This window comes from Meles meles, chromosome 1, assembly GCF_922984935.1.
Source record: "Meles meles chromosome 1, mMelMel3.1 paternal haplotype, whole genome shotgun sequence".
In the NCBI taxonomy this organism is placed as follows: Eukaryota; Metazoa; Chordata; class Mammalia; order Carnivora; family Mustelidae; genus Meles; species Meles meles.
The window spans coordinates 198,721,120-198,854,712 of record NC_060066.1 but is presented as its reverse complement, the minus strand read 5'-3'; the positions used below and the strand labels follow the sequence as shown (position 1 = coordinate 198,854,712).

At 54.3% G+C, this 133,593-nt stretch overlaps 1 protein-coding gene across 1 annotated transcript; it reads right to left on the bottom strand.

The window, feature by feature from the left end:
• Window positions 1-15,135: 15,135 nt before the first annotated feature.
• On the bottom strand, window positions 15,136-75,576 carry RUNX3 (RUNX family transcription factor 3). Its single transcript, XM_046016696.1, has 6 exons — window positions 75,088-75,576; window positions 43,796-44,076; window positions 41,762-41,918; window positions 33,810-33,914; window positions 23,035-23,193; window positions 15,136-18,264 (listed from the first exon to the last, which is right to left on the bottom strand). Exons 1-6 carry the CDS (start codon window positions 75,143-75,145, stop codon window positions 17,732-17,734), a joined length of 1,293 nt encoding a protein of 430 aa, XP_045872652.1. The 5' UTR covers window positions 75,146-75,576; the 3' UTR covers window positions 15,136-17,731.
• Window positions 75,577-133,593: the final 58,017 nt, after the last annotated feature.

The window sequence follows — 133,593 nt, the reverse complement described above, 5'->3', positions numbered from 1 at the left end:
AATGTGTTAGCTCAGTGGATCTTCCCAGCAAACCTAGGACGGGGCTTATTTGACAGCTGAGGGTTCCGGGAGTCTATGAAATGAGAGCAGGAACAGTTTGCAGTCCTTGGCTGAGCCCTTGGTCTGCGTCCCTGAGGCACCGTGGTGTGGGAGGCAGGTAACATTATTATTCCTATTCTAGAAGTAGGGAACTTGAAGCTCAGAGACGGTAGCTGACTTGCCCAAGGTCACACAGCAGCAAATCCAGACCCATCTAGCCAACTCAAGAACAGCTGTAAAACTGAGCACAAATGCATTGCTCTATCTCAACAAATCTATGACATCGCTGAATATAGACACACCATTATTTTATATGCCATAGGAAATAAAAATGTTGTCAATGAGGCTAAGCCCATACTTTCTTATCACTTAGAATTTTTAAATTTCACACCTAATCAAAGAGCTCCTTCAGACTTAGGTACATAACATACAGAGAGCAGTCTTGTACACACATAAGAGAACATTTACATGAAAATGAAATGATATGAAATTTACATGAAGATAAACATCACAGTCTGAGTCAGAGTGACCAATGCCTATGCTTTTTAAATTTTAATTTTTATTTATTTATTTATTTATTTATTTAATTTTATTTTTTTAAAGATTTTATTTATTTATTTGACAGAGAGAGACACAGTGAGAGAGGGAACACAAGCAGGGGGAATGGGAGAGGGAGAAGCAGGCTTCCCGCGGAGCAGGAAGCCTCATGTGGGGCTTGATCCCAGGACCCCGGGATCACGACCTGAGCGAAAGGTGGACACTTAATGACTGAGCCACCCAGGCCCCCTTTATTTATTTTTTTTAAAGATTTTATTTACTTGTCAGAGAGAGAGAGCACAAGTAGGCAGAGAGGCAGGCAGAGGCAGAGAGGGAAGCAAGGAGCCTGATGAGGGACTCGATCCTAGGACCCTGGCATCATGACCTGAGCCGAAGGCAGCTGCTTAACCAACTGAGCCACCCCAGGTGTCCCATCCTGTGTTTTTTTTAAAAAAGATTATTTATTTGAAAGGGAGGGAGTGCAGACAAGCAGGGGGAGCAGCAGGGAGAGGGAGAGGGAGAGGCTCCCGTTGAGCAGGGAGCCTGACTCGGGACTCGATCCCTGGACCCTGGGATCATGACCTGAGCCAAAGGCAGATGCTTAGCTGACTGAGCCACCCAGGCATCCCTACCTGTGCATTTTCAAACAGTATTGTCCTCTGGGTCAGCAAGTGTTGGTGATTTCTCTCTCTCTCTTTATGTTTTTAAACGCATTTTATTCAGCACAAGCTTACATACAATAGAGTGCTCAAGTCATAAGTGTGCCTGAAGAGTGTGCATCCATGTGATAAACATCTATGATCAGTGGTGAGCTGATTGTTAAATACATAGGAATTTTGCAAACCAGCTTTTAAACTATTTATTGTCCAAAATCAGCCATCGTGAGAGTATTTACTCCATGGAAACTGGCAAATGTTACAGTTCCAGGCTTTTTTTCCCCCCTCAGAGTCCAGGTTATCAGCACAGTACTGAGCTACCACTGGGTTTAGGAGAGAGAGTTCCAGCATCCCTAGAAGGCTAACTTTATGCTCTCCCTGACCCTTCTGCCGCAAGCTAACCATTCGGAAGCAGCATTTCTTCCAAGAATCCATAGGTGGATGGATGGCCACTGGCTTTGGGCCCTCTGCTGGCTCTGCATTGGGCGGTTCGCCCCACTTTTGACTCCCACAGGAAGAATGCTGCGAAACACGTCTGCTTGCCCACCTTCCCTGCCCTGTACCCACAGCCTTCTGGTTCCTAGAGGCAAAGAACACTCCTGTATTGTCTCCAGGACTTTTTTTTTTCCAAGCCACAGAAACCCACACTAGAGAGATGCCTGACTTGAGAACTCCATCCAGAGGGCCCCTGGCCAACAGCTATGGTAAGACACACCCCAGTTTTCAGAGATATTAAAATGTGAAAAATGGAGCCTCTCAGAACTGCTGAAATACAGTGCCCTATTACCCTTTCGAATGTCTTCCTTCCGGTTTTCTTTAAGCAGCAGCTCATCTTGGAGATTGAGGCCATAATAGGTGTGCCTGTGTTCCCTCACGGCCAGTGATCTCACGGGGCAGCCCGCCCCTGGATGAGCGGGGTCCGCCAGCTTCTCTGGGGTCAGCCGGCTGTTACCGCCTCTGGCCCTGAGCTGGAAAGAGAAACAGAACCCTGCGGAAAATCTCAGCTTTGCCACCAGCCTGCTTCTGGACGTCTCTGGGGATTGCTCCAAGTATCCCTTACGGGGCTGCACCTCGGGCACACCCTTGTGATGACTGTTTCAGGGTCAGCGTCGTCTTCTCCACCTGGCCGTGACCTTCTGAGACTGGCTTTTAATCACCCTTGTGTTCCCCCAGAGCCTAGCAGGCCCGTGACAGGGGGGGCAAGTGCCCGAGAGATATCTGGATCAATGAGCAGATAACTGAGCAGGGATGGAAACACTTTCCTCTGAAGCCTGCCTGTCTCTCTGCCCTGGAGAAAGCCACTTCTCTGTCAAATCCCCCAAATGTCAGGAGCACCTGAGATTTTGCCCATGCGAAATGGCTTCACGGGAGCTCTGGGGGGTTGAGAACATGTCTCATGTGATCCCCTTGGAGATGTCAGGACTCACGTGCCATTTGGGTTTTTGCTCTGGGGCTGGACACAGAGCACTTGGCATGAATCCATTCACTTCTCAAACTGTGGTCCACAGACCAGCATTGTCAGCATCCCCCAGGAACTTGCCAGAAACGCAAATTCTTGGCTCCTGCTGGATCTGAGCCCCTGGGGATGTGGCCAGCAGTTTGTCTTTTGACAAGTTCTCCAGAAAGTTCTGCTGAAAGCTAACATTTGCAAATCACGGCATGAGCTCACGAGTCTGCCCACCAGTCCTGTGAGGTAGGTACTGTTATCATAAAGAGAAAAGCCTCAATCGTGCACGTTGGTCCCCAGCGTGTCCAGATGGGAAGACAATTGTGTTTTAAAAAGGTGTCATTCCTACACCATACAATTAACGCTTTTATAAAGTGTACCATTCAGTGGTTTTTAGTATAGTCATGAGGTTATGTGACCATTATCACTCACTCCAGGATAAGTTCATTGCCCCCAAGCAAATGTACCTTTTGTCAGTCACTGCGCATCTCCCCCTCCCCCTCCCTCCCCCGCCACCAGCCCCTGGGAACCTCTCCTCTCCATCTCTATGGATTTGCCTATTCTGGACATTTCATATAAATGGAATCATATAATTTGTGATCTTTTGTTTCACTGAGCCTCATGTTTGCAAGGTTTATCCATGTGGTGGCGTGTCAGTCCTCCACTCCTTTTTGTGGCTGAGTAATATCCCGTTGTATGGACAGACCACATTTGGTTTACCCATTCACCCATTGACGGGCTTGGGTTGTTTCCACCTTGTGGCTATTGCAAAGAGTGCTACTGGGAATATTTGCATCCAAGTACTTGTTTGAACACCTATTTTCGATTCTTTTCTTTTTTTTTTTTTTAAGATTTTGTTTATTTATCTGACAGACAAAGACCACAAGTAGGCAGAGAGGCAGGCAGGGAGAGAGGAGGAAGCAGGCTCCCTGCCCAGCAGAGAGCCCGATGTACGGCTCAATCCCAGGACCCTGGGACCATGACCTGAGCTGAAGGCAGAGGCTTTAACCCACTGAGCCACCCAGGCGCCCCCCATTTTAGATTCTTTTGGGTATCTATCTAGGATCAGAATTGCTGGGTCATGTGGTAACTCTGTGTATAACTTTTCGAGGAACTGGCAAACTGATTTCCGAAGTGGTTCCACCATTTTACGTTCCCACCGGCAGTGTATGAAGGTTCTAACTCCTTGACATGCTTGCCAACACTTGCTATTTCCTTATTTCTTCTCCTTTAATTGTAGTCGTTCTAGTGGATGTGAAGTAGTATCTCGTTGTACTTTTGATTTGCATTTCTCTCATAATTAGTGATGTTGAACATCTTCATGTGCTTGCTGGTCATTTGCACATCACCTTTGGAGAGATGTCTATTTAAGACCTCTATTTATTTTTGAATTGAATTTTTAATGTTTTTGTTATTGAGTTTAGGAATTCTCTAAATATTCTGGATATTAATCTTATATATCAGATATATGATTTGCAACTGTTTTCTCCCATTCTGTAGGTTGTCTTCGGATTCTGTCAATAGTGTCTTTTGATACACAATTAAAAAAAAATGATGACCTAAAAAATTTTTTTATCCAACTTATCTCTTTTTTCTTTTGTTGTTTGTGCTTTTGTGTCATATCTAAGAATTCAAGGTCATGAAGATTGAACCCCTATGTTTTCTGCTTTCTTTTTTTAAAGATTTTATTTATGTGTTTGAGAGAGAGAAAGAGAGAGTGTTAGTGGGGGGAGGAGCAGAGGGAGCGGGACAAGCAGATTCCGTGTGGCGCGTGGAGTCCAGCACAGGGTTCGATCTCATGACCCTGAGATCATGACCTGAGCTGAAATCAAGGGTTGGATTCTCAACTGACTGAGCCGCCCAGGTGCCCCAACCCTTTGTTTTCTTCCGAGAGTTTTATTCCTTCAGTATTTACATTTATGTCTTTGATCCATTTTGAGTTGATTTTTGTATATGGTGTGAGGTAAGGGTCGAAACTCATTTTTTTTTTTGCATGTGGATCTCCAATTGTGCCAGCACCATTTGTTGAAGAGACTAGAAAGAGGCAATGTTTAAAAAAAAAAAAAAAAAGTCAAGTAAAATACTAGCGTAGCTGATATGTACCAGATATAGCAAAAAGTGGAAAGGTGATACTTGAGTGAGATGCTCTTTCTAGTGGGTTCTTGCTCCTTAAGGACTTCCTCTGTCCTTAGGACATGCTCTATTCACTAAAAGATGCTAGCACTAAGGTGATATGGCCACTGGTCTCCTACCCAGAGGGGCAACTTGGCAAGACCCCTGCCAGGTTTCCCCTCCTCTGCTTTTCCTAAACATATATCTATAAACAAGGGGTCTCTGGGAGCAAAAGAGAGTAATCTCCTTCCCTTGCTCACCCAGTACCCAGCTGCTCCCTCCTTTTCCCCTAACTGTATCTTGGTCCAGCTGCCAGGTCAAGCACCTCTCCTGTCTGGCCAAATGCAGTTCCAAAAACAACCTCAAGGGCATTCGGATATGTTTTCTTGCCTGGGCTAATGACACTTCTGTCCACAGCCTGGACCCAAGTTCCCACTGGGTGAGGTGGCAGTCCTTACCTCCTGAAAGATGGTGGAAGTGTGTGGTTTTTCCTTTTCTTTTTTTGCTTTTAGAACCTAAGTACCTTTCCAAGTCTCTCTGGCCAAAAGATGACAAAAGGAAACCTTCTGGCCTCCCTGCCCCAGCCAAGCGACTCCATGTGCTGTCCATCTTCTCATCGTCCACACAGTCTAGAAGTATTCATTTCCTAGGACTATCATAGAAAAGTGCCTGAAACTGAGTGGCATAAAATACCAGAAATGTATTCTCTCACAGACCAAAGACTGGAAGTCCAAGACTGAAGTGTCTTCCTTCTGGAGACTCTGAGGGAAAGTCTCTTACAAGCCTTTCTCCTGGCTTCTGGGGACAGCTGGCAATCCTTGGTGTCCCTTGTCTTGTAGAATGTCAGTTCGGTCTCTGTCTCTGTGTCTTTTCCTCATATAAGGACACTGTTGGATTAAAAGCTCGCCTGACTCCTGTATGACTTAATCTTAATTATATCTGGAGCAATCCCATTTCCAGATAAGGTCACATTCTGAGGTTCCAGGAAGGACATGAATTTTGGAGGGGAGACTAAAAGGCTGCAGCTGACACTCTGTTTCTGAGAGCCTCTTGTGTGGTTCTGCTTCTAACAGCCTGGACCTGAGCCTGGGGGTTAGTGCCGACTGGAGCACTTCTTCCTCCATACGAAGGGGGTGACCAGATGTCTCGCTCATAGTCCTGTGGGCCAGCCCATGAACCAAACCTGTCCTTTGCTCCTCTGTCAGTTGACTGTAGGTAACTGTGACTATGAGGTCATAAGTGTATGTCTAGGGATAGAGATAGGGATGACAGAAGCAGGTGACATGGGGAGGGAGGGTCCAACACACCTCTTCATCTGCTTGATTCCTCTGGATCTGCCCAGTCCTGAGTCCAAGCAGTATACCATTTCTATTCTACACGGGTTGCTGCTATGCCCTCCTACTATTATGTCCTATGGATGTGATCATCCCGAGCTCCACGCTGGAAGCTCAGGTAATAGACTTGCTTCATGTCCCAAGTGCTCAGTCTTTCTTAGGACCCACTAGCAGGCCAAACCCTGTTTTTCAAAAGGAGAGGTGTTTTCTGCTGCTGACAACCCTAGGGGTCCGCACTAGCACACTTCTACCGGGTTTGCCAATGACTCCGCACAATTTTCTTCTCTTGCTCTGTGGAATCTTCTCGATTCTTTGGCTTGAAGAGCAAGGCATCGTAGCTTGGACCTTGGCGGAGCTGTCTCTCTCTTTGTCTCAAAGCTGATCGCTTTCTCTAACAAAGGACAATGAGGATGTGGAGAACTTGGAAGCCTTGTGCACTGTTTGTGGGGATGTAAAATGGGGCAGCCACTGTGGAAAACAGTATGGTAGCTCCTCAAACATTAAAAGTAGGACCACTGTATAATCCAGCCATTTCACTTCTGGGTATGTACCCCCGAGGATGAAACACAGGGTTTGAAGAGATGTTTGTACACTCGTGTTCATAGAAGCGTTACTCACAATACCTAGAGCATGGAAGCAACCCAAGCGTCCACCGAGGGATAAATGAATGAGCCAAATGTAGTGCATCCGTACAACAGAATAATATTTGCCCTTAAAGAAGAAGGAGATCATGTCATATGCTACATTGTGGATGAGTCTACTTTTCCAGTCACAAAAGCACATGCACTGTATGAGTCCACTTAAACGAGGCACTTAGAATAGTCAAGATCACGGAGACAGAAAGTTGACTGCCAGGAGTTGGGTGGTGGTTGTTTAATGGGGATAGAGTTTCATTTGGACAAGATGTAGCGTTCTGGAGGTAAATGGTGGCGATGGTCACATGACAGTGTGAATCTGTTTAATGCCACTTAGGATGGCTAATGTAGACTTAAAGTGATTAAGATGGTAAATTGTATGTTATGTGTATTTTAACACAACTAAAAAATCCACGAGTGGGGCACCTGGGTGGCTCAGTGGGTTAAAGCCTCTGCCTTCGGCTCAGGTCATGACCCTGGGGTCCTGGGATCGAGCCCCGCATCAGGCTCTCTGCTCCGCAGGGAGCCTGCTTCCTCCTCTCTCTCTCTCTCTCTCTGCCTACTTGTGATCTCTCTCTGTCAAATAAATAAATAAAATCTTAAAAACAAAAACAAAATCAAAAAACATCCACTAGTATTCTAATCACCTAGTAAACAGGGCAGAGTAGTATTCCCAAGTGTGGCATATGCTGCTTCCAAACTCAAAGAGAACGATGAGGGTGTCTTTAAACAATGGATTCCCTCCACGTTCTAGAGGTCAGAAGCCTGAAATCAAGGTGTCGGCAGGGCCGTATTTCCTCTGAGGGCTCCAGGGGAGAATCCGTTCTCTGCCTTCTCTAGCCCCTGGTGACTCCAGACATTCACTGGCTGGTGGCTTCATTACTCCAATCTCTGCTTCTGTGGTCACACTGCTTCCTCAAAACAATATATGTTTTGTCTCAGAGGTGACAGTTCAGATTCAGCCCTTTGGCTCTCGATAGCTTCATCAACATGATGGACCCCTAAGTCTTCATGGGGTTTATCTTCTACCTTCTGGCACACATGGGCTTGCCATTCTCTGCTCCCTAGATTCATAGCAGCAGGGGAAGGGGGCACCGGCCCATGAAGGGCATGTGGGTAACTTTCTAGACGCTTCCACGACAATGTCCTCGATCATCTTGGCATTCCACAAGCATCACCCACGTCCATCATGTAGACATTGCGTGAGTGTTGGCTGCTAAGAGTGCACATCTGCTCCTTTCTCTGGAGACCTGCTCTCTGCCCAACAGTAGGGATCTTTTCTGGGGATTGGCAAGCCATAGTCTGGTTGGCCGACCCTGTAGTGAGTCTAGAAGTTGGGCTCTTGGTGGGGGAGGGGCGCCTCCATGGGCAGTTCATGCTCCAGAGGCCCCTGGGAGACCAGAGTGAGGCCCGTCTCCAGCCCAAAGACTTCGTTGGCTGGCTCTCTCCCCTTGCTCTGTCCTCCTGCCTTCATTCCACTCCTGAAAGTCCATGGCCCATGGAGCCCGCCCTCTGGATCTGCCTCTGGAAACCTGAGCTAAGACAGTCCCTGGCCATGATCCGATGGGGAACGGGGCAGAGCCAGGAAGGTGTACTGCGGCCCCTGCCTTGTAAGGGTCAACGGCTTTGGCTCCTCTCCGTTGCCCGATGTCACGAAGAAAGCCCTGGCAAAATCAGTAGCCGCATACCTGATTCCAGCCGCTGTGCGGGTCTGCCCGCTGGAGAGACCACAGCAGGCCTGGCAGCTGAGATAGGCAGGTCCCGAGCTCCAGGCTTCGTCCAGTTCCCTCTCCTATTTTATAGCCCTTATTACTTACAGCCCTTATTACTATCTGAGATCAGGTGACAGATTCGACTGTGACCTTCCTCTCTACCGAGGGCCGCCGCTGTGTGGGGCTGGGACTAGGGGCCTTCGTAGCTGCCTCGAAGGCACCCAATGCTCCCAGGGGTACTGAACCAGCACGCACCAAATGAATAAAAGAGCAGGCCATGTTCTTTCACTTGAAGTGGACAGAAGGGAAGAATTCAGGGTTTCTGTGGAGATTCTCTCTTTTTTTTATTTTTTAAAAGATTTTATTTATTTATTTGACAGAGAAAGAGATCACAAGTAGGCAGAGAGGCAGGCAGAGAGAGAGAGGGGGAAGCCGGTTCCCCGCTGAGCAGAGAGCCCGATGTGGGGCTCGATCCCAGGACCCTGAGACCGTGACTTGAGCCAAAGGCAGAGGCTTTAACTCACTGAGCCTCCCAGGCACCCTTCTGTGGAGATTCTAAATTGAAGACTATTTCTGGGGGTCACTGGGGCGGGAGAAATCAGGTCAAGGTAGGCTGTCTTTCAGGTGCTGAAAATCCCCTTGGCCCCGGCCAGCCCCTCACTGGCTGGTCTTCTTGTTGGGTCTGGCACAGACCTCAAGGAAACATAACATTTTTAATAAAACCTCAGAGTCAATAAAGCCGAATGGTCTCGGTGCCTCTCTTGCCGGCCCCAGGTGTTGACTTTAGAAGTCAAGAGGTTGGGGTGTTGCCCAATCCCTGCATAGTCCAGGGAGATATAAGCGAGGAGGGCCTGGCCCATTTTCTGTGAAAAAAACACAAAACAAAACAAAACTCACTGGGCCCTGGAAAGATTCCACCGCCAGCCAGAATCAAAGGTCCATTCAGAGCGACAGAACTCCTCACATTCGCTGCTAATGAAAACCAAATTTCGCGTCCCTCTGAGCATTTCCAGGGGCTGTGACTGGAAGGGGCTGCCATGGAGCTCTGGGCTACCCCTCCTGCCACCGGGAGGGCCCCACCGTGTTAAAATCGTTTTATGATAATATGGGCCTCGTATTTTTCTAATTTCAGGCATTGGTGATTTAGGACTGAGTTGTTTTCATGGAAAAAGAAATAGAACTTGTGTGAGGCAGGGTGAGACCGCCACCTTGGCAGATAGGACCCCCTGTGTGCGGATCTGGGGGGAGGGAGCCCCGCGGCCCGCCTCCAGGGAAGCCTTGTTCATGGGGCGTCCTCTCAAATGGGGAAGGAGGGCCTGGGGGGTCACCAGAGGGTGCTGAGACACGGATTTCCGTCTTTTGATTTCCTGCTTCGTGACTCTGAGAATCACGACCCAGAAAGGCAGACACATCCCTCTCAGAAGCAGTGAAAGCGCCATAAAGCCTTGCATCCTTTCCGCTTCTGTTTTTTGTTTTATTTTTTAAGATTGCTTTGAGAGAGAGAGAGCACAAGCAGGGGGAGCAGCAGAGGGAGAGGGAGAAGCAGACTCCTTGCTGAGCAAGGAGCCCGATGAGGGACTCCATCCCAGGAGCAAGGGTTCATGACCTGAGCCAGGGGCAGATGCTTAACTGACTGAGCCACCCAGGCATCCCATCTGCTCCTGGTTTTTAAAACAAAAGATAAAAAATTAGAAAGTGATTTCTTTTTCCTTTTTTGACTTTTTTTTCACTTTTCCCTTTTGACTTCTTTTTCCTTTTTCCTTTTCCATCTTGATGATCAATCTTTATGCAAGTACGAGCCCTGGGGCACAAACTCATGTGTGCAGGAAATAATGCCTTTTCCCTGAAGTCAGTTCTTACTTTGAGTCCCTAATACCTTCAGCTGATGGGAAGCAAACAAACTTTTCAAGTATTGCTCCACCCTCACTAGGATTGGGAGGGAATTTTGTTCTTGGTCCTCAGTTTCCTCATCTGTAAAATGGGGATAGTGATAGCATAAACCTCAAGGAGCTCAGTTAAAAATGACAAAATATTGACAACAGTGCTTGGCAGGCAGTATTAGTTATTGTTGTCGTTGTTGTTCTTATTTCAAAGATAAATGCCCAGAGAAAGCATGGCGTTATCAAGGAAGGCTTCCTGGAAGAGGTGATGCCTCAGCTATTGTCAAAAGCATTGGTCCAAATCCGATCTTGAACTCCTCTGCTTGGATATTTATCAAGGTCTAGAAGTTTAGTTTGTGATCTCACTGACAAATGTGCTCATTTTGGAGAACTTTGGAAAACACCAAAAAATGAAGAATATAGAAAACAGCTATAACACCATCCTTCCAGTGATTTCATTCTAGATTACTTTTGTTTCTATCTTTAAAATGCATTAGTTGAGGGGTGCCTGGGTGGCTCAGTCAGTTAAGCATCTGCCTTTGGCTCGGGTCATGATTCCAGGGTCCTGGGATCAAGCCCCGCATCAGGGTCCCTGCCCAGCGGGGAGCCTGCTTCCTCCCTCTCTCTCTGCCTGCTTCTCTGCCTACTTCTGATCTCTGTCAAATAAAAAAAAATAAATAACATCTTTAAAAAAAAATAAAATGCATTAGTTGATATACTGTTACACAATGTATATAAGGCTAGAAAAATGTTTATCCTTAGAAAGGTGTTTACATATTTATAGAAAAGAGAGTTCCAGATGGGGGAAAAATACTGAAAATATTAACAATGGTTATCTCTGAAAGGATGGGATTGTGGGCAATTTTTCTTGTGTTCTTTTTCGTAATCTGTATTATCTCCTTTTTCTTCCATGACTATGTATTGTTTAGTGTGATTTTTTAAATTTTATTTTTTTTTTGAGAGAGAATCTGAAGCAGGTTCAGAGGCTGACACAGGGCTCAATATCAGGATCCTGAGACCATGACCTGACCTGAAACCAAGGGTCAGATGCTTAACCAACTGAGCCACCCAGGCGCCCCATTATTTAGTGTAATTTTAAAATGTGATTTTACAATTTGTAATACAGAGAACTTGGGAATCTCAAACTCAGGATTTTATAACTACTACATGTTCAGGCCCGGCGGGGAGTGGGACAGGGGACCAGCCTCTGAACCTGAAAGCTTTAGTCTGAGAGGCTGCCTGTGGCCTTGGGTGTGATGGTCACGGGGCTGTCATGAGACAGGACAACCTGTGGAGTGGGAGGTCAGGGAGAAGTCAGGGCTGTTGTTTTTGCACAGCTGGTAATAACTAAAACTCTTATTGCAAACTATTATTGCAACCTTGTCTCCGGTGGCTCCATCAGATGCTACAAACCCTGAGAAACCCAGAAAGACAGAGCTGAGGTTTGGGGCATGGGTTCCTTCCTGTGACTTCAGTGCTGAAAGTGCCTTCGGAACGCTTTACTCCTCCTCCCGCCATTTTACACAGGCTTTGTCCTCCTTTGCCTGGACTATTGCAGTAGCCTGTGAACAGGTCTCTTCACCTGCATGCAGCCCACATTCCACGCCACCACAGCGCTATCCCCTCCAACACACACCTATCTGCATGTGTCCCACACTTCAGATTGGCTCCCCAGTCCCTGCATAACCAAATCCCCTCCAATTGGCCTCGTGCCCCTGGGACCTGAGCCCACCTGTCTCCTCATCCTGTCCCTGTTACTCCACCTTTCCCACCACCATGCTCCTGTCCTTCAGGCCTGTGTGCAGGCGGTACCCTCTGCTTAGAAGGCCCAGCTGCCACATCTCTGCTGGGTGAACTTCTGGATCTTTCCATCTTGTCTCATCCACTCATGTATTCCATGGGTGAGCACACCTGTTCTCCTGTCAGCCCTATGTGCTCCTCAAGAGCATCGCTGTGACTTATTTGCCTTTTCTTCTTGCTGTGTGGCAGCTGGTGGTATGGTGGGGCTTGGGGCTCTGTTTGGCTAAAGAGTGAACAACCCTAGCTAAGGCCTTGCAGACATTAGGCCAAAAGAGCAGAGTGGCGTGGTGTGGCCCAGACAGCTGCCATCCATTAGGACGCCAGTGAGGCCACAACTGTTTCCAGCAGCCCATGTGGGCACAAAGGAAGGGTGGCTCCAGAAAACTGGCTCTGGGGCCGCTCCATTCCCCTTCCCCTGAAACCTTCCTCCTGGCCCGGCCTCAGGGCAGGCTTTCTGTGCGGGTGAATATAAATATATAAAACAGCACGAGTTTAGCTGCAAAACTAAAAATAGGAAGCCTGGAATCCGGCCCCCCAGGCTCCTCTAGCCGCTGGACCACACAGGTGTGGGTGCGGATGTTGGGGGGTGCGCCCCTCCCCCTTCCAACTCCCCAGCCCTCATGGGGGAGGAATGGGGGGCACTCCGGGTTTCCACAAGGAACAGTTCATTCTTTCACTCTGGCTGCCCCCACTCCCATTTGTTTGACAGCTCATTTCATTTACGACCCCAAAATGAACCGACCCGCTGAGGTGCCATTCCCTGCTCACGTGGCCAAGCGGGTGTCTGGTGTGGCTGAGAGCTGTCCCCTGGGCCATGCTGGGGGGAGGGGGGAGACCTGGGTGTCTGTGTTTATGGGGTCTGTGTCCAGCCCTGACCCTCCCCAGGATACCCCCTGCTGACCCCCTAGGAGTCTTCTAAGACCCTCACAATTTTCCCCTCCAGCACATGTCACTATCTTGGGCCATAAGACCCCCTCCAGGATGTCACTCCAGGATGTCCCTCTCAGAATACAAGCCAGTGCCATCCCCATGGCCCGAAGCCCTGCATTTGCAGGGCTGCTGGGGGGGGGGGGGCAGTCCTCTGTCTGGGGCCCACATCCCTTCTCAGGAGGTGCCAAGCACAGCCCCGTGCCCAGGAGGCCACCCCTGGGAGTCCCAAAGCCTGCAAATGCCACGCTCAGCCTATGGCCAGGCCAGCACAGAGACTGTGGGGCAGGCGTGGCGTTTGGTGACACTGTAGACACCCCCCAGCCCAGAGCAACTCCTGGAGCCTCCGAAATGGAATTCTGGAGGCCAAGGGGCTCCTAGATTCTGGGACAAAGTGGCCTCCTCATCCTGAATGGGCTGCTTCCTGTCCTGAGCTCCTGATGGCGGCTCTGGGGACGTGGGGGCACCTGGCCCGGGCTCCAGGACTCCGGGCTTGCTGAATTAGGGCTGTCAAGCTCTCCTTCAAGCTGTGTACACCCAGCCTTTAGCCATCACAGACCTGCGATTCCACACGCCCACTGGGGCTCGGCAGTGTGTGCTCAGGTACTATTTGAATAGAAAAGGAAGCTCAGACAGGGCCAGGGACCACCCACTGCTGCACAGCTGAAGCGGGGAAAGCCAATTCTTCCAACCAAGACACTTCCCAGGCCCTTCTGAGGAAGAACCTCCCAAGATTAGGAAGTCCCTGCAACAACCACCCTGAGGGACCCCGCAGGCTCCCTGTCTGCTGCCACCTGCAGGCCGCCGTGGTTACTGCAGCGCTGCCCCCACAGTCCTCAAGCTCTGGGACCGCGCCCCCTCCCTGACCCGCCCCAACCAACTGCAAATCCTGCCTCCGTTTTCCCCTTGGAAGCGCTGGGCACGCTGGTCTGTGCCTGCTGGGGGGAAGGCGATGGAGCTTTGAGTCGGGGGCTCTAGAAGCCACAGCTCCTCTCCCATCAGCTGTGACACCAAAGTGTGGCGGGGGAAGAGGGGTGGGGTGGACTTGAACTGTGCTCCCCTCCTAATGTCCAAGATTGCCTACAAAGTGGCCCCATGGAAGTAGAGTGTTGGCCTGTTTGGGACCAGCCGCGCTCATCCCCGGCAGACACCACCCAGAGCGCCCTCGCAGCAAAATTCTGTAGCTGTAGCTGCGGGCTTGCTGGGAGGCAACCTGCCTTCCCTGGGGCCCAAGGGGTGCCTTGGGCGTAGGGGCCTGGATCAAGGTTTTAGGCTGAGGAAATGGAAACTTCCTGTCGGGTGCTGGGTTTCAGGTAGACCAATGTAACAGAAAGGGGCAAAGTCTTGGGATTAGTGTTGGAGTATTCTCATCAGAGAATAAGTTCTGTTCTATGAAAATTCCCCTCCTCGGGTCCCACCTGGACAGGTACGGTGGAGGCGGGGGCAGGCCTCTTTGGTGGTAGGGACCAAGGCAGGTCCCCATGCAGTCACACACACAGTGCTTGCTGCCAACCACAAACAACTCTGGGGAGATGTGAAGCCAGGTGACACCCCCCTCTTTGCACCTTAACTGTCTCATCTGCAAACTAGGGGAGCTGACAGAGCTGCCTGCTTTGTAGTTCAGACGGCTGCTAAACTGTCCCTGTTCCAGTGAACACAGGCCCCACAGGGGGCCCCGAGGCTGCACTCCCTCCCCCCCCTCCTCTGTCCCTGCCTCCCTCCGAGCTGGGGGAAAAACATGGGGTACACTGCTCCTCTGGTCTACTTATGAATAGTCACAGGCCACTTGTGAGGGGCGGTGGCACCCTGAAGACCTGTTTGACGTTCCTCTTGGGTTTCGGCCACACCGGGAGGGGGCCTCGCTTGCCCGGAGCGGTCTCCATGGGCATTACTGACGGAGCTGGATGCAGGGAGGTCGGGGTGCTGGAGGTCTCCTAAGCAGTGGGTTTAGTCCGATTCCTGTCCCCAGACGCTGCCCTGTTCGTCCTTGGCCACGGTGGGAGGTCTCCCTGCCCTTCCACCCGCCCCCCACACATACAGCTCTAGAAGTCTGGCCTTGGGATCCTTCAACACATCTCAGAGTTATATTATTGTAACAAATCAGTCAAAATTCCATTTTACAGTTAAATAGGACAGAGGACGGACAGTTTACCATACAGCAAGTTGTGCATCGAAAACAAACACACTAAGCAAATTATAGTGCAAAGCAGTTTCCACCCTCCCCCCCTTCCCAGCTCTGGGACGGTTTTACCGAAGCTGTGCATGTGGCAGGTGTTCACACCTCGACATGACAATATGTCACCAAGGGTCTGTACCCGCCACCACCAAGCTTACAGTAATATGGTTATCAAAACTCCTCCATTTCCTTGTGCTTTCTAAATCAGTGTGTTCGCCTAGGACAACTTTAAAGCAGCCTTGTAAATAAGGACCCATTTCTAGCAGCCCGAGCTGTCTGCACCCACTATGGGCCTTAATACCAGACTCGGCATGGCTGTTATCACTTTTAATCGGGGCAGGGGGGGGGCATGTGGGGGGGGATCCATTTATTTCCTGTCTCTGCCCCTACCAGGGCTTGGCTCTCAGGAAGGGCTAGTAATCCAGAGTGGGGCTACAAAGTGCTGGGCACTGGGAACCCCAGGGTGCCTCCCACACAGGCCTGGGGCCAGTCTGCAACCACGGAGAAGAGGCGTTGAGGGGAGGGAGGGGACCAGGGCAATGGATTTGCAGCTGCTTCCTGAGAAGGGGTGGGGAGCCCCCCCGCTGGGTGCGGGGGGTCAGCAGGACACCCCAGCAGCTATCTTGAGATGGAGACTGCTTTTTCCAGTGAAGACAGGCCCAGAGAAACTGCAGTGGGCGGGATGTAAGTAAGATCACCAGAAGGACTTCCTAACTCACCAGAGTGCGTAGCCGGGCACATCACCTGCCCTCTGTTACAGGCTGGGGGCGGGGTGGGGGGTGGTGGCGTGGCTGGCAGAGAGCTCTCACAGAGACGACGATGGAGGAGGGAAGGTTGTCATATCCACAGAGGATGTGGCTGAAACAATGACTGAAAACCACACGCTACACGCTGTCTAGCCCTGACAAATTGTCTTGTCCTTTTCCACTTGTGCCTCTTTTGAACTAAACTCAAGACGCGAGTATCTGTGTACCTGAAGCCCTGGGCAAGTCCTGCTTTCCTGTCTGCAAACCAAAGGGGCAACACTTTCCTCCCTGAGGCCAGGGGTGTGCCGTGCTGAGGTGCTGGCCAGTCCTTCTGCTCGCCCTCCGGCACCCCACCTCTCTACTTCCTCTTGGGTGGATATCTGAGAGCCGCAGATGTGAGTTCTAGTGTCTTGGGTCCCCACCAACGTGGGCCCTTGGGTGGGAGTTGGAGGGCCTGACAATGCCATTCCCAGAAGGCAGACACTGCTGCAGGGCTTTACCTCTAAGAGACCGTGGGTTTGAAAATATTTGATGTTTCTTATTCTAAAATCAGCTTTAAAAACTGGTTTTTGTTCAAGCCTGCTTTTGGAGCCCAGACCGGTTCAAGACGAACGCTGTTAGAGGCTAGAAGATCTGGCCGGGCCTGCCCACAAGGCTGGGGTTTGGGAGTATGCACAGCTTGGCTGGACCAAGGTGGGACAGGGATGCTGAAATCTGACCCTGTGTCCTCTCACCAATGCCTTCTGCTAGGGCCTCTCTGGGCCTTGTGCTCTTTCCACAAATGGCAATTCTGAGACCAGCCTGGGGGCAAGGATTGGGGGGATCTCTGGCCCTCCACCAAGAGAACAGAGGGCAAACGCCTTGGGCTGGTAAAGTGCACGGAGGACCTGTCTGCAGGTGTTTTTCCTGGTTTTAGGGACCTGCTGCCATTGGCTAGTCTCCGCTGGGGCCTGGGACCCGCAGACAGCTGGGACAGGGTGGGAGCTTTCGGCTGTTAGGAACTCTAGGGAAGAAGAGCTGGCGGGGGGGGCGGGGGTAGGTCGCTGGGCGGGAGCGGGGGCAGGGGGTGGGGGGAGACTGGCTTGAGGGTGTTCTCATCCCATCTCTGCCAGTGACGTCCAGGGGCCCTTGGATGGACCCTGTCCCCATCTATACAATGAAGGGAAACCCTTTCAGGGGTGGAGAGATCTTCCAGTTCTGATTCAATTTGCATAAATGCTAAGGGAGGGCTAGGCCCATGGGTACAGGGTCTCTGAGGAAGGGGAGTGGGTGTGATGGTCTTTTCAGGGCCCCATGGGTCAGAGGCCAAGCCGTGTGGGCAAAAGCCACCTCTCTCTGGAACAGAGATGGTCTCTGCCCCAGGGGACCTGGGCCCTGTGATAGCACCGGGCATGGCTGGGGACAGCCAGGTCATTCCGGGGGTGCGGCAGGAGGATAATCTTCCCACAGGAACGTGGGATGAGATGACGAGGGTCTGGGCTAGGGGCAGCGTCCTGAGGGAGGTCCCTACCTATCTGTACAATGACGTGGCTGGACTGGATGCTCTCAGAGCCACCCACCGGCTCTAGGCCCCAGGCCTTGTGGCCCCTGGGCCCATGACTGGCCTGGAGCGTAAGTCCCACTCCTGCCCGGAGCCTCGGAGCCGGGCCAGCCACTTGTCCGGAAGGTTCGTGGGGTCCCTGCCTCCGCCCTCCGCCGGGAGCCATCTGCTTGGACCCCCGGGGGGGGGGTCAGTAGGGCCGCCACACGGCCTCGTCCATGCGGCCCGGCGTGCTCAGGGCGGTAGGGGAGTTGCTGTGGCTGCCGTCCGCCTCCACGCTGTCGCTCTGGCCGCCCAGGCTGGGGTTCATGAGGTTGCCCGCGGCGACAGAGGCGCTGCTGGTGCAGGAGGCCAGCATGCGGGTCGGGGAGCGCTCGCCCCCGCTGCTGCTGCTGCCGGCCACCATGGAGAACTGGTAGGAGCCAGAGGACGCGCCGTAGTACAGGTGGTAGGGGGACGGGTTGGCCTGGAAAGGCCCGCTCTGGTTCTGCGGGGCCCCCGGGTAGGGCGGCGGGAGGTAGGTGTGGTGGAAGCGGCCGGTGGCGGGCATGCTGGCCACGCTGAGGCTGCCCGAGGGCGTGGCGCTGTAGGGGAAGGCGGCCGGCATGGCCCCGGGGTAATGCATCCTGGGGTCCGGGAAGCGGCTCTCCGTGAATGTCTGCAGCGCTGGGAAGGAGCGGTCAAACTGGCGGGGGTCGGAGAACGGGTTCAAGTCCGAGGTGCCTGGGGGACAGCAAGGGGGACAGTCCGTCATGGCCTGGCAGCACCCCGGGGGGGGGGCCTCTTGACAAAACGAGCTGCGGAGGGGCGCCTGGGCGGTCCTGCTGGTGGGGTGCCTGACTCCGTTTCGGCGCAGGTTGTGATCTCAGGGCTGTGACATTGAGCCCTGCGCGGGGCTCCGAGTTCAGCAAGGAATCTGCTTCAGACCCTCTCGCTGCCCCTCTGCGCTGAGCACACGTGCTCTTTCTCTCACATAAATAAGGAAATCTTAAGGGGGGGGAAAAAGACTGACCTCGGGGCTCTGGTTCACAGGCCATTTGTGGGACTCCCTGCTTCTAGATCTGCCTCGGCTCTTCCCGCCCTGGGCTGCTGGTGGGCTGGAACCTGCCTGACTCGGAATCCGGCCCCATCTGGGAGGCAGGTGGGAGCAGGTGCCTGGGCCGTGGGTGGCCATGGGGGCTTCCCTGGACAGGCAGAGAAGGGGGAGGCCTTTTCTTTCTTCTCGCGGAGTCCTCTTTACAGCCCAGCAGCTCAGAGGCCGTCAAGGGCATGAAGGTGGCCCCCCACCCCGGGGCCGCTGGGGGTGTGAAGAGCTGCTTCCGCCTTCCTCCCTCCGTGTTAATAGCTGGTAAGACCGTGGGTATGAAGACAGTCTCCAATGGTGCTCTGAGCTCGGGAGCTGCAGCTTGTTTTTACAGATAAGGCAACTGAGGCCCAGAGAGAAGGAATGGTTTTTCCTACTGTTGCCCTGGAAGGACTGGAGCTCATCGTGGGGCCTCTGCTTTCCACTCCCTGCTGCTGGGCTTGCGCATCTCCCCTGCCCGGGTGGGGCTTAGGCAGCTTCCCTCACCCCGGGCCTGGGCCTTCAGGGCTGTCCTGTAGACTGGGGCTGACTGGTGGCCCGACAGAGAAGAGACGCCACCTTCGCTTGCCTCAGCAACAGAGTGAGATGGCAGCCGCAGGGGCTTGGTGGCCCAGAGCATGACTTCACACGGAGGGACCCAGTGTTCAGCCCCAGTCCTGCCATAGCGTCCGCAGGTATGGCTCCTCTCCGGACTCCCAGACAAGGGCCTCTCTGCCTCTGCCCCCTACTCTTGCAGTTGCAGACCCCCCCCCACCGCCCCAAACCTCAGCATTCAAAGGGGCTTTAGGATTGAGTCTAACCTTGTTGGCAGGAAAACTCAGGCCCAGAGAGGGTGAGGCACTTGCCTCAGGGTTACACAGCACACTGAACCTGGCACAAAATCCTAGGGCTCCTGTTCTGAGCCCTGACATGTGCCTGATAGGTAGCTGTCCTGTCTCTGAGGCAGCCCAGCCCAGCATTTATCTTGGGTCTGACACTGACTGGGCAAGTCACTTAGCTGCTCTGTGCCTCAGTCCTCCCACATGAAAAATACAGGCCGTGACAGTGCTGGGGATTAAACGAGTTACTACATGGAAAGTGCTTAGACCCGCACACAACAGAGGCCACTGAGGATTTGCCCTGTGCACCGGCTGGGACACCTCTTGCTCTGGACACCCAGGAGAACTGCCCCAAGCAGGGGCCCTGCCAAGAGGAGTCCCTGACCCTCCTGCCTTGTGGCCTCGCCGAGGGGTGACTCTGGGCAGCAGCGGAGAAGTGGAGGAACTCCTAGCAGAGGTCCTGAGGGCAAGTTCATCTGGTCCCCATCCCTCGTGCCGCCCCCACCGAGCAGGACGCAGAGGGAGACCGTCCCTGTCACGTGGGCATCTCCCAGTGGGAGCCACCTGCTCTGACCATGGCTTGGCTGAGGACCGCGAGCTGCAGGGACCCTCAGGCCTCTAGTTCCCCCAGCTCTGCCCAAGGTGCTGTGGGGCCTCAGGTGACACCTGTAACTTCTCAGGGTTTGGGGCGCTTCCTGACTCCACTGGGGGTATTGCCTTAGCAGTGGGCTCTGGGTCTGGTCCGGACCGTGAATCAGAACAGAACAATGCTCCCAGGCTATAGTGGGTAGATGTAGGGTCAAGGGGCCAGATGATCTGGGCCTCCTGGAACATCTGTATTCTCTGTAACCGGGACCGGTCAGTGCTGCCCGGGAGAGCAAGAGATCAGAGGGGTGCTTGGCTCCCCACTGTCATCTCAGTATGCCAGGGCAAAAGGCCTTGGAGGCGGGGGTGGCTCCCCCAGCAGAGCCAAGCACGAGGCTGATACACCCGCTCGGGCACAGGAAGTGAGTGCCGCCCACGCCATGGGAGCGCCATTCTCCAAACAAAGGAAACCCAAGCAGGGACCCCAGAACGCAACAGTAGGCCTGCAGCCCAGGAAACACAGGGCCCAGGAAGCTCAGAGTTGAGCAAGGTGGACCTGGGCCTGGTGTGTGTGGCCCCTGGAGTTCCCATGGGTTGTGGGCTCTGAGCTGGGCTCATCCAGACTGCCAATGTCCTCTCCTGCCTCGCTGCCTCGCTGCCAAGCTGGGGGGGGAGGGGGGAGTATCTGCCCTCAGCACCCCTGTGGGTGCGGCCCCCATTCCCCAGCCCAGTAGCCCCGGGAAACCCGAGCTGGTCGGCTGAGGAGCAGCCAGTCCCAACACTGGAAAGAAATGTTTATTTTCTTCTCCAAATTGCCCTAGCTGCTGCATGGTGGCTGAATGAGGCCTTTGAGCCATGAGAAGCCCCCACTGTGGGCAGCCACAGCTGAGGGGGCAGGGGGCTGACGTCTGGAGGGGTCGGGGCCTCCGCACAGCTTACTAGTGACCAAAGCCAGGAGGTCAAAGCTATTAAGGGGCATCGAGACAAGTGACGGTGGTGTGCCCTGAAGGGGTCCCAGAGTCTGAGGGCAGGGGCTCATCCCACCACAGGGGGAACACCAATGAGGGGGCCCCAAACCCAGCCCTGCCAACACCCCTTGTCTCCCCACATTACAGATGGGAACACTGAGGTTCAGCGAGGTGAGGTTACCTGCCTGAGATCACAGCCGGTGCCTGGCACAGCTGGGTCCCTAGCCAGGTCTACCTGATGGCAAGTTCACTCCAGAAGCACAGGCCCGGGGAGGGGGAGAGCTGGCTGGGGCAGAAGGCCACACAGACTGCTGTGGGTGTGTAGGGACGGGTCACAGGATGCCACAGAAGGGGAAGGACTGGCTCAGCCACGCCCCATACAGGCTCAGCCTCCTCTCCCCCCAGCCCCAGGTGAGGGCAGGGGTTCTGGCCCGGCCCTTCTGGACAGGGGGTGGGAGGCTTGCCTCAGGCTCTTGTAGGCACCGATTTCAAAGCCGTGTCCATGCAACTGTGGCCAGGGAGAGAGGTAGGTTTTCCTTCCATGGGAGCTGCTGCCCAGGAAGCCACTGTTTACCCTCACCTTCTAGATTCTGGGGCTCCCTGGCTGGGCTCCAATACCCACTGGGTCCCAGCTCTGCGTGTGGCAGGGAAAGGCCTGGAGTGTTAGGCTACTGTACCTCGACAAGGGCTGGTCTATGGGACATGGAAGCAAGGACGGCTTTCAGGGAGGGGGTGGGCAGAAACCTGAAGAGGAGATTACCTCTCCCGGTCTCTTGAGGTCAGACCCTCATGCGGCAAGCCCCCCCCCACAAGGCTCTAGAACCACTGACTGTCTCAAACTCACTAGCCCATGGGTCTCTCCTCATCTTAGGGGCTCAGCAGGACCAAGAATAGAAGCTTCCTGTCCCAGAAAAGAAGGGGCTATACCAAGCCCCGGCCACTTTATCATGCCTGGCACACAGGGCCCAAGGCCTCCCTTAGTGGAGAGCCCCAGTAAGCCCCAAGCTTGGCCTGGAGTCAGCTCGCAACCCCACCCCGGGCTTTTCCTGCGGGGGGCCCCCTCGTCTGCACCCTCAGCACTGCAGGAAGTTCCTGGGAGTAGGTGCTGCGGGAACTTTGGACGTGGTCATCGACGGGCTCTGGGCCTCACGAGTGGCTCTTCGTCTCTTAGGCCTCAGTTCACTCATTTGTCAGATGGGTCGTAAGCAGGCCCCGCAAGACCAGGAATGAATGGCCACTCACGGGATGTGGCTCTGTCTGGCACCGCGGACCAGGGCTCTCTGCCCCCACCCAGTCCAAGGGCCTGGAGAACAGTCAATCCTCCTCACTCGGCCATGTATGGACCTGCCCCGCACCAGGCACCCGTCTGCTCTGCAAGGCCTCAGTGTGCCTGCCACGTCCATCTGGGCAATTGGGGACACAGACACTGTCTGGGGCCCCAGCTGAGAAGCCTCCCTCGTCTTTCCTGTTTGGAAGAAGTCTCTGGGCCAAGGGGGGACTTTTCCTGGCGATGCTGGGTGTCCCCAAGGCTGTGACGTCACGTTGCCATTTACAAAGTTTACCTGAGTGCAGTCATGGCATCGGGATGTCGCCCCAGCCCCGGGCAGAGGCACCCACCACTGCCCCTCCCTCAGACAGGGGGCACGAGGGCTCTTCAGCAGGGACAGGTCTGTCACAGGCTCCTTAGACAAGTCACGCCCCAATTTTAACGGGTACACTGGGGGATTAATGCCCATGTCACTCAGGAGACCGTGAGCTCCCGGAGGCAGGGCCTGTGTCTATCCGTGAGGGTCCCTGGGGACCGGCACTGTGTGGCGCGTGGTTGCTGAGTGACTGAATGAAGGGCCTAGCCCACGTATGGGCAGAGTATCCCTGGAAATCATCTGTAAGAGCCCATGAGCAGGACTGTCCTCCTTCATAAAACAAGGCAGTGCACTGAATGACCTCCAAAGGAGCCTTTGTTCTGGGGAAGCAGGGCCACACCCAGGGCCCCCTCCACCGCCCCCCTGCCCCCCCCCCGGCTCCCCCTGTGCCGTACCTTGGATGGGGGTCTGGGCCTGGCTGCTATAGTGGCTGGTGGTGCTGATCGAGCCACGGGGACTGGGCGTGCTCGGCGTCACCCGCATGCGCAGCCGTTCCAGGTCCCCGAAGCGGTCAGGGAATGGCTTGGTCTGGTCCTCCAGCTTCTGCCGGTGCCCTGCAGAGCATGGGGAGCCCATCAGTGCTAGTTCCCGAGAGTCTCAGGGGGATAGCCCTGCCTCACTCTGCTGGGAGTTTCTCCCTGAGGTCCAACCTGAGACGTCCGTAGGACAATCCTCTGCTAAGGTTCCCCACGGGCTTTCTGGATGGAGAACAGCCATGACATGCTGCTTTGGGGCTGCCGTGATGGTCTGTCTCACCCCTGCCTGCTTGAGTAGGAGTACATGCGCTTCTATCTGAACCTCTAGAACCCACTGTGCAGAAGGGGAAACCAAGGCAGCAGGCTTGTGTAAGTGGCTCAAGGGGGCTCCTATGGGTCTCGGGAAAGAACCCAGTAGGGCTGTCACCCTCTGCCTCCCAGTGTCCCAGATCCCCCACCCCGTCACTGCCCATATCTACAAGAATAACGGACGTGGCCTTGCAGTGGGACCACCGGCTGCACCAGCCCTGAGCCACCCTGGGACACCAAGGGCGCGCCTCTCCTGTCCCCGCCTCAGACGGAAGGGAAAATGCAGGGGGATGAGAAGAGACATGGGGCACTTCTGGGCGGGGCTGAGCTCCCGCCTCTGACTGGAAGCTGTGTGCAGGGGACCAGTGCCCCTGGCTGGGGGCATCACACCTGGAGCAACTGTTAGCATTTCCTAGGACTTCCCTCCCAGGGCCCACTCAGGAAGGGGCCCAGCTTTGTCTCCCAGGCTCTGGGGGTGTGGGTCAGGTCAGGCGCTCATGCCCCTGCCTCCGTGCAGCTAGCCGAGGCTCCCTTCACGGCTTCCTGAATGACGTCAAGCTTGCAGGGATGCCCCCCCCAACGCACTTTTTCAATTATTCATTTTACATTTCACAAATGACACACGAACTTCTACAAAACGAAAGCATTACAGAATTACAAGTCAGGCTAATGGCTCCTTTGACACCCCCTAACTTCTGGGCAGGCCCCCACATGATCGGTTTGGTGGTTTTCTTTCCAGCCTTGGAAAGATGTGTTTTCCACCATGGAAAACACAGAGCAAGTTTCTCACAGACCCTCTTGAACCTGGTTTGTCATTCTCCAGCTCGCTTTTCCAGTAGCCAGAGCCCCACATCAGTTTCTCGATCTGTGAAATGGGGGGAGTAAACCAGCCCCACGAAAACAACAGAGCTCCTGCTCTACCTTGGAAGCCCCCCCAGGCGCAGAGGGAGGGCTCAGCGAGGAGGAAGAGGACCGAACACTCAACACTCAGCAAATGTCCCTTGTCCTGCCCGCCCCAGCCCGGAGGCTGCAGCTCACTGAGCCCATCATCCCCTAGGATGGGTGATTACATGGTTTTCCCATTTCCTCCGTTATTCACATGCGGCCCTCCCACACCTCTTTGTGTCTGGGGATTTCTCCAATGCAGACACTAGAATGGGCTGATCAGCCAAACCCCAGCCATTAGCCACCTCTCCACCTGCCCCAGTCGGGGATCCCAACCCTGACCCTGAGGCAAGGAGGTCAGGCAGGCAGGGCGGCCAGGTTCTCCTTTCACAAAGAGAACTGCAGCTCAGAGAGGTGAAGAGGCTTACGCTCAGTCACACAGCGAGGAAGAGAGAAGGATGTCCTGTATCTGGGGTCCCTCGGACAGGCATGGAGAGTGACTAAGGGAGAGGGAAGGCTTGCCTGAGTCCTCGGGTCTGCGGTGACATGCCAAGTTTTCTAGACTAATAAGGAGGGAAGAAGAGAGAAGTTGGTGGGAAGGAAAACAGAACCCGCTCACTGTCCATCCTGAGGCCTGGAAAACATGCTGGGGGCCTGGAAAAGCATGAAATGACTAGTGACCGCCCTTGGGAATGCAGAAACCGAGCTGGAGGCCTCAGAATGGGTTTGATTCCTGATTTTCAAAATGGAGATGTGATCGATTCTGGCACCAGAGATACCCATGCTCCCTGCCCATCCCTGCCTCAGACGGGCATCCGAGGGCTCTCAGAGATGAGCACGTAGTCCTGGGAGGGCTCAGCAAGTCATCAAGAAGCAGGGAACCCACTTTCTCCTCGGAGGATGCCCCAGGCCTGGAGCCCAAGGGACACTGTCAACTGGGATGAGACTGCCTGGCTTCCAGCCAGGCCCCCTGGGCTGCTCCCAGGACCGTCGCAAAGGGGCCAAATGGAGGCTGGGGGTGACTTTGGCTGGAGCTGGGGCTGCAGGCCCTGATGCTTGTGGGGACCTGGCAAGTCACATAAGTGAGGCACATGGGACGAGTGGGGAGTTGGGGTGGACTGGAGAGGGTGTGCCTTGCAGAAGGGCCAAGTGCCACCCGGTCCAGCTGGCCGGTGCCCTGATGGGGTAGGGACAGTGTGGCCAGAACTTCCAGTTTACCAGAAGAAACCTGCTTTGATGTGAAATGTTTATATGTCGGCAATTAATTGGAAAAAAAAAAAAAAAAAAACAACACCACCAAACCCCCAAACCAACCTGTAGGATGTATCCCGCTCAAGGGCTGCCAGTTTGCAACCTCAAAGTTCGAGATTTCATTTTCTGGTGGGTTGGGTAAGCTTAGCCACTGAGGACTGCTTAACGGATACCCCTCAGGAGGTGGTCACTAGGGGGGTGTCGCGGGGACTGGGAAGACGTGTTGTCGACATGGCTGTGGCGGCCACTGAAAATGGCAGGGCTCTGTGGACAAGCCCAAGGAGAACAAACGAATTCGGAACAATCTCAACAGGCAGGAAGTCGGCCGGATAGACGTGGGGACTGCAGACTGACCTGAGTGCAGCTCGGGTGCAAAGATTCTGGGTGTCTCAGTCAACCACAAGCTTGACGTGAGCCAATGGGGCTCCACGAAAACTGGTGCAAAACCTCAGGCCTTGTCATTATCGTCACTGTGGGACAAAGTCGTGTCTCTGAGTCACACTGTGTACCAAGTGTTTACAGTTACTCCTGCGACCGGAGGAAGAAGGGCAGGGCTCACGGCCCACACGGGTTCGAGGACAGGCCTGGTGCCTGTGCGGCCTGGTGGTCTCACTCGAGTCCCACTCCCTCCCCGCAGCAACCCGAAGCTGTAGTGTCCCTCCACAGCCAAACAATGTCTACGAGCGTGCACCATCCACGCGGGTCACTCCTACCTCACCACATGCCACGGGAGGCAGGGCCACATCAGCAACGGGAGTTGGGGACACACAGCCGGGCCGGCGGAGCCAACCCCGACACACGGGCCCCCGAGGCGGAGTCCGGGGAGCGTTCTTTCTCCTGACGGTCTCCTCTTAGCTCCCACTGTCTGGGTGGGGCTGCGGAGGCCTCCGGATGCGACCTAGGCGAAGCGGTTGGTCTGGGACAGAAATCAGGTCATCTGGCCGGAGGCAGCTCCGCCTTTGCCTAGGACATGCTTCCCGGAGCGGGGCCATCCTCACAGGACGCTGGGACTCGCTTCCTCGCTGCTGTGGAACTCTGTGGCCACTGGCAGGGAGGGGCGGCGGGAAGCTGACGCGGCTCCACGTGGCCAGGGCGCCGTAGAGTCTCGGAGCCACAGGGCCCGGCTGTCACATTTGGAGCAGAGCGGAACTTCCTGTGCCCGAGGGAAGATAGCCCTACAGAACAGACCTCTTTGATTTGGCTGCCCACCGCGGGAGCTGGGGAGACCTCTGGCCTGGCTCCCTCAGTCACCTGGGGCCCAGCCCTGTCACGCCATGCCTCAGTTTCCCCCTGCACAGCGGGCTTATGAAGGCCCCTCTAGCTTTGCAAGTCTCTGGCTGGAGATTATGAAGCTCAGCCACCGGCCCTGTGAGGGCCTCCAGGAGGGAAGAAGGCTCAGCCTTCTTTCCACTCTCCTCTCGGGCCGCTGTGCCCGGCGCTTCTCGAGCATCTTCTGCCTTTCCCACCTCAGGGCCACAGCGCAGGCGCAGCCCCTATCGGGAACGCTTCCCTGCCCTTTGGGGCTCACCCCGAGAGCCCCTCGCCTGCAGACAGACCCCCTCTCCCTGCCCCGAGCCCCTGCAGCACCTCTGCAGGCTCTGAGCAGCAGCTAGTATGACCGGAAATTAAAGCAGCAACCAGAGCTCACAGAATGCTTCCTCTGCTCCAGCATCTAAGTCACTGACAGGCCCTGCCTGGTTCCACCCTGCATGGTCCCCGCTGTCCCTGTCCTGCAGGTGAGGATACGGAGGCTTGCTGAGGGTCAGGGACGTGCTGAGGTCACACAGATGGCTTGAGGCCATCTCCTCTTCCTGGAGGCCATCCTGCTAGAAAGGGGCCTCAGTTCTGATCATCAGGGGTACCAGTCAATGACTGCTAGGGCCTAGCATGGTCCGGGGCCCAGCCTGGCTCTCTGCAGGCCTGGGAGGGTGGGCCTGGGGAGAAGAGGAGAGAGTCTCAGTGGACTCCAGCAGGAGCCCTGTCCTACTCTGAGACTCAGGGCCAAGAATCCTGCTCTCTAATCACACTTTGCTCTGACCGACCTCCTCCTCGGGGCCGCAGCTGCCACACCTGCACTGTGGTTTCATACCATCCAGCCCCTGACGTGTGGGTGAGCTGCAGGACAGACCCCCAGGGTTTAAAAGTAAAGCACTCTGCAGGGAGGATGGGGGACCACCTGAGTAAGACCCCACCATGGCCCACCACGCCGGGCCTACCTGTCAGCCTCCCATAGCTGGGCTCAAAGCACTGCAGCCCCTGCAACACGGCCTCCCTTAGAGCTGTGACCCCCATTTGTAGAAGGGTGGGTCCCAGTGGCCCAGGACTGTACGAGTCAGCTCTCGCCCACTGGTGATCGGGGGGAGATCACTTCTCCCCTCGGAGCTTCAGCGGTCTCCTCTGTAAAATGGGAGATCTCATTCTAACTCGCCAGGGTATGGGCGTGCTGCAGGAATTCAACGGCAGTCTGGCCTTGGCCCTGGAGGAAGGCATTCTGGGCTCCACAATTCTTCCACACCCCTCCCGGGGTGCCCAGCCTCACACATGTATGAGGCGGGTCAGAAGGAGGAGAGCGGACACTGGGGCCCAGCCAGAGTAGGTGATTCACCCAGGGTCACGCAGCGTTGGAGGCAGACGACAAGGCCTGGGTTCTGGGTTGGGGGCTCCCTAACCACCAGTCCCGGGACATCCTTCATCACCACCAGCTGGGCCAACATGGGGTCCCCGCGCCTCCCAGGAATCCGGTGCTTCTGGGGGAACCATCGGGGCCATGCCCCCGCCTTCACGCTGGCCCACCGCCAGCCCCTGCGATGAGAGTGGCAAGCACTTGCACAGGCATCTACCATTGCCCACTGTGCTAGGTGGGCCGTGCCTGTCTTCTACAAGGGTCACAACCCTCTGAGAGGCTGCGACCGTTGCCCCATTTTAAGGATGGGAAAGTGGAGACACGAGGTCAAGGTCAAACCTGTAACTGTCAGCATGTTGCATGAAGTTTGGCTTCCCAAGACCTCCAGGAGAGGAGTGCTATGTTGTCGGGCGGTGAGGCTCCACTGGAAGGAGGCCAGCTCAGCGTTCTGCCTCCACTGGGTGGGAAAGGGACAGGAGGCAAAGGGGGCAGGCAACAGGGAGAACCAGAGTTGGGCAGGGCTCGGGAACAGGATGGGCTGCCGGGAACAATGTGGGCCGCAGTGACGGGGCCTTCACCCATCGGAAGACACTCGGCTGCCTCCTCGGCTGCCTGGCCCAGCCCTCGTGCGGTCACAACCCAGACACAGCAGCCACTGTCCGCTCAGCCGCGGGGTGGGGCACCCGGGCCTTGGGCCCAAGGCCCGCTCTGTGGCCTGTCAGGAGATTTACACCCGACTCTTAACAACCGCGCGCGGAATCGCGGGCGGGTGCTGGGCCCCGGGTGGTCTGCCTTGAATCGGCCCCCTGTGAGCAGATGAAAGCTGGTCGGTGGCTGGGCAGGGAAATGGGCTGGCGGGGGGCCAGCGGGCAGGGCGGCAAGCAGCTCCCTCCCAGGGCTGCAAGTGGGGCTTCCAGCAGGCCTGGGGTTGATTAGGGGAAGCCGGGAGGTCTGAGGTTAACCCCTTCCCTCCTGCTGGGTGCACTCCCCTGGGGATCGAGGGGATCCTGGGAGCCGGGGCCAGAAACTGTTGCCTCTTTACGACTTGGGTGTCCCTCTGCCTCCCCACACCTGGAGCTGAGAACAAAACTGTGGCAACTTCAGGACCCTCAAAGGCCCAGAGACAGGCTTAGTTAGGATCACTTCCCCTGCCCATGCTGTCTGGGGCCCCCAGCAACCACTGGCTCTGGGCTTACTTCCTTCAGACCTCTCTGGTCCAATGTCACCTCTGCTCCCTGCCCACGTCCCATCTCTGCCCTCTCCACCCCTCCCCCCAGCTCTGTTTTTCTTCCTAAGTTTTCTCACTACCTTCAATTAAGTCAGTTAATCATTTGTTTATTTCATTTTTTCAACAAAGAGTTACTGAGTACCTCCTAAGCGCTCATGTCTGTATTTCCGGGTCTAGGTCAGTACCTGGCAAAGCAGAGGAAAGAAACTCTGCCCCATGGAGCATATACACTGGTCAGGGGAGATAAGAAAGAAAGAAAATGAGTGAACTCTATAGCATCTTGGAAGGCAATCGGGGCTCTAAGTTAAATCGAGGCTGGTAAGTATGGGCGGGGGTGTATATGGTTTGAAACGACATGTCAGGGGAGGGCTCGCTGAGAAGTTAGAGTAAAGCCTTCATTCAGGGTGGGAAAGAGCAAGCCATGCGTCCAGGGGCGTCTCGGGAGGAGTGCTCCAGGGAGAGAGAAGAGCAGTGCAAAGGTCCTGAGGCAGGGATGTGGCTGCCCAGTTGGAAGACCAGCCAGGAGGCTGGGGTGGCCAGAGTGGGGTAAGAAAGGAGGAGGATGGCAGGGAGGAAGGCAGGGGGTAATGGGCACAGAGCAGGTGGGGCCTCTGTGGGCTACGGTGACTAGAGTATTATTCACCATCTTTCCCTACCTCCAGTGTCTAAGACTCAAGAGGGACGGAGCCTGTCTACTGGGTTCACTGTGGCATCCCCAGCTTCTAGAACAGTGCCAGACACATGAAAGGTGCCCAGGAAAATATTTGTTGAAATCATTCCATGTACATTTTTGGGAAGAAAGGACCCACAGGCAAGGTGCCTGAACTACCCGCCTCTGCCTCAGGCAGGATTAAGAACTTGGGTCCTACCCTTTCAGGTACCAGCACCTGCTAAGCCTGGAGGATGGGGGGAGCGGTTCTTAAACCACGGTCCTTGCCAGGAGTGCCAGGTCCTGAGCTGCCTCCTGCCTGAATCCTGGATCCTGCTCAGCCACCTGCTTTTTTAACCAGCCCCTGGTGACTGTGAGGGACACCAGCACTGAGAACCTCAGAAACCAAGGCCACACAGGCAGGAAGCCACCAAGCCAGCCTTCAAACCCAGCCAGCCACCTGGCTGCAGATCGGGCATGCTCTGCAGGGCACCAGAGGGGAACGACCCAGCCACAGAACCCACAGCTGGGCCTCAAGGATAGGTAGACTCGCACTCCTTGGCTCCCAGGACCAGCCCCTACTCCCACCCCACACCACCCCACAGAAGGCTCAGCCCTCACATGGGGTTGGGAGTCACCAAGTGGGAGAAAAGCCCAGAAAGGAAATCCTGTGATCATCCATGAGGGTTTGGGTACTTCCTGCGTGGCTGGGCGGCTGCAAGCTCCTTTCATGCCCAGGACACCTCCCCAGAGCAGACATTAATAGCTACTATCATCCCCATTTTACAGATGAGCACAGGGAGGTGGGAAGGCCCATCCAAGGGGCCCTCACTTCCCTGAGTCCTAGACTGGAGCCCTTGGGGGGGCACCGAAGCTCACCCTTGGGCAAGGGACTCTGTATCCTGCCCTGTCCCCTCCTGGGTTGACTGAGGACCCGTTAGCAGGGACTTTGCGCCAGGCCTGGTGCATGGGGAGCGTCTGGCGATCCGCAGTGTCGACCTGGTCTCTTACCTCGTATAGGTGGGGAAAGAGAGACCCAGAAAGGAAGAGGATTTGTTCAAGGTCATACACTAAAGGCCAGGTCAGGGTTAGAAGCCAGGGTGCTGGTGAGACCTGACCTGCGGGCCTGGGTGGGCAGTGAGGGGCAGGAGAAACGCAAGGCCTCGGGATGGGCAGCCTGGAGAACTGCTCCCTCCCATGGAGGCTCTTTTCTAGAAATCAGCTTCTGCTAAGATTTTGTTTGAACAAGTCTCTTTAAACCCATGGGTCTGGCCCATGCCCAGGCCGAGAGGGGCGCCACCCACCTCAGCTCACAGAGCCAGCCTAGCCTCCGACTCCAGGCTATCTTCTGGGCCAGCTTCCTTTCCTTCCTCTTGCTGCCTCATCTCCCTCTGGCCTCTGCTGCTTTGTCTTGTGTCTCCCCTTCCCTCCTCAGCTCACTGCCTAGAAGGGCTGTCTCAGGTCTGGGGGACCCTGGGAGAGAAGAAGACGCAGAGGATTCGAACTAGGGGCTCCCAAAGGCAGAGCTGAGCCTCTCTCCTCATCCAGGGGCCTCCAGGGGGAGGGTGGGCAGTTCTGGGCTGAGCAGGGCTGGACATGGAGGCCCTAAGGGTTCAAGGCATTGCTGGGCCCCGAGGAAACCTTCCTAGCAAGCTCCAGGACCCCCAGCTCGCAGGCCTCTATGGACCGGCTACTTCGTGGGGTGGGTGCTAAGGGCAGCATCAACACACGGAGCCCAACCGTGGCTCCCATCCGCCCACATTCTGCCCCTGGAGACAGAGTGGCATGTCACCTCCGTTACCCCTCTAAGGCCACGGCTTAGGTTTCTCAACAGCCACACTGCTGCTGACCCAGAGAGGGTCCCTGTCCCCAGTGGTGGTGGTGGTGGTGGGAACGCAAGGCAGCGGTCAGGTACTGGGGATAACAGGACACCGTAGATCCAGTGACTCATCCGGATCCTCCCTCTGCCACAGCCAGATGCTAGCCACATGCTGTCACTGATCTCTAGGCCCGCAGTGTGGGGGGTATCACCCCACTTCCGGGAGGAGGGGTAGAGCTGCAGAGATGCCAGTAACTTGCCTGGGGTCCTTCAGCCAGGACGGCTGACTCAGAACTTGTTCTCTGCGCCATGGAGGCCTATAACTCACAAGGGCTTCCCAACCATCACCACCTGAGACTCTTGGGATCACTGACCAGTTCACAGATAACAAAACTGAGGCCAAAAAGAACACATGGCTTGTCCAGGGCTATGGAGCCCAAGGCCAAGGGCATGGACCCACCCAAGGCCAATCCCAACAGGAATATGGCTGGAGCAGACGCCAGCCTGTGAGCCTCATGGCCAGATGCAGGAGCTCAGGAGGTTGGAGGGTGTGCCCTGAGACCCTACAGGGAGTCATCCCGGGCCACTAGGCCCAGCATTATGCCCTTCCTAGGTGGCCAGACCCTGGAGTGGAACCAGGAATTGGATAGATGGGGAGCCAAGCCAGTCTGATTCCCAAGAAGGAAGGGGCCAGCCCACAGGCAGGCCTGGGTGGCCCTCACTGATGACACCCTGGCATAGCCACACCCCTGTTCAGAGCTTCCTGGGCTCAGGTACCCATTCTGTCTTCCTGCCCCAAGTCCACCCAGCTTAGAATGGAAATCCAAGACTGTCTCTGGGAAGACAGGGCACCTCTCAGCAGACCGTGGGAGGCCCTGGCAGGTTCTCAACATCCCCTGGCCTAGATTCTCTCCTCACTAGAACCGGGGTGACCGTTTGGCTCTCCTCTCACAACTATCCCATGAGATAATGAATGCAAGAGGGTTTTCTAAACTGCAAGGGGCCACTATCACAAAGAGAAAGTCAGGGCCACTCTCCATACCCCACACTGAGCACACTGCAAATCCAGGGGCAGTCCAGGTGAACACGCTGGTCAGGACGCTGGTCGGAAAGCAGCCAGTCCAGAGAGGGCCAGCTGGTTCTCAGTTTCATTCATTCATTCATGGAACACAAGCCTCTGGCCCACTGGATGGCAACCGCCCCACCCTCCAATTTCCCTGATCTAAATCTGCAAACTCTAGATCCTTCAGCAGGCAGAAGCAATGAAACACAACTTTCTCTGATGCTAAAACACACACATCAGGACTCCCTGCACATAGTAGGTGCTCAATAAATATTTGCAGAATCAATTTGCATTCCTGAGTGTGGGTTTTGGGGTCAGAGTGCCTGGGCTCTGTGTGACTTAAGTCACGTAACAGATCCAGAGAAAATTTCCAAGGAGGGGATCTGGCCTCGCAGCCAGACCAGCTCCTGTTTTTGATGGCTCCCTCCCTCAGCCGCTGGCAGAGGAAGCTGGAGTGGAGCGGCACAAACCTGGCCTGGCCCCCCTCCCCTCACAAATACCCTATCTGAAGCTTGTTCCTTCCCTGAACCCTTTCCTCAACAGACGCAATCTGCAAGTCCATACTCCCTGAGCCGCCCGTCCGCCCACCCTTCCACGGGCAGGCGTTCCCCAGGGAAGGGCGTCAGGCTAATTCTGCCTTTCGCCCTCCCAGCACCCTTGCTGGCCTCCAGGAGTCCAGGGCTAAGCACAGAGGGTCAGGTGTTGCTGGTGGGTTGGGAATGCGGAGCCCAGGACTGCAATCCCACACAAGATTTCTCCAGGCATCCAGGGCCATCTATCGGACCTTGGCTGCTGCTCTCCCCACCTACCCCCCCCCCACTGGGCTCTTCTCCCCCACCCAGGGGGCTCAGTGACTTTGGCACTTACGTCTGGGTTCTCGGGGTCCATCCACGGTCACCTTGATGGCTCGGTGGTAGGTGGCCACTTGGGTGGGGTTGGTGAACACGGTGATGGTCAGTGTGAAACTCTTCCCTGGGGGGAGTGGAGAATAAAGGCAGCAGGTTGGTACCTAGAGTGATTAACAATACTCTGTTCTCCCTTCCAGAAGGGGCAGATCTCTCTCCTTTGAACCTGGCGGCAGATGGGGCTCTAGGTGAAGGTCTAGCTGTTGGCCTTTGCATTCAAGGCCTTGGAGGTCTGGCATCATCCGCCCCCACCCCATGCTCTGGGTACCCTGCTATTTCCTCCCTGCTTCCCTGCCTTTGTGCCATTCCTTCTACCCGGAGACCCTCATGATTTTGGAGTGGAGAGCACCGAAGTATATTTATAAAAAGGTGCATAAAAATACAGATTTGGGGGGCACCTGGGTGGCTCAGTCTGCTGAAAATCTGCCTTCGGCTCAGATCATGATCCTGGGGTCCTGGGTTAAGCTCCCTGCTCATCGGGGAGTCTGCTTCTCCCTCTCCCTCCGTCTCTCCCCTAACTCCTGCTCATGCTTTCTTGCTCTCCAACAAATAAATAAAATCTTTTAAAAAAATACTATTTTTTTTCCTGAAAGTAATTATGACTTTATAAAAAACTGGGAGGGGGGGCACAGAAAAATCACCTACAGTTCCACTAACCAGAGATAAACACTGTTAACATTTGGGTGTTTTTGGCTCTAGTCCCTTTTGGGTGGGTATGTATGTTTACAGAGTGGCAAGGATTCCAAAATACGTATATTTATACCCCGGTTGTGTTTTTCTTCATTTAACCTCACGTCGTAAGCACTTTCTGGTGTCATTAAAAACCCTTCATAAACTTCATTTTAATGCTGCAAAATAATTCAACCCACAGAAGCCTCGTCTTTTCTTTATCTGCCTCCTTCCTCCCTGGTGCCGAGGGCCCTGCAGCCTCCTCCTGGCTGACTCCTGGGTGGGGGGTTGGGGGCTGGGAGAGGGCTGACTGGGGAGCTGCCCGCATTTCATTTGTAGACGCAACTGTTATTTCCAGAGCTCTGTTCTATTTTTAGATAGACATTTGGCTCCAAAGTCTCCATTCAAAATTCCTGAGAGGAAAAACTTTTAAAATAATAATTTTCTTTTTTTTTTACCATTTAAAATAAAATGAAAATGACCTTTTGTTTACAAAAATCTTTGTCTCCATCTCTGCTTATTTCCCTAGAATAGATTCCAAGAAGTGGTGAGTGATTTCGTTGCATCAGAGGGCTGGGATGCATTCAGGGGCATTGATCCCTCCAGTGAGCGGACAGAGCCCCGGAGAGTCACCGTGACTGTGACCGCAGCGAGCGCCCCCCCCCCCCCCAGCGCGGCAGCACAGCCGCCTATCACACTCCTGACTTCAGTCTGCCTCTCTGCTGTGTCTACTAGGGAGACTGAAACTTTTTATCTGCTTATGGTCTGTCCCAAACCCAACACAAATGATCACTTCAGGTTCCTGCATGCTTTCCTCATTCGCATTTTATTTATTTATTTATTTATTTATTTATTTATTTCTCATTCGCATTTTCCTGTCGTTTAGAAATCAGCCTGTGTTTACCGGTTAGCAACCAGCTTCTCAGCTCAGTGGCCTTCACATTCTGCCTTCTGACACCGAGCTGTGTGGCATTTTCAGCTCTTTCCCCTGTTGGTGATTTCTCCTAGTGTTTCATGTTCGGGCAGCGTTCCCCACCTGAACTGTAACAGGCCGATAAATGTTTACCTTCGATAAACAGCGTTCTCGCTACCTTCTACCTTTGATTCCTTGATTCTTCTGGGGGTTTACCTGGTGGGTTTGGTAGAAGGGAAAGATAAGGGCAACCCAATTCTCCCATCACCTTCGCTGAAGGCGGAGTCGTCCCTCTCTCCTGTCCTCTTCTCCATCAGCATCAAGTCCCCCACACTGTGATTGGGGGAGGCTGGGGTGAGGGCTGGGAGCTTCGCCCATCTCGTCTAAGCTTGGCCTCTTCCTTCTCTGCCTCCGAGCATCCCTATCTCTGGACCTCAGTTATCAATCAGGGACTCCCTAAGGGCAGGGGTCTGCGGCCCGGTGCACCTGTGTCCACCAGGGCTGGCCGAGGGCGGGCTACTGAGGGGGGCTACCCGCGTGGACTCCTGTGCTGTCCCTGCACTTCTGGCAACTCTCCAAGGCGAGCAGGCAGTCTTGCTACCCCCCTTTCACCAGTGGAAAATGAAAATTCAGGGCAGGGAAGGATAGCTTGTGGTTCTCCTTGCCAGGCTGGATCCGGAGATCATGTGAAAAGTTGAGCCCCAGAAACAGGAAAATCCAGAACGAAAGAAAACCAGCCAGGCTTCCAGGGCCGCACCACAGAACCCCAGGGGTTCTTCTGAGACACCGAAGAACTGGTGTATAAACGGGGTGGCTTAAATTGAGGCGTGACTCAAACTGGGCCAGAGCAGGGCCTTTCTGGAAGATTCTTCCTGAGCCAGCCCACTGAAGGCAGGGATGGAAATGTACAGCCCCTGCCCCTGGAGTCCTGGATCAGAGGACATGGAACCCCTCACTCTCAGACTACAGGGGCACTTCCCATGGTTTCTGGAAACCAAAAGTGTATAAGGTCTAGGGAAATTCTATGCAGGGACCACCTCCCCTTCCTGGGATCTGCCTTCCTTCCCTCTTTGGTCATTTTTCTCCTGGACTTCTTCCTCCCCTGCCAGACTCCCTATCACTGCGTAGACACTGCAGGGTGCCAAGCCAGATGGGTCCCAATTACTTAAGTACTCCTGTGTCTCCCTCATTTCCCTCGGATCTCGACCGAAAAGTCACCTCCTCAGTGAAGCCCTCCCTGGACACTTTATCTAAAGCAGGCATTTTAAACTTGGCATCTGGGGCTCCTTCTTAGGATTAAATGGGCCCTGTGAACAGGGACAGGAAAAAAAAAAGAGACGACTGTATTGTCTCTAACCTCTGGCTGCAATTTAGTATCTCCTTCAAGTATGGCCATGGGCAACAAACCACAGAGGTATTACAGAAGTCCCTGTGACCTTGTCACCAACAGACGTCAGAGATATTTACATATCACATTACAGACACTGCAAATTTCTCTAAATATCTTTTATGCTCGTCACAACTTCAAAATCATGGTCGTCATCAGACCCATTGCCACATCTTATTATTTAATACACTAAAAAAAGAGCACATTTATCCCAGTTTTTTTAGACATTTTGCTAACTGTGTTTTATTATAATTGGTTTCCATTGTAATCCTTTGTATTTCATTTTATTCTTTAAAACACATTATTCTGAAACTGTCAAGTTGACCCATGGGGTAAAAAAAAGGTTAAGAAGCTCAATGTGAAACATCAGAGACCCTCCTGCTCCCTCCTTACTTGCTCATACTTCCCCCATCATGCTTATTATTTTTGGCAATTCCTCTACTTATTTTCTGTCTGTAAACTCCCTGGGCACCAGAACTTCTGTCTTGTTCACTGCTGTGTCCTAACCCCTAGGACAGCATCTGGCACATAGTAGGTGCTCAAGAAATGTTTGTTAAAATCATTAAGGGAGAGATAACCATTTCCATTTTACAGACAAGAACACTGAGACTCACAGAGGGGCAATGAGTCATCCAGGTCAACAGTATCTAGGCAGGGCCGGAAAGGTTAGAATGTGCTGGAGTCTGCCCGCACCCCCCTGCCACCCCCCACCCCCCGGCCCATACTAAGGACCTGCTCCTGGGCAGTGAGAGGCCTCCACTCTCACCAGGCAGCAAACCACAAACTATCCCTGAGGTCATCAGCCCTTCTCCACGGCTTCCTCCCGCTTTCCAGGCCTGGCACCACCCCTCCCCAGTGCCCAAAGAGAGGGAGGGAGGAGAACCAAAGGCAGGGCCTGGGACCTGGGAACAAAAGTGGAAGGGAGGGGTGTGTATCAGGTACCATGGGAAGCAGGGGTCCCCAGAACGACTTGGGGGGAAAAGGTCTCCCTGAGAGCCCCTCACCTCTCTCTCTCTCTGCCTGCTGGTGAACGCATCCTCCCACCTCACCCCGTCTCAGGGCAGGAAGCTGCGATGACAGAGAAGGTAAAGGACTTTGCAGGAACCTCAGGCAGACCTGCCAGCAGCCAGAAATCCAGGAACTGCTAACCAAGGCACTCTAGGGACTGGCCCTGGCCAGAGCGGAGAAGTCCCAGTCTGGAAACAGTTACCCCTCGGGGACTTGGGTGACTCCAGACAATCTCGTGGGTCCCTGGACCAATCAGCACGTACAACCAGGTCTGGCAGTGTGGCTCTGGACCAGTCCCTGTCCCCCTCAGCCGGGGTTCTCGTGTCATAAAACCCCATCATGGGGGCCTCATGGATAGCAGGAACACATCTCAGGGGACCTCTGGGTTTTCTCGACATTGGTCAAGAAACCTATAAGCCACACCCACACATCTCTCCTCAAATCTCACTCTACCTACTAGGATTTCTTTTCAAACAGCTAATGACTTTTCAGGAGCTCTCGCTGTTTTCATTTTCACCTAGGCTGCCTCCTAGAGGACATTTTGGGAATTTGTGGCATGTGGTCCTCCAGAGGGGTGTAGGGGGTGTGGGAGGTGGGGTGGAGAGGAGCGGAGGAGGCATGGGTCCAGCTGGGTACAGGGCACCCAGGCAGTCATTCCTCCTGTGTGTGAAACACTTGTTACAAAGATTCTCTGAGCCATGAGCCTAACTCAGTTTTACATAACATAAAGCCCAGTTTTTTGCACATTTTTAGTATCTGTTGAATTTTCCAGGATGGAAGATAGTTTGTTTTTTTTTTCCTGAAGTTTTGTTCAGAACTTTGCCAAGCACTGTTCGCGCCTTCAGAAAACCATGTCGTCGACGGCAGCGGACTCTTGAGTCCCGCACGCCCGGACTAGTGGTCTACCGCGGCGCTCCCGGGGCTTCTGCTGGACGGCCAAGCTCCCACTCACCACAGGGCGGTCTCACCCCACATTTACATATTCAGATGGATATTTTATCATCAATCATCTTCTTTTTTTCTCCATGAAAGCTTTGGACTTCTATGGATTTTGAAACTGCACATAAGTAGGCAGGTTCCATTAGTTACGTTTCATTGTAGGACAATGAAAAGCGCGTTATATGGTATTTGTTGTAAGAAGGGTGCGAACTTCGGCCCTAATCACTGCAGGACACACCAGTGACTTGGTTTCTTTCCCTCCCTTGTTTCTTTCCACCTTCAGGCTTATCATGAGGGCTCTGTGGTGGTGGTGTCTATGTTCTCCATGGAATCCTATCTTCCTGGAATTAAGACAGCATCAAGGAATAAAACGCAAGGAAACAAACAGAAATTTCTGTCTGGCTTCTTGATCTTGGCAGAAGTCGGAGGGCCAGGGAATGGCTCCAGGTCCCAAACTCCAACCTGTCTCAACTCTCCAAGTGCCCCACTGTCCGTGTCAATCACTGATTTGTCCTCTCCGTGGGGATTTCCCAATGGGCAGCAGAGGCACAGCGGACGAGCTGCTGCGGGCTACAGGACCCCTGTGCCCTCCTTCTCATTGCCAGCCGCCTCCACTTCTCCCACTCCACAATTCACACCTTCTGGGTTTCCCCCGCCCCTGCCCAAACCACACCATAATCACAGAATCAGTGACTATACCACTCAAAGGGACTTCAAAGATCTCCAGTCATAGGCGTTCGATGTAACAAAATCTGTAACCTGTGTCCAACTCTCAATACGTGCCAAGTGATACACTGGGGCCAATTTCCTTAATCCTTATAAAACCTCGGGAGAGAGGGGTCCTATTGCCCCCTTATACAGCTGGGCAAATTGAGGCACAGAGAGGTTAAGCCATTTGCCCCATGTCATCCAGCAAGTCACTGGCGGAGTGAGGACTGAAACCAGGTGGGCTGGTTGTCGAGTTCAGGTTGTTCAATACCATGAGACTCTGAGGTCTGAAAGTCTGGTCAAGTCCCCAGGTATTGGAACTCCCGCTCAGGCCCCTTCCTGCCCCGGCCCAGGATGAGGGAGGCTGATGGGAGAAGGGCTGTGAGAATGATTTATAAACTCAGCCTCCTGCATCCTCCAGAGCCACGACCCCAGCCTCAGCCTCGCCTGCTTCAAGCGCACCAGCTAAAGGGTGATTTGCAAACCCACTTCTCTCCCCCAAAGTCCTGCAGGGTGAGTGCAGGTCCGTGGGCATAAATGCCATGAAGAAATCACTTTACGCAGCAAAAAGCCCAGCCAGCCAGCCAGCCATGCCCTTGGTCACTCGGAATCATCGTGTCTTCTCTTTCTCGATCTCACCTCCCAGGACAGGCAGTAAGGTGCCACGTTCCTGATGCCTTGGTGGGCTCCCGGGATGGATCTCCCCTTCTGCCTGCTCCTTCAGGGGCTGCAGCTACAGGCGGGCGGGCCTCCCTACGCCCCCCCCCCCCGACGGCCTGGCTGTCCATGCTACCTGGCCTGCACACCTGGCCACCGCCCCAAAGTCAAGCTGCATCCCTGCCAGCCATCAACCGGTGGCCAGTGACTCTCCACTCAGGGTTGTAGCTGGGATTAAGTTGCAAAAGGCTGGAGAGATTGGGGATGACAAAAGGGGCTTGGATACTAATTAGGAGCAGCAATGAAAGCTTAATTCATAAAAGCAAACATTTTCCATCCATCAACCTGCAACCAGTTAAGGGCAACGTTTGAAAGAAATCTGTGCGTGGGGAAGGGAGCCAACAGGAACAGGAAATGTTTGAAAGAATGTAAACTATTTCAGTTTCATAAAAAGTAACAAGTAAACAGTTATTACATGCAAATAATGCCCTGGTTTTAATTAATGCTGAAAAGTCAAAATATGTTTGACATTTGTATGTATATGTTGAACGGCTGGAGAGGAAAAAATGGTGCCCAGATGCCCATTGCTGAGCAGGGCTGTTGGCTGGGAGCAAAGGAAAACCTTGAGAAGGTCTTGTTTATTGGTGATGAAAAGTACAATTCTGCCTCAGCCTCTGTGGATACTGGGGGCAGAGGGAACTTAGCTTACTTTCTTAACCCAACTGGAGGGGCAAGCGGAGTCTTGGGACCGGGCACTCCCGGCTTTTCCGCAGGCTGGTCTTAAAGGGCCAGCGAGTCCTCGAGCCTCCATTTCGCTGGGGCAGGGTTTCTAGGGCTTCTCCACCCAGAAGTGATGATGGGTTTCGGGTCCCAGCAGCCTCCCACCCGAGCCCTGGGGCGACAGCTACAGCGGGCGGGCGGGCTGGTCCTGCCTTCCTTCCTATAGCCAGAGACCAATCACACAGGCGGGGGGGGGGGGTGGGGGGGTGGGGGGGGGCCACAAGGGCTTCAGCTTCCATTCTGGGGTGGGGGATGGCAGTCTGCAGGCTTTTCTGCTTTGCTTTCCCGCATAGCATTCGTGTCTCTCCTAAACCACCTTAAGGGCTCACAGGGCTGGGGAAACTGTGGCTTGGGGAGACCACAGCTGGGGAGAGGCAGCCTGGGCTTGCTCAAAGCTTGAAGCTTGGGGAGATCCCAGTCCCGTGGGGAGAGCGGCTGGGCGCTCTCCGCGTGGTCCGCAGACCAGCCATTTGTCTAAGCCCGTCGCTAAGCCCACTTGCCACAGAAAATCTACAAGGTCCCCTTTTGAGCTCCTTAATCCGTGATCTCTTCCTAGTGTCTTTTATGAGGCCAGGAACTCAACCACCGGGAAAGAGGGGTGACACAGACAGCTTCAAGAGTTAGTAAACCCCAGAAGCTGGAAGCCAATTGTGTCTTTTTCTGGCCAAGGACCCGCATCCTCAAAGGGTTTTGTGACACTCCCATGGGGCTCCAAACCACTGTCTGAGACCAAGCCGGGCCTGGGCACTTGTTTCTGGGGCTCCCATTTGGGACCCCAAGGGCTTGCTCTCAGCTTCCTTCCTAGACCTCTGCCATTGCTGGTGTCAGGGTGCGCAGACTCCCTGCAGCTCACCTCGCCCACTGCGGCCCACGAAGCGAAGGTCGTTGAACCTGGCCACCTGGTTCTTCATGACCGCCGAGGCATTACGCAACTCCGCAGAGTAATTCTCATCATTGCCAGCCATCACGGTCACCACTGTTCCATCTGGCACGTCCCCCAGCGCCACCACCTGAAGGCACAGGGGCAGGGGGACAGCTTAGAAGAGTAGGGGAGGCCAGGGAGAGGCGGGGAGGGGCCAGGCAGCTCCCCTAGGTCCCAGGCACACTGCAGGATTTCTCAAAGGCAGAGCGGAGAAAAGGCTAAACCCCAACGGACACCTTCCCCCCCAAAAAACAAAAACAAGAAGCCGAAATCTCCGCCTTCCACACCCAAATCCTAGCTCAACTGGTTAAGTCATGTCCTAAGAAATTATCCTTGCAATGAAATCTGCGTGAGAGCTGTGAATGAGCTCGATCACTATGGCGTGGAGTGCAGTTCCCCTCTTTCCCTGGGCCTAAGCAAAAGAGGAATCAACGTGCTCCTAGCAACCACGTCCCTAAATAAAAATAATATCAACAACAATAATAACCGGACAGCTCCCCACACTGAATTAAAGCTAGAGCCATTTGGGGTATAAAATTCGGCCCTGAAATGTGGCCGGGGGGCCCAGTCTGCCGGCCTCTGCAGAGACTGAATTCGTTATGCAGGGAAAATGCAAAATGCAAAACAAACCGGTGTTTTGAGAGGGGTTGTACAGAAAACCCCTTTAAAGCGAGAGAGGGGCTTGCAATAGGAGAATGCACCTGCTGGGAACTGCACGATGGGGGAGGAGATACCCCCCTAATATGCTCTCCCCCACCCCTCACCCCAGGCAGCGGGCAGAGGCAGATGCCTTTTGAAAAGGAATCACGCTGCAAATGTAGTCACAGCCATTTAAACGTGGCCACCGTGTGCAGGGACTAGGGATCCAGATGGTAAAAATTTCAAGGAGAAAATGTTTGGGGTCTGATTAAAAAGGCCAGATTTCCTGTCAACATCCTGTCTTCTTTTAATTTCAAAGATTCCTTTTAAGCTCCAAGTGACAGTAAAACCTCCGATCTGAGGATTAAAGTCACACGGGCCTCCCCCTCCCCCTCCTCCCCGGGAGATTTTCCCCACTGGCATTTTAAGATGTCACCCGGGAGACCTCCAAGAGCCACTCATCCTACCCCCCCCCCCCAATTTGGAGTCGTCTTAATGGGAGCAAGGACGGCCTCAGCTGCCAGAAGCCTCTGTTTCCAGCCACCTCGGGCACCCGCCACCCCCAGCCGCTGGCCCTTCCTGCCCTGCCCTTTCTCACGGCAGCTGTGAGAGGTTTAGGGGAAAACCAAGGCGTTTTCGTTTCATCTCGCTGCCCCCTTAAAAAAATGAAAATGAAACAGTCGCCTACTCCCTAGCAAAGAGAAAAAGATCCTCTGAATGACTGGGGGCTGCCAGGGGTGGGAGCGCCCCCCCATTTCTGCCCGACGTTCGGGATTCCTGCCGCAAACCTTTAGGGTTCGGTGCCCCCCTTCTCAGCCCTAGAGTCGCCCGGTGTAAAATTTCAGAAGCCAGAGGTGGAGGGTGTGAGCAGGAAGTGTTTCTGAAGCGGTGCAGGAGGAGGGGTTGCAGGCAGGGGAGGTTAGGCCCTATCCACCCTCCGCACCCCACCTCCGGGGCCTCGCCCTGGTCCCGGGGCCCTTCTTCCCCTTTGCCCGCAAGGCTGTGTCGGAGGAGAGAAGCCCCATCCGCCCGGTTCCTCATCAGCGTCTTTCAGCCGGGCTCCCCGAAGGTGGAGGGGGCAACTCCCGCCCCCCGCCCCGAAAAGCCATCCTTGCCGGGTGCATCTGAGGGGGAACGCCAAAGTCCCCTGGCGGAGCGCGCAGGGAGACCGAAAGCGCTCTGGGCCCGGCCGCTGGGCTCTCGCGGCGAGGCAGCGGGCACGTTCCCCTGCCTTCCCCGGCTGGAGCCCGGGGTCCCGTGGGTCCTGCCGCTGAGACGCCCGGATCGCCAGGGCGGGTGTCCGCCCGCCCCGGGCCCCGCACTCACCTTGAACGCGACGGGCAGCGTCTTGTTGCAGCGCCAGTGCGAGGGCAGCACGGAGCAGAGGAAGTTGGGGCTGTCGGTGCGCACGAGCTCGCCCGCGTGGTCCGCCAGCACGTCCACCATAGAGCGCACCTCCGGCCGGGCGCGCCCGCCCGGCCCCACCGCCGCCTGCGCGCTCAGCGCGCCGCTGTTTTCGCCCATCTTGCCGCCGCCGCCGCCGCCGCCGCCGCCGCCGCAGGGGAAGGCCGTGGAGGGAGGTGTGAAGCGGCGGCTGGTGCTCGGGTCTACAGGAATACGCATAACAGCGGCCGTCAGGGCGCCGGGCGGGCGGCGGCGGCGCGGCTCCCCCGGGGGCGGCCGGCGCGGGCGCCTCCTCGGCCGCCGCTGCCGCGAGAAGCGGGAAAGCAGAAGCAGCCGGGCCGCGGCCTCAAGGCGCAGGGGGCGGCGCCCGGGGACGCCCCGCCGGGGGCCCGCCCGCAGCGAGAGGCCTCGCAGCCCCGACGGCCGCGCGCAGCTCTGACCGCTAGTCCCGCATCCTGGGCTCGCGGCCCGGCTTGCGGCCGCCCCTCGCGGCGGGACGTCTGCCTCGGCCGCCGCGGGGCCCGAGCGGGCTGTGCCGCCGCCGCCTCCTCCCGCCCCCGCAGCCCGCTCTCGCGGCTGCCCCACCGACTGCGCGGCCGCAGCCCCAGAACAAATCCTCGAGAATCGAGTGGCGGCGCCGGGCTGGCCCGCGCGGGGTTAGTACCCGGGGGCCCGCGGGGGCGGGGCCGGCCCGAGCGACGCGTCGCGCAGCCAATCGGAGCCCCATCGCCGGCACCTCGGCCGCGCTCGTGGGGGAGGAACGGGGACCGCCGAAGGCCGCCCAACGGGGAGGGGCGGAAGGCCCCGCCCCGGGGAGGACGCCGGGGTCTGGGGGCCCGGAGCGTTAGCCCAGGGCTCCTCGAAAGTTCGGGGGCCCCGGGGTCAATGCTAAAAATTTGGTTAAAACGTCCGGGCTCCTGGGCGGCTGCCTCCTGGGCGGCGGCTCCCTGACGCGGGGGCCGCAGCTTCCCTTCTCGCGCCCTTTCCCCGCTGCCGGTAACTGGGCCTTCCCCGCTCCGGCTGCTTTCGGCCTCTGATGCCTGCACTCTCGGCTGCGGGACGTGGGGGCTCCAAGGCCGGTGACATCGAGCGGGGAGCCGCCCCCAAGAGGTTTTTCACCCCGCGCCCGGCGTCCCCCGCAGTCCCGCAAATTATTTCGGCCCAGGGGCTTCCACCGCACACGAGATTCCACGACCACCAGCCGCCTCTGCAACTCCCAGCGCGGCTTTGGGCCCGGCCTCGTGGGCCCGGTTGCCGACCAGAGACAGACGGGTGTTGGGGGTGGGGGGGAGCTGGAATCTGGCTTGGCGGTGACAAACCCCGTTCCTCTCCGCTCCCCCCAAAGCAACTTTCAGGACCGCGCAGGCCTCGCTTCGTCGTCCTTCGTTGTGGCGGCCCGTGATTCTTTGAAAAACACGATGGGGCCTGGAAAACGCGAGTGTTTCCCCCTGATTTTTTGCCCCGCGCTTATAGCCACGGTCTCGCATCGCGCAAGAGGCAGGAAGACAAGCGTGCGGAGAACGAGGGCATGACTGCCAAGCCAAGGGCCCCGGCTTCCAGAGGAGGCAATGTTCTTCCTCCGCGTGGATGCGCACCGGCCCCCCGAGGTCCGGCGCCTCCCTCTTACCGGGCGGTGTGCTCCGTCCGCACCACAGGGACACAGACCGCTCTCCCTCCCGCCCGCGCGGCCCATCGACTCTCGGGGCTTCACGGCAGGCAACCCTGGCCTCTCCCGCCTCCTAGGCCAAACGAGCGGGCCTACGGACAAGCTACAGCGGGGAAGGGAACTGCAAAGATCAAGCCCCCATTCATTCTGGATTATCGCCCGGAGGTGCTCCCTCGAGTGCTGGGAACCGACGAAGGCATACCGAGTCTCCGCCGTCTGGAGACTGGGCTGAGTATTCGTTGTTCTCGGCGCTTGACAGGTGCAGTGCGACAAATTCCAAGCCTCGGAAGCGAAGAAGGATAGAATCCGAAGGTGGCCGCCAGATCGCGGCCGGGATCTGACCCCGGCCCAGTGCGCGCCATTTCGTCGTTGCGGAACGAATTCAAGCCCCGCGTGCGCTTCGGGGCGGAGAGGCTCCCGCGCAACCTTGACCACCTGGAGAGCTGGTCCCTGACTCTGTCTTCGCCTCACGTCAGCCCCTAGGGCCATTTCGAAGGCGGGGACAGCGAAGGACCCTACGGGATCTATTTAGAGAGCCTGCATCTCGGAGTTGCAGATCGTCGGGGCCAAGGCCCTTGCACTCTCCCGAACGGGGGCAGTAGCGGCGGAACCAGAAGAAAACGAGGTACCAGGGCCTTGGCGCGTCGGACCTCTGGGAGCTTCCCGCCAAAAGGCCCACCAAGTTGTGGCCAGGTACGGCCCAGGGCCAGGGGAGGGGGGCACGCGTGTGGCCCTGGAGCGGCTCTGGGGCCAGGACCCGCTGTATCAGGGGTTTGTAAATTCGATTCGTCTAGTGGTTTCGGTTTGCACCCGTGCCCTTACTTGCCCCTCCGCCTGATTTCTCCCTCATCCTACGGCGGGTTCACAAACGGACATCCTGAAAATGCGGTTCCTGTGGGTCTCGGCACCTGGCACAGGATCCGGCGTGGCTCCAGCCCTCTGGAGGGTAGTCACTGAGTGTGGGCGTGTGGGCGCGGGAACCCGGGGACGCTTGGGGCTCCAGCCTGCGGTCGCCCGGGCCCGGGCCCGCCGGGCGGGGAGCACTTTCGGGAGCCACCGCTAGTTGGCGCCTGCACTCTGCCCGCCGCGGAGTTGCCCGGCCAGACCCTGCCCACAGATGTGTGCCAGCTTCGGTCGCGTGTCCAGGCGCAACCGGCCGCCTCCCAGGAACTGCGCTTTCTGGGCAGACGTTCTGGACAATTCCTAACCATCTACGCGGCCAGAATAAACCTATGGCTTTGTGTCAGACCAAAGGCTGCCCTACTTGCCCTGATGGACACAGATGCTTCTCTGGCACCCCACGGTCCCTGTGGCTCTGGACCCACAGAGCGTTCTCCCTGCCGGAAATGCACAGTCCTCTCCTGCCCCGTCCTGAGGGGCCAGAGGAGGACACACAGAAGAACAGGCCAGCCCATTCCCAATTTCTCCCAATGGCTAACTTACATCCTCCCCATCCCTGACCAACAGACCTAGGGCCACCTCTCTTTCTGTTTTTCTTTTTACCATTTCGAGAGACAGTTGGACAGCTCTCACTCCCTTACGTGGTATCCCTTACGTGGATACCCTCTTCCTTCCCGTTTACTATGGCTAGCCACGTCCTTTCCCTCTTCCAGTGGACTGGTGCACCAATCTCCCGCTTTCTCTTGAATGGCTCCCAGCTAAGAACAGCTCAAATTGTCCACAGCAGCGTGAGGAAGCGGGAGGTCTGGGCGCAGAGTTGGGTAAGCAGGGACCCAAACTGGGACCCTCAGATCTCGGGACCTGGGGGCCACTCCTCCCACCAGCATCCTTTGCCCCTGGAAGTGAGATCCCTGGCGTCAAAGTGACCCGGCGTCAGGGCGCCCTCCTCTGGCTGCCTGTGACCCCTAGGGGTGCACCCTAAAAGCATTGGTGGTAGCAGGGTACCTGCATATGTCTCCCCACAGGCCAGAGAGCTTACAAGGGCAGGTATGATTCATCAAGAGTCTGGTGCCTGGGATGGGGGTGAGGATCCCCCAAGTGCGCCAGACACAGGACATATGTGACATGGAAAACCTTCTAGGAAGTTCACTGGTTGTGGAAGGGGCCTGGGGTCTGCAGTTCCACTGCCTCAGTTTTCCTTTTTCCGCCACCTACCGTGAGCTAGGGGACATTGCTTAAAACCTCTCTGGCTCTTGTCAATTTCATCCGTAAAGTAGGGCCAAGGATCGTGGCTTCCTCACAGAAACGTGTGTAAGGTGCTTAGCACCCCCTGGCATACAGGAGGTGCTCCATCCATGCGAGCTACCGCTGCTGTCACACTGAACAAATAAGGCCTGGGCATCCCTCATTGGGGGCCCTTGGCAAGTCTCTTCCTCTTTGTGGGCCTCACACTTCCCATCTGTGAAATATCCAAGTCTCAGGTTCAAAGCTTGCCAGGACTTGGAGCCTAGTCCATGGCTATCCTGCCCGACCTTGGTTCGCCTAGGGGCTGCCTGGGAGAGGTCAGGACTGTCTGTGACCTGCCTCCAGGCAGAGCCGGCTTGCAGGAGGGTTTTCCAGCTACCATCACAGGGCTGCCTGAGCCTGGATCTTAAGAAGACTCAACTTCTTTCCCTTAGGTTCTTAGGCCCTCACTCTGGAAACCCACTGGCCCCCACCCTCTATCCCCCTACAGGCAGACACTCTCTTGACTAGGAACTGGGCTTCAGCTGACACTGTTATCCACCTCCCCATCCCCAAGGACGTTCGTGTTCCCTCCATCCCAAGTCTCATGGGAGCCCCAGTCCAGTTACTAGCAGAGGACTGTCTTCTAGAAGTTAATGATTTCTTCCAGTCTGGCCTCCACACCCTCAGTCTGGTGAAGCCCTCCTGCCCAGTGGCCTGGAACTTAAGGTGGGACATTTCTGTCCCTCCGTGGAGCCTCAGTTTTCCCTTCCATGAATGGAGGTGGTTCTGATGGCTCTGTTTCACAATCCAGAGGATTAAAGACTCCCTCCAGGAGGGTAGGAACACTGTGTTTCCCCACATCTAATGCCATCAGTCGTTCCATGGGAAAGAAAATACTGCTAGTCAAACCTAGACTTGCTTGCATCCCGATTTCAAGTATGTAAGTTTATACATACGTATTATCTCACACACACACGTGCACGCACGCACACAAATTAGCGAGAAAAGGTCATGATTGTTGCTGGCAGGGGTGGGGACCCTTACCCCAAAGAATTCCTTCGGGCAGCCTCTCTGGAAGGCTCCCGAATGTGCAGAAGGACAAGGGTGCTTCTCAAATTACAGGGTGCCTCTTTTTTTTTTCTTTTTCTCTTTCTTTCTATTTCTTTTCTTTCTTTCTTTTTTTTTGGAAAGGACCAGACTGTGAAGGGAGGGAGGGGGAGCCGGAGAGAGCCCTGTGGTTAAGGGCACAGCTACTGACTCTGCCACTAACGGCCTGTGGCACTTCTGCACCTCCCAGAGCCTCCGTCCCCTGGCGGGGCAAAGGGGAAGAACAGCTACAGCTACAGCGAGGACTGCCGAAGTGTTTGGGTGCCCAGGCCCTGTGTTCTGGCTTTAGTACACGCTTTCATTTCAACCCGGGCAATTGTGTGGGGTAGGCCTTATGCCCACTGAAGCAAAGAGAAATGTTGCTCAATATTTCCTGGGTTCGGGAGAACCAGAGTGGGGTTAAAAGGCTGATCTGATGCAAAATTTGGGGATCAGAGGCACCACCCGATTGTGCACCCCTGCACTGGTTGAACAAAATATTGGGGGAGAACTGTTGTCTAGATATTGAAAGTGCTTAATAAACGTTCGCGATCACGATGGTGGTGGAGCCAGGTGGGGGGAGGGGGTGCGCAATAGACACAGTGAAACAGCCATCGGTGTGGAAATCAGCAGACCCTTCCAGCCCAGGTTGGGAAGCAGAAAGGGGCTGCATGGCTCATCTGCTGAAGCTTACCTGCCTCATGCTCACCTCTGGCCTCAGAACCTGCCTGTGAGGAGGTAGACTCGGCTGTGGTCCTCACTATACAGATGGGCACACTGAGGCCAAGAAATTGAGAGAGGCTTGACCTGTTTCGCTAAGGAGGAGGCAAGACTTGGGACTAAGCTCTGGCAAGGCCTGTGGACTATATGGTGTGACCAAAAGCAGGGTGGGTTGACAGCCACCCACAGCCTCCACCCATCCTGCCTCAGCCCACAGGTGGGCTGGGCCAGGACCCACCTGATGGTACCCGGTGCCTCACAGCCAGATGGGACCTTGAGCACCCATTGCTCTGGGGAGATGCCAGAGTCCGTGTGTCTCCCTCAGGTCCTCAGCATCCCTATCAGAATGGTGAGAGTGAGCTTCCATGATTCCTAAAAGCACCCAGCTGGCTCCCTGTGTACCCCCAGGTAGGTTTCACTGTGACTTTGGGACCAAGCCCATAGGGCCCCTTTCCCCACCTCTCACCTCAGGTGGCACTGTTTTGTGTCCCTGTTTTGTGCAGCCCTGGACCTCTACCCCAACTCCCCTCTAGAGCCTCCTGAGAGGACACTCAGCTTGGGGAATTAGAGAGACAGGAGGGAAGGATGGAGAGAGGTGGTCTCAGGGTGGGCCTAGCCAGGGGAGAGGAGACAGGCCCCATAGTAGCCAGGGAAGTGGACTCTGGTTATCCACCTGTCCTCCCTGTTCCTCCCTTTCGTCATTTATGAAACAGGGAAATAATTCTGATAGAGCCCTTTGGTCTATGACTAATAATTACCTTAATTAGTTGGAGTCCTGTCATATGCTGGGACTTTTATTTCAATTATTGCTAATGCTCTTGGGGCTTCTGCAGGGTATTTAATTCTCTCCACTTTACAGATGGAAAAATTGAGGCTCAGAGAGTGAAGAGCTTCCCCACTCTGGGCCTTTATTTCAAGAGGACTCCTTGATCCAGACTCTGTCTCTGCTCCTCTGGCTGGTCAGAGTACCTTAGCCTCTCTCTCTATGTCAATGGGGGGCAGGGTTGCAGAGCGCTCTGCTGGCAGAGTCATCAAATCTGAGGATTCTTCTTTGGGAGGGAGGGACAGAGGCTGGTGAGAGGGCCCTGGGTAGCCCGGAGCCCAGGAGTGTTCTGGAAAGGGCAGACTTTCCCAGGCCCAGGAAGGGGCTTTAGCTCTGGCAGGGAGGGAAAGAGCTCCTTTGAGTGGCTGGCACTTCTCGCACTTCCTCTTGTGGAGGAAAGGCAGGAGGATTTTCAGGTTCAAAACATCTCCAAGCCTTAATCAGACAGTAAGAATAGCTGCGAGTCAGAAACCAATGTTTGGAACTGAATTGGAACCATGGGATTAGAATCTTGAGCTCTATTAATCGTTACTGACAACAGTTAAGCTTCCGGCGTGCTGGGCCGAATCCCACACTCTGTGCTCATTTGTGCCTCACAGGACCCTTATTGGGGAGGTTTGGCATCCCCCCCAAAAAAATCCTATAGGTGAAGATGTAAACTTGCCCAAGATCACACAGCTGGGCAGCTGCGCAGCACCGGGATTCCAACCAGGCAGCCTGGCCCCACGGTCTGTTCTCATGGACCAGAATCAGATGCTTGAAGTTCTAGTCATGGAAGAGAATTAGAATCCTGGCATGAGAATTGTGGGCAGGGTTCAGAATTTTATAATGGGCTCTGAGATACCATATCCAAAATCTCCCATTTGTCAAGCGGAAGAACTGAGGCCCGGGGAGGGAAAAGGTCTCCTTCAAAGTCACCACCTAGGCCAGGGGCAGAGTCTGGAACCCCCTCCTGTCCCCTCCCGGGGACTCTGGTCCAGGATGCCTTCCTCTCCGTGGCAGGCCCTCCTCACCCCACCGCCCACCCAGTGGCTCCCCGGCCCAGCCAGCCCCATTAGGGATTTTCCACCCCCCCAAAATGTCCTAATGACTGTCAGTCCTTGTGAAGCCTTAATTAATCTCAGAGGCTGATGGCTCTGAGGAGACCGGGGGCTTTGGCCTTACGCAGATGAAGATTACGGCTCCATTTCATGTGGTGGTGAAGGAACGCCTCAGACATTCCTGCCAGCAATAAAAGCCACATGGCTTTCCAACGTCGCCCTTGGAAAAGAAAAAAAGCGCAGCCCTTTGCGGAAAGAAATCAACTATGTGCTGTATGCATGGCATGAGATAAAAACGGGGCATAACGAGGTGGAGAACAGTCGGTCTCTTATGCTGCTTCCTGAGGCCACCGAGAGTGGCAGGGCCCGGCGGTCGAGAGCCCGGCAGCAACCCCGGGGAGGGGCGGTGGGGGCCACGGTAGAAGGGCCTCCGCCCCTGCACCTGAGCCGGCCTTCAGATGCCCTCCGTGCCCCACTGGCCCGGCTGACCCCCCACACCAGTGAGCCCGGCAATGACACGGCATCCTACTTGCAGAGGGTCCCATGCCTGCTCCCCTGTTCTGCCATCACTGCCTGGAAATCCTTCAGATTTCAGACTCTTTGAACCAAGGGCCTGTGTTTTCATTCTGCCGCCGAGCATCCCTAGATTAGGTAAGCGGTCCTGGCCCACAAGTCATCCCGTCCGCTGACCGCGACATCTCCCCTAGCCTGGGGCATCATGTTCTTTTGAGCACCTACTTTGCTGACATCATCTGAGACGAACTCCGGAACAATCGTATGGTTTGTGCAGATGGGGCAGCCGAGGCTTCGAGAGGCTTCCACGTGGCAAGGAAGCCTGGATGTGGAGTCGGGTCCCTCTCCCTCCAAAGCAAGCGTCTTAACCCCTCTGTGCGCTGCAGTATTTCATCTTCACCATGCTCCGTGGGGGCGGCGATGGGCAGGGTCAAGCCTTTTTTTTTTTTTTTTCCAAGTAACAGAAGGGATAACAGAGGCCGGAGAGGTGAGGTCACTCAGGCGGCATGTCCAGTGGCTAGTGGAGCATTCAGTACCAGGCTGCATGGTAGGGATGGGGGCCTGCATCCAGATGGCTGGGGCGGGGGCGGGGGTGCAGGGTGGGGTCCCTGTTTTAGAGTTGTTTGTTCCGCTCCTAAATGTGCTAGCTCTCTGTGTGGGTCAGTGTCTTCAGTCTGGCTGAGGATGTAGCGGGAGTCCTGACCTCCCCAACCCCTCACCAGTGCTGGGTTCTAAACACCTGAAAGTTGTTCTTTGTGGCTTCCTGCACTCTTTCGTGCCCTGGTTTCCCTCTGCCACCCTCCCTGGTTGGGGAAGCAGTTGCACCCTATGTCTTGATCAACTTAAAGCAGTCCCAGTCCTCAAGGAATCCTAGAAAACTGGGGATGAAGGGATCCTAAAGATGGTCATGACCTATGACATGGGCTAGGCCCAAGGCTCATGGACCTGGCTGCTGGCTCCAGGACAGCTGTCCCCTTATTTCTTGGTGGGTGACCTTGGACAAGTCCCTTCCTTCTCTGGGCATCAGACGCCTCATCGGGGAGCTAACTGCATTGGGCCACACTTGATCCTCAGGAGGATTGTCCATCTTCAATGTTCTAGAATTCCATGTTAATCCAGGACAGTTCTGGGGCTACTGAGGTCCAGGAGAGGTCAGAGGCATGCTCAGGGTCATGTAGGAGGCTCACCGGCTGCTGGACCTGACTCTGAGGTCCCTGCCTGCTGGCCTAGCTCTCCCCTACGCAAGAACTTTGGAAGTCCCAGCCTTGGTCTTGTCCCCTCTCTCCGCTCCCCAGTCCACCTCAGCCTGTCAGGCGCTGTAAGGGTCCAGGTCTGGAAGCCACAGCTAAGTGGCTTCTGTTTTTTTTATTTATTCTGGGTGTCTGTTTTATTTTTATGCTTTAAACACATTCGTGTTTTATACACTCTTCTGTTACTATATTTTACAATAAAATGTTTAGAAAGAAAGGCAAAGGGGGGAAAATAGAAAAAGACATAACCTTGACCCAGAGCTCTAAAGGAATGGACAAAAATGCTTACATTTTTATACAGCATAGTGTGTCAAAACTGGGGAGTGTTTATTCTCGACCAGATCACTGTTTCAACCAGATGGTCCTGTCTACCAGCTCAACCAAATGATCTGGTGGTCTCTGAAGCCATCCTCCTCATGGCGACACCCCCGTACGGGCCATTTCTGGGTGCTCAGCCCCCGCTGAGCATGCTCCCTACTGAGCTCCTTAAATCTTACCAGTCGTCCTCCAGATCCGTGTCATTGGGCCTCCTCCATGGGCGAGAAACTAAATGTCACTGAGGAAGCCTGCTGGACCCAGCCAGGAAGGGGCAGAGCTGGGGATTGAACCAAGCTCTATTGATGCTGAAATTGTGCTTTGTTCACCCCAGGAGCTTCATCCCATGGCCCGGGCCCCTCAGTTACAATAACAAATGCTATCTACACCTCACAGGTATTATTTCGTTTAATTCTCATGGCCACCTTATGGGTTGAGCCCCCTGTCAACATCCCCATGATAACACTAGAAAAACCGGGGCCCAGGAATCTTGTAACTTGCTCCAGTTCACCCCACAGGTAAACGTGAGAGCTGAACGTGGCAGCCTGGCAGCCTGAGCTGCCTGGCCTGGCTGCATGGGGAGCGCAGACACCATGGAAGACAGAGCAGTGGCTCAGGGTCCACAGGTGACCCCGACAGACCAAAGACCAGCAGGACTGGGTAGCTGGGATTGGGCGGGGGGAGGTCCAGCAAGGAAGATCTGCTCTCAGAGTGATGCCAGCCTACCTACCCCTCCTTGCCTACCACGCCCATGGCCCTCGGGGAGGTGCTAAGGATGTGGGGAGAGCCGAATAGAGACCTGAGCAGGCCCATTAATCCCTGCCTGGCATGTCTAGGCCATAGGCTCAGACACGGGGCACTCTTTGTCACTGTCTGTTGGCCTGCATTTGTCACTGGCAAGGATGTGATGTTTAGCACCTGTGTGTCTCTGATTGTACCTGAGGAGGCTTCTGGAAGGGAATCCTAGAAGGTGCTCAGACCTAGGGTGGGGGCCGGGCCTTCTTACTGCTCCATCTTTGAGGCTCAGTCAAATCAGGGCTGGCTTTGATGATGTGACATTCCTTCAGTTCCCAGAGGCCTGGCCCCATCCCCTAGGGGTGCAAGTGGAAATGTTCCCAGGCCTGTCCTCAGGGAGCCCTGCACCCGATGCAGGGAGCTAGGGTGGACAGGAAGAGGAGAAATGGGAAGCAGATGCAGAGGAAGTTCTAGATCCGCTCGGTCAGCAAACACTCTTGAGCACCTCCAGCCCACGTGCAGGGGGCTGTCTTAGGTGCCGGGGATACTGCTGTGGACAAGACAGGCAGTTGTCCCATGCAGCTTTGATTCGGCGGGGAAGGCAGAGGATAAACCAGGAGGTAAACAGACAAACGCGTCAACATTTGATAGCGTCTTGGGATGCTAGAGAAAACGATGAAGGCCAAGGGATGGAAGATGACTGGGTGGGGGGGTTGGGCGAGGAGGTGGTCTCCCTTACTTTAGAGCAGGTGCTCAGTGAGGGTCTCTCACAGGAGGTGACATCAGAGCCGAGACCTGGAGGCTGAGAAGGACCCAGATGGAAGAAGGAAGAACTGCCTTCTCCCACCTGCTTTCTCCCACCCCCCTCTGGACCGGGCATGTCCACAGTTCCTAAAACATTTTCTGCCTTCTATCTCTTCTGCTTTTCTCACAATGGCCCTGAAAACCAGATGGGGAGACTTGAAGTACCCAATGTGCAGCTGACGAAACTGAGGCTGGAGGTGAGAGGGGCTTGTAAAGTTTGATGCCTGAATGCCAGGACCAGACCCCGCCCCTTCCCTGGGGCCTGGGGCTCCTCCAGCCACCCCATCAGCCAGCTGGTTCCTCAACGCCCAGGTCTGGGCAGGCTGCAGCCAGAGGGGAGTCAGGCAGTGGGCATCGTTTCTCCGGGGTCACGGGGCTGGAAACGTGGGCTGCTGGGCAGGGCCCGGGAGGGGCAGCAGCTCTGGGCTGGGCGGGGGGTCCGGAGCGGAAGGCGCCCAGCCCTGATTGGAACAAGGTGGCTGCACTGGGAACCCAGCCTGGCGTCATTGATCTTGCCCGGTGTTCCAGCCACCAGGCGGGGCCAGCGCCGGGCAGGCTGCCGGCTTTCCCAGGTGTGGGGACACCCTGGGGGAATGGCTTTTCATGTGGTCATGGGGTAGGCATGCCACCCAGCACGTGGGGGAGGGCAGGGCGTTGGGGGCACGCTGGCAGTTGGGCGGGGGTGCGTCCTGGAGACTTAAAATCCCACAGCCGGCAAATGTCAGACTCTGGAGACGGGGTCACAGACTTGAGGCGCTGAGACTGACAACGTTAGAACCCTCGTCCCTGGAACTCACATGAATTGAGTGCTCCCCGTGGGCTCGGCACAGTCCCCGTCCCCCCACCCAAGGAGGTGGGCTCTGGTTTCACCCCCACATGGTACGCAGGCTGAGGCTCAGCAGGGTAGAGGAACCTGCCTGCGGTCACACAGTTACAAGGCTTTTGTCCTAGAATATATGATCCCTAGGATCAGAGAGTCTTAGGGGGTGGGAATCACAGCTGGTCAACACTGGGAGGACCTTGAAGATCCTTGAGTCCAACTCCCTTATGCCAGAGAAACAGGTCGGAGAGGAGGGGATGTGGTTTCCTGAGGTCACAGCATGGCCAGTGGCCAAGGTCAGGACTCACCACTCACCTTGGGAGCTTGGCTGGGCCCTGAATGTGGGGTCCAGAGGGACTTGGCCCCTTTGACCCTTAGTCAAGACCAAGTCTCTCGCATGTTATGGAACTTTCTGGTAGGTAACTGACCGTTTCCTGCTAGCCTACAGGGAGTTCTTTGAAACATTTAACTGAATACCTCCTGTTGCAGGGAACCTTTCCTTCTAATCTTGCAATCTTTGTGGGAGGAGTTTGGTCATTGATGCAAGTCCTCTTGGAGCGACAGTCAGTTTAGCAGAGCAGGATGGGGTTAGGGACCGGGTTTGGAGAACTGAGGGCCTGGAACAGGGGAGGGATTAGCTCTTCGGGATTCTGCACGGCCAGCACCCCCATCTCTCTGTCCTCATCTCCTTCTACCTGCCCCCTCCCTGTATGCAGCCACACTAGCTTCCCTGCTGGTCCTTAAATACCAATCCTACCCCCACTGCTGGGCATTTGCCATAGGGTTCCCTTTCCCTGGAGAGCCCCTCACATTCTGTCTGCATGGCTCCACTCACCACCTCAATCAGGTCCCTGCCACCCTCTGTGAAAGACCTTCTCTGAGGCCCTGTGCTTCAATAATGGTAGAATAATGGTGCCCAAAGGTGTCCACATCCCAGCCCCTCTAACCAATAACATGTGACCTTACACAGCGAAAGGGAGTTTGCAGGTGTGATAAAGGTTAAGGACTTCAAGATGGGGTGCTTATTCTGGACTATCTAGGTGGCTCTAATTTTTCACAAGGGTCCTTGTAGAAGTGGAAGAAGGAGGCAGGAAAGGACAGTCAGTGGGTGATGTGACATGGAAAACTGAAAGGGTCACCATGCAAGGGAAGTGGGTGGCCTTTAAAAGCCCAACAAGCTGAGGAAATGGATTCTCCCAGAGCCTCCAGAAAGAAACACAGCCTTGCTTAAACCTTGATCTTAGCCCAATGAGACTCACATAGGACTTTTGATCCCCCCCCAGAACTGTAAGATGGTACATGTGTGTTGTCTGAAGCCACGAAAATTTGTGGTAATTTGTTATAGCAGCCCTAAGGAAATCCACACAGCCCTGTTCCTTGATTTATACTTCTTCAGCCCCTTTATCCTTGCCTGAGAGATTATGTCTCTACTTATGAGCTATCTCTTCTCCTCCATAGACTGTCAACCTCAGGCGGGAAGAGTTTTGTCTTTTCACCTGGTGTTGTCTTCCCAGTTAGAGTTGCTAGATTGAGCAAATAAAAATACAGAGAATCCAATTAAGTTGGATTTTGGACCAACGACAGGCACTTTTCTCGTATAAAGTTATCACAAATATTGCAATTCTTTATACATCTGAAACAGATAATCTGGGTGTCCTGTATTTGGTCTGGCAACTCTATCCCCAGTGCCTAAAAAACATGCTTGGGTACCTACAGGGGTCTCAGTAAACATCTGTCCAATGAATGAAGTACATAAATTAATGAATGAATGTGAATTTCTAGTTTAGGAATCTGTTTGGTTTTCAGAATACCTTCTGGATAAAGTGTATTTAATAGCAAATAATCAAGGCAAACCGTGTTCCGGCCCTGGCTCCACACCTAGTACTGTTCTGAGTGCGTTACAGTTGTTGCCTTGTTTGGTTCTTACCATAACCCAATGAGGTTATTAGCTCATTTTCCAGGCGAGGATACTGAGGCCTGGGATGTTTCCCGACTTGCTCAGATTCTAGCAACCATTGAGTAGCTCAGCCAGGCGACTCAAAGCCTTTGAAGAACCTGGCCCTCAGAACATTCTAGGTTCTTGTCCTGACACACTTCCCCACACACAATAGATCCTCTCTAACAGCCCATGATGCCTTTGCAAGCGGTACCCTCCCCCATTCTGAGACTCCAGAACTCCTGCGTGTGCACCAAAGCCCCATCCCCTTCATTGTGAGACCATGCTCCCGGGATGACTCAGCCCTTCTCTCTTCTATACTCATGTGGCCCCTGCCCCTGACACTGACCTCCCTGAGATCAGAGAGGGGTCACTTTCAGCTCTTTGGCTATGAAGCTTAGAGCCTGGCTCCAGGGAGGTGTCTAGAAACATTAGAAAATGGATGGATGGATGGATGGATGGATGGATGAATGAGTGAATGACTGAATGAGGGAATGAATGGATGGAAGAGGGAATGAATGAACATTCATCTATTTCACACTGGGCTTTAGTTTTAGAGTCTATTAAAGGACAAGAAGAGTCTCTCATCCTCCCACCCCATCTCTTGAAACACATTTTTTTTTGATTATGAGGATAATACATATTCATTAAAGAAAAATTGGAAAATAATAAAATTACGAAGAAGAAAATTAAAACCACCCATAATCCTGCCACCCAGAACAATTGTTAACATTTTGGTTTTTAGCCCTCTGGTGCTCCTACTGTACGTATAGATTTAATTTCTTCTCTCCTCCCCCGACTTCCTTCTTTTCTAACACTGGGAACATATATTACATACTGTTTTCAACCTGCTTTTGAAATGTACCAACGTATTGTGTATGTTTCCTGCCCTGCTCATCAAATCCTCTCCCCCTTGGCAGGGCAAGTGTCTGCCGTAGGGCATGGGGGTAGGGCAGCGGGGCGGCGGGGTTGGGGGGGAGATGTGTGAAGACACCCTGCTTCCCCTGCTGGACCACCGTAGTGTTCCCTTGTGGCTGTCCCTTTCGGGTGTTTGTGTGTTTGTTATGAAGGCACTGCCGGGAACACCCTGGTATACACGTCTTAGCCCCATTCCAGATTCCTCCCTTAGGACCAGCTCTGCGCCAGCCAGTTCCACTGGGCTGAAAATACCCATTTATTCAGCCATTTGTCCACATTATGGTCTAAGGCTTATGGTTTCCATCCCAGATACTTAGATCCAACCAGAAGAGCCTCACAGATGACTGCAATCTGAGGGTGCTTGTGACCTCAGTGACCTCAGGCATGTGTAGACCTCATACTTGTTAATAATTCTCTACCTGAGCTCCCCACTTCCCAGGCCCTGTGCATCTCCATGTGTCCTCACAAGCACTCTCCAGGGCCAGCAGAGCTGTCTCCCATCTTACAGATGAGGATCCTGAGGGTCTGAGAACTAAGTGGCCTGGCTGAGGTATCAGACTGGAGACACAGGGCACCTGGGATCCGCCTCAGGTCAGCCTGACTCCAGGGGAGGATGACTGCCCCACCCTCCTGGGGCCACACCCAGGTAGACTACTGATTCTGCTCCACCGAACTCTGGGCTTTCTAATCTGGGGCAGCAAAGACCCTGCCCCACTATTCCTGCTGCCTGCTCCCCGAGGGGTCACAGTCCAGCATCCCTGAGAAGCAAGAACAGGGCTTTGATCTAAAAGCTGGTGGCCAGATCCTGCCCTATGTCCTGATGACACCGTGCCTCACCTCACCCTTTCCATCTGTAAAATGGGCAGGCAGATACTCAGACGACAGCCCCCTGGGCTTGTGGCTGCTTCATCAGAGTGCTGGTGATACTCAGTGCTGAGTCAAAGGGAGAAATAACTGGTCAGATGCGCCACCTTGCCACAGACAGCCAAGCCTGGTCCTGGGGGTGGGGGGCGATACTGGAGTGAGGAGGTCTGAGTACTAGGCTGGGCATGGGGGACCTGACAGCCCCAGATGGAGCCTGACCCCCACCCCCCAGTCCTAGCAGATGGGAGGCTATTTTTTAACTGACCCCACAGGAAGAAGAGGCCAGAAATGAGCTCAGGGGGTTAACCCAGGGCCCCAGGGCCCCTTCCTATTTGCATCCTCTTCCTCCACTACCCAGGGAGCTGTGTGGACTTCACCTGGAGCTCCCTGAAGCCTTCCAGAGCTCCCAGGTCAGACCGCTGGAGCTGGAAGGCCCCCACAAGGCCCCAGAGAGATGTGTGGGGAATCTGAAACACCTAGAGCCTGCCTGCCTTCCTGCCACCAGGCTAGGCCATCTCCTCCCCTGCCAGGTTCCTGGGGACCCCCAGCAGCCGCTCCCTGTCTCAGCCTCAGTTTCCCCACCTATCAGATGATGGGGGACCTGGAGGCATCTCTGAGGCCTCTCCTAACCGGGAAACCTAGTTCTCGGTTGAGGCCTGTACTTTGTGCCATCAGTCCGGGATTCCCGTGAAGCCTGGTCCAGCCCAGTGGACAGGGGCCACTGGCAGGTGTCTGGGGTCTCCCAGGAAGAGGAGGGACTTCCTGGCCAGAGAAGCAGGACCAGCCTGGGTAGGGGTAAAGCAGCTTCCCCTTGCGGCCTCCCTCAGACCACATCACCAGGTGTCCCTTGGTCCCCACGGGCAGGGGTTCCTGAAAAGTCCGGGCGTCTGTTGTAGTGGCTGTGGCCGCTCATGCGTGTTTGCCTGTGCAAGCGTGTGCGCGCTCCAGGATGCATGGAGTGGGCGGGGAGGGGGCGGGGCCTAAGGTAGAGGCGGGGTTTTGCTGAGCTGTGACAGAGGCCCCTGAGCTACCACTGAGGCCCCGCCCCACCACACCCACAGGTCCTACCCAGAAGCCCTCGCCGGCGCTGGTCTGACCCCTACGCTAAACGCGTGGGGGGGGGGGGTGCATGTCCAGGAGTGTAGGGGTCCCCCAAATGCTGTCTGGGCCTCAGGAGGCTGGGACCCCAGGGGATCCGTAGCAGAAACTGACTCTGACTTGCCTCCTTTTATTTATTGTCTGTTTAAAACAATGCTGTTAATACACAGCATCATTGGGTCGCTCACACAGCACACCCCGACCCCTGTGATACAGCTGGTTTGACCCTGGAACAATGTGTGGGTGGGGGCTTCGCTCTTCCCAAAACTTAGTTACTCTTCACTGGAAGCCTTACTGATAGCATAAAATGTCAATTAACTTGTTGTATGTCACATGTATTCGATACCATAAAGTAAGCTGGAGAAAAGGAAACGTTACCAAGAACATCAGAAGGAAGAGAAAATACTTTAACAGTACCGTACAGTTATTTATGGCGAAAAAATATCCACCTATAAGTGGATCCTTGAAGGTCAAAGCCGTGTTGTTCGAGAGTCAGCTCTAATATGAGCACGCTGGAAAAAATTGGAAACTATAGAAAAACACTCCAAAAATGCTGAAGCCTGAAATCTGAGAGCCAGAGTGAAAACTCTGAGCCTTAATAGAATCGTATCCATTCTCACACGCTGAGCGTTTCACATGGGCTTCCGGCACTGTCTTAGTAAGTTCTCTGTACTGTCATTCTCCCCATTGTGCAGATGAAGAAACTGAGCAAAAGAGAGGGCAACTAGCCGTAGAGGAGGGAGCAGCAGAGCAAAGATGCCAGGTCTGGCTAATTGGAAAGTGCAGATGCTCTCCAGGTCCAGAGCTGGGCTCCCTGAGCTGACTATGTTTACTCATTCATTCCTCCCCCTGTATTTCCTGAGCCCCTCCTCTGACTTAGATCTAACTCAGCACCGGGGGCTCAGTTGTGAACAAGACAGCCAAGGCCCTCATTTGAGCCCCCTGAATGGGCACAGGCTGAGCCCCAACCATGAGCAACAGCTTTATCGGAAACTCAGGTTGTCACTCACTGAGCCATAGTCCTGTCTCCCCCTGTCAGTAGGGGCCACTGTGAGCTTTTCTTCAGCCGCGATGTATCTTAAAGCCCAGGTCGAAGCCTGACTGGCCCACTGTCCATGTGGGGAGGAAAGTCATCAAGAGCCTACCCGCCACCTCCGGCCCACTCTTCTGGGCCAAGCCTCCCTGGGGCAGGGGCCTGAGTGTTGGCCTGGGTCCTGGCCCAGCCAGGGAGGGCAGAGAAGTCCAGATCCCCTCTTGCGCTTGGCTGGGAGGCAAGTCTCTGCTCAGAGTATGGGGCCGCCCTGGGAGTCTGAGCTTGTGTGTACCCCTGAGCAGCTCCAGGCAGCCCTGCCCAGTTCAGGTCAGCCACTGGAAGGGCTTGTATGTCCCCAGATCCTTGAACTGGGTCTTCTCTTCCTGACAAATCCCAGGATGCCCAGCAGACACCCGAGGGGTTGTCACCCCTCTCGTGGAAAAAAAGCAACACGGGCCTGGGCTCCCTTGCCACCTGTGTTAAATTTTTGGGGTCTGCCCATGTTCCCCCTCTCCTCAGAAAGGGCCAGCTACCCAATCTGTGGCATTCGGTACAAAATGAAAATATAGGGTCCCTGTTGAAAAGACCGGAAAAAAGCTCCTAGATTTCCTCCGTGGTATCTCTTGACTTGTCATGATGCCTGTATTTGCTATTAAATGTTACATTCCCTTGGACATGGGGACAGTGTGCGGTGAGTGCAGACCCTCGCAGACATTCCCCCCGACCAAACCTTGGCATATGGGTCATGTGCACCTGTCCTTCCCATGCCCACACTCACGTCCGGCCCTGCCTGTGTGGGCAGGACTCAGCCCAGGCCCTAAGTCCCTGCATTCCCCTCTGTCTCATCCGACTTCACTTACAAAGCACAAATCCAAAGACGAAATTATTAAGAATTTCAAGATGGCAGCTGCAGAGCATTAACCCGAGCATAGGGGACCCTTCTGAGCTCGGAACCCTTGGGGTCGCCCCTGTGGCTGCAGCCAGAGAAGCCGCCCCTGCCTGAGGGAGAGTCCCAGCTCAGATATGAGTGTCACGCACCCAACTCCCATTGCAGCAACGAAGCCCCGCATGCAGGGGTGCGGGGGTAGGAAGTGTGAAGCAGACTGCTTGCATTCGGGAACTGTCTTTCCTGCACTGGGCTGCGCCTGTGGAAGGGGTGGGCAGAGCCTGGCCTTGAACCCCTGCTATACTGCTTCTAAACGATGTGATCTTAGACAAGGGCCTTCGTTTCTCATGTTCCTCCTCTGCCAAATGCGAACGAAAATATTGACCCTGTAGGGTTGTGAACCCTAGCAGTGATGTGTGTAAAGTGTCGAGCCCAGTACTGGCAGAGTGAATTTCAGAGGTGAGTCAGGGCAGAGGAATGACCACCAGGCAAGGGTGGTGGACCCTAAAACAGGGGCAGAGGCACGTGTGGGTGTGTGCCCCTCACCCCGCATGGGGCACCTGAGAGGGGAATTCCAGGGGACTTCTGCGAGATGTCCAGGCTGGTAAACTGGGGCAGGATGCTGGTGCATTCGGTGGAAGGGACCCCTAGGAGAGCTAGGGGGTCGGGGGGAGGAACCCAGAGGGAGAGGCCCCCGCCAAAGTGCTCACAGTGCCATTACAAGAAGGATAACACAGGCCCTGGCCAGATGAGAAAGAAGCCCTTTGCTTGGGCCATGTATGGACCTGGGCTAGCCAAGGGATTTTGGCCTGGCTTTCTCAGAGCACTTTTCGAGCTCAGTTCTGGCCATGTTGTTCCATGCCCTCTCTAGGCCTCAGTTTCCCATCTACGCCTTGGTGAAGAAGGGCCACCGTACATCACGTGTCTTCTGAATGGACCGTGCACTGTGCTCTACACATCTCCCTTCTTTGGTCCTGAAATGACAACCGGCCCATTGCTCAGATGAGAAAACTTGAAGCCCAGTGTTGACTCACCCAGCAAGAAAGGGGTTCTTATCGGCCAGGCTTGTGGAAGTGCTACGGGCTCTTCCCCCGGGAAGGGGACCAGTGGAAGCGAAGGAATGTTCCTCCAGGGAGAAGACCTCGATGAGCTCCTAGCCACGGGGCTGTGGTGAGGCGCACAGGCTCCAGATGCGGACTGCGTGGGGTAGAACCCCAGCTGGGGGACCTCGGGCAGGTTAACCTCTCTGGCCTTCCGTTTCTTCATTTATAAAACTGACTTAATACTGGCATTTGTTTCATAGGGTCGTGAGGATTCAGTGAGCAGACGTGTGGAAAGCGCATTGCGCCTGGCACAAGTAAGAGCTATATGTCAGTGTTTGCTGCTAATATCCTAACCATTTCAGAGCTGAATTGTTATAATTCTGTTTCCTAGACAATTATGCATTTAGGAATTCCAATTTTGTACTTTTCCCTTTTGCACTGAGCATCCAGCTAATTTCTCTTTCAAGTCTTGAACAATGTCCTCTGTCCTTGAAAAAATAACTCCCTGCCCCCATGGGGCCTGTAGCCTGGGTGGACTGAACACAGCTCCCTGGAGCAGCTTTTCCCAAAGAGGGTTCCTTGGCACACCAACCCGAGGAGGAGCCCATGTTCCCCAGCATTTTGCAGCCTCTGAAAAATCCTTCAGCAAAATACTCTGTCGAACATGGTTAGATACACTCTTCCCCACTCTTGTTTGGTCACAGAGCCCCTTTATTTCTGCTCAGCACCTGACACCATCTGCCGAACACACGGTGGGAGATGCCCCCCTCATTTCCTGGTTTCTAGGAAATGGCAGAGCCGAGCCAGCGAGAACTGTGAGTAATGCCCCTCACAGAGAGGCTGGGTTCCACCCCTGCAGAAGTCATCTGCACTAAAGCTCTTCCCTCGCTGCTCTGCTCGGGTCCCCTGTGCCCTTCCCTTTGCTGTCTGGTTCAGTCCCCACAGCAGCCTGGGGAGGTCAGTAGCGTTGCTATCCCCATCTCACAGATGAGGAAGTTGAGGCTCAGGGAGGTTAAGTGACCACACAGCCTACTGGCTGATCTAGGAGACAAACCCACAGCTTCTGATTCTGAACCCCACATTCTTTTTCTGAACATTGATAGGAAAAGCACAAATAGATTTCATTCTGCCAGGAGCAATCTTCCCCAGTGACTTGCTTTTTAAAAATCTAAAGTGTTCAAAAAAAAAAAAAAAATCTAAAGTGTTTCCCCCCCACCAACTATACACTGAATGTATTAGAAACCTAAAAATCTTTAGTAACTTTTCACCTGATGACAAAGGCAATCCATGCTTGCTGTGTATAAGATTTTTCAAACATTCTGAGTTGGAAACAGAAAAAGGCCATAATCTCATTCCAAGCGCTAAAGCTGGGTGAACATTCAGGCCGACTCCCTCCTTGATCTGCATGGCCCAACAAGGTAGCTATCTTGCCCAGGAGCCTATTTAAGTTAAAATAATGTGAAAACGAAATAAGAGGGCACCTGGGTGGCTCAGTGGGTTAAAGCCTCTGCCTTCGGCTCTGGTCATGATCCCAGGGTCCTGGGATTGAGTCCCGCATCGGGCTCTCTGCTCAGCAGGGGGCCTGCTTCCCTTCCTTTCTCTCTGCCTGCCTCTCTGCCTATTTGTGATCTCTCTCTGTCAAATAAATAAAAAAAAAATCTTTAAAAAAAAAATGAAATAAGATTAAAAATTTGGTCCCTCAGTTGTGCTAGTTGTGGACTGGGCGGGCACATTTTAGGGACATGTGGCAAGGAGCTACAGCATCGAGCAGCACAGACCTGGGACATTTCCATCATCCCAGAAGGTTTGATTGGACAGAGCTGCTCTAGTCTCTTCCTAGACGTAGCCCGATGTACATGCATCGTGACTATTAACATTCCTGATGAGCTTCCTGGATATGTTGTATGTCTCTGCCTGGCCTCATCCACGGAGGGAAGAGATACTCCAGAGACAAACACCAGACGCACAGAAAACAGTCTCGAAGGATATAGACCTCATGATAACGGTTTTCTCTGGGTGTTGCGATTATAGCTTATTTTCAAATTTCCTAGATCCTTCAGGAGATCTACCACATAAAATGCTAGTGGGATAGGGGTGTTGATAGATTTGTGTTTTCCCTAATTAGTTCTTGCTGCTTCTAAAAGCTTCAAGGTATGATCTTACCCGAGGCTTAACTTGTTAGTAGCAGTGTTTCTTAAATTGTTGACTCAGGAAGAGTGGGAGCCTGCACAAGTCCAAGGAATAAAACACCAAATTAGGAAAGGCAGACAGAGGTTTTTTCTCAGGCCCAGGGCCCCCCAGTCTAGGGCTGTTCTAGGTAGGGCTGGCTTCCTGGACACCCAAGCCACGTAGTAGCTCACAGTGTCTTGCTTGGAAAAACCCCACGCTTGGTTTAATGCTCTGGGCTTGCCATCCTGAAATTCCTGATGATTTTGGTACAGGGGCCCTGCATTTTCCTTTTGCGCTATGCCTTGCAAAGTGTGTCACCGGCACCGGTGCTGGGATTCTCCCCAGGATGGGTCGCATTTTGACTGCTCGGAATCATTGCCTTTGTCCTCCTCAGACCACAGACGTGCCCATCCATGGAGCACTCACTCTACGTGCCTGAGAACAAGTATGCTTCGGTCTCTCAGACGTGTGCCTAGAGAGTGACAAAAATAGGGCTTGCAAGTGGGCGCGGGAGGGCTCTTGTGGTCTCTGTTCACACACGTACCCATGCTTAAGGTGCACGTCTACGCTGGCCTATTTCAGAGGCGGCCTGGTGCATCATGGGATGCTCTGTCCCACATCACTGCCCAGCTTAGATCCTGCCTGGATTCCCTGCCCTGTACTCCATGCCCGACCTCTCGGCCTGGTCCACCTCCCCTCCGGCCTCTTCCTCCTCAACTTTCCTACAAGACCCACAAGCTCTCTGATCTCTAAGAAACCTGTTCTATGTGGCATAGATCCATCCCTTAACCCATACCATTAATTCTGCCTGGACCACCAATGTTCCTTCCTTCCCAGACCTACTCATCTTAGACTCTACCCTTCCTGCGAAGTCTTCTGGAAGTGTTTGAAAAGGGCCTAGAGGTGTGTTGGTTGAATAGAGGAGGCTATAAATCACTTTAGCACCTGGGGTTGTCAGGGAGGGCTCCAAGAAGTGGTAAGTTCCCAGGCCTTCAGGAGGAAGAGATGTCTGCCTGGTAGAAGGAAGAGATTTGCCAGGCGGGCTTTGGGGACAGACAGATTCTCACATGCATTTAGGCTTCACCAGCTACCAGCTGCATGACCTTGGGTGAGTCCCGTCCCTTTGCTGAGCCTCAGTTTCCCCATCTACAATAACAATAACTCCTAGTGCATGGATTACTGTAGAGATGAAGTGAAATGAGATACTCATGCAAAGACCACACAGGGCCTGGCATACAGTAAGTCATCCGCGAATGCGGCTCCCATATCCCTTCCTCATTGCCTTTCTCCTCCTAAATAACTACTTTCAGCCAGTCATACCGTCACTGAGTCTGTTCATGTATTCATTTCTGCAACAGAGGTAGGGATAGCTGTGATGAAGATTTAATGAGGTCATGGGAGCATTTATGGAAGTCCCAGAAGGCTGAGATTTTACATGGTTAGGGAGGGCGTAGACCAGAGGGATGCTGGCCTATCTCCCTGGAGCATTTTCCAGAGGCAAACTCTTTCCACTTATCACTAGAACTTTGGCTCTGGTGGTGGTGGGGGGTGGGGTGGGTTGGGGTTAGGGATCTTTGCCTTTCATTTGCTCTTGAATATCCAGTTCCCAGGACAGTGTGTGGCATGCATACAGTCAATGCTTAATAAATATCCATTGGAAGATCAGCGGCGCCAACTGGACCTCATCACGTCCCAAATCCTTGGCATGCCAAGAATACAGTCTCCAGATTAGAATCACAGTGTAAGCCGCATGCATTTCCTGAGTACCTGCTGTGTACACGGTTCTGCCCAGCCCAGGGCAGACCCTTCCTCTACATCCTAAAGAGGTAGGCCCAGGGGGAAGATGACAGACACAGTGATTTGGCAAGAGAAAGAGAGAAGAGGGGTAACCAGCAGGTCCTGGGCTGGCAGCTCAGGGTTTAAAGATTTAGAAAACACCAATCACCAAATTATTAGGGACAAAGGCTCCCTACCGTGATTGTACCATGCAGCATTAACTACAACATTTGAGTGTTTTCCTTCCAGTCTTTTTTCTAAAGCTGCCTTGCACTCAGAGATGGCTTCCTCTCCTCTTTGGGAAGGTATATGGCTGCTCCATAGAGGACCTCTGGGCCCCCAACACTCCTAACACGGGGCTCCTCACTCCAACCTTCCTGGACCAGATAGATCTACCTAAAATAGGAGGGTGTGCAGAACCCTGGCAGGGGCTTTGCAACAACCTCCTTCCTCCATGGGCAGGGACCAGGACTCAGGTCCACTGAGGGGGGACTGCAGGGAAATTCTCAGCGTGGGGGGCACTTTCTGGGACTGTGGGGGTTTTGGTGCCCAGGCAAACTAAGTTTCAGGCAGGGGTATGACCAAAATGGACCTTTCCTCTTCTCCCCACCCCCCTACATTTCACCTTGTTTTCCATCTGAGAGCTCAGAGTTTCCCCTTCCCTTAATACCTTCTACTAGCTCTGCATCCAACTGCCTCTCTCATCTCAACTAAGGTGAGCACCTGGCTGGCTCAGGCCGTGGAGCGTGAGACTCTTGATCTCAGGGTCATGAGTTCGAGCCCCACGTTGGGTGCAGAGATTATCTAAATAATTAAAAACTTGAAAAAAAAAAAAAAGGTGAGCAGACCAGCAGACCTACTGGTGCCAAAGTATCATGACTACAGGGATCCAGATGGGTGCCCTAGAGCAGCTGAGTGCTCCAAGTGGAATTGTGGTCACGAGGTCACAGAGTGAAGGACGTTTTGAGGGGGGCGATTTTGGTCACCCCTGCAAATCGTAAGTTATGGGCATCCACCCTTTCCGCCCACATGTAAGTCTGAACCTTTTGCCAAAAACACTTCCCAGACGCAAAAGAAAACCCCAAAGAGGAACCTAAACCTTCACGCCTGTGGTGCCGATTGGACAGGAGCACTCGGGCTCCCACCAGCAAGCGTTTCAAAGAATGATCCAGCCGGCAAAGGGGGAAGTGAGGGGCCCTGCTGGAAACCTCCCAGGCTGGTCAGTCCTGGTTCATTCAATCGCTTGCCCATTCATCCTCCCTTTCCTCTAGCCATTTAGCAAAAATCCCTGGGTGGTCCTTCTTGACACACACAAGGCGGGGCGGTGATGGTGAGTGACGGTGGGGCAGGGCACTCCCAAGGCCTGGATGGGACAGGGGAAGGCACCCCAGGGGGGCGGCCAGTAAGCTGGGCCTTGAGATGAGACAGGCAGCTGTCTCACTTTCCCTATCCCGCTTAGAGTCAGACAGACTCCTGCCCAGGACACAGGGGAGGGGACATTAAATAGCAACAGTCCCCAGCATTTATGGATGGCTTGGCTCTGCACCAGACCCCCATTAAGCACATAATATAAATTCCACCCAACAAGCTTTGAATTGGCTACTGTTTGTTCTCCCATTTTAAAGACGAAACTGAGCTCAGAGAGGTGAAGCGCTTTGTCTAAGGCCACACAGCGGGGAAGTGGCAGTGCCCGGCTACAGCCTGGGCTTGTAGCCACATTTTATGTTGCCTTGTCCCTAAAGAACACCCTCTTCTCTACCACCCTCTCAGAGAGCCCTTGACAAGGGGCCTCACCGTCCTTCTACAGTCTCCTCCATGCCTACCCCTCTCCGGCCCTGAGAAAACCAGACGTGGGAACATCTGGCATGGCATGTGATGAAACTGGAGACACAGAGCGTGGCCCCAGCCCAGCCGGAGACAAGACAGTGAGCCCTTGCTGCCTGCCAGCCCACGCACGGGGCTCCAGGACAGGTCCCATTCACTACGGGAAAGCTCCCTTGGAGGTCCCTGCTCCCAGCCCTATCGCACAGAGGAGGAAACTGAGCTCAGAGAGGTGAATTAACATGTAGCCTGCTAAACAGATCCGACCTGGTCAGCCTGACTTCTACACTGTGTGCCAGGTGGAAGGTTGTCACTGGGTAGACAAGAAAACTTGGTTTCTTGCTGCTGGATTCGACCTGACACAAGACCAGACTCCTCTTCGGACCTCCGTCTCCCCATCTATTTAGTGAGGAAGTGGTGCTCTCTGTCTGCCCGGTCCAATATTTTCCTGCATTGGCTCACTGTTTCTGGTTCTTATGACTTCTCAAGGTACAACCTGGTCTCACTCCCACCCCAGGCCCAGTTCCTAGAATCATCCGAGCCCACCCCTTACACAGGGCGGGTTGGGGGCTGCCTGTGGGAGGGGCTACTTCAAGGCCAATGACAGAGGGCCCAGGCTCCACTAGGAGCTAAAGCTCTTCCTTCCTTCCTTCCTCCCTCCCCTTACTTCCACCAAGTAAGGCGGGGTACTGGGCACTAAGGTGGGCACCAAGGCTGGCCCTGGGACTGGGAGCTTGGAGGAGGCCAAGGCCCCTTGGTGGTGGCAGGTGGTCCTGGGGAAGACTCCTGGCAGAGGGGGTGTTTGAGCTCAGTTTTGAAGATGGGACGAGATTCCCCAGCTACACTCTGGGTGGCAGATTTGAGGATGGTCCTGCAGACAAGGCGTTTCCAGGGGACAGGAATAAAGATTGGTCTGCCGTCTGGCCTTCCCCTGCCCCCAGCCAAACTCTGAGGCCAGGCCTCAGTTTCCCCTCCTACTGAGCAGTCTGGACTGGCTCAGAAGCAAGACGGCTGAGATTAGAGGATGCTGCTCTCCCCTGCCTCTCAGAACCTTCTGGAAGGTCCGGTTTTCAGGCCCTGTTGCTCAGGGGCATCCTTCTCCCAGCTCCCCTCCCCTCCGTAACCTCCCCCACTCCCTCAGGCAACCAAGTAAGCCTCAGCTTTGATGCGGCCACCTCAAGCCTCAAGGCCCAGGCGTCAATGGGCCCTCTATGTGACCAGTGGGGCCGCTGGGGGCCGCCAGCTGCTGTCGTGGGCGTGGGTAAGGCCTGGACACACAGTCCCACTGTGTGGGGCTGGTTCATGTCCGCCCAAACCCTGTGGCCGGTGGGGGGCTCCCAGGAATGGCTCCCTGGGGGGCACTTTGGACAGACAGGGTGGCCTGGGGAGACGGGGGTGTGCAGGGCGGCCTCGGGAGCCCCCGTCAAAGGGGCCCAACAGACGTGGCGCCAGGTAAGCACCATAGTGGGCGTGGGGTGGCTGGCGGTCCGTCTGGTCAGTCCGCTCAGCTCCCAGGGTTGGCGGGGAGGGGGAGGCTGCCATGGGCACACCACTCAGGGTGACCCACTGTCCTGCGGTGCCTGGGGTCTGGGACTTTCAGGGTAAAAACCAAGAGAGTCCCCTGTTGTTGGCTTAGGAAAGGACAGTGACTGACCTCCTTAGTCTGGACAGTTTCCTCCCTGTCTGGTGACCTCTGAGTCAGACCATGGGGGCTAAACTACCCAGTGCCATTTTGTCCACCCCCTGCCTCCACCCAGGCCTGCCTCATACCTGAGAGGCCATTTTCCGTCTCTCCCGGGTGTCTTAACAGGAGGAGCTGCCAGCCGACTACCCAACCACTGCTGAGAGGATCTTGGCGGGATGGGTGGCCCAACACACTGGCTGTCCGTCCACTTCCGCGGACTCCAGCCACCCTGGGGGTGCCCAGAGTCATCTCATTCCTGTCTCCACACATTTACCCCAGGCTGTTCTCTCTCCTGGAATTCCTTTCCCCCTCTGCCACTTCTCCACCCAACCAAAACCAGCCTGAATGTCATTTCACCAGGGGAATTGTTCTCCCTATCCCCGGGGGGGCTAGTCTAGTCCCCTTCGTTGAACTTCTAGACCCCCATTCTTTGGTCTTTCCAAATATAAATCCAAATATCGATCACACCCCAGCGCAATTTTCAGTTTCCTCATCTCTTTCCACACCTGACCTCGAGCACTTCAAGGGCAGAGAGCCTGAGCCAGTCACCCTCACATCTGAGATCCCAGCACAAGGCCAGCCTCATGGAAATTGTAGGAATGAGGGTGTTTATTTGCGATGTCCTCTGTGCCAGGCACCCTGCTCATTGAATTCTCTCCAGAGTCCCTTGAGTTCGGTTTAATCATCATCCCCATTTTATTGATGGGGAAACAGGTACAGAGAGGTGAAATGACTTGCTCCAGGCTACATAGTTAGCAAGGGGCAGAGTCAGATTCCAGAGCCCGGACTCGAATCCCCGTGCTCCACTCCCTGAGAATTTTTTGTGGAATTACTGGATAAGTGGAAACCTTTGCCTCCCCGGGTTCTCCTGAATGCTACGTGTTGCAGTTCAGACCCGTTTCCTCCCCGGAAGGGTATCCCAGTAGGGAGAGCTACTGCCTGCATGGGTGTGGTTAAGGGGTGTGCTGTGAGGGGGACGCCCCAGAGAAGGGCCTCACGGGCAGTTTAGGACAAGGGTGCCGGCCTTCCATAGAGCTGTGGATGGGCCCTTGGTCATCCCCAGGGCCATTGTCTGTGTTTATCAGATGGGGAAACTGAGGCCCAAAGAGAGGAAGGGACTTGCCCATCGTCATGCAGTACGTCTGAGTCAGAGCCATTAGGTCTCAGCGTCTCCGTTTCTCAAAAAAAGGAATAAATATCCTTTGCCAGGGGCTAGTCCCGGCAGGGGAAGAGGGGGAAGAACGGAGAATTACTGGGGGCCTAGGGATGCCCCAGGAGGTGCCCGTGCCCTCTCTCTCCTTCTGTTCTGGTGCCTGGAACTCTGTTGTCAGTCTGGGTTGACTCTTGTCTTCTTTCCTCCTCACCCTCTACTTCACGCCCTCCGCTCTCTTCCTAGTCCTCTTCTCCCTAGGAAACTGAGGTGCGTTTGGGATTTGGAGATCCACATGTTTGGGGTCCTGAGGATGCCCCTCCCCCTGGCCACCCTCCTACTGAGGGGCTAGGCCTGGAGGTCCTGCTGTGCTCTGGCGTGGGTAGGTGGGGCAGCTTTCCTGTCACGAACCTCCAATTAAAACGCAGCGTCTCCTGCCCCAATGATTTTGTCCCCAGTGGAAATCACAGATGTTCTTCCGTGTCGTGAGGGCTGCGGCGGAGGATCTGGAAATGCCATTTTCGCTTGTCACCGCTGTGTGGTGGCCGTTGCTAGAGCTCCTGAGCTCCCTACGCTCTGTGCGTCACAACAGAGGCATGAGGTCACAGTCTCATCACTTACTTTTTTTACAGCTTGATAACCATATTTCCACAGATCTGGTTCCCTGCACAGTCCTTCAGATTTGGTTTCATGCTCTTTAAAAAGTGTGACTCTGAGAAGGCTTCTATAGGCTTTCTGAGGCTCCAGAAAGATCTGTGGCTCAAAACGGGTTAATGACCCAGCGTGGCTCAGTGTGGAGCCCAGCATTTTACCACCCAAAGGTTAACTCTCTCTGGGGACAGACTCGGCAACGGCAGCCCTGTGACTCTCGGAGGACAGATCACCCAAGTAAGTGTGCTGTAAGCAGGACGTGGGGAATGGAGCTGGGCAGGAGAGACGGGGCCAGCCAGCATGGACCAACACCTCAGACCCCAGACATGGAGCCGTCTACGTGGACCCTGGCTTACAGAGCACATCTATGTCCCTGCCCACCAGGAATCAGCCTGCTGTGCCCAGCAGCCTTTTGTCTCTGGGAGCATATGGGGCCCAAAGCCACCAGCTCTCCTCTCACTTGCCCTCTGAGCTGTTCTCTGCCCTCTCCACGGCCTCAGGAACCCATCTTAGGCGGCAGCTCCCTTAGTCCAGTCTCCCCAGATTCCTTTGTTTTAAACCCTACATTTCTCCATCTTGCTCATGGGGGGAGAAACACAGATTACAAAGACCCAGCAAATGGTTTTTATAAACTCTTATTTTCTTGCCACAGACTGCCTTTAATTAGCTCTGGGGACTACAAAGGGAATAGCGTTATAATAGGAGCAGCTTGAAGGAAGGAGCCACGGCTGTCAGCTCCCAGACCTGAGGCTGTTGCTTGTCACCAGCCACAACCAGGTTTGGCGGGAGTGCATCCGCCTCAGGGACGGCAGCCGCCCCCCGCTCGCCCCCCACCCCCTGCCCCCATCTGCAGCCATACAGCCTGCCTCAGCTTCTCCCCAGAGAGGAGGAAGGGGTCCCACCTCAGATAAGCCCTTGAAGAAACCTTTAAACAATAAGAACCCAAATGTGCCTCTGCCCCTGCCCGGAGCTGGCCTGCCAGGGACTGGCTCTGAGTCACTCCGTTAGCCGGCAGCGGGACAGGCCGATGGGCTAAAAGGCAGACAGACAGTCAGACCATCTTCTGTATCTCAGCTGACCACCTCAACTGAAGAAAGGCAACACCAGCTCCCCTCACCACCCCCCCAACCCTTGGAGTTTTAGATTCCATTCAGCCCCTCTATTCTAGAGGAGAGCCAGTCTCCGTGTACAATCCCGAGGCACTACCCCCATCTCCAGCCCATCCCCAGCCTCAAACGATCAGAATGCCACAGCCAGAGCTTCTCCGTTTGGGACCATGACAGGTTACCTTCCTTGCCTAAGGCCACTGAGCGAGGTAGTCAAGACCTGGGGACTCAAGCTCAGGGCCTCTGGACCCCCCAGTCTCAGGTGTCACAGCCCTATCTGAACTCCTGCTGGGGGGCGAGGGGGAGGAAGGTAGCCGGCGGATGTCTGAGGTCAGGGCTCATCAGTCCTAAGATCCAGCAGAGGCAGGAAAAGTCTCCCCCCGAGTTCCAGCCTCCATCAGAGCTTCCAAGTGGGGGATCCTGGAACCCTCTCTATTTTGAAGGACAGAGCCCAAAACTCTGGGTCGCTTTAGGCCATGAATAGAGGCAAGAGCCACCTAGAAACACTTTCTTCTCCCCTGCAGCGGAGTCTGTAAAACTTCCCCAGGCTTGCTTCCCCGACGCTCAGCCAGTTTCCTACATCCCAGAGCTATGTAAGATCTCCACAAACGCCTGTAGCCTCCTTCTCCTCCCTCTGCTTCCCGCGGCCCAGGATGACTTGGAAAGCCTGGGAGAAATCCTCAGAAAGATCTCCAGATTCATGGCTCTTGGCAGAAGCTGGCCTGGCTCTAGGAGACCTGAGTGTGTCCCGGAGCCTGCGTCTGCCTGAGCTCAGGTGGAGGTTCCGAGCCCCCTGCGTGGGCCAGGGGCTACGGGGTGGCAGGGTCCCGGAGCCCCGTCAGTGAGGCAGGAAGCCTCAGGTCACAGGAACACCTTCCACGTCCTCACCACCTCAGGACCCTTCGAGGTTGGCCGCTGAGGTCTTGCGGCGTCCATTTCCCCCACCACTTACTGTCCCCACCAGCTGAGGATAAAAGTCCCACAAAAGTCCACTCCAGGAGACCACGGAGGCCACCAACCCCTCTTCCCACCTCAGGCTTTCAGGAGTCAGCCGACATAGGTAGGCAGGCCGTGCACTTGAAGGCAGCCTGGGTGGTCGGTGGAGGGACGCGGTCCGGGGCCTGGCCACAGCTCCCCACCCAAAAGGATCAGCCCAGGACCCTGGGCAATTGTTACTCACCGCGGATGAAGGTTGGCGAGTAGGTCGGGAAGGAATCGAAGATGCTGTTCGATGCCATGCCCCTCTCTGAGGAAGGCGAGAAATCAGACCTTCCGGGGGTTGGCTTGGGATTGACTTGGTTGGCTCTTGTTTTATTTTTTCCTTGTTACTTTTTGAAAATAAAAGGGGGGGGGTAGTGGTGTCGCTTTTTGTTTGTTTTTTTGTTTTGTCTCTTTTTTTCCCCTATTGCTACGAAAAAGAAAAAAGGAAAGAACGCGAGAGTGTGTGTGTGAGCGAGAGAGAGAAAAAAAAATCCCCAAGGAAAGTAAGTTTCTGTTTGTACCCAAGAATTTGGATTCCCAGTCCCACAGGAATGTCTAGCCACAAATTTTCAACAGAAGCGTATGCAGAGTGTATCATTAGATGGCGGGAAGGAGACTTCGGCAGCCAGGGCGGAGGAGCTCGCTGGGCAGTGAGAGCAGAGCCAGGCCCAGCATCAGCGCCACGGGGAATGAATGAATGAGGCTCGCCCCTGACAGAGCCCGGGCTCCAGTGGGTGCGAGGGCGGCCCGGGGGTGGGGAGGACCAGGAGCCAACCAGCTCCCGCGCAGGGCCCTGAAGGCGGCTGAGGGCCTGGCCCTGTGGTTCTGTGGTTGAGGGACTAGGCCTTCACAGTGTCAACCCAACCTCAGCTCACAGGATGCAAGAAGCCAGCTCGCGGCCTTGGCCCATTGGCTGGGCCGGGGTCACCTGGGCTGTGATGTCACGGCCTCTTAGAAGATTCTGTGGCTGCCTCTCTCTCTTTTTGGAAAAAAAGAAAAGAGAGAGAGAGAGAGAGAGAGAGAGAAGGAAAGAAGGAAAGAGAAAGAGAAGGGAAAAAAAAAAAAAGTGATGGCTTTTATTTGTGGCCTCAGCACGCGGCCCGGGAGCAGAACTGAAAGCAGTCGGAGGGGGTGGCTGGGCGGTGGTTTGGATCCTGTAAAGGAGACTCATTTTTAATTAAGGCCAGTGTTGGCCTGGGCGGGCTGGAAGCCCCTGGGGCCCTTACCAGACCCACCAGCGGGTGGTAGGGCTCCTCGCCATGCCCTCCCCCCCGGGGCTGCGGCTGACACCCGGCCACGGTCCGCCACCACGGCTGCCAGGGAACAGTCCACATGTGTGGCACTTCGGGGGGATTTCACGGCAGCTGGGATTAAACACAAAGGGAAACACTCGAAGTGGCATCACCCCAGTGCGGCCTGCCCGCGGAGGCCTCCCTCGTGAAAGCTGGCAGCAGGGCCATCTGTGCCGAGGAGCCCGCTGCGGAGCTCAGGTTCCGAGCCCTGAGCTTGGCGTTCAAGGCCCTTTGCTCACGCTGCCCACTTTCATCTCCTCGGGGTTCTCCGTTTTAGCAGAGTGTACCTGGGCTTTCCTGCCTCCATGGCTGTCTCCTCCTTCTCCCCCCCACAAACACACCCCCAACATTACCTTTTATTAGGGCACTTTTGGAATCCTTCATGTCCCAGAAGGTTCAAGGCTCAGAGGGACTCCAAAGTAGAAAAGACATGGGAAATGATTCAATCCTACACTCTGTCCCCAGAGTGTCCCCTGGGCAGGTGAGGGCCAGAGTCGGGGGGTGGGGGGGCATGCAGGGTGGTGGCTTTCACAGTTTCCCTTGTAAGCTCTACTTGCCCATTTCATAGGTCAGACACTGAGGCCCAGGATGCTGAAGTCAGCTTGTGCAAGGCCACAGAGTATTGTGAGTGGGATTAGAACACCAACCTCTGATTTACCAGCTTGGCCTCTGCTGTAACCCACAGCACCCTGCCGTGCCCTCTGGGCTCAGTCCTGAGACTTTGGGAAGCCCTCTGCCCCCCGGGGACTGCCCCCCTGGCCTCTCTCAGGGTGCCTGAGCTTGGAGCCAGGGCCCAGCACCCATCCTTGCACCCGTGGGGGTCTCTGAAGGCCAACAGAGGGCCGCTGTTGGATGGGCACGCAGAAGGAGGAAGGGCTGGTCCACAGCCCCCCAGAGACCGGTTTCCGCCCGCAGCCACATCGGTCACCAGGGAGCAGTACGCCCTTGGAAACTTGCTGCCTGTGCCTCCTTGGGAACCTGGTGAAGGCTCAGTCTTTTGTTCCTCAATGGCGAGTGGGCGGTGGTAGTGTTGATGGGTTGTCATCTGTCCGGGGAGGAAGCAGGTTTATGGTAAAAGCCACAGGGTTCTGGAGTCAGAGTTGAGTTCCACTCTCAGCTCTGCTGAATCCCAGCTACAAGACCTAGGGCAAGTCACTTCCCCTCTCTGGGCCTCAGTTTCCTTCCCTGTCAAATGGAGATTACACATTTCTCGGAGGGACAGGCAACCGGGTGAGGGCACCGTAGACACTGTTTCCTTGCCAGAGTCTCCGTGACGCAGTTTGGGGTCTGTTATGAGTAGGCACAGGTAAAGAAGCATCGGTCACATAGGACGACAGACGGCCCCCACTGTGAGCCAACCAGCTGGCCCGGCCTGGGCAGGGCTGTCTGATTCAGTGGCACATGGTGCCTGCTGAGGGGCCCTGACCTCCTGGTTCCATTTGGAGTCTATATGAAACAGATCAGAGATAGACATGGCAGGAAAGACCCTCTTTGACAGAAGTGGAAACTGAGGTTCCCTCGAGGGGCACCCTGTGAGTCAGTGGAACCCTGGCCCCCTGCTTCCCAGCCCAGGAGCTGTTTCCGATCCACCAACACCACCTCCAGTTTCTAACAGCCCACCCTAACACACTTCGCTGTTTTTTCCATGTGTCAAAGCGAGTCCCCCTAGAATAATCAGTAACTTGGTCCGCCTGAGGGACATCCCCTCAGCTTCCCCGGGAAGCAGAGTCCAGGCCCAGGAACAGGAGGAGGCGCAGGGGGTTGTTACGGGCCTGGGAGCACATCTACGCAGCAGGCGGCTTAATGTGTTCCTGGGGCAAGGCAGCGAATGCTGACCGGGTACCTGGTTGGGTCCATCCTTCAGGAGCCTTCTGATCCCCGCATGCCCCCTCAGAAGCATGTGCCAGCCTGAATGAACCCCTGGGGGCTGCTGGAGAAGCAAAAAGGACATTCCTGAGGCTTGACTTTGGAATACTCCTGAAGCTGTGAGATGGTGGGCCAGAGGATTTATTTTGCTGAGCTGGCTTCCTTGCCTATAAGATGGGGCCAATGGCCGCCCCTGCTTCTCGCAATTGCAAAAAGGGATTAAGTGAGAAAATATTAGGAGTGCACCTGGCATATAGTAGTTGCCCAGTTCTTGGAATTCCCTCCTTTAGCTCATACTGTGCTCTCTCCCAGCATGCAGCAGGCTGCTGGGTTTTCTCTTGTTCTCCACGGAAAAAAACATCTGATACCACAGTGGCCTCTGAACCAATCAGATCAGGTTATTCTAGAAATCTGGTTGAGGAAGGGAATCATTAAAAAAGAGTATTTACGGGCGCCTGGGTGGTTCAGTGGGTTAAAGCCTCTGCCTTCGGCTCAGGTCATGATCCCAGGGTCCTGGGATGGAGCCCCACATCAGGCTCTCTGCTCAGCAGGGAGCCTGCATTCCCCACCCCACCCCCCTCTGCCTGCCTCTCTGCCTACTTGTGATCTCTGTCAAATAAATAAAAAATAGTATTTACGTGCCATAAACCTTTTATTTTAACTTTAAGCTTATAAATGTGCATTAAATGGTCTTCATCTTGGTCTTCTGGCTTAAGCCAGCCCCGGAGGCATCTCCTGCCACTTCTGGTTTGGGCTTCTTTGAAGTGGCATGTGAGTATAAAGATACCGACGAAGCAATCCGCATCGAGGAGAATCTAGATTTTACTATTTCCCCCAATATTTTATCATGCCCCACCTATACCAAATTCAATTTATTCTTAGCACCTTGCCTTGGCCAAGTCTTTCCGAGGTGTTCAACCTAGTTTCCTAGAAAGAGACACTCCTGTTTTACATTGTATCATTGGTAACATTGTCTTGCTCTCAGTAAGGGTCCAATCAGGAAAACAGAAGCCTATGGCAAACAGAGGAAAGTTAACTGGAGGGTTATTGGCAGTGCAGGCGATGGAAGAGCTGAGAAGCGAAACCATGATGGTGAGGACCCCCGCGATCAGCCGCGGCAGGAAGCCACTGCCACCCTTTGGCGAGAGAGACGCAGGGAGAGGCGGTGTTGCCAGCATGCCCTCCCCCACCTGCGGAAGCAGAAGCGCAGTAGAACAGAGTAGCATTTGCTGGAGACACAGAGAGGACTCAGCCGCTATGGCAATGCCCCTGAGACAAATAACAAAGGGGCTCTCTCTTCCTCCCATCCTTTAAGCTCCTCCCAGTGCCTCCCAGCTGACTTAATAGAACCAGAGCCCAGCATTACAGAGCCTAATGCGGAAGGGGGTAGAATGAAACTGAGGGCAAAATGGCCCCACACTGGCGTAATATCCAATGAAGTTTTGTAACCATGGAAACCCAACTGGCATCAATGGGTTTGAGAACAAACCCAACCGATGTTTGCGAAGTTGACAGCTCAGTGGGTTGGTCGGAGCAGAAGGTGTGGATTCCAGCAAGGAATCTGCTAGCCAAGGGGATCGATTGGTCTACAACACCGGTAATGTCAGTGAACCACACGAGTTGGTTACATGGAGATTAGTTAAGAAAGTACCTACTATGAACGGTGATAAAATCTGTTTTCTCAACCAGTGTGCAGCACTGGGTTACAGTGACTGGGGAGAGATGCCACCGATCGTGAGAACTGGCTGCTGGACCCATCTAGGAACTTCAGAAAGATGGCGCACTCCGGCACTCATGGGGCCTTCCCAATATCCTGCAGGACAGGCGTGGCTCTCTTCAATTTTCTGATGAAGAAAAGACCAATTCCAGGGATTAACCCCCAAGTTCTAGCCTCTAGGAGTCAGCTTGGATGAAAAGGGCAGCAGAATTGAGGCAGGCACTGGTCTTTGAGTTCAAATTCTGCCTTTCCACCAGCAAATCAGAGTGCTGGGCTCGGGGAAGGTGCTGGAGTGTGACACGGGCTGCAGGCTGCCCAGGGCTCTCCACCTTCAGGCTCCCGCATGGGAGATATCAAGATAAGCTTCCCCCGGCCCCCTCCCCAATTCCCTCCAACCCCAGCCAGGTCTACACCCTGCTCTAGCGTAGACCCATGTTCATGGTAGAGGGTGAGGTCTTCGGGCCACGCAGCCCACCCAGGAGCCAGGATACCCAGGCTAAAGTCAAAGGGTCCGCAGCTAAGAACCAACCACTCAGGAGGTATGCCGAGAGCTTTATGTACAGTGTCTCCAATGGTGGCCTTTCAGACTAGCCAACCATGCCCAGTTTCCAGGGGACCAGTCAAAGAGGCGAAGAGACCTGCCACGGTCACCACTTTACAGGTGGATGAAGCAGGATTCAACTCCAGCCTGCCCACCACTTGCTTTCTGGGCTCCTTCTCCTCTCCCCGCCCTCAGCCTCTCTCTTTCCTGTTGTTTGTTTAAAAAAACTGCTCATGGTGCCCCCTTCAGGACCAAACCCCTCCCTGTCCTCCTCCCCCTTTCTGCATTAGCCCCTGTCTCCCAGGCCCCCCTGTGCTGGATCCCTCAGGGCCACGCCAGGGGCAGCTGCTTGGTCCCATAGGTTCGGTGTCCCGGAGGACTTTATGACTGTCCTTAGCCACAGCATCTGCCTCACCAAGGACCCAGCAGCTCTACTCAAAGCTTTTCCTCCTGCCTGAAATTCCACCACGGGTGCCCCTCTGGGTCCAGATACCGGTTAGTCCTAAGTCCTGTGTTACAAAGGCAGACATGACTGGGCGCGGGAGCAGGGGAGCCCCGCAGCGGGGCTGGCCATCTGGGGGAGAAGAATGGAGGCTGAATTCCACCCCAGATGGGGCCATCACCTCTCTTTCTGGGGAGAGCGTCCCCCCACCTCAACTAAAGGATCTCCGCTGCTCCTCCATCCCCCATCCCACGACCACCTTTGCACAAAGCCAACCAGGCAGACCCCGCAGAGGTGGTTCTCCCCATTTCACAGCCGGGGACACCGAGGCTCCCGAAGGAAGGGCCTCACACAGTCACGTGATGAGAAGGGAACTCAACTGCACACACGCTGTTGCCATGTCCCCCGAACCCCTTGATGTCCCTTCTCTCCCTCAGGTCTGCTCGGGGGAAGTCCACGTGCTTGGGACTTAGAGGCAGAAGAGCCAGTTTGGACCCCGGCTTTGGGTTTCTGAGTCATCATGTGGGACGTCCGTTGGTCCTATCAGCACCTCACCAGCCTCACCTGTAAAATGGGGAAACTCCAATGCCCCTCTTTCCCGGGGTGTGCAGGTGAGGGGGCGCCCCCGGGAAGGGCATATGACAGACACTTGGCAGGGGAAGCTGCTAAGGGTCTGAGAGCCCTGGGCAGCCACAGGGGTGGGGGGGGGATAGGGAGAGGAGGACAGAGCTGGTGGTCCGAGGGGACACGGGACTGACTCACAGCCTACCCCTGGTTCTTGGGGCCCCCAGCAGATTCCCACCACCCAATCTCACCAAGGCCCTGCTGGGAGAGGCCCTGACTCTCCCGGCAGCTAGGGACTGTCCCCAGCAGAGGGCTGCCTGAGCCTCCCTCGGTCCCAGGCTGCAGGATAGGGCATGCTGGAGAGGTCACTCCGGCCACAGCACATCCTCCCTGAGACGCTGGTCAGCCTCAAGGCCTCTCGCGTTCCTTCGAGACCTGGAAAATCTTGCCCATAAGATGTTGTCCCTGCTCCGTGTCCCAGGCCCCTCAAAGGAAGAAAGAAAACCCCAAACTGCAGCCCCTTTTGGCTCATAAAACCATCTTTCTCTGAGTGTTTCGGTGGAAAAATCTATTTTTAGCATCAAAGAGCTCTGCCAGGGGCCTAGACCTGCTGAGGGACAGCTCTGTGTGACCACAAAGGGGCGGGAGGCAGGCACTCCTCAAACGGGTGGGCAGGAAGGGTGCCCCCACCCGCAGGGCTGGCTGAGGGGGACCTCGGAGGGCCACAGGTTGGGCACTCCTGCCCGGGGCTCCTCCATTCCCATTCAGTGATCTTGTCTGGGCCAGTCCTGTGCCCCCCACCCCGTTCCCCCGTTCCTCTCGCACAGTCTCCCCACAAACCCGATAATAATAACCATGACAATAATCATAAACTAGGGCTTACCATGGGCCAGGCATTCTTCCAAGAAGCTTCTGACAATTAATTCACTTAATTCTCATGGTAATCTGACCATCGAGCAGATAAGGATCTTGAGACTCAGAGAGGTTCCCTGACTTGCTCAGGTTCGGCTCAGAGGCGTGGAACGAGGATTTGAACCCCACAGCCCCATTTCACCATGATTTAGTTAGTCTCATTTTACAGCTGAGAAGAAGAGGCTCAGAAAAACAGATGAACTTGCTCCGAATAACCTGGATACGAAATGGTAAGGTCAGGGTTCATGACCAGGCTCTCCGACCATGGGCCCTTGCTTCCAGACACCTGGGACCTCGGTTACTTCTCCAACAAGTGGGGTGCGTGTGGGGGGAGGGGAGGTACTCTCATTGTACTGAGAAGGAAACTGAGATCCAGAGATAAAGGGACTCTTTGTGCTTGTGGATACGGAAGACGTGGAGTTGGAATTCCGGAAGCCTTTTCTGCCCCTTCCTACCTCCCACCCTACCCCCAGCCCCCAACTCCTAACCCCTGAGGGCCGGACCCCAGGGGAAGCCAAGATCAGCTTGTAACGTTTAAAAACTGATCTGGTCTTAAGTGTTCTTCCCCCCCTCTATCTAGCTCCCCTCCTCTCTCCCCTTCTCCATCATAATGACCCCATTTGCAGGGGTGTGCCGGCCAGCAGATTTGCTGACCTAGGCAAAAGGAAGGGGGGGATGTCATTATGTGGTTGGGAAATGGTGGGGCATTTCGTATGCCACCGATCCAGCATCCCAGGAATTTCAGCAACCCTCAAGGAAATGAGAGAATTAGCTACCATCCAGGCCTGTGGCTTCCTTGTCGCTGTGTGTGTGCATTTTCTTGTCTTTAAACTAGGGCGCTTTAATCCTCTATACATAAGAGGTAGCGTTGCAGGGAGAGGGGCTTTCTGAGGCGAGGAGAAAGCCCCTGTAGTCAGTGAGGTTACAGGCTGGGGCTGACACTTAGGGAAACCAGGCTCAGAGAGGGACAGGAACTTGCCCTAGGCCACGCAGCTAAGGCCAAGATCTATATCCAGTGACTCATAGCCTGATGCTCTTTCTGTGATGTCAGACTCTGCAAGGGACTTGCTGTGTAAAATCAAACAAATTCCTTTCCTTCCCTGGATCATTTCTCCTCATCGGTGGAGGGAGGGGGTGAGATCATTGTCCTCGTTTCAGTTCCCCTGTAGACAGACAGGAATATGTGTAAGCAGTGTATCTGGGAAGTGACCCCGGGAAGCAGGAGTGAGGGAAGGGAGAGTGACACAAGGAAGGGGAGGTAGCCCATCCACAGAAGGTACCAGAAATAAGCAGCCATTCTGGGCACCTGGAGCTCTGCCCTTGGGGATGCCCTGAAGACTTAGCCGCAGTACAGTGAGGAACCACTCTGTAGGGTGGGGGAGCCGGGGTATGAATCCACCAAGTCTCCTCTCTCCTTGGTTGAGGGTTGTTCTACGAATGATGACTCCCCAACAGTTCTCAATTCTTCCCCTGGGCAAAGTTCACTCAAGGCCAGAAAACACCCTCAGGCCAACCTCTCCTATAGGGGAACTGTCTATTCAACTGGACAGATGATTTCTAAAGCATCTCTTGGTGCTCGTAGGCAAGGAGTCACTGTTTTACACGCTTGCCTTCATCTGTATCTGCTCTCAACCCTTCTAAACTACCAGGACATCAGGAAACTGATGTGTTGGCACAGTTGGTGGGGTTCAAGATCACTCCCCCACCACTTGTCCCAGGGCCTGAGATTCCCTTGTCCATGCTTCCACTGTTAGCCCTTGGTTTTTAAATAGTGTCTGGTGGAACCCCTGGTAGGCAATACCTTGGGGTGACCCTGAGGAGGGATGTACCAGGGATTAGGCTGAATGGGGGAAGGGGGAGTCTGTTCTCACCATCATTTCCACCAGAGAAGACTGCTTTGTCTGTCTTTTTATTTTTATTTTAGCTTTTATTTTTTTCAAAGTTATAAATGCTCATAGTTTAAATAGTCAAATGTTTCTAAAAGACTTTCCTTTTCACTTCTTAGAGAAACCATTTCCAATTCCTTTAACTGCTCCTTTTAGTATTTACTCTATCTCTCCAAAAAACATGCTTACCAAGCTCATTGTGATTCTTCATTTCTAGGCATTACCTGTTGACCTTCCACCAGGGAAGACGATTTAGCTCCCATCTGTCTGGCCCTCTCTTTACCATGCGCCCTTTCCATCCTCCCAGGACAGTTATTTTAGTTAGATTAATTGTTACTATTTGCCTTTTTACAACTGGGTAAATGCTTTTTTCACAACTGAGTCATATGTATGTTTTGATTACATTTCCTTGCTTGCACAGCTTTTTGTTTTCGCTGGAGTTGTAGTTTGTTTAGCTTTTCATTTGCATAATTTTCTGTGTACTTACCACTGATTCATCCCAAACTCTCCATGAGTTGTCCAAACCTCCTACTAGGAAATTCAGTAACAACAGGTATTTTATTTATTTTAATTTTTGAAGTCCTCTTTCCTGGAACCCCCTACCTTCTCCAGTCTGGATGGGTTGCTCTCTAGCCTGTTGCTCAGCTGTCAACCTGGGATCTTCTTTCACTCTCTGTTGATTTTCTTTCACTTTCATTCTCTTTGCCCCTCTTGCACTGGAGCCTTCCTTTCCTGGATTCTTTCTCTTTCTTGGTTTACTCCCTTTGATGGAGAACATCTTCTGGTAGCTTCCTGAGAAAGGGTACTTTTATTTGTGAGCTTGTTACATTCGATGATCTTTTCAATCATACTTTATGGGTAGTTTGAAATAACTTTTCCTTTCAGAGATCTTTTTCCATTGTCGTTTTGCTTTTTGTGCTGCTATTCTTTTTTTTTTTCTTCCTAAGATTTTTTTTTTATTTATTTATTTGACAGACAGAGATCACAAGTAGGCAGAGAGGCAGGCAGAGAGAGAGGGGGAAGCAGGCTTCCTGCCGAGCAGAGAGCCCGATGCGGGGCTCGATCCCAGGACCCTGAGATCATGACCTGAGCCGAAGGCAGAGGCTTAACCCACTGAGCCACCCAGGTGCCCCTGTGCTGCTATTCTTAAGTCTGATGACATTCTAATCTCCGAAAACAGCCTGTTTTTTTCTCTTTCTGAAAACTTTGAAGATATTCTCTTTGTCCTAGGTGTTCTGAAATTCTGCAGTGAGGTGCCTTTGTGTGATTCTATTTTCATCCATTGTTGTGGACATTCAACCAGCCCTGTGATCTGAACATTCACAGTGATCATTCCCAGGTAGTTTGTATGGATTATTTCTTTGATCATTTTCTCTCTTTTTGTTGAACTTTCTAAAATTCTAAATTATTTAAGATTCTAATATCTTTTAAAATTCTTTTTTTAATTTAATTTTATTTTTTCAGTGTCCCAAGATTCATTGTTTATGCATCACACCCAGTGCTCCATGCAATACGTGCCCTCCTTAATACCCACCACCAGGCTCGCCCATACCCCCACTCCCCTCCCTTCCAAAACCCTCAGTTTGTTTCTCAGAGTCCACAGTCTCTCATGGTTTGTCTACCCCTCCGATTCCCCCAAATTCACTTTTCCTTTTCTTCTCCTACTGTCCTCCATGTTATTCCTTATGCTCCACAAGTGAGTGAAACCATATGATAACTGACTTTCTCTGGTTGACTTATTTCACTCAGCATGATCTCCTTCAGATCTGTCCATGTTGATACAAAAGTTGGGTATTCATCCTTTCTGATGGAGGTATAATATCCATTGTATGTATGAACCATATTTTCTTTATCCATTCATCTGTTGAAGGGCATCTTGGCTCTTTCCATGGTTTGGCAGTTATGGCCATTGCTGCTATGAACATTGGGGTACATATGGCCCTTCTTTTCACTGTATCTGTACCTTTGACGTAAATACCCAGTAGTGCAATTGCAGGGTCACAGGGAAGCTCTATTTTTAATTTCTTAAGGAATCTCCACACTTTTTTCCAAAGCGACGGCACCAACTTGCATTCCAACCAAAAGTGTAAGAGTGCTCCCCTTTCTCCACATCCTCTCCAACACTTGTTGTTTCTTGTCTGTTAGTTTTGGCCATTCTAACTGGTGTAAGGTGGTATCTCAATGTGGTTTTGATTTGACTCTCTCTGATGGCTAATGATGATGAACATTTTTTCATGTGTCTGTTAGCCATTTGTATGTCTTCTTTGGAGAAGTGTGTGTTCATGTCTTCTGCCCATTTTTTGATGGATTATCTGGTTTTTGGGTGTTGAGTTTGAGGAGTTCTTTATTTTTTTTTAAGATTTTATTTATTTATTTGACAGATCACAAGTAGGCAGAGAGGCAGGCAGAGAGAGAGATGGGAGGAAGAAGGCTCCCCACTGAGCAGAGAGCCCGATGCGAGACTTGATCCCAGGACCCTGGGATCATGACCTGAACCAAAGGCAGAGGCTTTTACCTACTGAGCCACCCAGGCACCCCTGAGGAGTTCTTTATATCTTGGATATCGGCCCTTTGTCTGTAGAGTCATTTACGAATATCTTCTCCCATTCCGTGGGTTGCCTCTTTGTTTTGTTGACTGTTTCCTTTGCTGTGCAGAAGATTTTTATCTTGATGAAGTCCCAAAAGTTCATTTTCGCTTTTGTTTCCTTTGCCTTTGGAGCCATGTCTTGAAAGAAGTTGCTGTGGCTGCTGTCAAAGAGGTTACTGCCTATGTTGTCCTTTTGGATTTTGATAGATTCCTGCCTCACATTGTATCTTTAAGAATTCTTATTCTTTCTTATTTTCTATTTCTTTGTGTTGTGTTTTTTAGTCTTTTGGAGGAAGATATCTTTTTCTTTCAGTGTTTCTATTGAGTTTCTCATTTCTGTTATAGTAATTTGAATTTGTACTTTTTGGGTTCTAATGATCAAGTTTCATATCTGTTTGGTATGAAACTATGCAATAAGTTGCAGAGTTGCAGTACCTTCTCTTATCTCTCTGAGGATATTAATGATAGAATTTTTTAAAAAGATTTAATCTCCCTGCTTAATGTGCTTCCTTTAAGTTACTTTTTTTTTTTCATTTTATTTTGCCTTGTCTTTCCTAGTAGAGATTTTCTTCATATGGCTGATGATCCTTCTCTGTATGCTTTATTTAGTAGTGGGGAAACTCTAATGAGTAGCTCTGTATAACTGTGTGGGACTGCCTGATTCTGGATTTCATATAGAAGGAATCTGGATCAGTCATTTCCTTGTTTCGTAGTTTTGGATCCTTCCCCTTAGTCTGCTGGGATTCCCTGGAGTAAACTCTTCTTAGAGGATATGGAAGTGACTGCCAGTGTTCTGGGGCAAAAGGGTCTTAAATGCATATATATATATATTATTTTCACTTGATCCTTCATTTTTGGTGTGGTAGCTTCTACCTTTCATGTGGCTGATCCCCTCCTATCCAGAGACCCTCTGTTTTTCTTTTTTTCCCTCCAAAAAATAAGCCTCAACTATTCCACTGGGGTGAGGGAGAGAATCTGAGGGTCTAACTGCTTCCTACAGATTTTCAAATAGTCCTGCTGTTCTCAATCCCTTCCTTACACATGTTTTGTGCCCCGTGCCTGGTTTTTGGGCTGTTTTGCCATGTAGGACGCTGAGCGGCTCCCTGGCTTTCCCCATAGCTCTGTCTGTGGGGAATTCTTGTCTCTTGGGTCTGCCGAGTCAGTGACTTCTTACACAAATGCTTTCCAGATTCCTACACCCTGTTGTTGTTCTCTTTTTTCCTGTTCTCTTTGACCTTGTAGGCTCAGGACTAAAAACCCTTCAAAACCAAAAATCACACAACCACCAACCAACTAACATCGACACTCTATAGATAGGAAGCAGAGGTAAATGCATGCTTTTCATCCACTCCTTTCTGTTTTCTAAGTTGTGGGGAAGATTTTGTTTGGAATATCTTGTTTGTGTTTGGGGAGACTCAATTTTTTTAAAAGCTGCAAATACTCCCCAAATTAACTTATAAATTATATTAAGAAACCCAATCCAAACCCCCACAAGATTTTTTTTTTTTTTAACAGAACTTGAAAAACGGTTTCTAGAGCTCGGGTGGAAAAATAAATGGCCAAGAAGAGCTGAAATGACTCTCTAAAGAGGAGCAAAAAGGGGAAGGTCGCTCTGCCAAACACCAGGATCTGGGATGTCATGGGCATGAAGTCAGAGGCGTACCAGAGCAAGACTGCACAACTGGCCAATGAGTCAAAATAAAGAACCCAGAAACTGATGCCTTCTAAGAGCGCATCGGTCAGGATCCTGCAGGAAATGGATGGTACCCTCAAAGGTCTAACTGAGGGGCCTCATCGAAGCAAGTTTTTAGGGACATGCGGGTGGGGTTAAGGGAGCCAGCCTGGGATGCTGATACCCCGATGCCGGCAGCTGTGGGAAGCTATCTCCCAGCCCGAAGGGACCAGGGAGGGGAGACAGTACAAGAACTCAACATCCCTAGTAGAGGGGATGACTCAGGGAAGGAATGCAGATACAGGGCGAAGGAATGCCTCCTGCCGGTGCCTCCCACTGGCTGAGCCCCCACCCCCACCCCTGGGCTGGGAAGCCAGAGGGCTCAGACCCAGAAGCCAGAGGGCACAGAGCCCAGACGAGGCAGGCCATTGGCGTCAGCCCCCAGGTGCGCAGAGCAGGTAGAGAGAGGTGGAGAGCAGCTCTGAGGGAGGGATGGAGTAGAACCAATACATGTAGAAGTGGTCACCTACTACCAGAGCCTCCGCCCAGAGTTCTCATGGACAATGCAAATGTCACAGCTCCCAAAGTGACTTCATCAGACGCCATCCCCTCTTCTGTGAATGGCACTGCCATCCACGCTGTCCCCACCCTGGATCCTCGCTCACTCTCTACTCTGCGTTTACTGGTGACTTTACCCTTGAAAGAATCCTCATACCACCTCTGGGCCCTCCACCTGCCATCCAGATAAGTGGGACACCTGTCCGTATCCTGTCTGAGCTTTTACTGACTTCCCACTATGGACAGGCAGCCCCGGGATTCCCTGCACGTGTTCCTCCCACCCCTGCCTTCCAGACTCACAAGATGTTTCTAGCGCTCCTGCTGCTTCCCATCTCAGTGACTTTGCTCCTGCCGTAACCTCCCTTGGGAGGCCTGCCTCCTCCCTGCCGCAGCTCCTTGTCCTTGGAGAAGTTGCTCCTTATCTGGGCTCCTTGCCCTATCCATACTTCTAGCTGTGTCTGTTCCGTGTGTCCAGCCCCCTCCACCGGTGTGAGTTTTGGAAGACAGGAAGCACGTCCCCGGCTCCCAGCACAGGCATCCACCAATGTTTGTTGAATGAATGCATGAGTGAATGAATGTCTCTGCTTTGCTGAAACACTGAAGAAGAGGGAGCTTGGATACTTGGGCCAAAAATTCATTTCATTTACTCAATACCTACATCTTGTGCACCTACTATGTGTTACACTGGAAGCTTGGGACTGGGGATACAGCACTCAACACAACAGGTCTGATCTCATGCCTCACGGGACTTAGAGTCTGATGGAGCAACAAGGAACTTCACAGAGCATCATTTCATTTTAGTTATAAAAGCTTCATGGGGGGCAGTGACAGTTATACTTGCGGGAGTGGGCCCACATGTCGGGGGCAAATTCTGGGCGGGTAGGCCTGCTGGAGGCACTGCACGGGCCAAGGACAGAGGAGGGCAAGAGGTGGACTTGGTTCAGGAGGTGATGGAAGGTGCTGGCTGGCTGGGAGGAGAAGAGAGGCTGAACAGGCAGGCGGGGGTTGTCTCGGTGGGAGGCGGGTTTGAAAGCAATCCCAGGTGAGGACAGTGTTGACAAGTCTTGGGGTGAGGGTGTGATGTGATCAGAGTTGTATTTGTATAGTTTTCTCTAAAGAACTAGTTCATGGGGGGGGGGGGGCAGGGACAGGGATGCATGAGATCTTCAGCCCCTGTCGCTGAGGACAGGCTGGCATGGTGATTCCCCACCTCCACTCCCTTCACCAGCCTCTGAGGGTGGCTTCCTGTTAAGGTTAGCCCTGGGTTCCGGTCCCAACCACCCTAGAGATGAGCCTGTCTCCTCTGAATCTGTCCCCGTCCCCGGTACCACTCATAGGGGCTTCCCTGGAGGACCCCCCACTTCGGAGAAATGGGCACTCTCCCAGCTAACCACCCAGGCCAACCTGGCTCTCGTGGGTTGATCCGTGACTCCCCCAAACGTATGTCCACATCCTAATCTCCGGAACCTTCTAGGGTAGAAGGGTGAATATTACCTTATGTGGAAACAGATGGGACTTAAATTAAGGATTTTGAGATGAGGCAATTCTCTGGAATCATCCAGGTGCCCCTTACTGCTGTCGTATGTGTCCTTAGAAGAATGAGACAAGGGCAGGTAACCCAGAAAAGAAGAAGCAGAGATTGGAGGGATGTGGGCCCAAGTCAAGGAACGTTGTTGGCTGCCTCGGACGAGGCACAGAAGGCCTCTCTAGAGCCTCTGGAGATGCATGGCCCTGCCGGCACTCGTCTTGGACTTCTGGCCTCCAGAACCATGAAGGGATACATTTCTGTTGTTTTAAGCCCCACAGTTTGTGGTCGTTTCAGTGACCCCAGAAAGCTGACACGCAGCTGAGAGCCCTTGCTGGCTGGAATCCTGGACGGGTTACTCGGTGTTCTGCCCAGGGCCCAACAGCAGGACCTCCCTTCCAGAAGGCCCAGCACAGGGCTCACCGCACTGCGGCTGCTCCACACATACTGAGCTGAACTGAGGTGAATTCACCAGAGAAAGGCATGGCCTTGTTCACCTGGGTTCAATCCCCATTCTGTCACTTCCTTAAGCTGTGTGTGCGTGTGCCCTCCGACGTGTGGCCCAACACCCGCATCTGTGAAACGGGGATGATGGCGCCCACCTCACAGGGCAGCGTGGATTCAGACGAGGCAGTGGATGGAAAGAGCCTGGGCCCTGAGGAGGCCACCCGTGCTGCCAGGGTCAGAAGGCCCTGTGGCAGCTGACGGCGCCAGGTTTAACCTACAGCTCTGCCGCAGGCTGGCTGTGCCCCTTGGGCCGTGCCTTCACCTCTCTGAACTTTTATTACCAGCTAAGGTTTGGGAAGGCGTCAGGGGATCAGATTGGGATGGCTAACTGGCAAACCATTTGTTTCAGCAGGTCCCGTCTGCCCAAGGGACCAGGCCCACAGGCTCAGCGGTGCCCCTCAGGCCTCCCCAGGGGAGGGGGGCTCCTTTGGAGTCCTTGCAGGGTCCCTGCAAAAGTCCCTCAGCAAAGGGTCCTGTCCCCGGAGTGGACGGGTTTCTTGAGGGGGCTGAAGGGAAGTTCCCTCCACCCCCCATTCCCAGCTCCCAGCTCCCACTCTACCCCTGCTCCTCACGCAAAGACGTCTGATTTCTCCTTTTTAAGGGAGCAGATCACAGACCATTGAGGCTGCCTCTTCTGAAGCCTGGGGCAGGCGGGGAGCACTGGCGGGTGGGGTGTTGAGCTTCCCTCTCTGTGTACCTTCCCTGTGTTATCCTCCCTCCTCTGTCACCCTCCTCTGCTGACTGAGGTGTCACCATCCATCCCCATTTAATGGGTGGAATCACAGAGGCTCAGATTGGGCAGGTCAATGGCCCCAAAGACCGGGGCCACAGTGATGCCGACTCCCCGCTCAGGCCTAGTTATGCTCCTCTCTCCTCCCTGACTGCAGAAGTCTTCAGAGTTCAATGCTGAGCCGTTGGAAAGACCAAAGAAAATAATGTATAATTGCCCTCGTCCTATTACCCAGAATTAAACACTCAGAATTCAGGGGCACAGCTTTCTCTTGAGTCAGTGTCTTTTCCTCTCCTTTCTGTCCCCAAATGTCATCACCCTGCCTAAATGTTCATCAGTTTCCTCCCACGTGGATAGATCCTATCCTACAAAGGGCATTCTTTCCCTGAGTACAGAAGCTTTTGGCGGGGGGGGGGGGGGGGGGGGGGTCCTGAAAACCACAAACAAAGTCATGGAAAATGTGAATTTTCCACAGAGAGGGTCTCTAGTTCTCATAAAATTCCCGAGGGATCCTGGGAGGACGGCCCCGCTCACAGACAGGAGCTATCCCGTGAGGGGCGAACATTTTGGGCCTGAATTGGGGGATGACCGCCCCAGAAATGTGGTCCCGAGGTGCCGGAGACGCCACTGCGGTAACGGTCTCCATCATACATGGGTGTTTGGGGGCGGATGTCCGTGAACCACTGCATCTGGGGTTTGTGAAAACACGGATTCCCAGCATCCACCTACCCTTGAGCAACAACTCTCCAAAGACCCCTCTGGCCCCACCCACCCTGTGCTTCCAATTGTCTGGCAAGTGAGGTGCCCTTTGTTTCAGGGAGCCTGGGAGGCGTGTCCTGCGCCTCCCGCGTGCCTCCTGGGGGCAGTGAGAAGGATGGAAGGATGGCCTGCTTCTTCCACGCCCTGTAGACCTATGATGTACCAGGCACAAACCTCAGTTCTGAGATTCATGGTCAACGGTGAGCTGGGTCCCCATCGGGGAGACAGAGGGCAAGAGCAGCAAAGGTAAGAGCTCTGGGCCGGGCGGGGTCCTGCAGGCGGGTAGATGCATAGCTCTGGAGTCAGCAAGAGAAGACTGAGGACTTTGGTCGTCACCTGCCTGCACATGGCCATGGAAATGTTGGGTGTGAAGAGATCCGGACCAAGGGCAGGAAGCTGGGTGCTGAGGACAGGGAAGGAGGGGAGACCAGAAAGGTGACTGGGAATATGGGAGGGTTTGGAAGGGAGGTGTCATCAATGCTGGCAAATGCTGTGGGGAGAATCTGAGATGTGAATATTGGATTTGGGAGGCGGGATGCTGGGTCAAATCAGCTACGATTTCAGGTGAGTAGGGGTGGAGGTAAGGCAGGAGAGGCAGCAGAAGCCAGCCACATTCACACACTCAGTCATCCCCTCATGGATTCATTCATCCTTTCAGGCTTGGAGCAGAGAGGAAAATGGCCCTCCGGGATCCAAGGGCTGGAAGGCTGGAAGGTGTGACCAGGGGACTGGGGAAGGGGGATGAGAAGGAGGACGACTTAGAGGAACAGAGAGTTCAACAGGAGACAAGAGGGGAATGGTCTGGGGCAGCACCTGGAAGCAGCCTTGATAGTGGGAGTGGACAGAGGGGCAGGCTCTCCTGGAGGGCTGCAGGGAGGAGGTGTCTTCTGGGGATACCCAGATTCAGAGCAGGTGGGGAAAGAAAGTCCCTGAAGATCTTGAATCTTCAGAGAACTGGTGAACCATGGCCTGGGAGACCCAGGGGCTCTGTGGCAAAGTTTGGAGTGGTAGGAAGAGGGGCTGGAAGCTTGGGAAGCGCCAGTGACCCACAGGGGAACTCTGGGCCAAAGAAGGCAGAGATTGGCTGCAAAAGTCCCAGGGCCCCAGTCTTCCTGTACCCTTCCGACTTCTTCCTGAGCCCATCCTCCCGAATCCCTATGCTTTCTCATCCTCTCCCCAGCAGAATCTGTGCCCAGTAAGTAGTAGAAATGACCCCTCGGAGGCCTGGACCACAGAATAACCTTCCCAGTCTCCCTCTCCCCACATGCCTCCAACCCCAACCCATGGCATCCCACACCACATTCTGGTGAGCGGACAAAACAGGCCAAAGGGAGGGAGCTATGATGGCGGGATTTCGGGCCATGGGGTGCAGAGGACAGAGAAAGATCTTTCCAGCATCTCAGAGCCAGCTCCTCGGATGGTGTGAGTGGACGCGGCCCTGTGTCCTTCCCAGACCTGCCACTCTGGGGGGAATGACGACAGCCTGATACCCATCCCTGCCCACCAACGAGGCTACAGAAGTACTTCCAAGGCAGAGCCATCAGAAGCAAGAGAGAAATCAAGACACTTCCCTCGCCCGCTCTGTCAGCGCTGCACATGAAGGCACATCAGATAAGCTTCTTGTCTTGTATGTGGTCGAGGTGTCAGACGGGCCGGCTGCTGTCTGCTTCCCTCCGTGGTTCTCACGGCTCAGCTGGGCCTCTGGGAAGCCTGGGGAGGGTGTGGGCAGAAGCCACTCACTTTTGGAACCAGGGCTGGGGTGGCATCCTCTGGCCCACTGGATGCAAAATTCCTGGTCCTCTCCTGGTCTATAGTCTCCCGTAGCTCCCTGGGACTGGTAGTATCACCTCCACACTCCTCAGCCTGGAGGTGGAGGGAGGCCTTTCAGGCAACCCTCATGCTGTTTCTCATCGCTGTTGCCCTGACCCGGACGACGTAGGCTCTGTGCCTTTCAACCTCAAGCTCATGGTTGATGGCCCTGCTTCAGCACCTCTCCTCCAGGAAGTCCCCAGCTGCCAGCCTCATTCTTCCACTCTTCTGTGCTTTCCATCGCTGAGATGTCAGCTTCCATTTCCGTGTGTCTCCTTAGTGCCTGGCACAGTGTGCTCTGTGGCATGGGTCAGTAAATCCGTTCAGTGGCTTTTCTACTTTGCTCAGATTTGGCTTGCATACATTAAGCACTTACTATATACAGGCCTTACATTTCACATCCTTGCCTCCTTAATATTTGCATGAGAATGTGGCATCTTCATTTTCTATGTCAGGAAACAGGGCTCAGAAAGGCTGAGGAATAATCTGTAGTCACACAGCCAACAAGTGTCAGAGTTGGGATTACTCTGGGCGGTTCCCAAGGTCAGAATCTGGAGGTTCCTACTCTGGGCTATGTGCTTCTAGGTAGAACACCCAATGGGGTGTTGGAGGAAGCAGACATGAGTGGTTTGCTGTTTCCACACTGACTTCGATTTCAACCTGCTCTTTCTTTTTCATTATTTTTTTTCTTAGAACAGAAGAAATTTGTGTTCAGGTCTGGTTCTTTAATCTAGTGCTCTTTCCAAGACATTCCATTCATTGCCTCTGTTCCAGATGGAGTGCCTGAGATAAAGAGAAGCACAGAAATGTCATCTGGTCCCCCATGCCTCCAGTCAGGACTCTTGGTCATTTCAAGTGAGAAAAACACAGCTGGGTTGGTTAATACTATGTGCCAACTTGGCTAGGCCATAGGACCCAGATATTTGGCCAAACACTAGTCAAGATGTTGCTGGGGAGTTGGTTTTTAGATGACACTAATATCTAAATGAGCAGCCTTTGAGTAAAGTGGGTCACTCTCATAATGTGGTGGGCCTCATCTGATCAGTTGAAGGCCTTAAGAGAAAAAAGACTGACTTCCCCGAGGAAGAGAGAATTCTGCCAGTGGTCTGCCTTAGGACTTGGAGCTGCAACATCAGCTCATCCCTGGGTCTCAGGCTGCTAGTCTGAGACTGGCAGATCTGGGGCTTACCAGCCTGTACAATAAAATGAGCCAGTTCCTTAAAATCTCTCACACTCTCTATCCTCTGTGTTGGCTTCATTTGTGAGCAAGCTCTCCTCAGGAGGTGCAAAGAAAGATGCCAGAAGTTCTAACATTGTTAAGTTTAGCAAACCACAGAAAGGGAAGGCTTCCTTTTTAAGAATTCCTGCAAAAGTTCTGGGATTGACATTCATTGGCTTGGCTCAGGTGACTATCCCTGAACCAACTGCTGAGACTCTGCCTGGGCCAGGAGGCCAGGTGTCCCTCCTTTCTATGGCCTGACAATGGTTCCTACGTATTTGTTTGCTCCCTGCCTTGAGGCAGATCCAAGGAACTGAATTGGCCTGAATTTGGAACTGCAGATCTGAAGGAAAAGCACACTAGCGTGATGAAGCCTAGGGATTCCTTTGAAAGAGGTTGGAGCTGGAATAAGAATTTAAACATTCCTTTGGAAAGCAGTTGGGCTAAAACTGAAGTCTGGTTCGTGACTCCTCCTCACCCCTCATGGAGCTCAGGAATGCTTTGCCCAATGCTTAAATCCCTTCTATAGCATTTCCAAGTGGTTGAATACCTCTAGTGACAGGGAGCTCATTACCTATCAGGGCAGTCCATGCCATTTTTAGCTACCTCTGACTAGGAGGAAGTTCTTCATCATGTTGAACTGAAGTCTGCCTCTATACTTTACTCATCAGCCCCCTTCTGCCCTCTAGCCACCCCCACCACTTCCTGCCCCAGTCCAGCACTATGCCAATCCCTCATCCACTCTGAGCCCCTCTAGGTCTCTAAGTCAGCTCTTCTATCAGCTGTTCTCCAGATGCTGAGCCAAGCACGTTACTCATGTTATCTTATGTCTGCCTCTTTGATGTAGATACTGTTATTGTGCCCATTTTAAAGAGGAGGAAGCTGAGCCTTAGAGATGTGAAGGGGTTTGCTTAAGGTTACCTAAGGAATATGAGCTGAGTAGAAGACCCACACTGATGCCAAAACCCATGTACTCTGCCACCAGGTTACAGCACCTTCAACTGTTTCTCAAATGACATGGTTTTAAGAAGAACCCACCCCCCCCCACCCCGCCCCAACACACACACACACACACTGTCTTTGCTTCTTTCTGGTTGTGATCTGGTAGACCAACAGTTCTCCAAGTGGGTTTTCTGGGGCTGGACTATATTGGTAAAGACTCATGTAGTTCCATATCATGAAACTCTCTCTCAAACTGTCTTCATTATGGGCTCATATAACTGAAAAATTCCAGGGAGTTATGACTTCAGGCATGGCTGGATCCAGAAGTTCAAACAATATTATCAGAGCTCAGGCTCTCTTACTCTCCTTCTACAGCTTTCCATAAGGCTATTCTCTGTCTTGGCCTCATTTTCAGGCAGGTCTTTTCCCTTAGAGGCCTTCAGCAACCAAAGTTTTACATTTTATCAGTTTAGCAATCCCAGAGTTCTAGGCAAAGTCCCAGAATTGAGTCTCATTGGCTTGGCGTGGGTAATGTGCTCTCCCTTAAGCCAATGGCTAGAGGTGGGGTCCAGTGCTCTGACAGGTCAGACTTGGGTCACATGTTTATCTCCGGAGCTGGGGAATGGGGTCATTTCCACCCAGATCACATGGACCGAAAGTATGTGTGTATTTGTTGAGGGAGAGGGTACTGAGGAGTTCTCGAGTGAGAATAAAGGTGGCATTTACAGAAGATGCAAGAGTGAGTGGCAGCAGGTATAGACACAGAGGTCCACTCATGAGCCAGACCTTCCCTACTGCTGGGGGCTGAGGGGTGTGTATGAGCCTTATAGGGGAGAAGGAGACTCTCACCTCCTTCTTCTGGGTGCCCTACCTTTAGTAATGCAGCTACTAATCCCAGTGTCAATTTTAGCAGTCACCCAGTCGGTGCATCTCCAAGGCCTGGGCCCCTGCCCCGTGTGCCACAGCTCAGACCAGCCTCTCCCTGCAATACTTTGGACTCATGTCCGGCCCTGGCACAAGTATCCCTCTGATACTTCATCTTATTACATGCAAACAAAAGCTTTGCAGAGGCTGGGGTCTTTGCCTGTCTTGTTCTTTGTTGTGTCTCCAGCACCCAGAACAGTGTCCAGCCCATACAGATACTCAGTGAGCGTTTGTCGAATGAATGTGAAAGACTGGCTATGGCTCCAGCCAGCCGGGACCCCATAGCGAGCCCCTAACCAGCCACTGCGGGTGTCTGTAAGCTTGGGCGCTCCCTGTTGGGTCGGACGTCACAGCTGACGATGGGCACCTCCCACGTGTTGAGCATAGGCCACGGGCTTCATGCCCACCCTCCCTCTTAACCTTCTATCCTGATAAGACCCTGGTGAGGAGAATGCTACTTCCTTCTCTGGCAGGCGAGGACCCGGGGGGGCTCAGAGGGGTCACTCCCCAATGTCGCATATCCAGCGTGTGCAGAGTTGAGGCTGGAACCCGCACCGGAGGACAAGGCTGGAGCCTTATTCCAAGCAGCTGCTGGTAATCACCGCGGCACACCCGGACTGAGCAACCATCACACGTCAAGCGTCCTGCAAGGGTTTCCCGTGTACGGTCTCATTTCATTCTGTCTTTACAGCAACTCTGCAGGGCGGAGGCAATTGTATCCCTTTTCGCTGGTCAGGGAAATGGGGTGCAGGGAGGTTAAGTGACGTGTCCAAGGTCACACACTGGTGAGTGGCTAGGCCGGGCTCTGAAGGCGCGACGGATGCCGGGTTTTTCACCGCCTCCCCCGGGTTCCCCGCGGGCCCTTGTGTGATGACTCTGCCAGGCGCTGGGCATGCAGCTGAACAGAATGCATGAAGGGCCCTGGCCCCCCAGTCAGCACTCCGGTGGAGGCGTCAGGGAGAAATAATAAACCACAAAGTGAAAGGGAAGGTAGGACGTGTCAGATAGCAGAGAGCATTACAGAGGAAGCAGCATGTAGGATAAGTGGACGGAAAGTCACGTAGGGGCCAGGAAGCCCTCCCTGACGAGGGGACGTGGAGCAGGGACCTGAATGAACCGAGTGTGTGCGCTGTGCCCTGACTGCCTCTCAGGCCGAGGAACAGCCCAAGCAAAGGCCCTGAGGTGGGAGCAGGCTGGCATGATCCAGGAGCCACACAAGGACCAGTGTGACTGGAGCTGGTGACTGGGGGCTGCGGGTGGGAAAGGGGCAGCTGGAGAGTAGCCCAGGCCAGACCCTGAAGAGCCTGAAGCTTGCTGTGGGGAGGTGACCTTCTCTTGCCAGCGAGGAGGATTTTGAGCAGAGGAGTGACCCGGTCTGACTCGTGATGGGGTGAGGCAGAACCATCCAGACGGAGCACGGAGGAGAGGCCGTGCCTCACAAGAAAGCCCGGATGTTGTTTCCAGAGGAAAGGAGGACAGATGCGGACACATCCACTGCCGAGGCAGGCAGCTCCCTAGCTCTGCAGAAGAGGGCGGGCGTGTGGGCCGAGGGGCTGCCGAGAAGGCCCTCTGGTGTGGGGCAGCCTGATCTCCAGGACCCTCCTCCCACTTCCTCTCCTTATCCCACCGGTCCCTGGAGCCACTCCTGAGGGATGACAAAGTGTCCTGCCTCAGGTGCTCGAGGGCCTGACTTCCCTTTCCAGCTCCTGTGCCCCTGTGGCCACTCAGCCTCCTCAGGACTTTTGAACACTCTCTGCCTAGTCCAGCCTCCCGGCCTCTGCTCCCTGGACTGTCCTCCTCACCATCCCCACGGTCGCAATTCCACCGGCCTGTAAAGGGGACCACACCGCACGGCAAGAGGCTGCCTGTGGGTCTGTCTTCCCCACTTGCCTGGGAGCCCCTGGAGGCTGGGGGGGGGGCATGTTATTTCTCTGTGTCCTCATCACCTAGCCTGGGCTGAATGGTGAATTATGGATGAATAAATTATGATTAAATGATGAAAGGGAGGGGTGAAGGATGGAGGGAGTGGAGAAGGAAGGGATGAAGGGAGGAAAGAAGGAAGGAAGGAAAGGAGGGAGTAAAAAAGGGAGGGAGGGAGAGGGAGAGAGGGAAGAAAGGAAAGAAGGGAAGGAAGAAATGAAGGAAGAAATGAAGGGAAGGAGAGAGGGAGGGAGGGAAGAAAGGGCAGGAGAGAGGGAGGGAGGGAAGGAATGGAAGAAGGAAGAGAGGGAGGGAGGGAGCGGGGGAAGAAGGAAGGGAAGGAGGAAAGAAAGGACCACCCAGTTCAAATGTGACCTTTCCTGGGAGCCTCTCTTGATTTCCATGTTTCAAAGCCACATGTCATTAGTTTCTTAGTGCCAGTCATTTCTGGACGTGCCACCTCATCTTGCGTTCCTGTGACTCCAGGAAATCTATCTTAATCATCTCTATCTTTTCCTCTGGCCTCCCCATCCCTTCCCATGCCGTCCCTGCCATGCTGTGCTCACAGAGAACTCAAGAACTACGCACTGAATTAAAATGACAAGGGCCTGGGACGCCTGGCTGGCTCCGTGGGTTAAAGCCTCTGCCTTCGGCTCAGGTCATGATCTCAGGGTCCTGGGATTGAGCCCTGCATCGGACTCTCTGCTCAGCAGGGAGCCTGCTTCCCCCCTCTCTCTCTGCCTGCCTCTCTGCCTACTTGTGATCTCTCTCTGTGTCAAATAAATAAATAAAATCTTTAAAAAAAAATGGCAAGGGCCTTAAACATAGGAGCGTCCCTGGCAGGGGGATCAGTGCTTTACTACCGAACGGAGGATGAGGCTTAAATCCCTTTTTCTCTGGAGGGGAAACCTCAGCCAGCAAGGGGAAGTAAAGAGGACCAAGGGGACAGGCTTCGGAGCTGTCCCAGGGAAGAAGGGACCATGTGATAGTGTCCATGTGTGGGCACTTCAGGCAGACTCTGAGCTCGGTTCCCCAACAGCCCTGTAGGATGGGGATTCGCCTTCTGATAGCACAGGTGGGGAAACTGAGGATCGCAGAGTGCTAGAAGACCACGGTCGCACAGCTATGAAGAAACAGCGCTGAAATGAATCCCTGGGTAGTGGTGCGGGTGGTAGGCGGGCTCTTCAGAAAAGATAAAGGGAAGGAACAAAGAAAGGAAAGAGAAGAAAAGGAAGGAAGTCCTGATTTGTCGTGTCAGCCAGTTTCCGTGGTGTCAATATTCCCGCCGAGGCCAGTTTCCAGCTGCCAGCACTGGGCCCCGCGAAATTCCCAGATACGTCACGGTGGCCTCCCCCAAGCAGCTTGCAGCCACCGTCACCACTGTCTGTCCACTCGCCCAGCAGGTCTCCTCTATCTGCCCCGGCCTGGCCCAAGGTTGGGGGGGGGGTAGCTGGAGGCCAGGGGACTCCCGCTGGCCGCAGGTTTTCCCCACGGCCGTTCCGGAAGCTTTCCACGTTGATTCCCTCCCAGAAGCCCTTTATCCCATCTCTCTCTCTCTCTCTTTCTCTCTCTCTCTCATTCTTTGTCCTTCTGACACGGTTTCCCTCCCACTTCTATCTTCTCTATCTCTCCTTTTCTTGAGCTCTCCCTCCCTCTCAGGAAACATTTCAAAGTCTGTTTAAAAAACAACACAGTGACTGACTTTACAGGTTTTTTTCCTCTCTTCTTGAGAACAGGACGTGAGAAGGCCAGGTTGAATTTCCTGTGTGAAATGATGTGTGGGGTTTCTGAGCAAAACAAGGGTCAGGCTGTGGACCTGGAGGAGCCGATGCCAAGGTCAGCTGGAATCAGGCCTCAGACGGGACAGCCCACGGGGCGCCCAGGCCCCCGCCGCCCTCCCTGGGGACAGGTTTTCTGGACATGTGCTGGGAGAGAGCTGGGACGGGCCCAGAACATTCCACCGCACACCGCGGTTGTGCCCCATTCATCCAGGCCCTCACCACAGAGCGAGAGGGGGGGCCCCCACCAGTCCGGGCCCCGCTCCAACTCTTCCCACTGTGGGCGCGACTCAGTGCGAGTCAGACACCTCTCCGAGCCTCAGTGTCTTCGTCTGTAAAATGGGGATGAGGAGGCTGACGTTGGGGTCTGGCCAATGAGACTAAATGTAGGTAACACTCCCAGCGGAATCCTTGGCAAGCAGGTGGCTGGGAGGTACTGTCAGATCTCTGTCCCGGGGGGAGGAAGCGGAGGGAGGCGTTCTGTAGAAATACCGAATGTCATCTACCCTGTTGTATGGCAAAACCGTGAGGGCTTGACATTCTCTTGAGGCTTCCAATAATTGGTTGTGGGGCCTTAAGCACATTACTTAATCTATTCTTGCCTCAGTTTCCTAATCTATAAAGTGGGGCTTATGATGGGACCTAGTCAGTAGGGGTATTGCATGGATTCAATGAGCTAATATCTAAAAAGGCTTAAAACAATGCCTGGTCTACAGTAGGTGCTAAATCAGTGCCCGCTGTCATTACCAATTTACACGTCTTGAATGGGCATCAAACAGGAGAACATTTGTGATGTTTCCAGTTTAGAATCAAGGAAGCTCCTGGTCGGGACACTCTCCATACTGTGTCCTCTCAGACATCATCATTAAGAGGCTCTCAGCCTCCCCGTGCTCTGCTGGTGTCCTCATCCGAGACTTGGGGTTCTAACAGTCCCCACCTGATAGGAGGGGTATAAGCACCCCTCGAGCAGCGCTTGGGAACCATGGAAATGATTATCATTCTTTCTTTTCCTGGTGACTCAGAGTCCACATGCTGTGGACAGAAGGATGTTGCCTCTGTGCCGCATTGTGACCTGAGGGGTTCCGTTCCTGGGGCTCAGGTGGACCTGGGCAGGCCCTCAGCAGCCCCCGACCCAGACCTAGCCCCCCAGGGCCTCCCTGATTGGATTGGGGGCGGGCATGTGACTCACGCTGGGTGACAGAGAGCCCAGTCCAGGCAGAGGGATCACAGCAAGCGTGATGTCTGCCTTGATGTCTGTTGGGGGCTTGTCGCTGTTCCAAACAAGTTTGTGCATGAATTCTTTGACACTTCTCCACCCAGCTGCCTTCTCTCCTTCTTTTACATAAGAAAACAAGGAGTCAAGAAACCTGACTTTTGGTCCTGGTTCTGCCACTGACTCCCTCTGTGAGCTTGGGGAGGTTGTCTGATTTATTCACTCAACAGTCACGTAAGTGTCAAGTGTTGAGACGTTGTTACACCCGCTAACATTTCCCGAGTCCTCATCATCCACCCAGGGCCACTCTAAACACTGCATCTGAGAGAAACACTCTTATTCCCATTTTACAGGTAGGAAAACTGAGGCGCCCCGAAGTTCACACAGCTGATACATGGTCGAGCTGCGATTTGAACCCAAGCGTCTGATTGGCTGGCCATGCCCTTATAGCTCTACGGAGCCAGAGGGTAGAGTGTCTCTGTCCTCATGGAGTGAGGCTGGGAGCTCATGGCCCTCTTTAAGGTTTTCTGGTTGGCTCTGATTTTAAGGAGGCAGAATGTGCTGTGTCCCCGATCTGGGAGTCCCAGTTCCGTCCTCACTGACACGTGGCCCTGGGCAGATGGGCAGATGGCCCAATGGCCCGATGGCCCTTGGCTCCTCTCTGAGACTCAGTTTTCCTCTATCAGTGAGCTATGTTTTCAAAGATGCTCTGTGCTCTTTCCACCTTCTGGGAACAGTTAGACTCTTAGCACCCCTCCGCAGCCGATCCCTGTCCCATGCTGTCCATTCCTCTCACCCCCAAAGCCTGGCCACTCCTCTAGGGACTCACTTTTCAAACCAGTAAGCTGTGCATCTCCTGGTCTCCCTTCCCTAATGAGGGGAGGGAGGTAGACAGCCGAGGTAGGCGAGATCGAAAGGCTCTGGGTTGGTATGGATCCCCTGCCCCCAGCCACACATGCCTGTCTGGCCTGGCGAGGGGCAGGGCGGTTTTTATTGACCAGTGCTGTCGGCATGGGTCACAACAGCTGTTTCCCTACAAATTTGAAATCGATGGGACTCAGCCTAGCAGATACATGCGGGTGGAGAGTTTGGAGCCAAGAATAGTTCCCTTAGAGTTTCAGAAACACTTTGCTGGGAGGATCAACTGGTGTACGGCAGGACTACAGAGCATGCTGGGAAGCCCTGGCCTGTGGGGAGGAAAAGCCAGGGGCCAGGGGGCACCTTCTGGGCTCAGGTCCAACCCCCATGTTTTGGCAACTCTGTGCTTCTACTCACTGTTCTCCCCCTCTGGAGAGTAGCCCGGTGGCACAGGTCTGACAGTTCTGGGCTAGGGTCATCAATCTGGTTCTAGTCCCCCTCTGACGTTGACCTGCCATGTGGCCTTGGGCAAGTCTCTGTCTCTCTCTGGGCCTCAGTTTTCCCAGGGGTCAAAGGAGGAGATCAGAACAATGATCAGTCAAGGCAGTCCGCTTTGCTCTCAGTGATGGTGGTAACAATATCCCCTCCTATCTGGGCACGTTGCACTCCCCAGGAAGGGCTCATGGAGTGGATATAGCCTAACTGGTCCCAGAGCGTCAGTTACTGTCCCCTATCCACACATTCCTACCCCCTCCTGGCAACTCCCCTTCCAAAGGCCTCATGATACCCAACCCCCATCCCTGGGGCCTGCCCTGGCCTCCTAAGGAGGCGGGGACTCTGCACTAGGTCAGGGACCTGGCCCTGGGTCATTGGCTATTTCTATGGGGATAAGGCTGACTTCCAGAAAGGAGAGCTCAGGAGCTGAACCTTCAGATAGAGTCCTTACAATCGCCCCTAGAACTGGGCTCTAGTATTTGCTGGGCATAGAACACAGGGCTGATGGTGTGGGCTGGGTCCCAAGCCCTGGACACACTCTGGTTTCTGTCCTTCAGCGTCCCCATCTGCAAAAGAGGTGTGCTCAGCCGAGACAGCTTTAAGAGTCTTCCAAGCTGATGTCCTCACACGCATGCTCTCTCTCTGTTTTCACCACATTTCCTTGACTTCCCTCCCTCCCTTCCTCCTCGTCTTCCCTCTCCATTACTGTTCCCCTCTTGGGATCCCCTCATCCATTTTACCTGCAGCAACCTCAGGCATCCTGAACCAGCAGAGCCCTTCCCTTCCCTCTTTCCCTCTACTCTTTAAGAAGAAACTTCAGGGGCACCTGGCTGGTTCAGTCAGTGGAACATGTGACTCTTGATCTTGGGGTTGTGAGTTCAAGCCCCATGGACTTGGAGCCTACTTAAAATTGAAGAAGAAGAAGAAGAGGAGGAGGAGGAGGAGGAGGAAGAAGGAGAGAGGAAGAAGACAATGATGAAAAAGAAGACGACGATGAAGAAGGAGAAGGAGAAGGAGGAGAAGGAGAAGAAGACCCCTCCAAATCACAGGTATGATTACCTGTATGATCATACCCTACCCTGCTCAACAGCCTCCCTGGTTCCCTATTGCCCAAGACATAGAGATCCAATCCTCCAGGCAACACTTGAGGCCCTCTGTGCTCTGCTCCCAGCCCACCCTTCCATTCCCATCCCCACCCTCCCCACGTGGAGCTCCCCAGTCACAGCAGTCTGCTCTCCCTCCTCAAGCAGGGCCCCAGGCTTCCCCACCTCTTGGCTTTTGCTCTGGCCCTTCCATCTGCCCATGATGCCTTCCCTCCTTTTCCCTTCTGTCTAACCCTGCTTCTTCAGGACCCCCACCCAGGGCAACGTCAGCCATAGTTTCTGGTGATCAGAGCTCCCACAGCCCTGACTGCAGCCTCCTCCACGCTGCAAGCCTGGGTCAGATTCGAGGAGGCCCCCACAGTGAGGGGATCATTCCATGGTGGGGGTCCGCCAACTCCTCCCAAACTCCAAGAGACCGTGTGTTCCCTGAGGGTGGGGCCTAGGTCTTCTTCATGACACTCCTCAGGGCCTTGCTCAGTAGACAAGGAAAGTACCTGCTTCCCTGAGCTGGTCTGCCCTTCCATCAAGAGCACGAGTAGTATGTTTAGAAGGGGGTTGGGTTAAATGGGAATGAGCTGGAATCAGAGGCTTTATCCTAAACCAGGTGGATTTGAGTCAGATGGGCCTGCCACCCATGTTGGGTTCAGCTGGGTTATCTGGCCTCAGTTGGATTAGTTAAACTGAATTAACTGGATTGGGCTAGTTAGTAGAGTTGTCTTAGTTACATTGGACTGATTAGGGAAAATCACTTGTTGAGTTGAATCGAGTTGGATTCCTTGGATTGGGAGAGCTGGATGGGCTGGAGCTGGGTAAAGCGAGTTGGATTGTGATAGTTGAGCTAGGATATTGGGCTGGCTTTATCTAGCTGGGTTTATTCATCCGGGTTGGGTGAGTTGGGTTGGTTTGGGCTGCTTTAGATGGATCTCGCTGATTAATTGGCCTCAGTTAGGTTAGTTGTGTTAAGCTACCGAGCTGCATCTTAGGCTATGAGAGAACACCATAGACAGGGTGCTTAAACTACAAACATTTATTTCTCACAATGCTGGAGGCTGGAAGTCCAAGATCCAGATGCCGGGACAGTGAGGTTCTTGATGGAGACCCTCTTCCTCATTTATAGATGGCCATCTCCTTGTTATATCCTCACAAGGTGGAGAGAGAAAGTTCTGCTCTCTTCTTCCCTTTATTTATTTATTTTTTTAAAAGATTTTTATCTATTTATTTGACAGAGAGAGAACAAGAGTGAGCACACAATCCTGGGGAGCTATAGGCAGAGGGAGAGGGAGAAGCAGGTTCCCCGCCAATCAGGAAGCCTGACACAGGGGCTTGATCCCAGGACCCTGGGATCATGACCTGAGCCAAAGGCAGACTCTCAACCAATGGAGCCACCCGGGTGCCCCTCTTCATCCCTTTATAAGAGCACTAACGCCATCATAAGAGTTCCACCCTTAGGACCTAATTATGTTCCAGAGGCCCCACCAACACATTGATGATTTAGGCTTCAACATATACATTCAGAGGGCACACAAATGTTCAGTTCATAGCAAGTTGGGTTGGATGACTTGGAATGGGTCAGTTGAGTTTGGCTAAATGGGCTGGATCAGGTGGGTAGGGTAGGGCTTCTTGAGTTGGTCTGGTTGGTTGAATTAGGCTTTGTTAGATGGGCTAAGCTCATTACTTGGGTTGGGTTAGTTGGTTGGGTGATTGGTTTGGGTTGGTGTAGGCAGGGTTAGTTGGGTAGAACTAGTGGGATGGGATGGGTCACTTGGGTTTGTAAAATTGGGCTAGCTTAGACAGGTTGGGTTGGTTGGCTTGTCTGGCTTAGGATAAGCTGGCTTGGTGGGCTGAGTTCTGGGCTGGCTGGGTCTGGCCTGGGTTCAGAGCTGGCTGGGGGATAGCCACAGAGCTCTGAGCTCTGCTCAGTCTCCAGCTCTGAGCCAGGGCGTGTGGGGGGTGGTGGGCGCCTTGGCCACAAATAGCTGTGGGGAACACAAACAGTTTGGTCTTCAGAGACCTCAGTGGTGGTGGCTGTAACTTTCCACACGGCCCCAGTAAGCACATCTCTAAGCCTCGTGTTTGGGCCCAGCTGCTGCTTCCTCTGCAAGCAAACCACAAAGTGGGGGGCGGGAGAGGTGGGGAGCATGGGGGTTCTGAGCCCCTCTTCATCAGGCATCCCCCAGCTTAGACACCCAGTGTTTTCTGCCAGAAAAGGAGAGAATGACCCCATGGAAGGGAGCAAACTCTGCAGGGACCCCCATGTGCCAGGGCTGACGGCAGGGAGGATGAGACCGTGGGGGAAGCAGGAGCATAGTGGGGGTGACGGTTAATCAATAGGCTTGAGAGAGCTGGGGGAGTCCCAGGGACTTTGGTTTCTGCAAAGCTATGGAGGGAGCTGGGCTGGACATTCATTTGTTCGTTCATTCGTTCTTTCATTCATTCATTCATTCATTCATTCAAAACACGATTTCTTGAGCACTCACCAAGTGCAAAGAGCTAGCAGGCAGGAGTCAAAGAAAGGAGTGATGATGATGGCTATGAAGACAGCTGCAGGAACCCTGCCAGCTCCTGTCTTCTCGCTCCCACTGCTCATACTCCTTTGCTCTTTCTGGAGGCACCCACCGTAAAGAGCTCAGAGCCCTCCTGGGCCCAGACATGCTATGCCATGGGTCCAGAGGTACCACAGTGGCTCAGCCCAGACATCAGGGCCTGGCACTCGCCCCTGCCCAAGCACCACCCCCCCAGCTTCCCTGTCTCTGACCTCGTGCAGTCCCCCACCTTCCCACCCATGCCATTCGAGCTGCCTCTGTTCGGGTCCCTGGGAAGGCAGAGTCTCTAAACCCCAGGGGCCTCATAGATTGTCAGATTGAAGTCTGCACTTCAGAGATGAGGAAATGGGGGCCCAGAGTGGAGGGGTGCCTTGCCTTTGACACACAGCACGTCAGAGGCAGAGTCACAGCTCTTTCCAGATGTCCCGATCCGCATGCCAGAAGCAGCCACGTGGCTCAGTAGAAAGTCTGTGTATTTATGATTCAAATAACCCTAGGCTTGCTGTTTACACCTCTGCGGGCTTGGATAGGGGCCATGCAGCCTCAGTTTCCTCTAGGGGGATTGTTCTGAGGCTGGACAATTTGCTCATCAAGGGGACATTTGGAAATACCTAGAGACACTTCTGGTTGTCGCAAGGAGGAGTGCCACTGGCATCGCGTGGATACGCTTCTAAACATGGCACAGAGTGCAGGACAGCCCCTCACAACCAGACGAGCTGGTCCCAAATGTCCATAGTGTTGAGGTTGAGCACTTCTGTTCTATGATGACCAACCATCCCAGTTTTTCCAGAATGGAGGGGTTTCCTGGGACATGGGACTTCCTGTGCTAAAACCGGGACAGTCCCAGAAATCCAGGGTGACTGGGCAAGCTAGCCTCCTCCGGAGAATGGGCCCATCGTGAGCTGCCCCCACCGCACTGTCGTAAAGCTTGTGTGAGATGTCGCAGGTCAGGGGCACTGCACGGTGCCAGGTCGGGCTGGGCCCGCCGTCAGCCATGTGGGTACCATGCTCACTGCGCAGTGCTTCCCACACTCCACCCTCCTGACTTATCTGCTTCGAATGTTCCCTCCTTTGTGCCTGGCCCTCCTCCCAAGACTCCCAGAGGGAGCTCCTTTGGGAAGCTGTCTTTGACTGGTCTGTCTTTAGAGGCCTCTGACTCCCCGGGCTTCCTGCCACCCAGTCTGTCCCATGTGGTGTTCCTGTCAGCTCTCAGGTATTAGGAGGGTTAAGGGTCTTTCTTCTTCCTGGGTAGCTGAACTCACCATCCTGGAGTTATCTGACTCCCTGCTGCCCATGCCCCAGCTTGACTGAGAGCTCTCCGAGCATGGGAGCCGTGTCAGGTGTCTGTGCCCCGATGCCCAGCCCAGGGCCTGGCGCAGAGGAGCGGAGAGCAAACTGGTTAAACTCCCTGAGCCCTCACCAGGTGGCAGGTGCTGCTGTCCTGGGCTCCTAGAGACCCGGTCCTCTCCGCCAGCCAGCCCCTCCCCCTAGCATGCTGGTGGCAGGTCAGGGCTCCCTGCAGAGGCTCAGCCCCGACCTTTACGGCCTTGAATGTCAGGACTGAAGTCAGGAAGCTGGCACGAGGTTCACGATGCACGGAGTGAAGAGCTGGTTTCAGCGCAGTACGCGGGTGTGAGCGCATCTCGGTCAATTACATTCACACGAAGGACGCTTTTTCTCAGTGTACAAATGCACTTTGACCCCCTGAGGGCAGAGGTGACAGCTCGACCTGGGCTGGGCCTGGACGCTTCCCTGCTGTGTAAGTGGGTTAGTGCTCTGGCTTCTTGGAGAGGCCACTCCAGAACCCTCCTCCCATCTGCTCTGTTTCCCCCTAGCGCCAGCACCCCCACCCCCCCACTGCCAGCCTACTGCACCCATGGCGCAGGCCGGGAAGGGTGGATTTATTTACTCTTTGCCGATTTATTTACTCTTTGTCCCTGAGGTGAAGTCTTGCTGGTTGCCCATGTTTCCTGCCTGGGTGTTCCCTGCCTGGTGCCAGGTGGACATGTCTTCCAGCCGCCCCACCCTGGCCCCCCTCTGCCCTTGCCACAAGCTTTCCCTCTGGTCCCCTCCCTGGCCACCGGAAGTCAGACCCAGGAGCTCCAGGTCCCCTTAGGTCTTTCTAAGCAGGAGGTTGGGCCCCGCCGGCTCTGGCCAGGTCGCCCTTAGGCCCCGGTTGAGTGGCCACAGAGGACACCCTGGTCAGCTCCACCGAGTACAGCAGGGCCACTGTCCTGCCGGCTCCAATGAGGCAACTGGATTGACAAAGAGATGCTTTCTGCCTCTCTGCCTCTGGCCATTGTTAAAGAAGAGCACCCTGAACTCGGTGGAGTGGAGGCGGGTGGGGAGGCGGGTGAGGCAGGGACCCATCTTAAACTCCTTGACTTTGGGCTTGATGACTCAGGAAGAAACCGAGCCTCACCCCACAGTCTTGGACGGCAGGCCACTCTGTGGTGAACTGTCCTCCCAAAGATGCTTTTTTTTTTCCTTCCAAATTTCAGTCATTCCGGTAACAACCTCATGACTTTTCTTACTCTAAATTCATACCACACATAATATTCTTTATTTAATATATAATTTATACGTGTGATTCTTTTTATTTCACTAAACTCAGCCTCATCCTTAGAAATCTTACCTGTGGAACTACAGATTTGATTCGCTGGAGATTTTCTCCCTAAAGCAGAGGAAATAACCATGGAATGAGCAAATGCTGGACCGTGTACCATCTCTAACGTAGCCGTGGGGAGGCAACGAGGGGGTTATTCCTGGGGAGGACCCCGGGGCCCACGGCTTCTCAGACCCCTGAGAGGACAAGCCTGGTGCCTTGGGAGCCACATCCAGCTATAGGAGGCCTGAAAGCTGCCTAACATTACGAGGGCTGCAGGGCTACAGGGCTCCGCCTCTCCCACTGCTGGGCACAGCTGGATGAGTTCTGGAGTCTAGGCCTCATCATAATGACCCCAATATATTAGCACAGCCCTTCAGGGTTTGCAGAGCCCATTCCCAAACCCTAGGCTCACTGGGACCAGCCTAAGGTCACATGAGCAGAGAGGATGGAGCTGAGACTGAGGGTAAAGGTCCCGGAATGCGACGGCAGGAACGCCCAGTTAGTCTGATCACATGCTTCCCAGAAGCTGGTCTGTGCGGTGGTTTGAGGGGCCTTTAAGGGGCCTTGACTCACAGAGGGACAATGGAGCGCGCCTCCTGTTCTCTCACGCTTTGGTTACCAACAAGGCAGAAGACTCAGTTAGATGCTAGGGGGTCTTTGACACACCCCTCTTGTCCTTGCTGGCATCCCGCCCAGATGTAGAGTCCCAGAGCCAGAGGCTTTGGCAGGAGGGTCTCTAGCTGGGGCTTTGTAACTGTTGCGGTAGGAGGCATTCTAAGATGGCCCCAGGATCTCCGCCCCCAACCTGTGTACATACCCGTCCTCTTGACTGTGCACAGAACCTAGTGAATGTGACTTAGTGAATCAAGGGGTGTTTATCCTGGGTGGGCCTGGACTCATCAGAGGAAGCTTTACAAGAAGGCTAAGTGTCAAGAGGTGCGTTCCTGAGAGCCTGGAAAATACCAAACAGCCACTCTATGAACTGCCTGTGGGCGGCCACATAGGAAGGAGTGGTGGGCAGCTCGGAGAGCTGGGAGGTGAGGGTGGTCCCAGGCTGACAGCTAGCAAGATTTCGGATGCTGCCACATGGCTACCACGGGCTGAATTCTGCTATCGCCAGTGAGTTTGCGAGAGGAGCCTCAGCCCCAGGGAGGTTTCGGCTCTGCCAACAGGCTGGAATCACGACCCCATGCCTGGACTCCTGACCTATGCGAGCAGCAAAGTAATATGTCTGTGTCAATTTAAGCTGATAAATTTGTTCCATGACAATTTTTGCTTTCCTTGCATTTACTTTCGCAGTTACTTGATATTGGTTTTCTATTTAGTGCAGAGATAATCAGGTTTCCTTAAATCTTGAAAAAGGGAAAATTATTAGAATTCTCTGATATTCATACGGTCCAGAGGTATATGACGTCCCCTCTTCTTGAATCTGGAGCTGGGGGAGTGGGGACCGTGTCTGCTTCTAACATTAGAGTGAGATGCAAGTGACAGGATGTGACTTTCATGTTAGGTCATCAAAGGCCATCGGGCGTCTGCTTGGTTCTCTTGAGACACCTGTGCTCGAGAAGCCAGCTTTCACGTGAGACCTCACACTACCCTGAGGCCACCATGCTGGAGAGCCGTGTGTCAGTACTTCACCGCCAGCCCCACCGAGCTCCCAGCCGCCGGCCGTGGGAGTGAGTCAGCTTGGACGTCCGGCCCTGTCAAGCCTTCAGATGAACGCGGCCCCAGCCAGCATCTGACTGTACCTGCCTACAAGGCGCCAAAGAATAAGCACCCTGCCAAGCCCCTCCTGAATTCCTGACAACATTGCCAACAAAAATTAAATGGTTGTTTAAAGCTGTTGCATTTTAGGGTAATTTGTTAAGCAGTTGGAACAACTGGACAATTAGTAGACACGTCCAAGTGATTCAAAAATCAAACAGTCTGAGAGTCTGGGATCAGCAGGCTTGCCCAGAGGCTGGGCATTGATGGGCTGCTGCAGCGTCTCGGTCACGGCCTCCCCAGTGACGAGTGTTTGCCAAGTGCCTACTGCATGCCATGCCTCGTGGGCAGTGTGGGTATGTATACCAGAGGCATCGGGGAGGTGGGGGGGGTGGCAGCCTAATTTGAAGGAGGAGACACAGATGAAGCTGCCGACTCCCAGCACTGCAGGTGCTCAGTCAATGTTTCTTGCAATGAACCACCTCCAACCCCAGAGTGGCCATGCTGTGTACTCATTCGTTCATTCATTCATTCACCCACAGACACTGACCAGGCACTGTGTGTCCAGTGGCTGGGAGACCCGCTCCTGCCCCCCCGGCACTTGCCTTCCAGCATCGTATGGGGGGGGGGGATCAGTCTTGCCGAGTGACGAAGGAGGCAGGAGCATGGTGGGCTGGGTTGTCAGCAAAGGCATGCTGGAGCATTTATGGACCTTATCGTTATTTAAACTTAGGCACACACCCTTCTAGGCATGTTAAAATATTTTGACACCTATTTAAAGCCAATGGATAACATTCCCACTATCTCTGTTTTCAGAGAGGACACGGACGCTCCGAGGGGTGAAGTAACTGGCAGGAAGGAGGCAGAGGAAGGGCTGGAACCCGCGCCTTTCCAAGCCCAGAGCCCAACTCCATCATCTGTCATGCCTTCCAACACACCGTAAGACTGAGCAGACAGAGAGGGCACCCCACGCAGGGAAAGTGCAGGAGCAAAGGCTTAGAGGCAGGAATCTGCTTCCTAGGGAAGGCAGAGAAGAGTGGGAGGTGGAGGGTTTGGAAGCCCACTCAGGATGTCTGCGTGCAGCTGTGCTCTTTACGGCACTGCCCAAGTCATGAGCGCTCAGGTCTCCTCTCTCCATCTCCCCCCTCTTCCCCTGCCTCTCTTTCTCTTTCCTTCAAGGAAATTTTTTTTTTTTTACAATGTAATAAGTCTAAACATCCATGTGGGTATGGGTGTGCATATAAATATTTTTAACAAGGTAAATGTCTTTAATCAAAGCTGGCCCCCCTCAAAGTTATTTCATTTTGCCAAATGCACAGAGAAGAAGGAGCCTTCTTCTGGTTTCCAGTTCACAGATCACTTTGGCCCAGGAAGGCTTTGTGACAGTTGGGTTTATGAGAAACAGTCTCCCTGGCAGCCCGAGTCACATGGCCCCAGAGGAAGGGGCTCGAGTGTGGGACCAAGAGGCCAGGCTCTCAGGGTACAGAGGGGTGGGGCCCCTTCTCCACCCCCGGAACACAGTCCTAGGCCTCCTCCTCTCCTGGGAGGCAGGAATGAGCCACGTCTGCTAGAACTGGAGGGGTCCTTTTCTTTCCCATGCCGGTGAGGCCCGGGGAGGGTATCAGACTTGTCCAAGGTCATGCAGTCAGACCCCGTGACAGACCCCCAGTGCAGGGGTTTTTCCTCTACACTGGACTCATTAATCCTCAGGGTGAAGGGGCATCAGAGTGTCCTCAGGTCCCCATCTCTACCCTGCTGGAAGGAGAGAGAAATGTGTGAAGAGATGAATGTCCTGAGCCAAAGGGCTGGGGAGAGAATGGGTTTTTGACATGGCTTTCTCTGTTCTTGGCTGCCCCACCAGGTCCCAGTCAGGACAGCCCTAAATCGGGTCCTCCTGATGCCTCTTAGGGGGATGGGAGAATGAAAGGAAGGTTAGCTGGCCATGGGAAAGCCAGGAGAGAGCTGAGGTGGGAGAGCCAGACTTTGAGAAGGACGCCTGAGGCTCTGAGGAGAGCACTGCACAAGGAGTCCAGCGTGAGGAAGACACTGCTTTCTCTGCGAGCGCAGACCTTTATGTAATCCAGTCAGGGAGTATTTGCTGAGGGTCCATATGCCTGGTTCTGTGCTAGAAAGGGGAAGAGGATGAAAATGGAGCCGACTCGGTTGGTCCCAGGAACTCCCTGTTCAGCAGGGGAGAGAACCCATGGGAATATTGTTACGGTGTACAGTTTGGCCAGAACCAGGAGGGAAAACAGACAGGACGGGCTATGCGGGTTGGGCTAAAAGGGGCGGGAGAGGAAGCTGATCAGGGAGGCAAGGGAAGGGCATCCCAGGCATAGGCACAGCACAGACAAAGACCTGGAGAGCGGGGAATGAGGGGTGTGAGCAGTCCTGCCCAGTCCGAACAGTCCTCGGGAGGGAAATAAAGTTTGGAGAGTGTGCTCGGAACCACGTCAGGCTGCTTCTTGAGTGACCAGGGAAAGATTTCGGACTTTTTTCTTTTAGGCTTGAAGGGTTTCCAGGGAGGACATGTCAATAAGCATGTGAAGTGGGAAACGTCACCTTTGGAAAGTCTAATGCCCCTCTAATTCTTCAGGGCTCAGCTTCCTTCTCCGCCGGTAGAGGGAACTGAACTTGACCGGGGTTAGCAAACAGGCAGCACACATGGGGCCCAGCATCCATAACAGGCATCACTAGTCGCTCCCTGCACGTTCTCCCACTGAGCTCAGCCTCAGCTCCACAGCCCCCCAGCCAGTCTCTACCATCACACGGAGATGGCTGGGAGGATGGTGCTGATTGGCCATTTCTCAAAAAGGTGATGTTGGTGATCTAACTGCAATGAAGACAGGAGGAGACAGAAGACAGAAGGGTTTCTGTCTCATCTTGCCTTCTGATCAGCTCACCACTCGGGGCACTAATCCTGGCTGCAGAGAGATGGAGAAGTTCAATGAGGCTTTTCTGCAAAAAGCTTGCATCCCAGCACCAAGGGCTTGACTCAACCTTTCTGCTAAATCCCACCGTCCTTCCAGTCCAGACGAAAGGGGGTGATTGAGGGGGTACCCTCCAGCCTTGCCGCTGTCCCCAGAGCTGCTAAGGGCTCTCTCTCATCTCTGGCCGCAGCCCTGGTGGTCCTAAACACAGAGTGTGAGGAGCTCCTGGTTTTGTTGGCACAACATGGACACCCAGTTAGTTAGAAAAACATGTGGCTTACTCTTCCCTCTCTGGGTCCTCCAGCCACCAACTTCTAATTCAATTTCCCTTGAAAAACAATGGTTTCAGTGGAGGGAGAAACAAGATTTTCCGAAACTTTGTAAAGCTTTGCAAAATAATTACCCCTGAAACTGGCAGACTCCCTGCCAGCTGGATTTGCCCCCTTGTTTCCCCCTGGAGTCGCCCTCCCAGATCGGATCCTGGGCATCGGCTGTGCATGGGGTATCCAGAGGTCACTGCCCTCCCTCCTGGTTGCTCATCTCCTCTTTCAGTGAGGACTGGTCTGGGAGGCAAGGGGGCAGGAGGAGGTGGTCTCTTTGTCCCCTACGCCCAGCCAGGCAGGGACCAGATTTTGGTGGAAGCTCCTTGAGTTGGCTTCACCTTTGTGGTGCCCTGGCTGCTTCCACAGATGGGACTGAGCCCCGGGGAGGGTGTCTGACTGCAACCCCACCGAAGAGCGGGGGCCAGAAGGAGGCACCGAAATGCTCCCCAAGTCCTGACCCACAGAAATTACAACATAATAAGTGTTTATTGTTTTAAGCCATTCAATTCGGGGATAGTCTTTTTTTCTCGTTATTTTATTTTATTTTTTCAGTGTTCCAAGATTCATAGGGTAATGTACCAGCCCAGCCCTCTGTCGACAGAGCTCCCTGCTGACTCAAAGCAGCCATTCGCCTTGCTTTGTTAAGAAAATCATCTAACACTTGGAAATAGGCAAGGAGTAGGCGGCAGGTCTCTTCATTGTCACATCGGGGCTCCATTTAACAGGTCTGCCTTCGGTGCTTAATTATCTGGAGGGATGTACCTTTGGCTTAGCATATGCTGTTAGAAGGTGTGACTTTAAAAGTTATATGTTAACTTACGGATTTCTGTCTAACAGAGAACCCCCAAAGGTTATGGATTGTTGGCCCTTTAGGACATTAACCAGTTTTGTATCTCACTGGGCCATTTTATTCTAACATTCTTTCTCTAGTATTCTTTAATGGTCCCCCCTAGTCTCCTTTGAAAGAGCATTGTCATCTTACTGCTGCTCCTACTCATGAATTAAACAAATTTTTAACATTTGTTCAATCTATATTTGCATGGGAGTCCCACTTTAATATATATATCTGTATATACATTGACAGGTTACATACCTCCAGGAATGGGGAACTCACTACCTCTCAAGGACCTCAAGAGTCTTAGGACGGCTTCTAGAACAGGTTTAGGAGTTGTTCCTTATCCTTCTAGCTACATCCTCTAGCTCTTGTTCTTCACTGAAGGACAGCCTCAGGAAGGGAGCTGAATCCCTAATCCCTGTGGTATCAACTCACCCCACAGAGAACAAGTACTAGATGCAGAGAGATGAAGAGACTTCCACAGGGCTGGCCATCATTCTGCAAAAGCCTTTCCCAGGCTTACAGCCCAGCATCAAGGGCTTTTCAGTATAGAGTACATATTTTGTAACCAGAAAAAGAAGTTATTAAATTAAATTTTAAAAAAAGAATTAAATTCCTTTTAGAATTTAATTGCTATCTATAGATTTAGAATGCTATCTAAATGTCATGTCTGTGAGTGAATGGAGAATGGGTAAGTGAATGGGGAAGAGCTATTTCTGGTGCTGCTCTGTGCACAGGCCTATGCAAATTAAGGAACTGGAGACTGGCAGGGGTCCACTCTGACCCTCTACCTAATCTCTTGTCTTTAGGATTTGGAGGGCTATCACCAGGTAAGATCTCACTGGTTTCCTTTCTGGCCTTGTGGCTCTGGGGATGAAGGCCAAATCCCTGCTTCAACCCTCTCTCTGTATGGCCCACCCCTGCACCCCACCCTCTTTTGTCTCATGCCAACTTCTCCTTTGCCCCCTTCGTTCCAGGCACACTTTCTCTCCCTTAGGTTCACTATGATCCTTTGCACCACCTGGTCTTTGCCCATGCTGTCCTCTGTCTCTGTCTCTGTGATGCATCCTTCATCTGCTCCTCGCCTGGGCCACTTCCTGCCTTCATAGAGGCTCTCAGAGCACCTCTGCCCTGCCCCTCCTCCCTGCACTCATTAGGTGGCAATTTAATATTTCTTTGTGAATGACTTTCTAGTGCGGGCCTCCCCTGCTGGACTGTGGGTCACAGGAGGATGGGGGCCACCTCTGCCTTGTCCTGTGCTTTGTGCTCCAGGGCTCACACTGGGCCTGGTGAACAATGGACACTCAGTGCCAGCAAAGAAATAAAGATTTCATGACAAGTGGTGGCAAAATGGGAGTCTAGCACTGAAGTGGCTGGGCTCGAGGTCCAGTGCTCACTTTGCAGCCAAGTGTCGGGGGGGGGGCAAACTTGATTCTTGTTAAACTGGATGGGAGTGCGTTGGCCTTTCACATACCCACAAGCCGTGACTCAGGTTATATGAAGTACAATTAAATGGTCCCTCTTTTTTTCTCCAAAGACAGCAGCTTACTAGCCACAAGAGGCCTCCTGCCGCCTACTCACACCTCAGCTCAGCCAGAGGGTTTTATTTAAAAAAATATGTATATCACAATGGAGGTAAATGCTCATTGAAAAAAATGCAAAATGCTACCAAAGTGTGGTGAGAACAAAGTGGAAGGCCTCCCGCCGTCACACTCCCAGAGGTAACCACTGCGCTGTCTACACTGTGAAATAACCATAACTGTGATCACAGCTGACTAACCTGGGCCTACTCACAGCCAGGCTACTTTACATCCGCGGTGCCACAGGAGCCCAGAAGGTGGGTCCTTGGTTTTCATCCCCATGTCCTCGACAGAGAACTGAAATGTGCAGTGAGCTTGAGCAAGTTGCCCAAAGTCACAAAGGCAGGAAGTGGCAGAGCCGGACTCCAGGAAGAGTAGGGACAGTCTACGTGCTTCATCCAGAGACCTCTGCCTTTTAAGCAGGTGTCTACTCTTAACATCTTAGAGCCCCGATGTTCAAGGATGGAGTCGGGACCTAAGCCTTGACTGCTCTTTCCCTGCTCTGTGACCTCGGACAGCTTACTAAACCTCTCAGTGCCCCAGTTTCTTCAGCTGTTAAATGGAGAGCAGGGTGGTTCCACTTTTGGGCTGGCTGCCAGTTAGGGGACAGAAAGTGACCGGAGCACAGGTCGGCAGGCAGCAGGAGGTGCTCAGGCTGTGCTGCAGGTGTTGCTGTCATCCACACCAGGTGTGAGCTGTGCTGGGGGCACTGGGAGGCAGGCTTCTGCTCCCCTGCAGCGAGCCCCAGTCCAGAACAAGCAATGACACCTGCGCCCACCCTTCTCTCTACTGGCAGCTCAGGAGCTGAGCCCAGGCTTTCTGAATTGTAGCAGGTGTCATTGCGACACAGAGCAACAGCTGCCACCATACGGCACCCGTGGCGAGCCGGGAGCCCTGCGAAGACCTTTCTGCCCATTTCAGTCCACCGCTGCCTTGGTTGGGAGCTTGGGAGCCGGATGGTCCTGAGTTCAAGTCTGTCCTCTGGTGCTTCCTGCCCCAGTGCTGTGGGTAAGAGGCTTTGCCGTTCCGCCTCGAGCTGGGCACAGAGTGAACGGGCAGCAGGAGAACCGGGTGGGCTGAGCCCCCACCTGCTGGAATCTAGAGGAGAAACAGAAGACGCATGCGCACGCCGCGCCCTACATGCACCTCGTGCTCCGAGAGGCGTCAGCTGCGAGCGTGACGTCACGGGCCCTTCACCATCGCGTCATAGATAGATCCGAGCAGTCAGTATGTTGGTGAGAGAACAGAGGCTCACCGGAGGCAGTGACTTGTCCAAAGCCGCATTTCTGGCATTTAATGAGCTCTGTTTCCTCTGAGGGGAGAACCCCGAGCCCCAGGGGAGCCAGCAGCCTCCTCTGCCCCCCAGGACAGGCCCCTGGCCGCTGCCTCCAGTCCCCCTCCTCCCGTCACACCAGGTCCCCCTGCCGCAGCTGTAACACCTCTGGCCCCCAGGACCCCGGGGAGAGGGCCCTGGAGAGGGAGGGAGAGCCAGAGGCTGCAGCTGCCAAGAGGGAGAGGCCGAGAACTGGTCAAAGGATTTCTAGACTCCCAGGTTTGGAATGAGAGAAGCAGACATTCTTGAGACAGTTGGGCCCCCATGTCTGTCCGACCCTTTTCGAATAAGCCCGAAGCAGCTTGCCTCCTGGTCAGCCAAGCAGTCGTCCAGCCTCTGCTTGCACACCCACCGGTAGGCAACCTGCTGCCTCCTGAGGCCCCCGCTGCACCCCAGGCATTGCTGGCTCTTGGGGGTGCACCGGAAGGTGACCATGGGGGCGCCCACGGGCTGGTGGAAAAGCATCCGTTGGGAGAAAATCCTGGGGCAGAGCTCACTGCACCCTCCCCGTGATCCAGGGGCATGTGACCAGCAGAGGTCACTTCCCAGGACTGCCAACCCTACTATTTCCTCACCAGCTCGTCCAGATCTTCCTTGGCAAATGGCGGAACTTCACATAACTTCACACAACCAGGTTAATCTTCCCAACACCCTCGTGCAGGGAGGGCTAGGACTATCTAGGGATGGAGAAAATGAGGCACAAGACAGGGCAGCGCCATGTCCAAGTGCACATGGCAATAAGTGGTAGAGGAGGGCACTGATCCTACCCTCGGTAAAATGCCCGAGCCAGAAGGCTCCAGACACAGGATCGGTTCAGGTGCTTTCAACTGACTGCTCAGTGGAATCACGTAGGGTGGGGAACCCCCAAACATTAATTATGTGTTCAAAAAGACCCCCCCACTAGTGTAGCCAGGGTTGGGAATCACTGATGGACCCAAGTCTCTCATTTTTTAGGTGAGGCAACAAAGACCCAGAGAGGCCAAGTCGCTTGTCCAAGGTCACACAGTAACTCGGTGGTATTAGAACTGGGTCTTGGGGTCCCTCAAACCAGCAGGACTCTGACACTTCTCAGGGTTGATGCAGAGTAAACTAATTGCATTTGGTTGGTCCTGTGCTGCTCACCCCCACCCTGTCCACACCCACCCCTGGCCGCAGCTGCCCGGCCCCCAGCCTGATTTCTCCTCTGGATTGGCTGGCTCCTCTGCATTTGGAAGCAGAGGGAAAATCCACCAGTGGAAACAGTGGTAGGCGTGGGGTCCTTTTGCCTCAGTCTGTGGGTTTGTCTTCCTCTTACCTCTCATGAGATGGGCTGGAGGATAAACAGAGCAGTGTTCCTTGTAAAATGAAGAGGGGCCATACTTCCGCAAAGATGCTGGGGTGAGGGGGGTGGGCATGAGGGGGGCCCATCTGGGGACCCCCTGGGCCTGGGCTCCAGCAAGCGAGGTTGTCAGTATGGTGGGGACACACGGCTCAGTGCCCTGCAGCCAGGCTCCTCTCACCGCTTCCGTTTTGCTGGTCAAGTGAATATAACCTCAAACTGCCCCCGAGCCGGCACCCCTCAGCAGGATGGGGCCAGTGGTCATATGGTCCTGGCAAGATTAGATGAGATCAGACATGTTGGGGGGCTTCCTGCAGGCAAGTGTAAGCACCTGTTGCTATCACAGGCCTCTCTCCTGGGGCCGGGTGTGAGTGTGTCCATCTCTGTGCGGCCCTGGCTAAGTGCCTTTCTACCCTGAAGCCTCAGTTGTCTCTTCTGTGAAATGGGAGGAGGGTGATTTCTGGGGTCCTTTCCTGCCCAGCTGTTCAGAGTTGAGTTTTTACTGCTTTCAGACCATGTCGCAGTCACACGTTTGGAGCAGACAGGGTCAAGAGCCACACCTGGTATCTGACCCTGATCCTTTTCGGCACTGTCAAGGCAGGCAATGCTGACTATTCCCCACGCGGGATGGGCCACAACTTGGAGGCCCAGGCTAGCCCTTCTGCCTCGGCTGTGCAGTATCTTCCTGGCCTGGAGGCTGGTTCTGAAAACCTACCATTTGTCCACACCTTCTGAAGCTCCCGTTTGTTGACCACCTTCTATGTGTCGGGCCCTGTGACATGGTGTGACTTGGTCAGAGTCTCAGTGGGAGGAATGACCCCAGCATTGAGGCCTGTGTGGCTCCGAGTTTCTGTGCTTGGCTCCACACTGCTTTATTTTGCTAAAATAGTGCTCATGCTACATATATAAATGTCTCACTACACTCCTGAAAGTTAATGGCAGTTGGTCAGAAGAATGGTCCCAGAAGCCAAACTGCCAGGGTTCAGATCCTGGCTCTTGCCTTTGCTGTGTGACCTGGGGCAAGTTACTTAACCTCTCTGTGCCTCAGATTTTACTCCTGTAAAATGGGTTACTGACTTCCTTCCAAGAGAACAGTGTAGAAAGGGAGGAGAGTAACTTGACAATCTAGAGTTCTAACACACTACGTCAGCTAGTAGTCAAGGTCAGTATCAACAATGATGGGTCATGGGGATAAGTATGTGCCTTTTATATGATATGATGAAATGGCACTTTACCTCTGTGGTCTTCCTCCTCAAGGCCTGTAACTCCAGGCTAATCATGGGAAAAACACGAGAGAAATTCCAATAAAAGGATATTCTACACAGTACTTGACCAGCACTTCCCAAAACTGTCAAGGTCATTTAAAAAAAAAAAAAAGGAATGTCTAAGAACCTGTCCGAGCCTAGAGGAGACTAAGGAGACAGGACAGCTGAGTGTAGTGTGATATCCTGGGTGGGATCCTGAGCCCGAAAAATGACATCAGGTAAAAACTACAGAAATCTGAATAAGGTATGGATATTAACATCAACTCATTAGTTATAACAAATGCTCCATAGAAAGTCAAGTATTAATCAAAGGGGGACCTGGGTATGTGTGTGTGCGTGGGGTGGGGGGGTGTATGGGAATTCTGTATTATCACCTCAATTTTTTCTGTAAATCTGAAACTTTTAAACACTAAAGCTTATCTTTTTTTTTTTTTTAATGGGAAGAATGAGAGTCCCTCTCTCTTAGGGTAGTTGGAAGGATAAAAGGAGCAAGTACATGGAAATTGCTTTGAACAGATTCTGGTCCAGACTAAGCACTCCAGGATGGCTGACGGTCGTTATCATCACTGGGTGGGAGGGGGGCACCAAGTGCATGCACCGGAGGGTCCCGTGGTTCACTCCCCACCTCAGGGAAACCATTTCTCCTATGATTCTGAGAGGGCGGGTCCGGCTTTCTCAGGATTTAGTCACCCACCCTGTCGCAGTCAGCCTGTGTGTCCTCCCCTGGGGTCTGGGATGGGCAAAGGAGTGGAGGGGTCCATGCAAGGAGCCCGTATGGCCCCAGTCTCAGAGCCGGCAAGCCCGGGGGGACCCCGATCCCCGCCAGCTGTGACCTAGAGCAAGCGAAGGCATGGGTCTGAGCCTCTGCTTCCTCTCTCGTGAAGTAGGGGTATTGGCCTCTACCTCGTGCGGCCTGGCTGGGGAGTAAGTGCTAAGATACAGGAAGAGTTCTGGCCGGGGGCAGGGGTGGGGCTAGCATTTTGAGGAGTGTCCTGGATTGGAATGATGCCCACGACTGTCCTTTGCTTAGCATCCCCATCCTCAGCCCTGCAGAACGACCTTTCTCCTGGTCCCCAGATGGTTCCTCTCCCGGTCACGTGGGATGAGATGGGACTCTGAGCACAGGTGGACTGGAACCAGGGGGCGGATGGCTTTTCTGGTCCTGTAGGAGGCAAGTCCAGAGAAAGGCAGGGCCTGAAGGCCTTCTGCTGCTCCCCAAAGGAGAGGGGTGGGGTTGTTCTGGGGGCAAGGAGGAGAGCTGAGTGTTGGCACTCTCCAGGCTTGCTGGAGCCAGACAGTGCGGGTGTGGAGGACAACTGTATGGCGCGGGGAGCCCCCAGCTCCTGCCTCCAGAGACTCCAGAGCCCCCATCTGGAGACTCGCAGCCCCACCCATGTCCCAGCCCGTCCTACCTCTCGCAGCCACACCACTGCAACCCCGATCTACAGGCTTGAAATCCATTTGGCCCTCTGTAGGCAATTCATCGCCTTGGAGTCCTCAGCCTTGACCCCAGCCACAGACCAAGCCCTGATTCATCTTGGCACATCGCCCTGGCCAAACCGAGCACTGACCCTGCTCTCACATGGACCCATAACCACAGTCCTGACCCTAAGCAGCCATGTCAGAGATGTAGATGTGACTTCTGGAAGTGCCCAGGCCGCTCATTCCCTGGGGCTGGCCTGCGGGGCCAACAGCATCATCCCCGAATGTGAAGGCCATCCACACAGCTCTATGACAACCTGGACATGCACTGCAAAGCCCTTGGCTGACCCCTGGGGGACATGGGCCCCGTACCACCTTCTTGTGACCTGGACATGCCCAACCCTCCTTGGCCTCAGTTTCCCCTTTACCCTCTGAGGGATGAATGTATGACCTTTGAGGACCTTCCCAGTTCTGACAGCTGGTGATTCAGGAGACATGAAATGTTTTTGTGGGCATGTTTCCAGACTTTCCCTGCCTCTTACTTCCCTAGTCTGAATCCCTTCCACTCTGCTCTCCTGGCCTCAGGCTCACAGCCCAGTGGTTAGAAATAGACTTTGGGGCCACACAGACCTGGCCTCAAGACCCAGGGAGGGACCTCAGCAAGTCTCTTTGCCTCTCAGAGCCTCAGTCTGCTCATCTGTGAAATGGGTATTTTGAATGTTGGGAAGTCTCATGTGGGTGTTGGGAAGTGTTTAGCACAGAGCCTGGCATGAACAGAGGGTCAGAATGTCAGAGCCGAACGTACTGCTCCTGTGTGGAGTTCCTGGGCTCTGCTCAGCTTCTTCCCTTTCTCAGTGGGGAAACTGAGGTCTAGAGAGGTCAAGCTCCTTGTTGACAGAGTGGGGTCAGCAAATCCTATGGTCCACCCCTAACCCTCTCCCTCTGCATGCCATGGAAGCCATCACAACCCTGGGCAAGTCGCCGCCGCTCCCTGAGACTCAGTTTCCTTCTCTGTGAGAGAAAGATGTGGGACCAGTGGAACCTCCCCCTCCAGCTCCCAGAGCTTCTCTGGCTCAGCTACTGAAGAAGACAGGAGCGTGCTGGGGTAGGAGGTTTTGGTTGGATGGCAGGCCTTGAGAAACCTCTGGAATGTGGGTTTGAAAGTTTGGGGCCCGTTTTTGCTACAACAGCTCCCCCTTCTCCCCTCCTTTCTTTTCATGACTTTTCACCAACTGTTTCTTCCCTTAATCCAAACCATTGTTTTTCCAGGGTGAAATTTAAATCAAAGCCACATGGTTCCCCCAACACACGCACACCCTTGCCAAATGGAAGCATGTTCTGGGGGAACAGTAACACCCCTTGAAGAGGACTCTGATCTCTTTGTGGGGATCACCAGGCAATGGGAAGATTTGGGGGGCTTTGAGTTGGCCTGATGATAGTGGGCTCAGAAGTTTCTAGACCCTAACGTGACTCAGACTAGGAGCACGGGACAGGAGGTCAAGAGCCCCTTTCCTAAGCCGAGGGTCTCCATCTTATAAGCCATGGCACATGGCAGGGTGCCCAGGAGCCCTGATCCCCCATCTGGGGGTGGGTGGGTTCACAAGTCAGCACAGCGGGCCTTGGCCTTTCAGGTGACGTGAGGCATGGCGGAAGTGTGATCTCTGGTTTGTGTCTGACTCTCACTTGCTGTGTGAGCCTAGACAAACTCCTTAACTTCTCTGAGCTTCAGTTCCCTCATTGATAAAATGGACGTCTTGCTAGACCTCCTGGGGCTGAGGGGAGAGGATGTAGGCAAATGGTCAGCAGGACAGAGCCGAAGGACCAGGCATCCGCTGCACAGTGTGGCTCCCGAAAGCAGCTTAGGCTGCAGGAGCGAGGGGGGTTCTCCGAGAAGAGGGAGGGAGATGCCACACACGCACACAGTCCCAGGAGAGGAGAGAGAGAGAGAGCAGGAGGGGCAGGGACGAGGAGGCGGGACATCTGGACACAGGAGGGCCCTGGAGCAGAGGATCACAGGGCTCTGAAGGGGGCAGGCTGCTCTCCTTCAGGGAGGGGAGATGGAGGGATCCGGGGGAGGTGGGGGAGAAGCCCCGACAATCTTCAGGGACCCCTCTCCAGGGGCTTCCCCAGGCCTGGCCTCTGCTTTGCATAGTCTAGCACTCCCAGCTGTGCCCCTGGGGAGGGGTGAGGTCAGGAGAGCAGCGGCAACCTCCCCCACCCCCCTGCACACACAAGAGTTAGCCACCTGCCCCCAGGCGCATGTCTCCAGAAGGCCTGGCCACCTGCGGAGTGAGCACACGCATACACATAGGTCCCCACGTCCAGGCACACAGACTGAGACATGCATGCAAATTTACACACGCTAGACTCCTATGCAAAATACACACCCAGACAGGCCCTGGCCCAGAGACACAGCCCCACACCGGGTCAGACCCACCTGCGGGAGTGCACAGGCGTGCGCATGCGCACACACACTCGTGCAAAATGAGAGCCAGGGAGGCCTTTGGCAGCGCGGGCTCTGAGAGCACAGCCTTTCCGCTCCTTTCTCCTCTCCACAAACAAACAGCCCTCTCCGGTGTCGGGCCCCGAGTCAGGCCCCAGACACAAAACAGACACAGTCCCCACTCCTGGAACTTACATTCTAGTGAGAAAAAAGAAATAGATAATACTCGTTGAAATAATTATTACTCTTCATATAGTCACGTGATTTTATTCCTCTAATCCTCACAACGACCTTCTGGAGTTGAGGGTATCTGTGACAGATGAGGACATGGGGGCCTGGAGAGCTGGCGTGGCCTGCTGGAGGCCCCTGAGCTGACAAGAAGCAGCCCCACTCAGAGGGGTGGGGACAGGACTCTGCTTCCCCCTGCGGTGACCTCCACACAGGCCAGAGCAGCTCTGGGGACCGTACCCCACCTGGGGAGCGATCTACTTGCGGAAAGGCCTGGCCGCTGCTGTTAGCTCACCTGTGACGCTGGACCAGCCACTGTCTCCCCACTTTGTCTACATCCACTGGAAGAAATTATTCTGCCCCTCTTACAGAAGAGGACACAGCGTCTCCGTGAGGACAGGCGGCCTTATGAGGTGCAGAGCTGGACACTGCGTGCAGGACCAAGGGCCTCCTCTAGCAGGGGTCAGAGAGAACCAACTCCAGCACCCCAGACCCCTCAATCAAGCAGTCAAGGAGACCTCCCTGACCCTGGGTTCAGTTGGACACGGTGCTGGGCACAGGAGTGGGGTAAGTGGCAGACCCAGGGGACCAGCCAGCCCCATCGGCTCCAGGCTCGGCCCCTAAAATCCAGCCAGGCCAGCCTGTGGGCTCACATTGCCTCCCAAAGTACCTTGAGAGTCACCACCGAGGACTGCCAGGCCGAGAGAACCCTGTTCCTTGAGAGCCAGGGCAAGAGGAAACAAACATTTAGTGCCACGGAGGCTGACCCCCCTTCCCCTGCAGCAGGGAGGTGTGTGGGGGGGCACCCTCATTCAGCCCCGCCCCAAGTGCTGCATCATTTCTGGGGGCCTCTTGGAAATCACCCTCTGCTGGGGCAGCACCTGCCCGCTAGCCACTCACAGTCTGTCCCGGAGCTGCTTAGTCACCTGATTAAGCTGGGGAATCTTATAAAATGTGTATTCCTGGGCCTCTCCAAATTTACTAAATCATAATCTCAGGGCTGGAGTCCCAGAATCTGTATTTTTTCAAAGCCCAGAGATCTAGAGACCTGAAGAAACCAGCACCAAGAACCCCTGGCCCAGGGCCCTGAGAGCTAGGGTCTCCTGACTTACTAGTCAAAATTATTAGTCTTATTTAATGCTAAGTCACTCCTCAAAGAATGTAGTAGGTGCTCAGGAAATGTTTAGTAGTGATAACCGGTGAGCCAGCCGGGGCTGTGCGGCAGAGAGATCCATCTGGACAGCCACTGGCCTGCTGTGTGACCTTGGGCAAGGCACTACCCTCTCTGGGCCTTGGCTCAGATAGTCTCTTTTTTAAAAGATTTTATTTATTTGACAGACAGAGATCACAAGTAGGCAGAGAGGCAGGCAGAGAGAGAGGAGGAAGCAGGCTCCCTGCTAAGCAGAGAGCCCGATGAGGAGCTCGATCCCAGGACCCTGGAATCATGACCTGAGCCAAAGGCAGAGGCTTAACCCACTGAGCCACCCAGGCACCCCTGCTCAGATAGTTTCTAAGGGCTGGGTTGACAGTGAGCACCTGGGAGGTGATCTTAGTCCCAGCCTGTAAAGGAACAAGACTGATTTCCCAGGCATCTCTGGGAGTTCCCTCTGAAAAATGCGCCCAGGACATTGAGTCACCCTGAACTAAACTGGGCACAGCCTGGAAGTAGAGGGCGCTATTCCGCACCTAAAGGGAGCACCCTTGGCCAGCCCCTGAACCCCAGCCTGGGCCCAAGGGCTGAGCTTGAGAGAAGTGACGACCCTCCTACCCCTCCCCCCACCACACACACACACCATGGGGAGGCCAAGGTGGTGGGAGAGGAGCAGGTGCTCAGGCTTCCACTTCTTAGAATCCCTGTAAGGCCTGGGTGGGTGAGCTCATTTACGGGAAAGGGGGATGGGGGCTTGCTGTTCTCACCTGGCCTGCTTGGAGGGGGCAGCAAGTGCGTCAGCAGCCCCGGGGCCTGGCCTGCCTCCGGAAACACCGCCCAGGGCTCAGTCACGAACCCAGGCGGGCAGGGGGGGCAGCCGGAGCACTGAGGGGAGTCAGGTGACCTGCGAGGAAGCTTGGCTGGAGGCCTGGAGGCTGCACCGGGGTGCAGAGTGAGGTCAACTTCCCCCTTCCTGGGCTTGTGCCCCCACACCCGGCTGTCCAGCTGGATGTCTCTTCAGCTATCTGTCTGTCTGGCCTCTGTCCTCCAGCCCACCAGAGGCTCAGGACCTCTGCTTGGTCCCCCAGTGCCTGAGAAGCCTGAGTTCCCATCAACAGCCAGCCTCCAGGGGCCTTCAGGTCAGGGTCCCCCATCAGATTACGGTGCAGACCCCAGCCAGGGCCTGGTGGGGAGAGCCCTGCCTCCCCCAGCCCTCCCTCTCCCTCCCTCCTCCACTTCTCTGCAGCTATTTAAAGCAAGTGGTGGCCGTGGGAAACTTCTTCAGATGTGTGGTTTCGTCTTCTTCAGCACAGGGACTGGGCGTCTGCTCTCTCTCGGTCTGGTGACTCACACAGAGTGAGAAAAGCCTTTTTGTTGCTTGACGCTCGCTCGAGGCTCTGTGGTCTGAGAACCTGGCCTGATGGGGCCCTCCCTCACTGGGACTCCTGGAAGGCCTTGGAAGTGCCCGGAGCGGCCCCTTGGTCCTGTCATCAGACCCAGGGAGGCCAGGGGCTGAAACAGTCTGCTGGGAGGGTGCTTATCTTCAAAACTCGTCACAGCCACCACCTCCTCCAAGAAGGCGCCCTTGATTCTTCCAAAACCTCTCGCCATCTCCCCTTGAGCAAATCAGTCCTCTGTCCTCAGTCTTCCCATCTGTGAAGTGGGGCAGTGAGTCCAAGCTTACAGATCTGCATGGAGGTTAACTGTAGGATACGTAGGATGTAGGATGATCTCATTTACTTCTAACAATTCTAGGAAGTGCTTACTAGTATCACTCCCATTTTACAGAAGAGAAAACTGAGGCACAGGGGGTATTGTATGCGTTATCTCATGGCTAGTAAATGCAAAGCGAGATTCAAAACTGGGTGATGAGATTCAAACCCCCAGAGCCCAAGCCATTAACCGCCTGTCGCAGGAGCTTGGCACGTGGTATCTGAGAAGAGTTTGGATTCTAAGAGCTATGAAGAGCATGTTCCTTCTGCCCAGAGCCTTGTACAGGCTGTTTCCTCTGCTTGGAGACTGAGTCCAGTCTGCTTGCCTCACCATATCCTCCTCAAGCTTGAGACCTCAGCTGGAAGGTCACTTCCTCCTGGAACCTTCCAGGATTGACTCTCAGGTGCCCTCATGGCACACGGGCCCTCTCTGCCTGCTTATAATTGCCTTTGGATCATGACCAGTGCAATTGTCTGCCTGGGTTCCTACCTGGACTGTGAGTCTTCCTGGCACACAGCGGTTCTCAAGGCTGTGGACTGAGTAAGTGCCATCAGCACGTCCAGCGTCTGGGCAAAGCAGGGAGAAGCATTCACCGGGAAAGTTTTCATGGAACATCTCTCTTGAAATAGAAACCCTTTTGGGAGAAGCAGGCCCTTAGACCTGCTGCTCCATAAGGTTTTAGGGGAGACAGGAGGGTTCCAGAGGGGGTTTGAGGAAAACCCGGTTTCTCAGGACAGCACGTGGTTACCCCTCCATGGACATGGGCATCCCCAGTCATGTGCTTCTAGCCCTGGAACATCATGGAAGTAAGACGGAAAGAGTCTTTCCGTCTTACCTGACACCCCCAGGAAGAGGCTGCTGTCCCTTGAGGAGGGAGCCCTCAGCTCTGTCCCTGGGGGTCCAGGGGTCACCAGGGTCAGGCCAGATGTCCCTAATTATAGGCTAGGCTTGGGGTCAGAGACAGGTGCCAGGGAAGAGATGCACACAGAGTCTTGAATCTCCAGGGTCAGAGGGGAGCTGGGCCCCCTGTGGGATGGCGTGGAGAGTGAGGCTGGGTGGCCTGGCCCGATGGAGCCATAGCTACTGTCTCGTGATGTCCGGTCAGTGCCTCAAGAACTGCCAGGAACACAGAGCGCTGTGGCCTCCGACGTGCCTAGTGACCCTACTGGGTGGGGACAGGCCCAGGTGCTCGGGCTGTGGGAGCAGCTAGGCCAACCGAGGGGCCCCCCATCTCTGCGCTGGGGAAGGGGCTATAGCCACAGCAGCCACATCAGCAGGGACAATGCAGGGATCAGTGGGCGCAGCCACGCCAGCAAGCCGCCAGGTGCAACCGCGCAGAGGACCAGAGCAGCCAGGACCAGAGGTCCACAGCAGGAGCGCGGCGGACCGAGAGGAGCGTGGACCGAGAGGAGCGCGGAGGACCACAGAAGCAAGCGATGCTCTGTGTGGTGAGCAGATGCTGGGGCTTTGGCCACTGCTGTTCTCTCCTTCATGCAGCTCCAGCTGGCTGCCTCGCAGGCCTTGCTGGAGGTGGCGGTGGCCCATGGAGGCATGAGGAACAGGGACATGATGGGACACTGTAGCCAGGAAGCTGGAGGTGGCAGGAGAGAGGCCCCAGGAGTGGGGTGGGGGGCTGGGGAGGACAGGGGCTGGCTTGGACATGGGGCGTTGTCCTTCCCAGCCCCAAAGGGCCTCTCGTACCCCCTCCTCCCTCTGGTCCTCACCCAGCCCAGAACAGGGTCTGTTGCCCTTCCCGTGCACGGAGGAGAACTCGGGGGCTAGGGAAAGTCGGCAAACTTGAAAGGTGGGGAGCCAGGACCTGAAACCCCAGACGCAGGCTTGTCACTTGGGTGAGATCGATCCCATCCCTCGGTGGCTCCGGGAAGAGGAAGCGGGAAGGGCGCATGGGCAGCAGGAAACTGCAAGGAGAAACAGGGCCTGAGGCGTGAGGCGTGGAGACGGTGGGCCCTGAGCAGACCTCTCCTCTCTCAGGGGGTCTCCGCGTGTCATCTGCAAAACCACTTGGCCTCGCCATCCCCACGGGCCCTCCCGTCTGGGGGCCCTACACCAGGAGGGATGGCATGTGGCCGAAGGAGGGGGAGTGGGTGGCCGGCACAGGCTGCTGCTCACTGAGACCTTCACAGGTCTATTACCCCCAATGGAGGCCAGAGCAACTGTGCCGGGCGGGGGGGGGGGGGGGCGGGGGGGGGGCGGGGGGGGGGCGGGGGGGGGGGGACAAATCCTGGTGGTTCAGGCATGTGGAGATGAACAGAAGCTGTGCAATTGAGCCTCCCCACCCCACACAGGAAGGACAGTCTTCACCCAGGCCACAGCTGCCTACCTCTCGCGGAAAGCCACAGATTCACTGAAAACCCAGGCCCCTGCTCTGCCCATTTCCAACTTCCTGTGCTGGCCTCAGAACTATACGTGTCTCCCCATTGCACAGAGGGGAAGGCTGAGGCCAGCAAGGGCAAAGGACTTGTCTGAGCACCCCCCGCCCGCCCCTAGGAGACCATGTCAGAGTAGGGACTAGACTCTAGGTGTCCTAATTTGTGGTTCCCTGTCCTGTGTTCCCCGACTACCATGACCACCAAAACTAAAGATTTATCAATGGCCCCAGACACTAGGTCTGGTCTGTCCTGCGCTGATCAGACATGAGCTCAGCGGCATCTGATTCCTGCTGCACCCCCCCGACTTGCCCTAAAGTTCAGCCTTGTCAACCCAGGGGCCTGGGAGTCCCCCAGGAGTTCCTGCTTCACTGCCACCCAAGCAGCCTCCAGGAGAGCCCTGGAGAGGCCAGGCCAGAGCTGAGGAGCCAAACTCTGCCGGGCCCCAGCAGGGCCAGCAGCTGCCTTCTGAGATCAACCTAGAGATCAGCCTCTTCTCCCCGAGCTCACTGCCTCACGCCAGCCCAGGGACAGACAAGAAGCCAGAGATGCCAGCTTGGCTAACACACCCTTTGTTCTCAGTTCTGCTCTTTGGCGCTGGGTTCAGAAGGCTGGGTCCTTTAGAGGCAGAAATGCTTCTGAGAAAGTTCCCTGTGAATCCCAGAAGGGAAGTTCGTGAAGGATTCTTAGACAGTGGGGAGCTGGGTGTCAGGGGATGAGAGACTCATCCAGGGTCACACAGCGAGTATGGGCAGAGCTGATAGGGGAATCCACCGGCTGTCCCCGAGCCAGCACTGGCTCCGATCAGACAGCTGAGCTGACCTGACACCGGGCTTATGCATGATCCCGGGACAGTCCAGGCCAGCGAGGCTGGAAGCCTCCATCCACAGCTCAGAAGCCCACCAGGTCCACAGCATCCCCACCACGCAAGGGAAATCTCGAAGCCAGGCGGTTGTGGAAATGAAGTGCCCACTCCTCACGCATTTACACTCCCCCGGCCCTTTGCATATGACTACGAACTCCTGACATGGGGCCCTGGCCGGATTCTAGTCTGGCCCAGACAAAAAATTTCCACTGTGGTTTGGAATGGACCATAGCCATCACTTCCTGGGCCCCAGTGGACGTGAGGGTCAAGCAGAGGACTGGAAAGGGGGGTGACCTCACCATCCGGCTCACAGAGACAAGTGGGGGGCATTGGCATGAAAGACTGCCCACTGAGGGTCCAATCCTGACTGGACCACAGGCTCACCGTATGAATTCCAGCAAATTCCTCTCCTTTCTGCTCCTCTAGAATGAATGTTGCCTCTCAGCTCTTCCTGTCAGGGAATCTGTGGCTTTGAATATTTTACTCTCCTAAGGGAACAGAAGGAACACAAGGGAGACTGAGGCAGCAGGTGCTGTGAAGGAGTGGGACTTTGAACCCAGAGTCCTACGAGCAAATTCTGGTTCTGTCAACTACTTGCTGTGTGGCCTTGAACAAGTGACTTGGCCTCTCTGAGCCCCCCTCTTTACACCAGTGAACACTACTGTAACACTAATCATCACAGAATTTAAGCCCTTCCTCTCTGCTGCTGTTCTAAGCAATCTCTCACAAGACACCCCCAACCACCAGTGGGGTAGGGGCTCTTACTACACCTTGTGGGAGATGAGGGAACAAATCTTGGTGGCCTGGGATCTGAATCCCGACTGTCTGACTCCAAATTCCATGATCTTCAGCTCCTGCTATACAAGAGGGGTCATCGTGAAGATTAAAGGAGGTCATCTGAGTCAAGTTCCTCGCTCACGGTGCTTAGCACTGGAAATTACTATCTTATTATTATTACTGTTTCTCATCTCGCTGTGCTTTCCTTGGTTAATGCTGTGGGCTTGTGTCCTACAATCCAGTGACCTTCCGTGCATCTGCAGAGTGACCCCCTGCCCTCGATCTGGGGAGTGTCTGCTGCACATTCTCCCCTCTGGCCCTCAGGGCTGAGCCCCTCATTGGGCAGGTGGCTGGGAGGAAAGACCATCTGCCCTGGGCCCCCTTGGCCGCTCTCAGCATGCAGGGCCCACACCCCCATTCTTACTACACTGTCTGTCGACTGCCTCCCAACTCTGGGTAGTTGGGGACCCGGGGAATTGCTGGGTACACTCACAGCTTGAATGCATCTCTGAGGTGGGTTTTGTTTGCAAGTGGAGGAGCTCGTTGCATAGAGGAGATCTCGGGAATGTCTGCCCTCGGGGCCAAAAAGCCCGGCATTAATCTTCCAGCCTTTGGGGTCAATTACACCCAGGGGTGCGCCAGGTACTTAAGCGGATGTGGGGACTGAGGCTGTCAGAGTCTGGGGCAGGGCCACAGAGCGGGGTGTCTGAGGATGAGTGCAGCCAGTAGCCAGCTGGGTCTGGACCTCACTTACCTGCCGAGTCCTTTAGGTAGCCCTTGGCTCTACGGGGAGCACTGGGGTTTGGAATCTAGACAGAGACAACGAAGGTTCTTTTCCCCAAATTCTTCGCATTACCCACTCCCTCGGCCGCCTTGTTTGCTTGTCCATCCAGTGGTCCAGGCAGGAAGTGTTTACGGAACACCTGCTGGCGGTTGGCACCCGTGACCCACCTGAATCCTGGCCCGTCACCCCTCTGAGAGTGCCCCTTCCCTGTCCCCGGCTCTTCCCCCCTCTCCTCCACTCTCCTGTTTGGCCCTCGTCAGGCCAGGGGGTGGGGAAGCTGGCGTGGAAGTCAGAGGGGTCGTGGTTGTCACCAAGAGGGAGACTGGCTGGTGGTCTTCAGCTGTGAAGTTGGCTTTGGTTTTTCGGTTGAGAATCACACCCACACTTGCAACCTGAGGGAAGGAAGGTGATTGGGGCCAGATTCTGTGTTTCTGGAAACACCACAGGGCGGTGAAAGGTTTTCCAGGCCCTAACCTCAAGCCAAATAGGCAAGATTTTAATCACTGAATGGTCATTAGGTGTGTCCCATGACCTGGAGCCGCCTCAACAGCCTGAGAACCCCAGGAAGAGAAAACCCCACAGCACAGACACCCCCGTCGTCCACAGACAGGACAACAGAACATCCGTTGAGCCCTGACTTTGTGCCAAATACTTTCCATGCATTTGCCCCTTTAGTTC

What these genes read in the sequence shown, in the direction of transcription:
- RUNX3 (XM_046016696.1), bottom strand. Translation starts at nt 75,145, where the DNA reads ATGGCATCGAACAGCATCTTCGATTCCTTCCCGACCTACTCGCCAACC. An exon ending in CTCGCCAACCTTCATCCGCG is followed by an intron (nt 44,077 to 75,087) that starts GTGAGTAACAAT and finishes GTATTCCTGTAG; the next exon opens with ACCCGAGCACCAGCCGCCGC. An exon ending in TGGACCCCGAGAACCCAGAC is followed by an intron (nt 23,194 to 33,809) that starts GTAAGTGCCAAA and finishes CATGCTCTGCAG; the next exon opens with GGCACCGGCAGAAGCTGGAG.